Genomic DNA, 121,896 nt, shown 5'->3' with positions numbered 1-121,896 from the left:
CCTAGGCATAAAGAATGAGATTATAAATAAATTGGAAGAGCATAAGATAGTTTACCTCTCAGACCTTGGAAGAGGGAGGAATTTATGACTAGAGATCACTATTGACCACAAAATAGAAAATTTTGGTTATATCAAATTGAAAAGTTTTTGTACAAACAAAACAAATGCTGACAAGATTAGAAGGGAAACAATAAACTGGGAAAACATTTTTGTAGTCAAAGGTTCTGATAAAGGCCTCATTTCCAAAATATATAGAGAATTGACTCTAATTTATAAGAAATCAAGCCATTCTCCAATTGGTAAATGGTCAAAGGATATGAACAGACAGTTCTCAGACGAAGAAATTGAAACTATTTATAGACATATGAAAATATGCTCCAAATCATTATTAATCAGAGAAATGCAAATTAAGACAACTCTGAGATACCACTACACACCTGTCAGATTGGCTAGAATGACAGGGAAAGATAATGCAGAATGTTGGAGGGGATGTGGGAAAACAGGGACACTGATACATTGTTGGTGAAATTGTGAACACATCCAGCCATTCTGGAGAGCAATTTGGAACTATGCTCAAAAAGTTATCAAACTGTGCATACCCTTTGATCCAGCAGTGTTTCTACTGGGCTTCTGCCCCAAACAATACTAAAGAAGGGAAAGGGACCCGTATTTGCCAAAATGTTTGTGGCAGCCCTGTTTGTAGTGGCGAGAAGCTGGAAAATTAATGGATGCCCATCAATTGGAGAATGGTTGAGTAAATTGTGGTATATGAACGTTATGGAATATTATTGTTCTGTAAGGAATGACCAAGCAGGATGAATACAGAGAGGACTGGCAAGACTTACATGAACTGATGCTGAGTGAAATGAGCAGAACCAGGAGATCATTATATACCTCAACAATGATAATAGAGATAAAGAGATAAAGATCTTCGATAAAGAGAGCTAACTGAGTTTCAATTGATCAAGGATGGACAGAAGCAGCTACACCCAAAGAAAGAACACTGGGAAATGAGTATAAATTGCTTGCATGTTTGTTTTTCTTCCCAGGTTATTTATACCTTCTGAATCCAATTCTCCCTGTGCAACAAGAAAACTGTTCGGTTCTGCACACATATATTGTATCTAGGATATACAGTAACCTATTTAACATGTAAAGGACTGCTTGCCATCTGGGGGAGGGGGTGGAGAAAAATCAGAACAGAAGTGAGTACAAGGGATAATGCTGTAAAAAATTACCCTGGCATGGGTTCTGTCAATAAAAAGTTATTAAAAAAAAAAAAAACAATAGCAGCATCTGCTTTAGAGGTGTCATACAGCCCCCAGAGTGAGCAGGGAGATAAATGAAACAAAGCGTGTGCCTCATGGGCAGGAGAATCATAGTGTAGGCCACACAAAGTATAAAGGAGGGCATCAGCTATTCTATTGCCCTCAAATATGAGGCCAATGCATGACCTAACATGCATTATAAAAAGAGGCGTGGCTCTGCTGTTTAAAGCTTCTTAAGCCTGATCAAGAAGATCAGTGATGGTGGAGTGCCTGTCATCTATATATGCATGTGGTAGCTGTTGGACGGCTTAACTGGCATAAAGACTGTCTGTGATGATATTAATAGCCACTTTATATCATTGCATGGCACGTATGATGGTATATAACTCATTCTTTTGTGTAGAATCACAGGAGGTGTCAAGGCCACCACAAGGTTCTGCTGAGCCAGTATTCGAATAACGTGTTGTACAATATTTTGTAACTGTGACTCTTCCTTAGTGTCCACCAGTATATCATCCATATAATGGAGCATATAAACATTCAGATACACATTTCTAACTGGGGCAAGAACCTTGTCTACTTAGCATTGACAAAGGGTAGGACTGTTAGCCATTCCTTGTGGTAATACTTTCCATTGCCATCTAGTCGCAGGAGCTTGTAAATTAATAGCTGGAACAGAAAAGGCAAACTTCTCCCTGTTTGTAGGATGCAAGGAAATAGAGTAAAAGTAATCCTTTATATCAATAACCATCATATGGTATTCTTTAGGGAGATGGGAGGCCTGGTTATAAAGCTCCCATGGGTTGCATGGCGGTATTCACAGCTCTCAAATCAATTAACATGTGCCATGCTTTATTCTTTTTCCTAACTGGTGTGTTATAAGCACTAAAGGAAGGCTCAATATGACCCAATTTCTCCTGTTCCATAATGATGGCTCTTAAGGCAGTGAGTTTTTCATTTGAAAGGGACCACTGATCCACCCATATTGGACAGTCATGTTTCCATCTTAAGGGTGGCACTGCCAGGATTTTCTCAGTGGTCCCTATTAGTTTTCCTCAATATGTAGTGTTGTCCAAAGGACTTTCAATAAATCCCTTCCCCATAAGGAGGTTCTGAGCCCTGCTATGACAAGAGGTCTAAAAACATCTTTCTGATTTTCAAACTCCCAATGAAGTATTCTACTAGACTGGTAAGCATGCTGCATGCTGTCTACTCCATTAACTGTTACTGTTTGAGTTTGAAGTGGCCATTCAGGAGGCCAATCAATTTTTGTTATAACAGATATATCAGCCTCTGTGTCAATCATTCCTAAGAATGATCTGTTTCTATATAAATAGTACACATGGGTTTTTCTTGCCCAATCATTTGAGTAAAATTCACTTCACCAAAAGAATGTAATGGGAGTGCTTTGGCAATTGGCTGATCTCCCTTTAAATTCACAGGATATGGGTGGGAATTGGTAACCACAATAAATGGTTCCATACGTTTTAATATCATAGTATGTACAATCACAGGTGTATAGTCTGAAAGTCTAGTTACTAATCTGTCTCCAGCCTTAGGTTATACCTCAACACGTGCAGTAGTCCATGGGTTAATGTTAAAACCCTCAACTACATTCACCAAATACTGTACATATTTCTCATCAAGGCCTGATAATTCTCTTTGGACCCTGTAGCTCGTCTCTGGATAAGTTCCTGATCTGTCTAGTAGGTATTTGGGGTCCTTGTGGGACCCCCTCAAGAGTTTCCTGGCCCTACAAAATTTTGCCATGTGGCTTATCTTGCCACAAACAAAGTAAAAGGATTTACCGCCCCCTATTGGCTGTTTGTGTCACTGGGCTTGGAAAAGTCCTTTTCTGCCATTGTTATTTCTTTCTTTCTACCTTCCTATCCATCCCCTGTGTGATTCCCTGAGCTATAGCTGAGGCCATTGTCTCTGCAGTTACATCTTTATTACATCTGCTTTATTACATCTATCTATAATTTCAGAGATAGGAGCTTCTTTAGCAAGTCCAGCCACTATATTTCTGCACACCTTATTCATTCCCTCTTTTAACAGTTGCCTGAAAAGAAGATCAGAGACACTATAACTCTAACAACTGCTGTTTTAAATTGGGACACATAATCTTGAATAGATTCTTGGGGGCCCTGTTTTATTGAAGAGAGATGTTGCTGTACCAGCCCCTCCTTATTTATTCTCTCCCAAGCCTGCATAGCACACTGTGAGATAGGTGTAAACACATTCACATCGTATAATATCTTAGCCTGAGTTGTGGAATAGAGGCCTGTGCCGGTAATTATAAGCACAGACTCTTCTGGGTCCTGATGATCATTGACTAAAGCATATTTCCGAGCTGACTTAGTAAATTCTGATAGCCACACTACTGATTGGCCTGGAGTAAAACAAGCAGATGTCATACATTTCCAATCATTTGGGGTAAGGGCATATCTCCTTGTTATCATTTGTAAAATCTGCATAGTATAAGATGAGTTAGGGCAGTAGCTTTCACAAGCTTGTTTTACCTCTTTTAACATTTTAAATGAGATTGGAACATGTGTCTGACCTCCTGACCCATTGTCCTCTACAGAATAGGCCTATAGGTTCCAATCAGAGTTCCAGGACATTGTATCTTCCCCTTCAGAAGCTGCCTTCATTAACCTTTCCTGTAAAGCTGTGCAAGGATGGTTTTTTTGTGCTCAACAGGAAAAATAGTTGGTCTTTGCAAAGCAATCTCTGGTCTCTTCTCTGGCTCAATCTGTCGCCAGGGCTCTTGCTTATCTCTCTGTTCTAACTTCCTTTCTCTGTCTTCTGCCTCAGTTTTTTGCCAGAACTGTTGTACTTCCTGGTCTATTTGTTGTAACCTGGCCTTTGCTTTATCTCCTAGTTCTGCTTGAAGGCCTACTTCCTCTATCTTTTGTTCTACCTATTTAATCCCATCACTCATCTTCTCTTGTTGTATTTAAGGGGTGTGGGAGGTGTTTTTCTTTATTGCCTTGATCACTTGGAGGCACATATCCTGATAAGCTTTCTAATGAAGGATAAATGCTCTTTGGCATTGGGGAGCCTCCTGCTTTTTTTTCTTTGGGTGCATTTTTTATTAAAGAATTACCCGTTCTAACCTCTAACTCATAACCTTGCTCTGTATTTACAACTCTACTCTCAGGTCTGGTCACAGATTGACCCATAATGTATTTCTACCTTCTCTTCCGGATGAGGAACTGTTATGCCTTCTTGAATATCAATTTTTAATAATTAATAATTCAAGGCTTAGCAATATATTACACCCCATGTTGGGCGCCATATGTTGAGGCCTTTCTCGCACTCAGCTACCGCTAATCTAGCCTGATTCTTAGGCCTGATCAGCGGGATCTCTGGTAAATACAATATCAATCTTACTTTGGTTTTGAGGTCCTCAGAGGTCCTCTGGCTGCTATTTCATGCAGACGCAGTTTGAGCACAACAGAGCACCCTAGAGTTTTGGCAAACAAGCTTAAACTTTATTCACGTGGTCTCCACCTCACTCTGACCTCCTGCACTTCTAGTACCTCTCCTCAAGCCAAGCTCCAAGTGGAAAAAGAGAGAAAGTGCTTCCTGCTCCGAGCTTATATCGGGTCTGTGAGGTCACAGACAAGCCAATTAGTGATGAAGATACTATATCTCAATAGCATTTGCCTGACCTCTCTAATGAACCCTTAAAACCTTCATTGATGGAGGTTATATATTGAGTGTCTTGGTGAGGGTTGGGACAGCCCTGAGCAGGTCAGACCTAATGGGGTCTGGGACAGCCCAAGTTGGCTCAGACCCAGTGGGGGCAGGGACAGCCCAGATCTCCTATTGGAATTCAAAGGGATGCTTTTTGACCAGGATTTGTAATTGAATCAAAGACCCTGGATCCTGGAAAAATAACTTATGTGGGAAGGATATGCCTCAGGCAGGAGGGGCTGAGAATTTGAAAGGGATCACAGATCAATAGGAAATACAATTTCTTAAAGGGACCACAACCCACTTCATAAGTCTCTCCAGGCCTTTCTGAAATCATCCTGATGATCATTTCTTATAGAATCATAACTTATTCATCCACTTAATATCCAGTTCGTTGCAACTACAAAAAGAGCTGCTAAAATTTTTTTGCACATATGAGTCCTTTTCTCTTTTGTATGATCTCTTTGGGATACAGACTGCTGGATAAAAGGGTATGCACAGTTTGATATCCCTTTGGCCATAGTTCCAAATTGCTCTCCAGAGTGGTTGTATCAGTTCACAGCTCCAACAATGAAACTCCTATCTGTCCACTGAAATCCTGATTACACTCCATAAATGGAAATAATTTATCATTTGAAACAACTCTTGCATTTGGTACCTAACTCTTATGGCACTTCATACATTTTGCACAAAGCTTTTCCTAGTCCCATAATGCTAGTTCCTTATTTGTATGTTATCTCCTTCAATAGTATGAGTTTAAGGGTAAGGAATTTTTTTTGCCTTACTTAGCGCAGTGCCTGGCGAGTAACAGGTACTTAATAAATGCTTATTAACTTAATTAGCCAGCAAATATTTGTTACACTCTTCCCTCAAAGTTCTATAACAGAAATATGTACATATAAAAGTAGATACAAAATATATACCAATGCATATGGGACAGCCATTTAGAAATTATCCAATAAGGAGTTGTTGATGTTGTACTGAAACTCGAGAGGAAATATAGATCTGGGAACTATCTACAGAGAGAAGAGTCCATGACTTCATGGAAGCTGATGAGATCACAGAGAAGAGTGTGTAGAGAAAAAAAAATGAGGAACCAGAACAGAGTCTTGGGGGTAACTCATTTGGAGGTCAGATATAAATAATCTATCAAAGAAGTCACTCAATAAATAAAAGGAGAATGGATAGGCAATAATGCCATGGGAACTCAGGAAGAAGGCATATCTTGCATTGTTAGTTAACATTGTCAGTACTGATGAGCAGTCCAGGATGAGGGTTCAGATGAAGCCCTTTTTTTATAGCATATTTATATTTATGTGTGTTATATGTCTATATTCTCACCTGAACTAAACTATGTACTATTAAAGGGGATCCTCCCCCATAGAAGATGGTACAATAGGTTATCTACAAAAAATGTTTGTTGAACACACAAGTTAACAGATTATTTGTGTGGTGCAACACAAGGAGGTTATTATTAGACCTCAGGCTATAATCATTCCCTCTTAATGTTTGATAGGATAAAGGTCTTATATCTGTTGTTAAAACACAACCAGCAAATCATAGTCTAGTAAATTTAAGCAAAGAGTAAAAAATGAAAAGGACTGTTTAAAGGACTTCCAATTAAATCTGAACTAGTAAGATAGGGGATAGGGCAGAAGTGCCTAAGAAGTTTCCTCAATTTCCTATTTCTTCCTTCCCCCACCTTTTTTTTTTTCAGAAAGGAATTATCAAATAACCATCCCACATATAAATCATATACATATGCATATACATAACAGACTAAAAGTCCCTCAAACACAACAGCAATAGTTACACAAGATTAACAATTTCCATCCCAAGTTTTAAACACACAGTAATACAGTTAAAATTCTAACAATTCAACCACTTTCCCACTCTCCCATATCAGTCCAAATTACATCAGGAGAAGGGGCGATGGCTCTCAAAAGCTGCTTCCTGCTGAAAATGGGTGAAGATGCTCAGTCCAGGGAAGGGGATGGGTATGGTATGGCGTGTTGACAATCAAAGCTTGATCTAGGTCCCAGATGCAAGTCAATATATCTATAATTTGATCAAATCTAGAAACAAACAAAAAAAAAATCTAACAAAGAAAAGTTAGAACAGTCTGAGATAGAAAGACTGGTCCACAAGGACTGCTACAAGATGTGGCCTTAAAAGAAAACACTTGAATATCCAGACACAATATCTAGTAACCAATAGATGACCAGACTAAATACTTATTTGCTCAAGTATTTAGGATACAATGATTACAGATAACCAGATTGGAAACAGCAAGGTATAACATAATTGAATTGCATGAACAATTTCTTATTGACTATTGTTCTGATTATAGAAATCAGTTACAGGAGGAAAAAAATGCAGTGACATATTAACTACAAACCCAAGAAAATTTATCTCCAATAACAAATTCTAAACAGATAGTTATCATAACCTTATATTTATACAAATCAGTTTGCAGATTTTAGCCAAGAACCAGGTAGCTACAACTTGATTTAAAAAAACATCTGGAACAGTTTAGAGGGAGGGTGGAGGAGAGGATTCCATGTGGCTGCCCTTTCCACCTCCAAGGCTGGGGGGAGGAGGAGAGTAAGGGGGGGAGGGGGTAAGAAGAAGCGCTGTCCAACTAAACTTCACTCCAGGCTAATTAGATGCTCCAATAGCTGAAGTAACAGCAGTGGGGGGAAAGTTTTAATCTTTACCTTTGAAGACAAAAGATCGCTCCCACCCAACATTTAAAGTAGCAGAAATCAGTGTGCGAATGGGTGGGGAAGATTCCATAAAACCCACATGTCCAGCAGAACTGGATTTAAAGCATAACATAAGCATAATATTAGGTAACAAGCTCCAAACCAAAATACAGCTTTAAATTCCCAATAATATAAAACTGCTTTTCCTATCATATTTCAAATAATGAAATAGCATAGTTTTTCTTTCTCTTCCTCTGGCTCCATATGGCCATTATTCCCAATGAACTTCTCCCAAGCTCCAACTTGGCCAGAGTTGAAGCCTTCAGAAAAGTCAGATCCTTTTTGCTACATATTTTACCTAATGAGAGGTGCATGACCCCTTTCAGGTAAGTTAACAGAACTTCTTTAACAAGCTATTGTTCTTTTAAGATCTTATACTTAAAGATAACTAATTCTAGCCTGCATAGGCAACAGTAAAATTTATTTCTCAAATTTAGAATCATACTAAAATTCCTAATCAAATGTTTTCTCCAGCTGGAGTTCAGTATTGAAAAAATCAATTCCCAAATTTGATCATTGTTCTTAAATTTAACAGAGCTCTTAAAATTAACAAAACAGACAAACAAATCATACAGAACACACCTAGACTGCACAATTACAACATTCGAAACCAGAACCAAATGGTGTCTTAAGAAGACACCCAGGTAATGACAACTGTGTCCAGTTTGACACTAATCAAGAACCAAAGCCAAATGGTGCCTTAAAAGGACACCCAGGTAGTGACAACTGCATCCAGTTTGACACTAATCAAGAACCAAAGCCAAATGGTGTTTTTAAAAGACACCCAGATTTATACTATGGAATGCCCAGAGTTGTGCCAACTGGCACACAGAACCAGATGTGTCTTAGGAGACACTCAGGTAGTGCCACTATTTCTCAGAATTTTAACATGTCAGTGTCCTGTTATTCTGAGAACTCGGGTGTTAGCACAAACAAGTATCAGACCAGGTGTCTAGGAGACACAAAACCAGAGAGTATTATCCAGTGTTCCGAACAATAACCTTCTCAGAATTCAATGCCCGTCATCCTGTCAGCATTCTAATATTCTGAGAATCCAGGTGCTAACACAGACAGACAAAAACAAATCAGATTGGATTTACTCTCTCCTGGCCAAATCTAAAGTATCCACTGTCCGACGTGGCCCCAGTTGGTGAACTGCTCTTTTCCTGGAGCCTCTGGAGGAATCCAGAGGGCTAGTCTTTTCCAAGAAAGAGAAAACCCAGATCCCCAACTGTCTTCCAGGCTCAAAGTGGAGACTTGAAATGTCTCTAACCCCTAGTCCCATTCTCAGTTCCGGATATTTCGCTGGGGAGCTCCAAAACGTAATGCTGGAGAAACTGAGCAAGACAGAGAATAGAGACCAATTTAATAGTTTATTAAATGGAGAGATATACTGGGACCAAATGGATCCATGTGGTCCATGGGCTGGAGGAGACTATCATCTCAAAGAATCCAGCCCTAAGTATCAGACAGCAAGCTTTTTTATAAGATAACAAGAACAATGACATAATGGGGGAGGTATCAGGATGGGGATAACCTAATGGGGGGAGGCACTTAGGATGACATAATGGGAGGTACTGAAGAGGCTCCTGATATTCTAAAGATACCTAAAATGGATAAAGACCTTTATCTCATTAAACATTAAGAGGGAATAAGTATAGCCTAAAGTCTAAGATGTAAGACCTTTATCCTATCAAACATTAAGAGGGAATGGTTATAACCTGAGGCAGATAGGACAATGGGGAAACTAGGCAGGATATCAAAAGAGAACTGTGGCACAACACTCTCTGCAAGATGTGGGTAGCATGTTTTATCTTCAGTACTCAGGAACTAGAGTTGGTTATTGGAGCTGATCAGATTTTAAAATTTCCAAGTATCTTTCTTTTCTTTCTTTCTTTTTTTTTTTTTTTAACAGTGGTACTGATGAGGTATGAACCTGAGTTTGGAAAAGGAAGAAAAGAAAGAAAGAAAGGCAGAGAAACTGAGTGAGAACCCGAGTTATCTGTGGCAAAGAATAGGAAAGTTTATTTCTGAATTTCACTAAGAAAAGACTCTCTTTGGAAGTTTTGTGAAGGAGTTTGTTGATGGTACTTAGTTTTATGGGCAGATCCTAGAGCTTGGGACAATTGAAATTGGGCCGGAATCTTCAATTTGAATAGAGAATTTTGAAATTGAATGAGTGTCTCTGGACTAATCTTTACCTCTATAGAGAACTTAATCAATAGTGAATGTTATCAAAAAAAAAAAAAAATAGTGAGTGTTATCAATGGGGGTGGTACCCATCTCTCAGGATAACAGAATGAAGCTGTTTATCCTGTCTCCCTTGGATGGGGTCTTTTACTGAGGCCAGGATTCAAGGAAACTTTCTCCTTGAGAATGTTTTGGGGTCCCCCCTTAAGTTTCAAGCTCCCCTTGTCAGTACTATTGTATGTTCTTCTGATTTTGCTCATTTTCACTTATATAAATATTTCCAAGTTTTTCTGAAACCATTCCTTTTACCATTTCCTAGGGCACAATAACATTGTTACTATGTAAATATGCTATTTGTTCAGTCAGTCCTCAACTGATGAGACTACTAGAAAACAACCTGCTAAATGTCTTTTTCCTCTTTTTTTGATTTCTTTGTGAGTTAGGCCTTATTATCAGTGGCAGTAGGGTCAAAAGATATGCACACTATAGTGACTTTTACAACTGTTATTTCCACTATTACTAAGAGTGATTGAGATGCTTTTTCCATTATACAATCACTGTATTAAGTACTAAATAATCACATTTCAGAATATAAGTGCTATTGGATTTCAAATAAGAGAGGATGGCTTAGGAAGATTTTATAGAAGAAATGGGAGATCAGAATGTTGAGAAATGAGTGCTCTGAGAATCCTCAAAATTCTTAAACTACAGCCTTTAACAACTAAAGCACAGAATGCTAAAGAGAAAGGTATTTTAGAGAAGTGTGACCTCTGTATGAAGGACAAAGCCCTTCAGATTTTAAAGCAGTGGGTCGTGAGGGGCCAGGTGGAGGCTTGTGTGTAAGAAGTGGGGTTCTGCAAAATAGAACGTCCAATTTCTCTCATTTCAGTGTCCTTTCTAATTCCTGTTACAATTTTCTTATTTGCAGCATATTAGTGTCCACCTAATTTTCTTTTCTTAATATTTTATTTTATTTTATTTAATAATAACTTTATATTGACAGAATCCATGCCAGGGTAATTTTTTTTACAACATTATCACTTGTACTCGTTTCTGTTCCGATTTTTCCCCTTCCTCCCTCCACCCCCTCCCCTAGATTGTCCACCTAATTTTCACAAGAGACTCCCAGCAGTTAAGTAGCCCTCAAAGGATCTAAACCACAAACTGGGTACTCCCCTAAAGGGTTAAGGGGGGGGGGGAAGAGAAAGCACCACGTGATCCCGTTCCCAAGTAATTTATGCTGACGCAACTGGAAGGGAAAAATGTGTGAAATTCATAAAAGCCCCAAAGTTTCCCCAGGTGCTCAACCAGCGATGTCCCCTAGGATTGTACCCAGGTACCCGACCGAGAACACTCAGATAGTGGCAAGAGAGAGGGAGAGGAAGCGGGAGAGGGAGATGTGTGCGCGGAGGATGGGCCAGGGGTAGTGGGGGAAAGCTGGCCACACACACCTGGCGCCTTCTGGAATTAAACCTTAATTAATTATTCAATGGGGCTCCCTGGGGAGACGGAGCCGTAGTTGGGCGGGAAGGGGTAGGGGTGGGGGAGGAAAGCTGCGGATACAAGTTAACCTCAACTCCCAGGAGATCTAGGAAGGACACCGGATCTAGGGTGGGGGAAGAGGGTCCGGGGAGAGGCTGCTGTAGTGTGGACTCCCGAGCCACAGCTACGCGGAAGGAGGCGGGGCGGACCCCAAGATCAGGACCCCCTCCCCTGTACTCCCTTCCCCCAGGATTAGTCTGGGTCTTGATCCTGACCCTAATCGCGGACCACAAGGTTGTGTTCCCAGGCCTGGCGGAGCACGTAGTACGGAGGGGGAAGGGGGCTCCCAAGGCCACTCTAGCTCCGCGGGCCCGCTCCGGGGGAGGGGTGCCCGGACAAAAGGAGCTGGCGCCTTTAAGGCGGGGAGCCCGGGAACCCGCGGGGAGGGGACTTCTGGATCCGGGGTAGAGGGCGGCTGCGCTGGACAGCCTGGGACGGGGCGAGGACCAGGGTCCCGCGGCCCGGCGGCCGAATCCGGGAGGTGTCCAACTCGGTGCCCCGCACAGCGCTTACTGCCCGCCTCCCGCGGGGAGCCCTCTGGGGCGGCTGAGCTGGGGCCGGCTGGGCAGGTGAAACCAGGTGAGGAGGAGCGGCCACGGGGACGCCCAGGTCCCTGTAGGAGAAGGGCTGGGCGCCTGGGGAGGAGAGGGAAATGAGAATCCCGAGATCTCAGCCCAAGTCCCCACCCTCTGTCGCAAACCATGACCTCTACCTGTTTCTCCCCGGGGGGAGGGAGAGTAGGGGGAGGGGAGAGGAGAGGAAGAGGGGGAAGGGCGGGCGGATTAAAAGAGAGTGGGGACAAAAGGATGGGATTGTAAAATGGATTGGGAGTTAGAGGAAGATGTGTGAGGCCAAAAGAATGGTTACCTCTTTTAACTAGAGCTCCTGGTTTTCCCAGGCCTAACTTCCCCATTACTCTCTCATCCCCGCCCTTCTCATCCCCTATTCCATGTCCCCTTACTCTTATAACATCTCCTTAGGCCTAATCCGAAATGGGGAATTGGAAGAGAAAATGCTCATTATGGGGATGTGCCAGATTTTCGGGAAATGTGCTAGGCTCAGGATCATTCCTTGACAGAAGTCAAGCTTTGAATTGGATTAGGGAAGCCGTGGGTATTTGGGGTCTGAGCCCTTGTAAGGGAAATGGAGCGAATATAGGAATTCCAGTCTTAATAAGTAGTAGAATACAAGGAAAATGGCATTTAGGAACCCATATTCTACAATTGGGAGGAGGGGCATTAAAGGAACCCCACCTCGGCAGTATAATTTGTTATAAACTTTTTTTAAGGGATTAAAGACCCAGAAGTTCCTACTCCCTTTGGCCATGGGAAGAAAATCAAGGGAAGAGAATCAAAGAGAAGAAAATCAAATAACTCCTAATTATTTGAAGTTGCAGTGAAATATTGGCAAAGATGGAACATATGTGGAATTAGTGTCTCCCTGGAAGCTATGGGGGGCAGTCTTACTTTTCTTTCTGACCACCCACAGTGTACGGTCATTTGTAAATGAAAAAATCGAAGCCTCTATAGAGCATGGACTAAAGGATCAGGCCACAGAGAGGAGATGAGCTGAGGGTGGAAGTAACTCTGGAGGCTTGGCCTCAGCCAGCAAAGCTGATGGGAAAATGGAATAGGAAGTAGCTTCCTAGTTATGGGAGTTGTAAAAGAAAAGACTCTCAAACTTTCAGTGCCTGGAGCTAGGCCCCTTGAGAGAAGGGAGGTCAGAGAGGACTTGGGAGTCAGGCCATGAGGAAAGTATGAAGTACCAAAACTCTCAAATTCAGAGTGATAGGTACTATGATTTAATGAATTGATTAAGTGGGCAGTCTGGTATTAAGCTTTGCACAGCTCCCTCCCTCCCCCCAACACACACACACACACACACACACACACACACACACAGTTTTGTCTCATTAGCAAAGATGATGAAAGCTTACACAGCTATCCAGGTAGTCATCTGGGAGTCAGAGATTTATATAGTTTCTGCCTATATTAATGTACTAAACTAGAGATGCCAGAATGATGCTGTTTTGTGGCTGAGTTTTGTGTGTGCTGAGTTTTGCACCCTTCTTTAGCTCATGATCCTATGCTACTGAGAAGGGCCTGAAAATGGGACCAGGAACAGGTCGGAGCTGGGAGTAGAGAAAGTAATCAAGATCAGGATGTCAGGAAAGGAAATTGGTCCTGCTCTGGCATCTGGCCCTAGGCAGCTGTGGAAACAGTCTGACTGAAGACATAGGGAGCTGAACTAAATGGGGTAGAGTCCTGTTTATGACTCTTGATCATTCTTTATCCCTTGAAATTTATTGATAGTTTTTGCTTGGTGGATTTGTTTTTGTGGGTTTGAGGATCAAATGGTGTTGAAGAGCTAGGTCTTTGGTATTCTTTTCCAAATCTTGATGTCCCTTGCCACACATTCACCCTGTCAAAGTACCTCATTTTGGATCTAGTTAAGGTTCTAACTATCTTACAGGGAAGCTAGTTGGAGAAATCCCAGAATTTTGGGGGAGGGAGAGACAAAGGTTTGATTGTTTGATCACGTCACTAACTGGTAGGGCCAGTTGTCTTCAGGTGCCAACTTGAAGTGCTTGTCTCAGTTTTCTTTTCCTTCCCTTCACCTTAGCAGGAAGGATCACCTGTCACATTTTCAATATAAATAACTACTTGTTATTTATATTAAGTAGGTACCCTGAAAGAATATGGACAGTTTGAATTAATGCTTAGCATAATGCCCTATTTATAATAGATGTTCAATAAACAATTAGTAGTTATGGTGCTCCATTCAAGACCTGAACTTGGCTGGAGACATGTTGAGAGTGTTGTACGAGAGAAAACTTGGGGTCCACTTTTGACTCTTGGGGGTCACTACAGAAACTTGGACAAATTACTTAAATTTTTCTTATCTGTCAAATAGGGATAGCATCTGTCTTTGCTAATTTGATAAAAGTATTTTCTGCAGGTGGAATGTTGGGAAAGTCTAAGACACTGTACAAATGCAAGGGAATATTGTTATTAGCTTTTAGTGATTTATTATTTATTTATTAATCCCTTTTAAGCCATCAAGAGTCTCTGGGTGATGGTCTGGAGTGAGGTTAATTGTTTGCCTCAAACAAATTTCTTTTGGAGTGGGCAGCACCAATACATGCACGTTATTGCTGGTCAGCTATTTGGGACATGTTTTCAATTTTGTACCTCTTTACTTCTTTGCAGTATGTCTTGGTTTAGTGGTGTCCTGGTGCCAAAGGTAGATGAGCGGAAGATGGCATGGGGTGAACAAAATGGACAGAAGCGCCCACACCGAGGAACCAGGAGCAGTGGCTTTTGTGGTGCCCACTACATGAGCTATCTCCAGGATGCTGAGCCACCAAGCCCCACTCTTCCAGCCCCTTCACGGTGTCTGTGGCAGGATGATGCCTATTCCCAAATTGGAGGGAAGGAATTAGGGCTGAGGAGTGTGGCCCTGGACTTAGAGGACAATGAGGCGGCAGCACTCAATGGGATGCCTGGAAGTGCAAGTTCTTGTTGGCAACATCTGGCAAGGGTGTTTCAATCAAAACAGTTTCGATCAGCTAAATTGGAACGGCTCTACCAACGCTATTTCTTCCAAATGAACCAGAGTAGCTTGACCTTGCTGATGGGGGTGCTAGTACTATTGACAGCTGTCCTTCTGGCTTTCCACGCTGCCCCTGCTCACCCTCACCCTGCCTATGTGGCACTCCTGTCTGGGGCTGCTGCTCTCTTTGTGGCCTTGATGGTGGTATGTAACCGTCCTGGATTTCACCAGGATTCCATGTGGGTGGTGAGCTATGTAGTGCTGGCCATTCTGGCTGCTGTGCAGGTGGGCATGGCTTTGGTGGCTTCCCCTCAAAGTGCCTCAGCTGGGCTGTGGTGCCCGGTGTTCTTTGTTTACATCACTTATACCCTGTTACCTGTCCGAATGAGGGCAGCTGTGCTGAATGGCCTGGGACTCTCAGTTCTCCACCTGCTTGTCACCTGGCAGCTCAACAAAGGTGACACCTTCCTCTGGAAGCAGGTAGGTAGGAAAGGAGATAGATACTAAGTGTGATGAAATCAGGGAAAGGAAGGGAGAGGAATCTAGAATCTGGGGGTAGTGGCTATCTGGTCAAAGATTATGGCTTAAAAGGAGGATGTTAGGGGAAATATATGGTTGCTGTAGTGGAAGTAGTACTAAAAGCTACCTTTTGGGAGTAAGAAAAAGCATCTATGCTAAAGAAGTTAGATTTGGTTAAAGATGGTTAAAGTTGTGAAACAAGTTACCACTGTTTGGATTCCCACTGAACAATGAAAGGTTGCTGATGGAGAAGCTATAGATTCCTGTCTGCAACTTCTTCACTTAATGGCTCAGAAATCTATCTTTCAATCTAGTGAAAGAAGGTGTCATAAGGGGTTCATCTTCACAGTAAAGAGAAACCTTTGTAATAGAAGAGTTAAATGGGCAGTGTTGGAGTGTGACCACTGGCCACTGACATTGCTGGCCAAATATTGATATCAAAACTGTAGATTGGTAGTGCTTGCATGATTAAAGAATAATCTTAAACAGAGAGTGAAGGTGTTGCTTGTCCCTAGAGGATGGAGTAAAGTTAGTCCTATGTTAGGGGCCTTGTTGAGGTCTACCATCCTACCTCTTCCTCCCCTGGGGAAATATTTAGCTGCCATCTCCTGGTGCGTAATCTGTTTCTAGAGCCCAACCTTGTGTTGGAGAAGATTAGAAACACCAAAATCCTGGCCTACCATTTTACTCTAGCAGCTATTAGTCAGGTTGTAAAACACTCAGCACAGTACCTTGTACATAGTAGGCAATTAGTAAATACTTGTTCCCTTCTTCCTTTCCTCTCCGTCTTGAGCAGGGGAGAAATAGATCTTTCTATTTCTGTGCTGCTTAACTCTGTGAGCAGGACTTGATACCGCAGAATGACATGATCATTTGCTTGGGCAATGTTTGTCTTCTTATTCAAGGAAGTGGGCAGAGAAAACACAGGTTGGCAAAGACACCGATTAGCATCAAGAGAGAGATGGTCTATAGAGGCTTTTAAGCCCTTTCAAATAATAGCTATCTGACCAGGTTTTTTTTCCTGCCTTTTCTTCCATTCCTCAGTTCTTTTGAGAGAGAATAAGCCAAAGGCAATGTCCAGATACTTTTCTTCACTAGCTCTTCCTCCAGGAAGCTTTTTCTACTATCCTCTGGAATCTAAGAGCCTTACCTGGGTACTAAGGGATCTATAGTGAAGCACTAGAGTGCTTCACACTTTCTAGAGAAAAGTAGTTATCTGCACTCTCAGGATGAGAAGCTGGGCATCTTGGCTTGCTGCCTTTGGCCTGCCCAGCTGTAGTACCCAGAACAGAATGTACCTTATTGAAATAATTTTATCACTGGTCCCTTGTGGAACACGTGCTCTCTAGACATATTTGGAGCTCTTAAAGGGCCAAAGACCACCAGCTCTCTCAATAATCCTCAGTTTTCTGCTGTGAGAGAACAAGCTAGATCATTCAGACCACTGATATCCTTCTGGAAAAGAGCTCAGCAAAGGTGCTTCCCCTTTCCTCTACTCCCCTTACCCCCTAGTGTAGGCGTCTTTTCCCTGATGGCATGGTGCCCAGAAGCTGGCCCAATGCCCTACTGAGTGATACAGCTTCACAAAGGGCAAGGCTGTGCTAGGGCTGCCTGCCTCTCCTCAGGCATACTATTGCTGCCTCACCCAGTGGGTCTCAGGTACATTCTCAGGATGGGTGGGGGAAGCTCCCTTTGCCCCTGCCAAACTCTATATTCTGGAGCTATCCTCAATCTTTCCCTAAGCTCAAAAGCTTCTAATTCTAGTTGATTCTATGGGCCCTTGAGAAGTGCCCTATTGTTTCCCTTCAAGCTCTAGAATTCTGAACCTCTATTTCTCTATATGCAAAAAGAAGGTAATAAACTTACTATCCACTTCATGGATTTATTATGAAGACAGTGGAAGCTACTTAATATTATTAATAAAAATATCCCCTGGCATTAACAATCTTCTTGTTGCTAGTGGCTGGAAAATCAGTGTAAGTTGTGAGGGATGGAGCCCTGGCCTAGTATCTCACTCTGACATTTACATTGTATACATAGTCATATAGTCGTCCTTGAGCTGACACATGCACATACTACACACTTATAATCTGACAGCTAATACAGTCTCACACTATCCGTTTTTCTCACAATCAGATATACACACAGAGTTATTTCAGTCTCCCATTACCCCCTCCCCTCACTGTGACTCACATTTTCCTCTCTGGTTCCCCAGGGCCAGGAAGGGAAGTTGCTTAGTTTTTCTCTCCTCCCCCCACCTTTCCCCGACCATAGGTTATTCTTAGAAACCCCTAGAGAGATATTATAACCCCCTATCCCCCAGCCTCCCTTTCCCCTCCCTGTGGGAGGAAGGTCTGATCCCAGCCTCCACATGTGTGAAGTAGCAAAGAGAAGGGTAGCTGAGAGAAGAATAATGTTAGAGCTGGAAGGGATCTTGGTTTTGTTCACTCCCCTTTTACATATAAAGACACTGAGACCCAAAAGGTTAAGTGATTTGTCTAATGTCAAACAGTATTAGTGGCAGGGCCTATACTAGAACTTTTTATTCTTGATCCAGGTTAGATTCTTTCTCATGCTTTCAGAATGATATACCCTGCCCTGTAACCAATTCTGGGACATTGTTGAAGGTTACAAATTTATTTGTAAGCTCCCAATAGTACTGAGGTCCACTTAGTTTGAACCTCCTCCACCTCTTCCTGTCAATCTTGCCCAATTCTATGCTAAACATTTCTAAAACAAGAAAGATCCTGATGAGTTCAGCCCAAGTACAATAACAGTGATCAGAATTAGCCTGGTACTAGTATTTTCACCCCCTACACCAAAGAAAGGCAGTGTTCTACTAGTAACTTTGTAACCCCTAAGTAAGGACTTGTGGGAAAGAGGTCTTTCTCTATTGTCAGGTCTTTGCTAGTATACTGAACTCTGTTACTTTACCCTAGTATTAAGTTTGTCTTTGGCCTTAGAGGGCTTGAGATAGTTGGGAACTGGAGAGGGAAAAAGAGTGGGGAAAAGAATTAAAGACAATTAAGAAGGTAGTCTGGTCTTAGACCATTTGGTGGGCCTTAGGAAATGTCAGTCCATGATTACTGAAATTGGTTGGTGAGATAGGGAAAGACAGAACTAATCCAGTCCTTGGGAATGAATGGAGAACAGCATAGAAAAAAGAGGTGGTTAGGCATTCTGGGCAAGAGATCCTGGTTTTTTCCCCTAATGTTAATAAGAAGTAAGATTTCTGAGCTAAGCTGGTTTTCAAAATCTGTGAGAGTAAGGGATCTAAGCTTCCCTGCTCCCCTCAGCTCAGTGCCAACGTGCTCCTGTTCCTCTGTACCAATATCATTGGCATATGCACGCACTATCCAGCTGAAGTGTCTCAACGTCAGGCCTTCCAGGAGACTCGAGGCTACATCCAAGCCCGGCTACACCTTCAGCATGAGAACCGGCAGCAGGTAGAGACTGGGAAGAGTGAATGCTGCTGATGGTTGGGAGTTGGGTGATCCCCTGATCCAGTTTTTTTCTGCCCCTTCCCCCAAGTACTTTGGGGATGAGAAAGAGAAGAGTGGGATAAGGGCCTTAGAATCAAGAGGATTGAAAATTGGTTTGAAGGATAGAGGGAAAAGTATAGTGGATCAGGAAAATGCTTCATATGGAAAATTGAGTGATCCAGATGAGGTATCAGATGGTTATAAAAGGGTCTGGGGAAGGACATAAATGGGTATTGTGTGTTTGGGGAAGAATTATAGTTGGGGTCCTTGGCCTAGGAGCGACTACTGCTCTCAGTCTTGCCCCAACATGTTGCCTTGGAGATGAAAGAGGACATAAACACCAAGAAAGAGGACATGATGTTTCATAAGATCTATATCCAGAAGCATGATAATGTCAGGTAAGGTTAAAGGAGGGGCAAAGGTAAGGGTCAGTTTTAAGGGATTTGGTGGGTTCAGAGGAGCAGTGGGATGAGTGAGCCATCAGGGAACTTGGCCCCTCATTCAACTGCTGCCACCTCCCCTCAGCATCCTGTTTGCTGACATCGAGGGCTTCACCAGCCTGGCCTCCCAGTGTACTGCACAGGAATTGGTCATGACCCTTAATGAGCTCTTCGCCCGATTTGATAAACTAGCTGCGGTGAGGGTACCTTCTGGGCATGGGCTGGGTTTTGGGTGCCACTTAGTCTATTGGGGGCTACAATTTGACCATGAGAAGGTATATGTTCACTATTGTGAAAAATATAATTCCCAAGTTTGGGTCACTGGACTAACAGAAGGGAAGCACTTAGCTTAGACATAAATGGACTAGATAGGTTGGGTGGTGCAACTGGTTTCCCAAGCCATCATCAACTTCTTCCCATTCCCCTCCCACCAGGAAAATCACTGCCTACGGATCAAGATCTTGGGGGACTGTTACTATTGTGTCTCTGGATTACCAGAGGCCCGTGCTGACCATGCCCACTGCTGTGTGGAAATGGGTGTGGACATGATCGAGGCTATCTCGTGAGAAATTCCCCTAGGTTCTCCCTCTATCATTGCGCACTCCTAAGCTTTTTTTCCCTTTCCCTACCTAGGGCACTTCCACCTATCCATCCTGAATGCTCTGTCCTAAGTATCATCTTTTTCTCACCCTAATTCTTCCTAAGTTTTACGCCTTGCATGCTATAAAGATTATGATCTACAATTAGATCCTAAGCCAAATATGGCTGCTGGATTGGAAAGTCTCTTATATATCACATGCATGCAACAGTCTGAATGCACATTGTCTTATCCTTAACTTTTATTCTGCCTTGCCTAGAATTATCTTTGGATGGGACAGGCTAATCCTATTCTTGTCGTACACGCATGAAGCATAGTCAAAGAACATATTCAAATTTGTTTGTGTAATCTCCTCAAATTCGCGTGTATGCATCCTCCCATCTTCTGCTGCTTTCCTAGCCTGACCTTGTTCCTGACAGTTGTGGACATTCTGAGTAGAGGGTGTATAGAAAAACAATTTGGTTCTCTCCATCTCATTCTTCTGTCAGGGTCAGATCAAGCAAGGAGCTTCCATAAAGCTGGCCATTCACCCAGAAAGCTAAGTTATTTCTCACCATATCCACAGGTTGGTGCGGGAGGTCACAGGTGTGAATGTAAATATGCGTGTGGGTATCCACAGTGGTCGTGTACACTGTGGTGTTCTAGGCCTTCGGAAATGGCAGTTTGATGTCTGGTCCAATGATGTTACCTTGGCAAATCACATGGAGGCTGGAGGCCGGGCAGGGTAAGTATGGACGTGGGAGAGGGACTATGTGAACAGGTTGGATCTGAATGAAGGGAGAGCACACTGGGCCAGAACCTGTACAAAGGGAGTGGGAATACTAGATATAATGGAAAAGTCAAGACTAAGAAACTTGCATGAAGTTGAAGTCTTCATTCCTATTTCTTTTCTCTCCCTTTTTCCCCAAGCCGGATCCACATTACCAGGGCCACTCTGCAGTATCTAAATGGTGACTATGAAGTAGAGCCTGGCAGGGGTGGTGAGCGGAATGCCTATCTCAAAGAGCAGCAGATTGAGACCTTCCTGATTCTGGGGGCCAGTCAAAAACGGGTCAGGGACTGGTTGGGCTTGGGAGAGGGGATTTGGGAGGTCAAGGGTTTAGGGAGGTGGCATGATGGAGAGAGAAAAGGACAGAGAGAGGTGCAGGGGGTGTCATTTATTTTATTCTGATTTTGTATATACCCTGCCTCTGGCACAGAAGGAGGAAAAAGCCATGTTGGCAAAGCTACAACGGACTCGAGCTAACTCCAATGAGGGACTGATGCCACGTTGGGTGCCAGATCGTTCCTTTTCTCGAACCAAGGACTCTAAGGCTTTCCGCCAGATGGTGAGGAATATGGGGTCTTCTTCTGTTTTAGCCCCAACACGTTCAGTATCTCCCCCCCATTAGTTTCTTTCCTTGGTCTCAAAGCCCAAATGACTGCCCAAGGGTTCCTGTGTCTTCTATAGAACTGATGCCTGGGTGTAACTTAAGGAGGGGGGGGAGTGATTATTTCATCCTTGGAAATGAGAGCCATAGGGATGAAGTCTCCCCTGAATTAGTGGTAGGAAAGCTCACATAATGAGAGAAATGGGGGAACAATAATCAAGATTAAGATAAAATTTGAAGGGAATAAAGTTTGCCCTCTTCACTCACCTTTTGCCCCTCTCTTCAGGGCATCGATGATTCAAGTAAAGACAAGTAAGTGAACATCAAGACCTGGGATTGGAGGGCTTGGGTGGTATGCTGCATACAGTATAAGGTTAGGGCACTTGGGGATCACTTTCCTTGAGAAGGGTGGGAATTGAGCTTCTCCCCTTCTTTTGTAAACCCCAGGCTTATTGGGAATTCAGGCACACATCATGATTTAGTAGTGATTTTTCTATTCCCCTGTAATACACATTTCCTATATCTAATAGTCGTGGTGCCCAGGAAGCCCTGAACCCAGAGGATGAGGTGGATGAATTCTTGGCTCGTGCCATTGATGCCCGAAGTATTGATCAGTTGCGCAAAGACCATGTACGTCGATTCCTTCTCACCTTTCAGACTCCAGAACTTGAGAAGAAGGTGAGGAAACTGGACACAGGGAATTGGGATTCAGAAGAAACTTAAAAGGGAGGGAAGAATTATGATAAGGACTAGTATAACAAGTTTGAGACTAGCTGTGGCACTTTATGAAACTCATCAGAAAAAGCCAACTCCACTGGCTTCCACAATAAGATTTAGAAACTCCTCTGAAAGAAAAAAACAACAATAAAAAGAAAGACCCAACAGCTACATAGTGAATTCATGTGTTCCCCTGGGACTAGGGACAGATGATTGAAGCATCTCCTATGCCACATATTGTCCTGCAGGGGAGGTGAGAGGGAGTAAAATCTATAGCAAGGGCTCCTTACCCTCTATGGAATAGGTAAAGAAGAGTCTGAGCTGCTTTTGTAGTTGCTGCCACACTTTTGTACCATGCTTTCCATGGCCCATCCTCCCCAAGAGTAGAGAGGATGATGCTGATCTACCTGTGTTGCTGTGGTCATCACTACAGTCATCAAGTGAATTGTTTTCTTTTACAGTTAGGACAGAAGGAGATTAAGGGAGTTACCCTGAATAGTGGGATAGAAAGCAAGTATAGGGTGGGGTTTCTAAAGAACCCTCAGAAGTACCCTACAGAGGCAACAGATAACTTGCAAGTTAATTCTCTCATCACAAGAGATTTTGTATCCTCTGTTACTACCTACTCTAGTGCTGGAGAGGAACTCACCTAACTATAGAACTGTTTCCCTCTCCAGACATTATATAGAACTGTTTCCCTCTCCAGACATATATAAAAAAAAGAAAAAGACCCATAGAACTAAGATGGGGGTGGACAAGAAGGTGATAGATAGTGAACAAATCAAAGAAAAATTCTGGATAATGAAATTTCACAATATTGTTAAACCAAGGAACAAACTATTACAGGGATGTAAGCTGATTCGTTATCAGAAGTGATAGAAATAAGTGTAAAATAAGGTAAAGTAAGATTACAATTGAACAAAAATAACAAAGTATCAAAAAATATCTCTAAAAAATGCAAGGCCAAATAAGACCTTGTTAAAAGTTAAAAGCTTCCATGAAAGCAGCAAAAAACAAGTCATCAAGCATGTATTAAGTACTATGTGCCAGGCATTGTGCAAAGCAAAGAAAGGTAAAAAACAGTACCTACCCTCAAAGAGCTCATAATAGGGGAGAAAACATGCAAATGAATACATACAAATATACTAATTTGACTAACAGACTAATTTGAAAATTCTTATAGAGGGTAGGCACTAGCGTTAAGAACTATTTGGGAAAAGGTTCTTAGAGGAAATGGGTTTTAGCTAGGAGTTGAAAGAAAGAAGGAAGTTGAAATAAGCTAGGAGGTAGGGATGAGAAGGGAGTTTTCCATTTATTTATTTTGCCAATTGCTAAGAGAGACACGAAGCAGGGGAACAAATCAGAAGTCAGTAGACTTGTGTAAGAGTCTATACCAAGATATTGACAGTGTTAGAGGAGAAAAAAGGACATACACAAAAGATGTTCCAAAGGTAGAGTTGATGAGGTGGGCAAATGACTTGATATGTTTAGTGTAGAAGATGAGAGAGAACTGAAAAAGATACCAAGTTATGAGGTTGGTAATTAGAAGGTAGTGATGCCTTTGACAACAGTAAGGAATCAGGAAGAATTCTAATACTAAGAACTCAAAAAGTTTGAAAAAAAGTCCATAATTGAAAAGACTAGGAAGAGCTTTGGATTAGCTAAGCATTGTTTTCAACAAAAATAATAGAGAACATTAAACTTGTAATTGATAGTTAATAACTCAAACTATATACATTTTTTTTAAAAATAGGAACCAGTTAGAATTTTAGATAAGGATTTTGCAGTTAGTGAGAGAAGTTATGGTAATAGCTGTTATTCAACTATGTTTAGTTCATATGGCCCGAAAAATATATGAAATTAATTTTTAAAAAAATAGCTTTTTATTTTTCAAAATATATGCAAAGATAGTTTTCAACATTCTTCCATGCAAAACCTTGTGTTTCAAAGTTTTTTTCCTCCTTTCCCATGTCCACTCTCCCCTAGATAGCTAGTAATCCAATATAGGTTAAACATGTGTATTTCTTCTAAACATATTTCTACATTTATCATGCTGCACAAGAAAATCAGATCAAAAGGGGGGGAAGTGGAAAAAAAAATAAACAAGCAAACAACAACCAAAAAAAAAAAAAAGGTGAAAATATTATCTTGTGATCCACATTCAGTCCCCACAATCCTCTATCTGGATGCAGATGGCACTCCAATACAAGTCTATTGGAATTGGCCTGAAAATTGCCAAATACATCACAATTGATCATCACATAATTTTGCTGTGTACAATGTTCTCTTGGTTCTACAAAATTCACTTAGCATCAGTTCATGTAAGTCTCTCCAGGCCTTTCTGAAATCATCCTGCTGATCATTTCTTTCATTATTTATTTATTTTTCAATTTTAATTTTTTTTTTTTTTGGCTGAGACAATTGGGGTTAAGTGACTTGCCCAGGGTCACACAGCTAGGAAATGTGAAGTGTCTGAGGCCAAATTTGAATTCAGGTCCTCCTAATTTCAGGGTTAGTGCTCTATTCACTGTGCCACCTAGCTGCCTCCCTTTTTTAATTTTAATTTTACATTTTTTTTCTGCTGATCATTTCTTATAGAACAATAATATTCTACTACATTCATATTTTCCCATAACTTATGAAGCCATTGCTCAACTGATGGACATCCACTTAGTTTCTAATTTCTTACCACTACAAAAATGGCTACTACAAACAGTGAAATTCATTTTTAAATCGTTAAAAATTATGACAAAAATAAATTCTCTGTACATGACAGTGAGGTATTCATTAGAGTGGTGGAGTTTCACAGAATTCTTCTACAAAACACCTGGCTCAAATTTTTTTTTAAGTGAATTTTTCCAGACCATCAAAGAAAAGAATTCCTATGCTAATTAGGCTAATCTTACATGTAGAGGAAAACAAAATGTTATCCAGTTCTCTTAATTCCAACATCTAAATGTTGGAAAAGCAGCACAAGCATATTGCAGTATTATTAATGTATATGTAGAATTTAAGAATTTGTATAGCTGCATATCTCAATTCCATCCCATACATTAGTAGGCATCATAAGACTATAAGACATCACTTATATACTGCTTTAAAATTTTAAAATATTGTATCTTTTTTATTGTTACAACAATCCTTTAAGGCTGATATTCTGATTTTACAGATGAGAATACTGAATACATATATGTGTATTATTAGCAAATAAGAATAAATTTTTATTTTAAAATTTTTCATCAATATTTGTACCAGAAAAACAATGGTGGGTCAATGTAAAGAAAATGATTAACATATCACATCAATGAGAAAATATAGTATATTAAGATAATGAATAATAACAAAAAAGTTTCAGAACAGTAGCATCTATACAAGTTTTAAAATAAATACTAAAAGAATAGGAAAGGAAGAATTTTTCCTCAATATTCAAAGTTTCTACTTGAAACGTGGGGTTCGTATATGCAATACCAGAATATAAAAAGTATTCGCACTACTTAAAGTCCTTATTTTCATTATTTATGGTGGGCATGGTGCTAGAAATCAAGATTACAGGAAAAAAATAAATTAGAAGGGTTAATATAAGAAATGAACAGATCAAAAAAGTATTTTATGGGTGTCTCAACAACAAAAATGGATTTAAAATCAGCAGAGATTCAGGATATAAAGTAAATACATAAAGATCTTGGTGTTTTTATAAAGCTCAGCAAAGCTTATTTTAAAAGGATCCCATTAAATAGTTTTGCTGATTACTTTTTAACATCACCTTCATGTCCATACTTATCCTATTCCTGCCAGAGAACCAGTCCTCGTAACAAAGAATATAAAAAGTAATGGTGAAAAAAGTAGTTCAATAAAACTAACCAGTACTTTAAGCAACTTTGACAAGTTCTACACCTATAGTCCCAAATTTCTGCAAAGGAAGGAGAGCACTGCATTTTTTCTTTTTTGAGGGGGGAACAAGATTATTACAGTTAATACAGGAGAACTTTCTTTTTAACAACAAAACACATTATCTTTAAATTAACTTGTCTGGGACTTACTAAAATAAATAAAAACTGTATGACACAAATAAAGGTTTAATAACAAGAAGAAAATACAATGTTCATAGATAAATCAGATTGGAATCATAAGTTTGTTAAGTTCCATAGTGCCTGGCACATAGTTAAATACTTCATAAATACTTGTTTCCTTTCTTTAATTATAGATTTAAGGCAGGATCACTGCATTCTTTAAATAGAGCTAGATAAAAGTAACAAAAACATAGAAAAACAAATAGGCAAGACAATTTGAGGGAAAGAAAGTGGATAAAGATGTACTTGTCCTTTTCAAAGCTTAAAGCAGTTATCAAAAATTCCCTGGCAATAGGCAAATTGAAAGTATAGAACAAGGGCTACAAAAATAATTGTATTCTTTGAACCAGCAATTTCATTTTGAAAATACACCCTAAAAATGTAATCAATAATGAACACACTCTCCTTTTGATTTAACACATATCAATATTTATAAACCGAAGGAACTAGAAGAAAGCTATGTGTATGAAGTTCAGTGAATGACTCAATAGACTGATGTGCCAGTGTCATGAAACATCGTAGTACTATTTAAAAGTACACAAATTTAAAAAGACTTCTTTGAAGTATGTGAAACTAGAGAAACAATATACACATTGAAGGAAGAACATATACACAAATACAGGGGTGCATGAACAAAAGAACATAATATACAGAAACTAATTAAGTTGCTCTAGACATTTTGTTTAAATAATTGTAAATGCAGATTTGACTGCAATTATTTTAAATTCTAGCAAGTTAGGTAACAAATTATTAAATTTAAAAGAATAACTGCCTGAGTTGAAAATACAGGATGAGGTTGGTGAGAGTGAGATGGAAATGTGGGTGTAGGAAACATCTCTCCCTGCTGTTCCGTGTTGATGTTGAGTTCGGTTTTCTCTCCTGCTTGACCTCCTTAGTATTCCCGGAAGGTGGATGCCCGTTTCGGGTGTTATGTGGCCTGCATGCTGCTAGTCTTCTGTTTCGTCTGCTTCATCCAGCTTTTTGTCGTCCCACAGTAAGAAATATTCCGTACCCCAAATCTTGTCCCTTTGCCCTTTCTTGGCTTCTAACTTGTTTCCCCAATCCCTGTTCTGAACTTTCCTCATTTCATCACTTACAGAAACATCCCTTCCCCTCTTAGGTCTTTTGCAGAGTAGGTTTATGCCTTTGCATATTTGAGAAAAGCAAAGGAAGTAGCAATGGCCAGACATTTGAATCCCATATGTTACACCATCTATCCCTTATCTCCCTTTTACATTTTTTAAATTTTTTAATTAAACATTATTTTCTTTTCCTTATCTTCCCCCAATGGACAAAAAAAAGGGAAATAAATATGCACAGTCAAGTAAAACAAATTCCCATATTTGTCATATCCAGAAATGTATGCCTCATTTGTATATTTAGTCCATCTTCTGTCAGGATGTGGGTAATATGTTTAATCATCAGGTCTCTTGAATCATGGTTAGTCATTTCATTGATCATGGTTCTTAGATCCTTTAAAATTGTTTGTATAGTGTTGTTTTTATGATGTTAATTGATCTAATTCTGTTCCTTTTCTTTTTGTTTCCTTAGTTCAGTACTGATGCTTGGACTCTATATCAGCATCTTCTTGCTGCTGACAGTTACAGTCCTAGTCTGTGCAGTCTATTCCTGTGGCACTGTGAGTTAGGATCTTTGGAATGGAAGGAGCAAAGGGTTAGACTGAGGTTTTTGAGGGCTGTGAGAAAGTAGGGCAGAGAGCAAGGAAAACTTACCTTAACCTAAGTACATCTTTATATCTGGAACCACCTTCCTTTCTTCTAGCTATTCCCAAAGTTCCTGCAGCATCTCTCCCGTAGCATCGTTTGTTCACGAGCCCACAGCACAGCAGTTGGCATCTTTTCTGTCTTACTTGTCTTCATCGCTGCCATCGCCAACATGGTACCTTCATCAGTAACTATACTTTCTATCCTTCTCCCTTTTTGTCCATATCTCCTGTCTCTATCCTGACCCACCTGTCCCAGAATGCTCCCAGACTTTTACCTACTGTAGATAAAGTCTGAATTATGGCCAGAGTACCATCTATTATTATTCTTTCCCTTGAGGAATGCCCATTTCTTTTCTTGGTTTTCCTGAAGCGCTTTGTGACCTTAGTTTGCCAATAATCCTGTGTCCTTCCCCATTGCTCCCAGTTTACCTGTAACCATACTCCTATACGGGTCTGTGCGGCTCGAATGCTGAACCTGACACCTTCAGACATCACTGCCTGTCACCTGCAGGACCTCAACTACTCACTTGGCTCAGATGACCCTCTCTGTGAGGGTACTACACCTACCTGCAGCTTTCCAGAGGTACCAAGCATCAATCATTATGGAATGGGAGGCTGCAGAAGGGAGGTCATATTGGGTGCAGGTTCCAGGAAAGAAGGATGAGAACTGGGAATGAGGAGGTGAGGAGAAGGATTAGAAAGGATATGGGGGTCTTTTGGGGGAAATTGGTTCAGGTCTGTTTGGGCCAGAGTTGGAAGGGTAATACTGATTTTACTGTTACCTTCCTTCCTGCCAGTATTTCAATGGGAGTCTGCTGTTGAGTCTCCTAGCTGGTTCTGTCTTCCTGCACATAAGCAGCATTGGGAAGCTACTACTGACACTTGTTCTAGGACTGCTATATCTGGCATTGCTTCTTCTGGGGCCCCCAGCTGCTGTCTTTGACAACTATGACCTGCTGCTTCGGGCTCATGCGCTGTGAGTGTGTCTCCATCTAGATAGCCATGAGTGTTCCTGACTTGTCAGCCCTTTTGAGTATCTCTTACCCACCATAAATACTTGCTCTTTTTGAAGAAGACCTAAGACTGGAAACTTATTAATAGTCATCTTTTTCTTTGCATAATGCTTTGTCCTTTAAAAAAAAATGCTTTCACATTGATTAATTTAACTATAATGGGGTTAAATGATTTCTCCAAGGTTGCATAGCTACTTACTGGAACAATTGGGACTAGAATTCAGGACTTTTAATTCCTAGTATTCTTTTAAGTGTATTCATCCCTGACAGTGGCTCCTCTCTTTTTCTCCTAAAAGCCCCACCCCTTGGGTTGGGTCTCTACCTCCATCTCTCCATAAAGACCCTATCCTTGACTTTATTCCTATTTCTTCTCCACTCCTCAGGTCACTTGTCAATGGAACTCTGTATGGGCCAGACTGGTAAGTGTAAGCTCTTAGGGAGGTGAAGAAAGATTCATAGGTATCCACTGAAGACATATAAGCCTGTCACACTATACCTGTTTCCAGTCCTGCAGGTGATAAAGTGGCACTGAAATATATGACACCTGTCATCCTGTTAGTGTTTGCACTAGCACTCTATTTGCATGCCCAACAAGTGGAGTCAACTGCTCGACTGGACTTTCTATGGAAATTGCAGGTAACAGAATGGGCACTGGGGTGGGCATCAAATTAGGAATCTTGGAGTAAGGCAGGTAACATGGGGACAGCCATATGAAAACTTATCTCCTACTCTTTGTATGTTGAGCACTGTCTTTTTATCCCTAATTACTACCACAGAACATTAGGAAAATTTGTTTCTCTGGCTTCCCCTTTCCCTTTTTCCTCCCCTTTCATCATTTTTATTCATTTTATTTGTCTCTTTGTTGTACCTCTAAGATAGCCCCTTTCTTGTGATTTTGTTCCCTTAGACACCTGATCCATATTTTCCATGTCTGACCTAATTCCTTATGCCTTCCACCCTATGTCCACTTGCAGCAATTTTACCCATTCCATTTCTTGTGCCAGTGTCCCACAAATAAAATAGTAAGTGATGGGTATGATGTCCACAGGCAACAGGGGAGAAAGAAGATATGGAAAAACTCCAGGCTTATAACCGACGGTTACTACACAACATCCTACCCAAGGATGTGGCGGCACATTTCCTAGCCCGAGAACGGCGTAATGATGAACTTTACTATCAGTCTTGTGAATGTGTGGCTGTCATGTTTGCCTCCATTGCAAACTTCTCTGAATTCTATGTGGAGTTGGAAGCCAATAATGAAGGTGTTGAATGCTTACGACTGCTCAATGAGATTATTGCTGACTTTGATGAGGTATTAAGCTATATGGAGAGCATCGGGGGAGTGGGATGTGTGAAATTAAAAAAAATATGGAAAACTTTTGGGAATGGGGACTGGGAGAATTATGAAAGAGGGGTTTTGCTTAAGGAGTTTCTGAAAAGTGAGGATTAGGAGAGGAGAAATATTGAGGTAGGAGGAGAAACTGTTGGGAGCACAAGAAAGGAGATGACTTAGGTACCAAAACTGGTATGGGAGAGAAATGGAGCAATTACTAGACATAGTCAGAGGCACTGAACATAGAAGTTAGGCTTTAGAGGAAGGAGGAGTTAATTGGTAAGGAACCCTGAGGAAATCTTGGGCAAAAATGGAGATAAATGTGGGATAAGCTGAACTGGAATGGAGAAAAATGGAGATCATAGTGAAGTAAATTTGAGGGATGGAGTTAGGAGAGTTTTTGTAGCATAGAAGTGTGTGGACAGAAGGACTTCCGAAGTAGAGGACAGAAAATGGTTTAGGCACAAGATCAGGTAGAAGATAAGACAATTAAGATAGGACAATACTTACCTTCCTATGAATGGTATTCACAGCTACTTACTCAAGAATAATCCACCTTACAGTTAGTTTGGGAAAAGTACATCTCTGTCATTATGAAAGAATATCCTAAAATATCTATGTAAAATAATCTGTAGATTTAGGAATGGTAATACATTAGAGACATAGTGGACATGGTGGATGGAAAGTTGACTTTGAAATCAGAAAAACATAGATTCAGGTCTTGCCCTATCACATACCGCTTATCTTTGTAGTCTTAAGCAAGTCACATGGCTATGTGACTGCTGCCTGAGGTTACCCTTTAAGGTTTGAAATTGCACAGAGTAGGTACTGCTCTACATTGGTAAAGAGTTTACTCATCCAAAGTTCCTCACACTACTGAAGTCAGAGGTCCAGTTTAAGGGGAAAAAAAGCCCACATCTTATAAAAGGCTATGGAGATGCCAAAGGACAACAGTAAATAGAAGGATGATGGTCTAGGAGAAGAAGCAGTGGTCAAATATAATTTCTCACTCTTCAGACTTGCTTCAGTGTCTTCAGGACACTCTTGTCCAGTAAATGTACCCTTCCAGAAGTGCCATATTCTGAGAGGCAGTTATAGCTCAGAATGGAGAAGAGGGAGGCATCAAGCTGTCACTCCTTAATGAGGATGGATCATTCTTCAGCATTGATCTCTCTTGTATGATTTCATACTCACCAAGCAGCCTTCCAATATTGAAGAAGCTCCATAGGTACTTGATATTGTAAAAAATATATCTTGGATAATAGACATAAAGTGTTCTAGTCATTGGGAAGGTTTCCTACTGTAAATAACTAGATTGTTTCTCTGGTCCATCACCAGACTTTGGTTCTCACCCTTAACTAGGCTAAAAATAACTTTAAGTTTCTAAACTGAGCACAACTGAGATCCAGATCCTGAATGAACTGTGGCAGCAGTCAGCAAGCACTTATTATGTATTTGGCACTGAGCTAAGTGCAATAATAATATGACAATTCCTGGAAGGCTTAGTCCAAAAAACCAGCCTGCCTTAATTAGCTTCACTACTGTGGAGAGAGTAGTGAGATTAGTAAGGATTGTCAGCAAAAGAATGGGAATTGAATAGCTAAGGAAAGCGAGTCAAATTAGTTTTAAGTGCTAGAGTTTAACTGAATGTGATAGCAATGTCCAGGGGTATTTCCCTTTTGTCCCCAAAGCCCATTGAATTTAGGATTTGTGCTCAGGAAGAACTTAAAGTGAGAGCAACCTATTCCTTCTAGATCATCAGTGAAGAACAGTTCAAGCAGCTGGAAAAGATTAAAACAATTGGCAGTACCTATATGGCAGCCTCAGGATTGAATGCAGCCACATATGATCGGGTGGGGCGTTCCCATATCACTGCACTTGCTGACTATGCCATGCGGCTCATGGAACAGATGAAGCACATCAATGAACACTCCTTCAATAACTTCCAGATGAAAATTGGTAAGAAGAGCATAGGAATGGGGGAAAGAAAAGTAGACCAATCAGTAAATCAAGTGAAGTAAATTGGAGGCCATTGATGGGTAATCTTCAGCCATAATGGCATTCATCTTAAGAGTCGGATCTCATGGCCTTAGGGAAAGTCAGCCTATTTTTTCAAGCCTTCAGAGTAATCCATTAGGTCATTTGAAAGATTATAACTCCTTGCATGATATCTTGATGGATTGAGGAGTCCCTGAGTAGAATGGCAGGCTTATTACTTTAGAATAACCACCACTATAAATCACCCTTTGGGGCTGGGAACTTCTGGGTAAGAATTCAAACACTAGACTGCCTACCTTAGCACAACTGTTTCTTTTAGGTCTAAGTACCAGACAATTTTCAATTCTTCAGCTTACTTAGCGTACATCCAACCCGAGAATAAGACCTTTCTTTTTCCTGAGCCCTGAATTTACTCCAGACTCACATTCCTCTTCTCTTCACCCTCTAGGGCTGAACATTGGCCCAGTAGTGGCAGGCGTCATTGGGGCACGAAAGCCACAGTATGATATCTGGGGCAATACAGTGAATGTGTCGAGCCGTATGGACAGCACAGGAATCCCTGACCGAATCCAAGTAAGGGAGATAAACAGAGAAATGGGGTGGGGTGGAGTGGGGAGTAGGTTAAAGGGGACTCTGCAATATTTGGATTGCAACTAGTGAGAGGAAGGATATGGTTGGAGAGGGAGGCTGGGAGCTAGGGTTGGAAGAGGTAGGGAAGATGGGGAGAAGGGATCAAGCTAGACCAAAAGAACCAGGGAAGCCCCTGGTTACCTGCAGATTTAACTTTGGGAATCTGGGCTGAGTGAGTTCTCCTCCTCCCACCAGGTGACCACTGACCTGTACCAGGTTCTAGCTGCCAAGGGCTACCAGTTGGAGTGTCGAGGGGTGGTCAAGGTGAAGGGTAAGGGGGAGATGACCACCTACTTCCTCAATGGTGGCCCCAACAGTTAGCAGGACCCAGCACAAGTCTCAGCTGAAAGGATGAAGCTGGGCATTAAGTGGAGTTCTGTTCCCACTGGGTGGAACCATGGAACAGATGCTCTAGGGCTCCAGACTCTGCAAACCACAAAAGGGAAAAAGCCAGCATGTTGGTGCTCAGGCTGTGCCTGGATTGTGCCTGTTTCACTCTTGAGCTGATGAATGAGGGAGCAAATAGTTTTGCAAGTGACTTTTTTTTTTCTTACCTGAGACTAGAACTGTTTGCTCCCTTTTCCCTTCTACAGCCTTGAGGGACAGGGGGAAGAGGAGAAGGTCACAGAAAGAAAACGCCTTCTCTACCAATTGAGAGTTGGTATGGTTATTATGTCATCTCCCCACCCTACTGTCTTTCCCAGTTACAATACTCAGATTGGAAGGCACCTTACAGGTCATCTAATTCAATCCATACTTTAAAAAGAATCCCCTCTAAAAACATCTTGGACAAGTGATCATTCTTCCTTTGTAGGGAATTTTTAAGTAATGGGAAACTCACTACCTCCCAAGAATTGCCCATTCCATTTTTGGATAGGTCTAATTATTAAAAAGTTTTTTTTTCCCTTAGAGCCAGACTTTGTTCCACACATTGTTTGTAATTCTGCCCTCTGAAGACAAGCAAAAGAAGCATAATTCCTTTCCCCCGTGACAACTTTTCAAATATTTGATGATAGTTGTATTCCTCCTAAATTTTCTCTCTTTCATGCTAAACTTTGCTAATGACTTTAACCCTCCTATAGCAAGATTTCCTGGCCTCTCAGAATCCTCCTAGCCTTCTTTTGGGTGTGCTTCAGTTTGTTCATGTCCTTTCTAAAATGGGATGCCCAAAACTGAACACAATCATCTAGGTGTATTCTAACAAAGTAGAGTACAGCCAAGTAGAACCTCCCTTGGGCTGGACCCCATACAGCCTAAGATTGAAAATCTCTCCCAACTAGTACTTGACTTTAAAACAAACAAACAACCTAAATGTAGGTCTTTACATTTATCTGTATTAAATTTCCTTCTGCTATTTTCAGAACGTTATTTTTTGCCTGAACCTGTTGAGATCTTTTTGGATCCTGGCTCTTTTACCCAACAAGTTGGGTATTCTTCCAAACACTGTCATCTACAACTTTGATAAATGTTTTGTTTAAACTTTCACCCAAGGCTTTGGTAAAAACATTAAACAAGGCAGGACCAAAGATAAAGGCTTCTAACCATCAGGTTGACACTGATGTGTTAATTTATTATTCTTTTGTTGTTGGTGATGGGGGGAAATATGTTTTTATTCAACTAGTTCCAAAAACATTCAATTGAATAATCATCTAGCCTATATCTCCATAATATCCCAATTTCATATGAAGTTTTTTCTCAGATGCCTTGCTGAAATCCAGCCATACTGAGTCTATAGTATTACTTTGACAGGGCTAGTTATCCTGTCAGAAAATGAAAAATGGTTAATCTGACCTGAATTGTTGATTAACCTCTATTATGGGGACTACAACTTCCTTCCCTAAGTGCTAAAAAAGCATTGCTTTAAATAATGTGTCAGGAGTTGTTGGGATAATGAGCTCAGAACTGGGCATCCTGCTCTCCCATTTTTTTGCGTACCCTGAGAGCTTCTTTTTTAAAGACTAAAATGGATGAGTGTACATTCTGTACCTGCCCTTTTTAGACACTTCACCATTTCAGGATAGGGGAAGAGAAGAGAGGAGAAAGGTCTCATTGAAAATCCTACTTTTTCTATTTTTTAGGAGATAATTTATTTTTCCTCTCTAGACTGCTCCTACAGGACCTCTTCTTCTTGCTGCCCCAATTCAGCCACGGAGTGGCTGGAGGTTTGGATATGGTGTTGTGAAATGGGCCCAAGCTAGATTTTGAAAAGATGATATCACAGAGGTGAGCAACTATGTATGCTATTCTCAAGTGCCAAAGAGAGTGGTTCAGGGGACAGATTTTTCCCTATGCCTTTTCTGCTCATGTAGGGGTTCATTGGTGGGAAAAGGAGTGTCAGGATATATAATTCCATCTTGCCCAGTTCTTCCTAGTTGAGCATCCAAATAGAATAATAGGTAATAAAGATAGGGACAAATTTTAAATGTTCAGGGTGTGGTAGGGGGCAGTCCTTGCCCCCAACTCCAATTGTACACATTGTTGGGACCAAAGAGGGGGTGTGTGCTGGTGTCACCTGGTCTTCGACAGTCTACCCAAGGATCTTTCTCCATTGTGTATCTGATTTCTTAATAGTAAGACAGTTCCCTCATCCTAAGAGACTGGGAAGGAGTGGTCAAGTGGTAGCAGCAGCAGCAAACTCAGCCCTGGTGGAAAGGAAAAGCTGTGGACTAGATATCTATTTTGTGCCAATCCCAAAGTGCCATTTGTATAGAACCTACGTGTGCCTCATTACTATTTCCCTGCCCTGGTGAAGAGGGACTGTTTCCCTAAGTTCCTTTTCCCATTGAATCTGACTTCTTTAGAGTATGATGGGCAGAGGCTCAGGAATTTTTTAGGAGTGCCCCTATTTTGGTCTTTGGAAACTTTATGCCTTCAAGGGTAGGGAGGAATGGAAACTCAAATACTAGTACTGGGGACCTTGAGGATTACCCTAAACTCTACCTTTCCCACCTTTTGGACTTTGGGTCCCAGGTTTGCCTGGTTCCTGCTACAAGATCTAGAAGGACTGCTAGAGGAAGAGAAGGTTAGAAGTCACAATTGTTGTGCTTTTCTTCCTGCTTCCCTCTTCTTCTCTTCCAATCTTTATGCCTCTGGCCTTTGCTAGTTGGTACCTTGGTTTTTCTATCTGAACCCTTCAAATAACATATATGGTAACTGCAAAGTAAAAGATGAAGGTCCTTTGGGTAGCCAGAAATTAGGGAGCAAGAGAAGGTCTTCATGCTGTTTTGTTCCAAGCTACTTTATTGTTAGGCTCATTTTAGTACTACTTGTGCTTCCTTTTCAGATACCTTACTATGGGCAGATTTAAGTATCTGTATCTAGACTTGGGCACTTGGTACTTTTCCCCTGACTCAAATTTTGCTGATTGTCAGGCCCAAACAGGAAATTACAACAGTCCCATGAGAAGAGAGGAAATATGGCATAATGGAAAGAAAATTGGCCTATAAATCAGGAAGGCTTGAATCCTAATTCAAGTCCCATATGACGCTTTTATGAACCTGGGCAGGTGACTTAACAATTGTCAGTACTTCTAGGCAACTCTCTTACAATCTTAAGCAGCAGAGCAGTGTTGATTACCTTAGGAGAGGGAATTTCCTTGTTGGAATTTCCCCCTATTTATGAACAATCATGGATACACTACAAAAAATATCAGAAGGGAATTCCTATAATTGGAAACCATGTGGGATTGGGGGACAAGAGGGTGTCTGTGGTCAAGCGTTCCCAACCTAGAAATCTAGGCAGAGTAGGGGAACTCTGAGGGGACCCAGCTGTCCCTATTTATTGTCCAGAGATTGATTGGGGGGTCCATCTGTTCCTGATACCCCTAATGTTAGTGGGCCCCTTTTCCCTTTGTGCCATCTCCCTGTCTTCTATTTCAAAGAGAGGTTTGAGGGGAAAGGTAGAAGACATTGAGATTTGAATTTTTGCAATTTAACCACTGTGGGGAGCAGGGATGGGGAGGATAATATAACATGTATTTTAATAAAATATTTAATATATTTAAATGTCAATAAAATTAAACTTTGTAAAACTGCTGATTCTGTAGCTGCTCTGGGCACTGGAGTTGGGGTGGGAGCATTTGGTAGGGTAAAGGCTGAGATAAGCAGTAACCTGACCCTAAAAGAAATGTTGCTCCTACTTTATTTGCCTCATATTGGATTATGGTATTCTCTAAAGAGCAATTCTAGGCACCTTCAGATGCCTCAATACCAAGAAAGAAATTTAGTGCTCATAGTTATGTTCTTTTCCCCTCCCTTCACACATGTATTCTTTCATGCTTTGAGCATATGGTCCTCCATTTGCTCTCCACTTATTCCCAAGAGCATGAGTTTAGGCTCTTGCCTCTTAAACTTTTTTTTTTTTAAATTTTTATTTAATGATTACTTTATATTGACAACATTATCCCTTGCACTCGTTTCTTTTCCGATTTTTTCTCCCTCCCTCCCTCCACCCCCTCCCCTAGATGGCAAGCAGTCCTTTATATGTTGGATATGTTGCAGTATATCTTAGATACAATATATGTTTGCAGAACCGAACAGTTCTCTTGTTGCATAGGGAGAATTGGATTCAGAAGGTATAAATAACCCGGGAAGAAAAACAAAAATGCAGATAGTTCACATTCGTTTCCCAGTGTTCTTTCTTTGGGTGTAGCTGCTTTTGTCCGTCATTTATCAATTGAAACTCAGGTCTCTTTGTCAAAGAAATCCACTTCCATCAAAATATGTCCTCATTCAATATCGTTGTTGAAGTGTATAATGATCTCCTGGTTCTGCTTATTTCACTTAGCATTAGTTCATGTAAATCTCGCCAGTCCTCTCTGTATTCATCCTGCTGGTCATTTCTTACAGAACAATAATATTCCATAACATTCATATACCACAATTTACCCAGCCATTCTCCAATTGATGGGCATCCATTCATTTTCCAGTTTCTAGCCACTACAAATAGGGCTGCTACAAACATTTTGGCACATACAGGTCCCTTTCCCTTCTTTAGTATTTCTTTGGGATATAAGCCCAATAGAAACACTGCTGGATCAAAGGGTATGCACAATTTGATAATTTTTTGGGCATAATTCCAGATTGCTCTCCAGAATGGTTGGATTCGTTCACAACTCCACCAACAATGCATCAGTGTCCCAGTTTTCCCGCATCCCCTCCAACATTCATCATTATTTTTTCCTGTCATCTTAGCCAATCTGACAGGTGTGTAGTGGTATCTCAGAGTTGTCTTAATTTGCATTTCTCTGATCAATAATGATTTGGAACACTCTTTCATATGAGTGGTAATAGTTTCAATTTCATCCTCTGAAAATTGTCTGTTCATATCCTTTGACCATTTATCAATTGGAGAATGGCTTGATTTCTTATAAATTTGAGTCAGTTCTCTATATATTTTAGAAATGAGGCCTTTATCAGAACCTTTAACTGTGAAGATGTTTTCCCAGTTTGTTGCTTCCCTTCTAATCTTGTTTGCATTAGTTTTGTTTGTACAAAGGCTTTTTAATTTGATGTAATCAAAATTTTCTGTTTTGTGATCAGTAATGGTCTCTAGTTCATCTTTGGTCACAAATTTCTTTCTCCTCCACAAGTCTGAGAGATAAATTATTCTATGTTCCTCTAATTTATTTACAATCTCGTTCTTTATGCCTAGGTCATGGACCCATTTTGATCTTATCTTGGTATATGGTGTTAAGTGTGGGTCCATGCCTATAATTGCTATTTGGATGAGTATTAGCCATTTTCACCCCTCTCTACAATCCCAACAGATGTATCCCTAGCACAAATTAAATATACATTCTGATATTCCAACATGTTTTATTTTGTGCTTTTTGAGTAATTCTCCAGTCCTCCCCACTCCCCCACAACAACCTCTTCCCCACAAAACCCCCAGCTCTTTGTATCCCACTGGTTATTCATTCTGGAATACCAGGCTTTGGCATATGCCCTAGGCCTGCTTTCAGCTCCCCCAGCTCAAAATAAAGTGAAGAGTCGGTCACTGAGTATCAGATGATCCACAAACCTAGAGCAGGGAGAAGTTACAGTTCAGTCTGGTTGGGTTGAGAGGGAAAGAGAAGGCTGACCTCTTGCTATATGTCCAGAACAGCAGTATGTATCCCTGTCACTTAGGCCAAAAAAAAAGGGGGGGAGGGAGGGTTGTACACACATGCTGCAGACATTCACAGATTGGACTGAAGGTTGACAGATGCATTTAAACTTATGTTTTGTCCTTCATAGTGAGTATTCTGTAACACTTTGGTAACAAGTAAAGCTCCCATGTCTTCCATTCCCAAACCTTCAGTTCATCTCTTCTCTTCCCATCCCAATTGCATTTTTCCAAGTTAGTAGGCAAAATTGATGGCTAGAGATATTCTCTGCTAACCAAATTCCCCCTCCAAAACATTCCTCCTCCCCACCATCCTTCCCTCCATTTTCCTCCTTTGATCCCTTGGCTGCCTTGCCCTACTAGGGGCTCCAAGCCAAAACCAAAACCAATATCGATATTTCAGATAGGGCAGGGAGACTTTTACTTCCAGATTTGTCCCTTTAGCTAATCTGTTTCATCCAAACCTGGTTATGGGGCTCTTGATAATGCAGTGTCTTGGAGTCTTTATCCATGGAGTAACATCTTGTGGGTGTATCCCACGTTCATGAGGCATCCAGAAACTGAAATTCTGAGCATCTGTCAGAGGTGCTTCAAAGAGCTGGTTGTGGACTAGATGTAGAGGCATGGAGATAAGAGTATGAGAGAAATGTCAGGAATAATCTCAACTTCATTCCAAACTAGCTGACTAGGACTTCTTCCTAGGCTTGAGAAAAATCTTAAGTGTAAATGTTTTAGTCTCTGATTATATTATCTGATACTTGACAGATGAATTAAACTCATTTTTTTTCCCTGCAGTTAAACCAACTGTTTGGTGGACTTTGCTAGAATATTAACAGCAAACATTTACATAGTACGTAAGTGTGCAAAGTACATTATACATTTGTGTAAATGTGCATGTACATATATATGTATGTGTGCATTTACAATTTGAAATTCACAGGAACCCTATGAGGTAGGTGCTACTATTATCCCCCTTTTTAATATTAGGAAATTGAGGCAAAAGTAAGTGACTTGTCAAGGGTCACATGGTTGGTAAGTGAAGCAGGATTCAAATAAATCTTCCTAATCACCCTACTAGTTTCTAAAAAAATTTCCCCCCCTTATTTCTGGCCCCTATTCAAAAATCTCCACTAACCCCAAACTGCTTTTCTCTGCCTTGATTTCTTCTCAGTCACACATACCATTCACCACTAGAGTACCCAATCAATAGGACCCACATGTCTTTAACTGTACCCTCCGGATGGCTCTGTGGTACTTTTTATGGCTGTTCTGGTGCACACAGTAATTTCCAACTGGGATGATAGGGGGCAGCTTGGTAGAAACTGACTCCTTGGGACAGCTTTCCTCTGTAATAATGACAGCAGAAGGGTTTCAAGATCACAGAATTGTAGAGTTAAGAGACTTCAGAGTTCATCTGCTCCAACCTCTATCTAAATTATGAATTCCATCTAAAATATGTCAAACAAATAATCATCTAGTGTCTCTTAGAAGACTTCCAGCAATGAGGAATTCTCCACCTCCAGGGCAGATTATTCCACTTTGGAACAACTCTTAATTGTTAGAAAATTTTTATTACTTTTGAACTGAAATCTGCCCTCCTGTCCTATTTCTGCTTTCCAGGATCTAGCAGAATAAAGCAGACTAGATTTGCTAATAAATGAATGAGTGAGTGAGTGAGTGAATGAATAAAAATAAAATTTTAATTTTTTTTTGTTTTCATGAACTTGACTAACATTAATTAGATGTTAACATTTCCCTAAACAAAGGAAAAATAGAATTGACCCCATATGAATCTAGGAATCTCTATTATGCTAATCCCTTTTCTAAAGCTCTTTATATATATAAAGACACTTTCACCTTAGTTTTCTCTTTTTTCTTGCTTAAACATCTTCAAGTTTCTTAGTTTATACTCATCTTCATATGTGATCACTATTTTCTGAATATAGTTTAAATCATCAGTGCCTCTTAAAATGATGTTCAAGACCAGAGGTAGGAAGATTACCTAGTGTTCTGTATGTTATACTTCAATTAATGCATTGCTTTTTTTGGAATCCATATGTCACTGGCCCATATTGAGGTTATAAGACCATTAAAAACCACTAGCTCTTTGTATGAATTACTTTCTCCTTTTTTGTATTTTTTAATATTTATTTTTCCCAGTTACTTGTAAAAAATAATTTTAACATCCTTTTTAAAAAAATGTTTCTCTCCCTCACAGAGAAGGAAAACAGTTTGACATATTACATAGATAGTCATGCAAAACATATTTCCATATAAGTCATGTTGTAAAAGAAAACATAGACCAAAAAAACTCAAAACAACCTATGAAAAATAAAACTTTTAAAAGTATTCTTTGATTTACATTTAGACTCTTATACATTCTTTCTGAAAATGGATTTTTCCTAAGTCCTTCAGAATTGTCTTGGCTCACACATGAATTACTTTCTAGACATGTTCCATGTACCCATTAGGACTTATTTACCTAAACTTGTATAATAGGATTTTTGAGCTCAACTTCATTACATTTTATCCCACTGACTTCAGTTTACCCTTCTACCCATTAAATTCTTTTGGATTTTGATATTGTCATTACATCAACTATACACCCCAATCTTGTGTTAAATTGGATAAGCTATGCCACCCATGCTCAACAAGTCACTGATAAAGAGAGATTGAATTGAGCAGAGTCAAGCGCAGAATCCTATGGAGAAGTCCTTTCTAGTTGTCATTGATCCCTAAGTCTTTGAATCTGTATGTTTAATTTGTTCCAAACTATACTATCACAAAGTTAACATCTCTCCATCTTGTCTACAAATACAGTTTGATTTTGTCTAATGATTTGCTGAAATCCAAACATTATGTCAACAGCATTCTCCCAATTACTTATTCAGTGTCCCTGTCAAAACCAAGATTTAGTAGAGCACTTCTTAAATCCATGGTGATTTGCAGCAATCCATTTTAAATTGTTGTCACTGGTCTATAGTTTGAACTATCCACTCTGATTCCCTTTTTGAAATTTGGGTCAAAGTTTTCGTACCTTCAGTTCTGCTATATTTCTCTTAATTACACTAAACCTGAAAAATCATTGATAAGGCTTATCAATCACATCTTTATGTTCTTTTAGCATCTCATAAATAATTCATTAAATATTTCTTTTCCCTTCTTACTTTTTTTTTTTAGATTTCAATCTTTATTTTCCATTTCTGTTCTTTTAAAATTAGAGATTATTCTTTGCTTTATAGATAAGATTAGGCTTCATGGTCCATGTGGATTCAACCATAAGATAGCTCATCATCCAGATTCCATGAACAAAGGCTGAGCTAACATAGTATATCTGTGGGGGGAGGGTATCCATTTTGTGGGGAGGACCTAGCCATGAATCTGCTTTCTTTCCCCATCTCCCTCTCAAATTTTGAGTAGTCCCCATCCAGGTTACTGTAGCTGGGCTGCTGATTCTTATATAGACACAATTGACTAATAAAATGTCCCCTTTCCTACACATACCTAAACAAATAGGTGGAGCTGTCCCCTTAATATCTCTACTTAGATACATCTTTTTGTTACTTCTTTCTCCTTTCAAGCTTGCCTTTGATGTTCGTTTTAACTAGAGTTAACTATGAACACATGTATAATATGTATATATACAGATACATATCTGTGTATTTATATGTATATACACACATAGACAAATAATGTGATTATTTTCCATCCTCTCAAAATTAGAATAAGACTTCAATTTGATTACTTTTGTACCTCTCTTTGGCACCTAGTTTCAATACACATTGAATTGAAATTTAAATTGTCCCATGTTCATTTAGGTTTGGAGGAAAATCATGGGAAAATGGGAAGAGAATGTTCAATGAACAAAATTGTAGACAGGGAGAGAGGGCTTGTTTCAGAGTTCCCCACACCCTCAAACTCAATAGATCCAAATGTAGCTCATCACTTTCCTCCTTAAATCTGTTTCCCCTTTCTAACCTCTGTTTCTGTTAATAATAGTAGCATACTCTGTCACCCAGGTTCAAAAGTCTGGCTTCATCTTTGTTTCCTTTATCTTCATTCTCCAATTTTGATCAGTTTACAAGGTTGACATTCTACATCTGAAAAATCTCTGTTATGTCCTGCCTTATCCACTGCTATCACCAACTACTTGAATTTTTGACAATAGAATTTTAGCTGGTTGCCTTCCTTCAAGCTATCCTTCATACTATTATTCACATAAGATTACTGCCAAATAATATTCCTAATCCACAGTTTATCATGTCACCCTGTTGATGAAAGACATTGAGGATCCCTGCTGAATAGCTCATAGAATATAGTACCCAGAAGATATCTTAAAAAGCCTAACCCTGTACTATTCTCTAACTCCATCACTTTGGGACGAGAAAATTGAGGCATAGAGAAATTAAGCAACTCTCCCAAATTCAATTAATGGTAAAGCCAGAAATAGAACATAGGTCTTTGCATTTTCAATTCTGTTTTCCAAAAAGGAAAGAAAAATGACACAGATCAAATCTGAGCCAGAAAGGAATTTAGAAATCTGAGTACATGAATCCCTTCAACATTTCCATCAAGTGATCATCTAGCCTTTCTTTGAACTTCCAGCATAGGGAAATTCACTAGCTCATGAGATACCTGCTCTATTTGGGGACAATTTTATTGAAATCTGCCTTGCTGAAGCTGCTACCCATCATTTTTGATTCTTTCATCTTCAGAACCCATTTAGTCCTCATTTTGATCCTTGGTAAATCCTATTTCGCACAAAAGACTCAATCTTTCTTAATCCATTCTCAATCCTTCTTAACTAATCATTATTTCTACTAGGACTCAAATTGTTTTTGGTCAAAGACTGACCATCACATGCAAGAGGTGTCTCTGTTTCCTACAAATCATCGGAAATAGAAAACTAAGAGTCTGGTCCTTGGGGAATATATGTGATGGTAAGTAGGTGTAAAACATCTAGAATAGAATTGCCCCCTTTTTAGAATATCATTGAATGGGAGAATCTAAGTCTTCTTTCTTAGGATTTGGGCAACTATGAAGTGAATACAGTTTAAAAATCATGAACCAGTGTAAACTTCACCTAACCTTTTGATCTCCAATAAGCTAGGGGACAAAGTCGTGTGTGTGTGTGTGTACACACGTGTACAGAGGGATAGCATTCTCCTCTCCAAGAAGGAAGAATGAACAAGGGTTCTACATGGTCCTACCAGAGAGAACCACTTTTTTAACAGGTGTTGTGAGTTAAACCTTATTATATATTTATTTGTATATTATATATATATATATATATGTAAATATATATTATATTTGTTAAATGTGTACCTCACTACAATTATGGTAGTATATCCTCCTTCCTCACTCAAAGGAGTGAATCAGGTTCTTAGAATATTTTGTATTAATTGTCTTTACCATGTTATCTGAGAGTAGTCACTGCCCTCTAGGGACCCAACTGTTAATTCAAGTAGAAGTTGGGGACTGCTGCTATTTCTCCAACTTGTTGTCCTCCTCTTCCTTTTTTCCCAAGAAGTTGGACAACTTACTTTTTGTCCAGCAAGGTCTTCCATTTTTGATTTCTTGAAATATATCTCTGAAAAGACATTCTTTTAAAAAGTCCAGTGTTTTTTAAATGGAGCCGTTTGACTCCACTTTAAAATCCAAATCATTCTGGCTTTCATCTAATGGACAATAATAGCCTCAAACCAAGTCTCTTTGGCTTATTGTTTGTATTTTGATGGCTTCAGAATGAGTATAAATAAGAATTATTTTCTGTTCTCCAGAAACAGGATTTCCCAGACTGATATCTTTATGATAGTAAATTGAGCGATCTTTTGTCTCAACTCTTATCCAACCCCCAGTAATTGAATAGATCTAGCTTCAGATAAATTAAGACCTGGGAAAGATTTTAATTTAGAAAGGCCTGGGCTATTCATCATGATCTTTGTCTAGTCACTGGACCTTGATAACTCCAGAGGAGACTGCAGCTCTGCCCCACTCATATCAATTCATATACAAATCAAGACATTACCTACAAGATGTCCTTTACAAGAACAAAGGAGGAACAAAAAGAGGGAGATAGCCCTCTTAAATTGCTTTCTTCTATTCTCTCTCCACTCCAGGACAAGAACAACAGGAGCTATACCTTGGTCCTAACCTATAAATCTGTTGCAATTTTTGTTTTGGGACAAGGGTTCATGGTGGAGTGGATAAGATGGTTTGGGAAGTAATCTGAGGATCATACTAGCCAGCTATAGTAATACTTCGGGGTAAGTGCCAGGTACTTCTAGGACACAATTATTTAGTCCTCTCCTACTCTTATCTCCTTGGACACAACCCAGGGATTTGGTTGTACTTGAAGATCAAGCAACTTTCAAACCAGGAGCCCCCAGCTTAACCTCAATTTTCAAATGTTAGTGTTCCTGGGAAAAATTACTAAATTTAAGGATTGATTACCATAGGATCATATCTGCTTATGCCATTAAGAGATGGGAGTTACAAATGAGATTATTATACTAATAATAGCTCATATTTCTAAAGATTTTGAATTTTATAAAAGCTTCTATTACAATGACCTTGTAAAGTATATTCCTATTTTGCAGCTGAGGGAACTAAGACTTTTAGAATTGAGAAGGCAGCTAGTATTGTAATCTCCACCTGAACTCCTTTTAAGACCAGTAATTTTGCCATTTTACCATACTCATTGCCATGTTCTTAGCTCAGTAAGGAAAGATCAGAGTCAAATGTCATTTCCAAGTGATGCCTAAGTACTAGTTGGCAATTTTCCCCACTGGCTGTGAAAATCATATCTGGTGACCATTAGGCCTGACATTCTTTGCTGGTCTATTGGTTCCTTTTTGCCCCTCTCGTTTCCTTTCTGCACATCTTTCTCTTACCTGTCACTTTCCCTTCTCCCTTCACCCATACTTTCTTTTTGCTTAGAAAGGGATCCTGATAGCCCAACAAGGTTATGCCAAAGAATGCCATTCCAATTCTTTCCTAACTACATGTGGAATGGCAAGTTTGAAGTTGTGGATTCTGTTTTTGGTTACTATGGTGATGGCCTGAGTAATGACCAATCCTAACCAAGGAAGACAGAATTTAAAGGTCACTGAAGATAGAATGTAGTAAACAGGTCTGTAAAAGAGGGAAATTAAATCTCTGTTTCTTTTCTCTTTTCTCCCTAATCAGTGTTATTCATGCTGGAGGCTTCAGTATGATATTGAATACAGTTTGTTACTTATATTGATTCCTTTCCCCTACCTTTAAATTTTAGAATTGTAGGTTAGAGAATACAAAGAGGATTTTATAGGTTTGTATATACATATACATATGTGTGTGTGCATATTACTATGCCAACTTTGAAAATTATAAGGAATCCTGATTAGGAGTTGAGAGAGTATACAGGGAAAAGACATTGAAGATCCTTAAAATATTCAAGTAACTGAATGCCAGCTATTTGCAAGGCAAATACAAAACTCTACAAAAATAAAAACACAGGTTTTGCCTTCTAAGAATTTGTAATCTTAAAGGAGAGATGTTAATTTTACAAATAATTGTAATAAAAAGTAGGCTAGAATAAATCTATATAAAATGAGGAGATACTCAAAATGTTCTGATCCTCAAGAAATGAAACAAAGTTCCAAGCCATGGGGAAGATTAAGGACAGTTCTGGTTTCATGAATAGGCAGGGGTGGCATTGGAATTGTAAAGCATTGTACACTTTCTTACCTACCTGACTAAAATTAAAAATTCCACAATAAAATATTCCTTTCTTAAGAATTTCCTTAGATTGTAAATGTCTTGATTGTTTTTTGCCTCTTTTTTTCTGATGCCCAGTGTTTTCTATAATGCCTAGCACATAATAGTTGCTTAATAAATGTCTACTGTTTGACTTTAGAATGTTTTCCATTTTTTTTCTTTCCAAAGGATGTTTCCTATTTAAAAAGTAAATACCTTTAGAATAGGTACCACCATCAAAATCCATTACCAATAAAACTGCACAAGTAGCACAGAGGGTCACTTAAGACATTAATAAAGCTATAAATTACTTCCAGTTAAGGTGATGACAAAAGGCATCTGGGAGGAGCCATCATGTGAGCTGAATCTTAATTTATGAATCATATATATTTCAAAGTTGATTTGTCTACTATAGAAGATGAAAAATCCTTTTTGAAAATGCTGTGATCCCTCAAGGGAAAAAAAATTAATTCTCCCAGTGAATTAGTTAATAGTTAATGAGAAGGTTTGCTAGATTTGGAATGCCTGAGGGCATTAAGAGGGAGGAAGACAAATCAAGCTAAAAACTTACCAAGTGGGAGGCAGAATGCTAAATATTAGAGATACAAATTACAGTAAGCAAGATAGTCCCTTTTTTCAAAAAGTTCATTTTGACTCTCTGATTTTTTTTTTTTTTGCAAAGATAACGAATGGTTTGCTATTTTTCTTTTCCAGCTCTTCTTACAGATGAGGAAACTGAGGCAGAGTTAAGTAACTTGCCTAGGGTCTTAGAGATAATAAGTGTCCGAGTCCAGATTTGAAATCGGGAAGACTTTCTGATTCTAGGTCCTTGCTCTATTTACTGCTCTACCTAGCTGCCTTGTAAAGGAATATTCAACACATAAACAAGAAAATGGAAAGCTGCAAGAAGAGGCAGAGATTTCCAGCAATGAGAGAATGTTGAACCAAAAAGGACCCCGTAAGTTTCTCACAAGATTCTGGACTTAGCCTCACACACTAGATCAAAGAGATAAGCATGACGGTAGAGTGACCTTGCCTATTTCTGTAATTCTGCTTACTTGGGCATCACACCTATGAGGTGCTTCTACAGATAAGATCAGTTATTGTTCTCTGAAAATATTGACCCTAGAAAGTCCTCTTAAACCCATTCCCACTACTATAGGTATCCCAAGCCCATTCCCCATTGTATGCATCTTGTTAGTGCTTGTTAATGTGAAAAATATTTTTCCTGATGATAAATAAGGAAATTACCTAACTGATTTTTATTTTTTGCTTCTGTTATCACCTGTTTTCTTTACCAGTTGCAATCCTGTATAAAATCTGTGCCTCAGTTCCTGTGCACTGAATGCTTTGGACAATAGTCCCATCTGTCAGCTAGCTTAATAACTTTCCAATTTTAAAATTAAATCAGTTTCTACTCGCCTCAGTTTCTCTGGTATTACAAGAGGAGGAAAGGAAAGAAGAGAAGAAGGAGAGAATGAAATATGGCTTTGAGTCTGATGGGGTATGGAGTACAGAAGCTTTTGTTGAGGTATGAGAAATGAGGGTTGAGAGATCCTCTGGTTGATGTCGCAGATTCTTTGAGAAATAATTCGCAAACCCAAATGGTGAGGTATGTGGCAAAAATTGGGTTTATTACACTAAGAAAACAGCTTTCTTAGAAGGCAAAATCCTGTTAGGACTATTTGCAAAGGTATGGGCACACAGTGCATTTGATTATATTGAATTTTTTTGGCCCAGAGCTGAGTACTTTTTAATTAGAGGATGGTGATTATGTCTCAAACCAAGATCTCCAGTTGAATAGGAGATTACTATCTGGGAGTTTTTCCTATGAACTTGGGGCCCTTCCTACAGGCTGGGAAGGGTTTTGATTCAGGGCCTTTCCAACTCTTCCCCAAGATCAGAGGGACAGTTTAAATCATCCCCCCCCCCCAAGCAGTCCCCCCAAATTCATTTGAGACAAAGGGATTAAACTCTCATCTTCTATAGCTGCTTTAAACTGATAAGGGTTGTAGAGTTGTTCCTATGTCAATGGGGATTTAGTTCTGGAGGAGAAGTGTGATCTGAAGATGGCAGCAACACCTAGAAGATGTGGAGTGTCCAAATCAGTTGTCCCATGATCTTCAGATTGAATGAGTAGTTGGAAGTTCATAGCTTGGAGCCTGGAGGAAACAAATCTCACAAGCAGGTTAAAAGTGGGGTGGCATCCAGGGTGGAGATGATGACATTTGGGAATGGGACCTTTGCAAATAAAGCATCAGACCCCATATATTGGCTGCCTTGAGGATGCTGATGGCCCACAATCCTGAATGCCCCTCACTGCTCATGGAGCTTCCTAGCCTGAAAGGTTAAGAAGGAGTTAACTACTGGCAGGGGCCATAGAAAGAAAGAAAAGTAAGAGAAAATGCTAGGAGCAAAATTCTTATCATTGGAGTGGGATAGAGTTAGGAAGAAGAGTGAGAGTAAGAGAAAGGACACAGAGTGTTCCCTGGAATAGTCTAAAATATCTGAGAAGTAAAAGCTGTTCTATTGTTGCTCTGCAAGGAGCTAGGCAGGCTTAGGGCAGGTATGATTTCTTTTAGCAAGCACAAAAGTCCTTCTCCTGAGCCGTCTCAGTCCTGCAGGGAAAAGCTTCTACCCAATTAGTAAAAATGTATTTGAAGTCAATATAGCTATTCACACTCATTCCCTTCCCCAGTTCCAAAGCTCTGGTTAAGGCAATGAATTCAGCTTTCTGGGCGAAGTCGCAGGGGGCAGTGGCTTCGCTTCAGGTCAGGGGTGTTTAGTAGGAGAGCCTGATATGGTAAGCTTCCCACTGCAAGCCACTGATGCTCTTTGGCTTCTAAAATGCTCTGGTGCCCTAAGGTAAGTTTTGAGGCATCTTTAATTAAAAGAGCTGTAGCAGCCACTGCTCTAAGGCATGAGAGTCATTCTAGGGAAACTGAGTCCAGTTCCTTTGAAAAGCAGGCAACCTGTCTGGCATCAAGTCAAAGGGCCTGAGTTAAGGCCCCCAGGGCCTTGCCTCCCCTTTCATCTACATACAGAGTGAAAGGTTTTTCTAAATTAGATAGAGCTAGGGCAGGGGCAGAAATCAGTTTGGCTTTTTATGGCTGCATCTAGGAAAGCTTCTGGAGTGGGACTGCTAATCAAGATAAGACTCCAAATCTCTTAACTCTAGCCAGTGCTAAAAGTTTGTACTTAAGCTTTGAAAGCAGCACAAAAAGACCATCTGGAGGTCTGAGAAAAGAAAATTGGGTCCCCAGTTTCACCATTAAACATGCCCCAATAAGGGAATAGGATAGGAGATAATAAGAACGGATGTTTACATAATAGGTCACCAAACTGGCAAGGCAGAGAGAAAGTCTCCAAACAATTCTTAAGTTTCCCTTCAATTCCCATTCTAGAGGTCTAGTTAAGGTCTAGATTTGGGGTACCTAAATGAGATTAGGGTTTAGTTGAGGTCTAGTAGCAGGTTCAGGGTACAGGGAGCCAAATGGAGCTCCCTTGCAATCCTCCTGGATTCAGCGCAAGGATACAGTAGTAAATGGGTCTAGTAACGGCCGAGTCCCCAATAAAAGCATTTATTGGCCTGAGAGCTAGATTGATAAAAGAGGTTTATTATTGGATTTGGACGTAAGGAGATAGGTGAAGGTAGAGATAAGGAGGGCACTGGACAGAGGGTCCAGTGGACAGAGGGTCCTCACATGGCTAGCATGTTTGGAATCTCTGCAAAGAGGGGGTCCCAGTGTCTCCCTTTTATAATGGGAGATTTAGCTCGAGGGGCTTTTGGGGTGTAGCCTGAAAGTTGGCTCAGATCCAGGTGGGGCTGGGACAGGTCCGGATCTTCTATTAGAATTCAAAGGGACCAGGATTTGTGAGTTAAAGAGTAATTTACATTATTAACTAGGAGGGGGTGGGAATCTAGAAAGGAATCTTTCCCACATCAAGAGCAAAACTGAGAGAGAAGCCCCATATCAAAAAGAAATTCAATGGTCTTATCGGCGACATCCAGGTGTTGGGCTATCTTAGTGGAGAGGAATTGACCAAGCTTCAAATCCTGCCAGAGGGCAGGGCATGGGGGTGGGGGGATCGGGGAGCTTATCCCCTGTTAGCAGTCTCTCCTCTAGTTTGCCTCTCTTGGTTGCACTCAGGACAAAGATTGGGGAGTTTGCTCCAGGGACAGTTTCGGCCCCAATGGTCCTGTCCATGACACCTGAAGCACAAACTCCTTTGATTCCTGGATGCAACAGATAAAATTTGGGATTGTTCTCCATTTCTTGCTTTAACTCTGTGGTCTTTTTCTCTGCAGCAATTTGTTCCCTGTTATTAAAGATTCCAACTGCTGTTTCTAACAGCTGAGTGGAAGAAGTTTGAGGGTCCAAAGCTGGCTTCTGCAGCGTCCACCATATATCTAGGACAGATTGTTTAATATTAACATCTCCCCAGGGGATGGGAGGGCATTGGCCTTGGACCTCTCAAAAAACTGGGTGGGGTCTTCAAAGTAATGGCCAGGTTTTTCCTTAAGTCTGGGAGAGATTTGACATTGAAAGAGACATCTCTGCTCTGAGTGTCTCTCCCTGAGAGTCTGCTGCTTTTCTCAGGGGGCAGAGATTAGAAGGTGTGTCTGAATCCTGAGTATCTTGAGGAGAAAAAGGGGTCCCATTCCTTATATCAGAAGGATTGCGGAGTCGGGGCTGGGAAGTCTCAGGATCTGGTCCAGGAGGTGAGGGGAATAGAGTTAAAGAAATACTGTTGAACATAAGGTCCTGTTCAAAAGGGATTCAGAAATCTTCCACTAAGGACTGCATAGAGGTACAGAGGAGGAATCCTGTGTCTCTAGAGGAGCAGGAAGAAACAAGGTGATAACTATTCAATATTTTACTTTATTTTTTATTAAAACTTTTAATTTACAAAGCATATGCAATATTGACCCCTGCAAAACCTTTTGTTCCAATTTTTTCCCCTCCTTTCCCCCACCCTTTCCCCTAGCTGGCAGGTAGTCCAATACATGTTAAATATGTTGAAATACATGTTAAATCCAATATATGTATACATATTTATATAATTATCTTGTTGCACAAGAAAAATCAGATCAAGAAGGAAAAAAAGGAAAATTGAGGAAGAAAACAAAATGTAAGAAAACAACAACAGAGAGAGTGAGAATGCTATGTTGTGTTCCACACTCAGTTCCCATAGTCCTCTCTCTGGGTGTAGATAGCTCTCTTCATCATTGAACAAGTGGAACTGATTTGAATCATCTCATTGTTGAAGAGAGCCATATCCATCAGAATGGATCATTGGATATAGTCTTGTTGCTGTGTATAATGATTTCCTGCTTCGGCTCTTTTCACTTAGCATCAGTTCATGTAGGTCTCTCCAAACCTCTCTGAAATCATCCTGCTGGTCATTTCTTACAGAATAGTATTCATATACCATAATTTATTCAGCCATTCTCCAATTGATGGGCATCCACTCAGATTCCCACTACAAAGAGGACTGCCACAAACATTTTTGCACATGTGGGTCCCTTTCCTTACTTTAAAGATCTCTTTGAGATATAATCCCAAACATCTGCAGTGCTGCTTTAATTTAAGCTTTTTATTTTTGAGATCTTTTAAGCTGAATTTGTCAATTGTTTTTTTAAGAGACTGCCTAAGGAAGAATCCTTAAGGATAAAGATAGAAGTAGATCGTCCCATTTTGCCACAAGCCTTAGATTTCCTGTATTCTCTAGTGCCTCCTCCTTTCTTAGGCATCGCTATTGAGTAAGTTGACAGAAGTTCCCTGATTTCTGTTAGAGAGCAGGAATTCCCAGTCTGAGTGTCGCCAATCAGGGAATTCTGCTGGAGGTGGAGCTTCCGATGACCCAAATTTTCCCAAGTATTTGAGTGTCCTAGCTATAGAATAGACAATCAACAAGAGAAGCTTACCTCCTTGCCAGAATTTGAGGGATCCCTGAAACAGGCCACCAAATGATGGAGTGTGAGAATTCGAGTTGAGAGATCCCCTAACAGCAATGGGGACCCCTGATTGCAGGTTTTGTGAAAGAATTCGCAAACCCTAATGAATACAGGCTCGAGGTTTGTGTAAGAATGAATTTATTTATGCTAAGAAGACAGCTTTCTTAGTGGGCAAGATTCTGTTAGGACTATTATAAAGATGGGTTTACACTGAGAAGAAAATATCTTCATCAGTGGGCAAAATACTGTTAGGATTTCTGCAAATGTTTATACTGAGAAAGACTCAGTGGACTAAGTCCAGAAGGGTATTAGCAAAGATTCGGAATTCAGAGTCATCTTTTAGTAGCCTTCTGAGGTTTGAGGCTGAGGAGATTAAGGGCTAATTTTTAGATTCAATAGAGGGCGGTGATTATTCCCTAGGCCAACATCTCCAATTAAATGAGATTACTTATCTGGGGAGTTTCCCTCATATATGGACAGAAGGATGAGCCCCTCCCAGAGGCCAGGAGGGTTTGAGACTCAGGATCGCCCTTCCCCCAAAGATTCCTTTCCCTCCCTTCCCCCAAAGATGAAAGGAGACACAATTTACATCAGGGCCCCCATGATTAAAGGGGACACAATTTACATCACATGTATAATCCTTCAAAACATATTTCCATGTTTGCTAAGTTGTGCAAAAAAAAAATCAGACCAAAAGGGAAAAAAATCACTAAAAAATATAAATAATAAAAAAGGGAGAAAATACTATGCTTTGATCCACATTCAATCTCCATAATCCTTTCTCTGAATGTGTATGGTATTTACCCATCTCAGTATATCTTTTAGAAGAAATCACTAAGAAATGACTTGACTCATTCCATCTTCATGAATGTGGTATCTTTCAATCAGGCATAATACAGAGTTGGGGGGAGAAAGGGAGGATGCAAAAACTCTGGCCTTCAAGTCTTTTGACTGGATCGGAGTCCTGGCTTTGACTCTTGATGAAGTCATGGTAGCAATTCCTAGTTCGAAATAAACATCTGACAAATTTTCAATGGCCCTTCTCTTTTCCAAAAGGTAAGTGTATTTAGGGGAAGAGGGTACAGACAAAATAAGAGGTAAAACAGGCACCATGAGTGGTAAATATGAAATAAGAGTTGGGAGAGTATATAATTAGCAAGGGAAAGGCAAGTTCTCCCGGGGGAACTCACAATAGATAAATACTGCATAAAGTGGGAATAAGCTATTGATTGGCAGGTTAGATCCATAAAGGAGTTTAGTAGACTAATCAGAGATAGCTAGAGTAAAGAGAAAAAGGCCATTAAAAAGAGGCACTGTGAGGAAGAAGAGAGTAACCTCATAGTGGGCTGAGTTCTTTTCAGGACTTTCTCAGGGAAACTAGAGAAGTAAAGGTGGGAAGTCAGCACTAGGGTTCAAGGAGGAGGGAAAGTGCTAGGGAGCTGAGGGGAGGGAGGGATCAAAGGGAAGTCAGATGGACTATCTGTCCCCAGACCTGTCTAAAGATATGCTAATCAATATTTTAAAGGTTGTTTAAAGATGCACAGTGGTTGGGGATGTGTATGACTGACAATGTAGATGGATAAAGACTTCCTTTCTCACACTCTACAAAAACAGGATAGTCTGGGAATTGATTATATCTGATAATAGCTGGTTAGGCTTCTTCCTGACATGAGAAGAGAGTCCATATCAACTCTAGCCAAGGGACTTAGAGCAAGGAATCTAACCTCTCTGAACTTGTTTCCTCATCTATAAAATGGGGCTTGTAATCCTTTTATTACTTCGCAGGGTTGTCATGAAGCTTTATAGATATCAAAGGTGTCATATAAATGAGTTATTTTGTTGCTTTTGGGAGCACAACGAAACCCAATTTTTATCTTCTTTTATGACTTTGAGTTCTCTCCAGTTCACTAAAGTCTCCTGAATATATCAGTATGTTACTTCAGTTGTACATGTATTTGTTGGTCATTTAACAAAGATTCTCTTTGTGTTCCTATGGCTCCTGGCTCCAAGAAGGATCTAAATTAAATCTAAAATGGCTGACCCTTAGTACTGTAATGCTGAATGTGTTGTTAACAGGATTATCTGCTCCTAAACCATACATAGGCTACCAAAACTTAGTGAATCATCATCTTCCTCTAAAATTGACTCAAATCTGATCTAATAAGAGACAGATTTGCTTGCAGTATTTCAAAACTGATGGCAAGGTCTGAAAGGACATGACTTTCTCTGCTAGCTTTAAGGATGTTGTCTGAATTACAAAGATAAGCAAACATTTCTGATTGATGTATACCCTGAGAGGTCACTGTGCTATTTACCATATCACAGTTGAGGTTCAAAGTAAGAAAATCCTTTGAAGATACAAAAGGCATCCTTCACCAGATGACTCATGCTACCAGTTCATACCAACCTACATTTGGCTTCTCCCATCAAAGTGAGTGAAGAGATGAAAAAAAGCTTTACATGCCAAAAAAAATAAAGTTTATATTTGATCCTGGAGATAAATCGAGAACCACTGGAAGTCACGCATTAGTAAGGGAAGGGAGTGTAGGAAGGGAGGAGGAAATAATATGGTCTGAACAAATTTTTAAAATATTGCATTTGCAGCTGAATGGTGAATGGATTGCAATGGAGAAAGATTTGAGGCAGGGATACCAAGTAGAGACTTTTGCAATAGTTCAGACAAAAGATGATGAGGATCTGAACTGGAGTGAGTGTGAGTTGTGTGAGTAGACAGGAGGAAGTACAAGAGTCAAAAGAGCTGAGGGCTTTTTTGGTATTTTTGTCTGTCTCATGGGTCAATGACTGGACATGGTCTATTGATTGAATTGAAGCTTTTCCGACTTGAATGGGACATTCTTTGAAAAATTTCCATATAATGTGTAGAATTACTTCTATTTCACCAATGAAGCATTATTATTATGAGTTGTTTTTGTAATTAATAGCGATTCGTCCTCAGTTCTCATTTCATTCCTTCTTTAAAATATTTTTAATATCATTTTATTTTTCTACATACATGCAAAGAGCTTTCAACATTCACCTTTGAAAAACTTTGTGTTCCAAGTTTTTCTTCTCCTCCCTTTTTGGTCCCCAAGACAGCAAGCAATCAGATATAGGTAAAACGTGCAATTCTTCTAAATATATTGTTGTGCCATAATTCCCTTTTAATGTCCTGACCCAGTTTCCCTAATTGTCCTACCTCAGTTACTCTGCCTCAGGCTATAACCATTCCCTCTTAATCATTAGAATGTTTGATAGGATAAAGGTCTTATATCTTAGATCTCAATATATATCATTGATATCTTTGTATTTCACATAGTATTTAGCATCATAATGAACATATAATAATACTAAACTAATTCTTATTATTTGAGTCATAGAGATTGACAGGACATTTTAAGCCTCTTTATAGATCAAAAAGAATGAAGTCTTATGTGAGTTATCAAAGGTCACACAGCTTAGGGCAGAGCTGAAACCCAGGTTCATGGTTTCCTAGTGTGGGATTTTTCCACCATCCTCCAGTACAATCCTAATTATACATTTGTTTTGTTGTGCCCCAGTTCTCTTTTAATGTCCTGACCCAGTTTCCCTAATTGTCCTATTTAGTTACTATGCCTCAGGTTATAACCTTTCCCTTTTAATGTTTGATAGGTTAAAGGTCTTATATCTTAGACCTTAGGGTATACTTATTCCCTCTTAATGTTTAATGGGATAAAGGTCTTTATCCATTTTAGATATCATTAGCATATCAGGAGCCTCTCCAGTACCTCCCTCCATTTGGTCATCCTCATCCTAGGTTCCTCCCGCATTAGGTCATCCCCATCCAGGTACCTCCCCCATTATGTCATTGGTCTTGTAACCCTATAAAAGAATCTTGTATCAGACATTCAGGGCTGGATTCTTGGAGACGAATAGTCACATTCAGCCCTGGGACCAAACATGGATCCACTTGATCCCAGTAAATCTCTCCTTTAAATAAATTATTAAATTGTTCTCTAATTTCTATCTTGCTTAGTTTCTCTGGCATTATGTTTCTGGCTTGAATTAATAATATACCTATGGTGCCTTTCACTAAGGTCCTTTGGAAGAGCATAAACAATTATTTTATCAATTCTTCTGAGGACTTGGTTTGGATTTATTTTGACTGTGACAAGGGGAAACAAAAGGAATAGGCATGCTAAGGTATCATGTTACCAAAAATTCTTGAGAACTACTAGATCAACTGCACAAGAGGTAGAAATCCTCAAATCAGACATGTAAGTGAAACTTGACTGAACTTGTAATGCCAGAGAAACTGAGCAAGAGAGAGATTAAAGCGTATTTAATTTATTAAATGGAGAGACATACTGGGATCAAAGTGGATCCATGGTTTGGTCCCAGGGCTGAATGAGACTATTGTCTCCAAGAATCCAGCAAACAATCAGAGTTCTCAATGACATATATACATGTGGCTCAGATGTAGAGGGTAGACTGAGGCAGGGACAGAGTCAGGATACTGAGATCAGAAACAGGACTCTGACAAGGTGGGGTGAGTCACCAGGAATGAGATGACATAATCAGGGGGAGGCACCCTGGACGTGGGGAGAGGCATCTTGATAAAGCAGTATCTGACATTCCAGTAGCTTGGGATCAGAATAGCATTCTGATATTCTGAAACATAAGATCTTTTATCCTTATCAAGTATTCTGATAAAGAGGGAGGGGAGGTTTTGCAGAACTGAGAAACAGGGAAACTGAGACAGGACTGAGTCAGGATAATTAGGGAAACTAAGTCAGGAAAATAAAAGAACTATGACATAACACTTGCAGGGCTGCTTCTTTTCATATAAGAAGGGATTTTTTTTAATTGAAGCTTTTTATTTTCAAAATATATGCAAGGATAAATTTTCTATGTTTTGCAGAGATTGTTGGGGTTAAGTGACTTGCCCAGGATCACACTAGTACCACATCAATAGTGAACTTTCTCCTATCAGTTTTTTCCCCTTTTTTCCTTTCCTTTTCTTTTTTTCATTTTTGCAAGATTCTGTGTTTCAAAATTTTTCTCCTCCCTCCCATACTTCCCCCCTTCTGATATAGGTCACACATGTGATGTTTATATATATATATAATTTTATAATAACTTTTTATTGACAGAGCCCATGCCAGGGTAATGTTTTTACATTATCTTTTGCACAATAATGCTGAGATGAGCTCATTTCCCATCATCTTCAATGCATCTTTTTCCTCCTCAACTCTCAGATTATTGAAGCAGTCTTCTAATTGATCTCTCTATTTTAGTCTTATACATTTGACAGATGCGGTGGGACTAGGTAATCCTGATCTTTGGGGGGGAAGTTGGAAAACACTAAATCTCAACCCCTCCTGACCTTTGGGAGCATCCCCACCCTCCTATTTGATTCCTAGGGGAAACTTCCATAATAATCTCTCCAACTACAATTCATTTGGAGATCCTGGCCTGGGGCATAATTACTGCCCATTATTGATCTCTCAATTCCCTAGTCCCTGAACATAGAAACCTAAATATAAACAAGACCATGTACCCAAACCTTTGCTAATTCCTATCAAGAACTAACCCACTGAGTGGCTTCTCAGTGTAAACCCCCCCCCCCTTTTTTTTTTTTTTTTGCCAACAAAAACCTCACTTGAAGATCAGGACTGTGAATTCTTTCACAAAAACCTGCAACATTGGCCTGGGGACCCCATCACTGTTAGGGTATTTCTCACCCCTCAACATTTGGTGGCCTGTTACAGGGATCCCTCAAATTTTGGCTGAGGTAAGCCTCCTCTTGCCTCTGTTCTGTAACAAAGGACACCCAAACACCCAGAAAGGGTTGGGCTTTCAGTAGTTCTATACTCAGCAGACTTCCTTGACTAGGGATACCCAGGCTCAGAATTCCTGTGCCTTTTAGCAGAAGTACCATTACCCAGAGAACTTCTGTTACCTGTGCTTTGCCAGTTTGGTGATGCATTATTTAAACATTCTTTCTTATTATTCCCTCCTTTCCTGATCCCTTATTTTTGCAAAAGAATTTGTAGTTCCGATTTCCAAGCAAAGTTTTTTTTATTTTTTGTGGGGCAAAAAATGGATTTATTACACTGAGAAGTTCCTTCAGCAGGCTGCTTGCTTATTAGGAATTAGCAAAGGTAAGTTTTTTTGAAAAGACAAGTTTATTTTCACTGAGAAACCACTCAGTGGGCCAATTCCTGACAGGAATTAGCAAAGGTTTAAGTACAGAATCTTGTCTTTTATTAGCCTTCTATGGTTTGAGGCTAGGGAACAATAGGGGCTAATTTTCAAATCAATAAAGGGTGGTGACTTTTTCCCAAACCAAAGTGATTCCCAGATCCATTGGGAAGTGTGAAATTCCCACGGGAAACTAGGTAGCTTTCCCTAGGGAGATTCAGGTGAGTGGGGATCATTTTTAGGAATTTCCCCAGGCCAGGTGGCCCACCCTTCACAAAGATTAGGGAAACAGAGTCCTTAGTACATCAATATGATATTCAAATTCTAAAGTCCCAACATTAAGGAGAAAATATAAGTAACAGGAAGAAAAAAAAAATCAGTTCAAATACTGAAGAGTTACAATTAGAATTACATGAGACTCAGCAGCTATACTGAAAGACCACAAGTCTTGAAACTTTGAACTTGAAACTTTGGCAAAAGAGCCAAAGTTATGGCCAAAAATAACTTATCCAGCAAAGTTAATTATAATCCCAAGTGAAAAAAAAAAAAAAGATATTCAGTGAATTGACAAACTTTGATGTCCTGTCCGGCAGGACAATAACAGTGGGTCATCGAGTGGAGCCGGGGCCGAAGGGGAGCAAAGGTGCTGTAAGACAATCAGTCTGTAAAGCCTACGGCTTGGGGACAGGATCGGAGAGACAGAGAGGCAACTCAAGATTTAAGATGGTGAATGTCTCTGTTTAATGAATGAAGAGAGTTTAATTAAATAGGATTTCTGAGTAGGGGGTTACAATGAGAAGAATGTCGGACCATAGGTGTCCATGTCCAAGGACATGGTCTCTGGCATGGCAGTGTTCAAGGACATGGTCTCTGGCATATCCCCCTTTCTTTATTAATATATAGGTGGGAGGCCTGTCTTAGGCTATGTGGCCGGCATCCATATTCAGTACCCAAGTAATCTGACCTTAAAAGGCCAGAAAAGGGCAGGACCCCTGTCTTAGGCTATGTGGGCGGCATCCGTCCCAGCACCCCAGCATCAAACTTCCGGGGTGTGCTTCTGGAAAACGGGCCCACAATAATCCCGTCATTGGGTGTTCCTGCAGCCAGAGAGTATGATGATCCTGAAATATGGGGCCACAATAATCCCGTCATTGGCTCACCCACAGTTTAGCTACTGAATGAGAGGGGGCAATACCTGAGACCAGACCTTGTATGGATATGAGGAGGAGGTGGGGCAAAAGTGCTTAAGGCAAAGTGAATAGGAGCTAAGAGTTCCCATTCTTTCAGGTATATTGAAAAAATATACCAGTTTCCCCAATGTTCTATCTCTACCTCCCCTTTTCAAATGACCATTCCCCATATAAATCCCAAGAGCAAATCAAAATCCCTATACATAACAGACTAATACAGTAGCATTTCCTTCAAAGCCCTCAAACATAACAGCAATTACAGTTTTAACAAATCCCATCCCAAGTCTTAAACACACAGTAATAGATGATCCAGGTAAGGTTTAACAGTCAGTCATCAACCATTCCCAAAGTCCCTCATGTCAGTCCAAAGTACACTTGATGCAGGATCAAGTCCATGGTCTCATTTTTAAACTTCTGCTTCAGGCTGTGAAGTGATAGGAGGTTCTCATTCCTTGCAGAGTGGGTGTGTGCTGTGGTGACAATCAAAGCTGATCAAAGCTGATCCAGGTTCCAGAAGCAAACCAATATCTGTAATTTGACCAAAATCTAGAACAAAAACACACATCTAACACATAAAGATTGGATCAGTCTCAGATAGAAAGACTCAGTTCACCAGACTGCTGCAAAACATGAGGAGGCCAAAATGGATTGGCCAGCAGTTTCCTGTGTGAAGAGATGAGTTTGCTTTACAGGCCAAGCAAATGGGTGCAGTCTTACAGACCCCTGTTAATTGTCCACTTATCATGTAGAAACTTTAAAGAAACAAAACACAAATATCCAGTAACAGACAGATGACCAGGCGAAATACTCAGTTGCCCAAGCATTTAGAATACATGATTACATATGACCAGACTGAAAATAGCAAGGCATGACATAATTGAATTGCATTAACAGTTCTATTGACCATTGCTCTGATCAGAGAGATCAGTTACAGAAGGAAAAATGCAAGAACATAACTATAACATAACATAAGCAGTTGAGTTTTAACAGCTTATCAATCAATTGTCCCAGTAACTGTCAGAGGGTGGAGCTTTAAAACTCCCAAATAGCATTAGCTAATTAACTCTAAGCCCAAAAACTCCAATGACAGATGTCATCAAATTTCGGATAAATCTTAAACAATTATTTATCATATCCTTATAAGTCATAACAGAAAGCAATTTTGTCTCAGTAAGTTCACAACTTAGAACAATTATCATATCTAGGTAGATGTTACATGAGTGAACATTATACATACAAATCATTTTGCTTTTAAAATACCCAATACATAGAAAAATATCCCAAATTGCATATTGTAACATTTTCAAAAGGACAAAGAGAAAAAACTATTATGTTCAGAGACCCTTTAAATAACCTCAGAATGACCCAATACAATCCATTTAAACTTATACAAAAAACCCAATTCCACATAAAAGAATTCAAGAACATAGCAATTAAACTTTTAGAAATACTCAGACCAAAGTATGGATCACATTTTATGGATCACATATGAAGAAACAAATATTCACTCAATTAACCTAAAAATAAGCATGTCCTTAAAAATCACAGTTTGCTGCACTGGCTGTAAATCAGTTAAGAAAAAAGCGGCAGGAACATACTCAGGGAGGTGAGGGGCGGAGAAGATTCCATATGGCCATCCTTCCCCCACTCCTGACCCCCTAGAAAAAACTTCCCTCAGGTTCCCCACTCAATTTCCTACATGGGGATCCTTTTCAAGATTTAACCCATCAGTTTCCCAATATCAGGTTTCTTCCCAAATCCATCCATTTCCAACTTTCTCTTTCCTTCTGACTACATACTTAAACAATCTCCTTAAAGAACTTTCCTCCAAATGCTCCTTTGGTAAAGTAGCAGAAGGCAGTGGGGGTGGGTGACTCCTTCCCCCACCTCTTCACCTACTCCCAAAAGTCTTTCTTTCACCTTTCTAATACCAATCGAACCTTTAATTTCCCTTGCAAATCAGTCCTTCCTAACTCACCTGCATTCCTCTTTCCTTTTCCCATCAAAAACCTGTAAGATTCAACCCTATAGTGAATAATAAACCTCCAAAAACCCACACATGTCCAGCAGAGCTGGATTTAAAGTATAACTTATGTTAACAAATTTCAGAAGGTAACAAACTGAATCAAAGTAATACAGCTGTTTTTAAAAGTTTTTTCTTCTACCACATTTCTTCTAACAGCGATTAGCATCTTATCTCTAAATCTTTTTATTTCCCAGGCCAGGCTAAGCTTGAATTTTATTGCTCTTTACTCTAGTAGGCTTTATAAAGAAATGCAAATTTTCCTTAATCATTGTTCTTAAAACTTAACAAAGCTTTTAAATCAGCAAAAACAGATTAGGGGCTTTTTCCAGGATTCCCCACCCTCAGAGAGAAGTTTTGTTTATATTATAACTTTCCGAACTTTCAAATCCCTTTCAATCTATTTTTTTCTTTCTTTTTATTCTTCCTTTCCCTTTTCTCCCTTTTTCTCACAGGCTGCTGCAGTCAGCCAGAGACAGAGAGAGAGAGAGAGAGATTTTTCAAACTTCTTGATATTTTCTAAGCCTGCAACACAGAGGTTGAATCCTTATCTCTTACAAGCTTATTTTAACTTTTAACAGACACACACAAACAAACATGGAGCTCCAATTTACTATGCACAGTTGCAACGTTGTTTTCCAACCAACAACATAACAGACAAACCACACAGAACATGGAACATATATCACACAGACTACACAGTTATACAGATTCCATGACAGTCAAGATTTTTTAAAACATGAGAACAACAATTTTCTTAATCGTTGACACCCTGTCTGTTTCAGGAGCTGTTCAGTGAATTTGAGTGGTTCGATCTTCTCTTCAGGTTCCAAGGTGTCTTGGTCTCATAACTGATGATAGAAGATGTGTTTTTTTGTGATCGCAGAATCTACTTGAGATTTAACGAAAGTGGTTAGTTTATTAAAGGCCCAAGGGCCAAAAGAAAGGAGGAGGAGTCCCACAAGAGGGCCAAGAAGACTAGGGAGAAGAGTGGATAGCAAGGGGGAAGTGGAGTTCTTATGCCAGGATTCATTTTTTTCTCTTTCCTGTTTTCTTATTTCCAGACTGTCCCTAACCTTTTGTAGGCTGTTTTCAACAAGGCCAAGTTTATCTGAATAAAAGCAGCATTCCTCCTTGAGGGCTGCACAAAGACCTCCTTGTTGTAAGAAGAGAAGGTCTAAGCCTCTTCTGTTTTGCAGGAAGACTTCAGCTAAGGATGCTACTGAGTCTTTAAGGTGTTTAAATCCTGCTTGCAATTCCTGTAAATCCTTATCTATAGCAGCGCTCAATTGGGAATATTGTTTGTCATTTTGTATGAGGGAGGCTATACCCGTCCCCGTTCCTACCGCTCCTAGGCCAAGGAGGACGGTCAGGGTTAATGCAGTAAGGGGTTCCCTCTTGGTCCTGAAATTGCCAGTACTTTTTCTTTCCCAGATATCAAGGAAATCATCGGCCTGGTGTATATTAATATGAGGGAAGAGAAAGACAGAAACGCAGTAATCGCGTTTTTTGATAAAAGATCGGGCATCCAGAAATGTAGTAAGGCCAGCAGAGCAGGCAAAATAAGAGCCGTCAGGAGCGGCCACATATTGCCATGTCAGGTTGACAGGTATGGTGTGGTTGCAAACGCCTTCAAGCTGTTTGGGAGGAAGCATGTTAGGTCCTAGGAGACAAATTCCAATGAATTGATCAAACTGTTCTGTTAGCCCAGTGGGGTCTTCTATCAAGGACCTCATTTCCTTCTTAAAGGCCCTGACTTCTGTGGTGCTCAGGGGAGCGTTCACAAATCCTATACCTCCCTGGGCCGAAGGAACCTCTCTTAAGGGATATAATTTAGGACTTGGGGTTTTAGTTCCCGGCAAAGGATAATTTCAGATATCTCTTTGAATTTGATCTAATTCCTTCCTTAAAGAGGAGAATGACTCTTTTTGGAGTCCAGGTGGGGTCAATCGAATTAAATCCTCTCGTACCCTGAGGGGCCCTGGAGGAGCTGATGGGATTAAGTCCTCACCTTCCCTTTCCTAAAACCATGGCTTCTTCTGGGGGTGGGGATAAGTATGGAGGACCGAGAGATAACAATGGGTCCCATAGCTGGGTCTTTAAAATTTCCTCCTTCGTGTCCTTTACACTTGGACTTACTCAACATTATAGAAGCCCCGGAAAGCCATAGTCCTGCATATAGAACCTCCTCTGGATTAACAGGTTCTTTGTTATTAACACACAAATTCAGTATTTGGCACACCCAATCTTCAAGGGAGCCAAATTTAGGCCAAATAGTGCCTCCACCAATGTCTTTGTCACCCCAGACAAAGCAGCAATACCTTATCATCTTTTTCTTGCTTTTTCCTTTATATTTTGGCAGTTTGTTCAATTACTTAATTTGTTTCCCAAAGGACTATCTACCGGTATTCTCTGATCATTTTTCTCATTTCTCTCCGCGAGGGCTGGCTGGGACTGGGCCACACCCATTGAATTTGGACAGAATCTAAATTCCAAAAACACCCAAACACGCCAATTGTCGCCAATTGACTCCAGTCACCCTAGAAGGCCTAGCCAAGCCTACCTGTCCAGAGACCTAGAGTTTAAGACTCAGGGCCTCACAGAGTCCTATGAGCGACAAATCTCCCCAAGACTGCCAAGAGTCTCCTAGCGAGCTCAAATTAGGCCGGGCATTTGAGCCGCAAGTCAGGGGCCTAGCCCTGCCTTCCATCAACATAACAGTGTAAAAGGCCGGTCATCTTTCTCAAAAGACAAGGTGGGAGTGGCCCCAAGTACTTGGGCGAAGTAAACCTTTAGATAAAGAAACTCTAGCCCCAGGAAAAAGCTTAGCAACAATCATAGTGTGGCCACAAATTAAAATAGTTATTTAAGGCAGTTCTACTTCTGGTCTATGCAATCACACCTGAACTCAAAACTCCCAGCAAATATTAGCTGCAGTCCCAAAGGATTTTATCTTCTACATCAGTTATCATTAATCTAGGACTTCAGATAAAATCTAGTTCAAGAATCACAGTAAAGGGTTTACAGCTTATACAGCTATCTTTCTTATCTAAGTAGATAGTTTTAAATTTAACATTACACAGATCTTGAAGTTCACAAGTAACTGAACCAAATTTCATATAACTTATAATTGCCCAACAGAGATGACAAATTTTAAGGCATAACTCAGTTACAAATTGCCCAATACCTCTAGAAAACACACCATTAAGTAGGAAGGTAAACTATCCCATCTTAGTCCCTCAGCATCTCAAAGAATGGGGAGGGAAAACAGGGAACAAGTCTAGAGAACATAGAAAAGCACACAGGAAAGGCAGACTTCTTTCCTAAGGGTATTCACTGAATTCTTAAATGGCTTCAGTTTCTCTCATTAACTCATTTCTTGCTGCAGTCAAGGAATGAGGGGAGAAAAGAAATAAAAAGCCATCTTCCAAAGCATGTAATTTGCCTTGATCTGAAATTTTATTCCCCAGCCATCATTCCAAAGGTCTTTCTTGAAGCTGCAACCTGGCCAGGGTTGGAGCCCAGGAAAAAACCCTTTGTTGGCAGGGACATAGAATGCCAATCCAGAAAAGAATAGAACCAAGTGTGCTAAGAGCAAAAGGTTTTAGGACTAAGAAAATTAGGAGCAAAAAAGAGTTCCCACCTGTAGGGTTAGGTAGGAAAGTGTGAGACAGACAGACCTAGCCTGCATTACCTAGGTTATCTCTCCACAAGCAGCTAAGAAAGTTTTAAGTAGTGCCCTGAGGCTAAGAAAAAAAACTTGAGCAGTTTAAAATCCCATCTTTGTAGACAGCCTTGTGAGCATGCGAAAGCGTAATTCTGAGGCTTCTACAATTAACACAAGATGACCAAATCAGGGAAACTGAGTCCCGTTTAAATGTATAGGACGAGCACACGTCCCGAGGGCTAGAAGCTGCGGCTTTAAGAGCCAGGTAAAGGTCTGGAAGGGGCGCGGCCCACTTGTCCAAATTGCTAGCAAACTTCTATTTTAAAAGTTGGTGACATCCTTTCCGGAGATTTGAGAAGATTAAGATTAAGTCCCCAATCTCCCCACTGTACAGTAACCCCAAGAAGGGGACAGGATAGGAGCATTTAAATGGCAGGTTGCCAAGCCACATGGGAGAGGTCCGAACCAGGCCTCGAGTTCTACACTCCCTACTCCATGGAAGAAGGGGGAGGAGAGGCCAGAACGAGGGTGGGGGAGGAAGAGATGCCATCTTACCCAGCGTAGTGCGTCTTGAATGGCGAGGGCTCCTCTGGCGATTCCACGCTGGAACTTGAAGGCAGGGCAGCTCATCTAAGTCCCCAAATCTTACTGGGAGAGCAAAACCTGAAGGGAAGACTGCTTACCCCTGTCCAGGGAGTAGCTGCCGTGGGCAGAGACATTCTCTAAACTCACCCTAATTTAGTGACCTTTCTCCTCGTGGCTACAGCCTGACCATTAGAGACTCCATTGCATTTAACAGTGGAGTGGGAGAAGGGCTCAAACACAGCTCCTCTTATGTTTCTCCGGTTGTCTCCCCAGAACAGAGCAAAGAGAGCGCTGGCCTGGGACCCCCGAAAAGGGTAAGGTCCCCAGAACGGCCACATGACCACTCTTTGGTCTGGGGTGGTGTTAAAGAGACACTTCCTCTCGTGTCTCAACAGTTCCTGCTGGAGAGCAGGACTATCTGGTGGCAGAAAAAAAAGATTAGAAATGCATTGAGATGCAAAGGAAGGGCCTTTCTCTCTCTAAAGGATTTGGACAGAGGGAGTTTCTTCAAGCAAAGCATATTCTCCCTACTACCTTTAGAGATAGAGTGAGACCAAAGAAAGAATGCAGATTCTTCCCGGAAGAATACTGCTTGAACAGCTCAAAACCCAGATTGGTTCTGAGTGTGCCCCAAATGTTGAGGTCTAGCTTTGGGGTACCTAAATGAAATTAGGGTTAAGGTCTAGTGGCAGGTTTGGGGTATTTCAAGCGAAAAGGATCTATGGACTGCGCAACATATTTTCTTTGGAAAGGGGCCACTGGTCAAACCAGACTGGAGTATTTTGATCTTGTCCGCCTGCAGGCTGGGCGGACCAGTGGCCCTTATAAAAAATGGTTCTGAAAACCAAGGCCAGCACGGCCAGGGTACGGCTGTACTTGTAAAGGCTGATTGATACCTTGGTTATTTTTCCCTAATCCTTGTTGGGGGAGAAAACCCTGGCTTAGCATTTGTCTTATGACTACAGAATTGGGGCTGTACATAATAATACCCATTTGTGAGAGAATATCTCTTCCCCATAGGTTAATAGGTAGATTAGGAACAGTGTAAGGGCGGACAGTGCCCGTATTTCCCTCAGCGTCTTCCCAAGTTATCTGAGGACCCGGGGGTAATTGCCGAATCTTGCCGTTGTTAGAGGCTCCTTCAATGACTTCATTAATTAATGCCCAGAGGGGGAAAACATTTACAACATTCGGCCCTTCTTGTTTTAGGTCTCGGCCAACCTTCTGCCATTTCCCGGGGTGTATTTCAGGGCCATTTATAATAAACCAAGGACAGACCTTATCTATGTATATAAAGAATTTTATAAGGTCCTTCTTTTTTACTTTTATGCCTCTTTCCTTAAGATTTCCTTTAAGGTCTTTAAGGAATATTTGTTCTTTAGATAAATGCGATCCCATAGTACCGACAATCGCGAAAACTTACCTCTACCCTTACGGGGGTTCCGTAGAGACCGTGAATTTCTCTTGCGGAATGCTCGGGGGCGATGTCGGGCCGAGGTCCACTTAGAGGCCCACGTTGGGCGCCAGTTGTCCTGTCCGGCAGGACAATAACAGTGGGTCATCGAGTGGAGCCGGGGCCGAAGGGGAGCAAAGGTGCTGTAAGACAATCAGTCTGTAAAGCCTACGGCTTGGGGACAGGATCGGAGAGACAGAGAGGCAACTCAAGATTTAAGATGGTGAATGTCTCTGTTTAATGAATGAAGAGAGTTTAATTAAATAGGATTTCTGAGTGGGGGGTTACAGTGAGAAGAATGTCGGACCATAGGTGTGGCGGAAATCCTAGAGTATACTGTTATCTAGATCTTGGGCGGAGATGACCGATTTCTTGGGACACACATTATCTAATCTTCAGGAATTTAGGGTGTTTGCTAATCTTCTTAGCTCTTTGTTTCCTGCGTCCAAGGACATGGTCTCTGGCATGGCAGTGTTCAAGGACATGGTCTCTGGCACTTTGAGGATTCTGTTGCAAAAAAATCAGAACTTAATAGAAAATTTGGTGTATCTCTATTGGGCTTGTATTCCAAAGAGATCATAAAGGAGGGAAAGGGACCCATATGTGCAAAAATGTTTGAGGCAGCCCTTTTTGTATTCGCAAGAAACTGGAAACTGAGAGCGTACCCATCAGTTGGAGAATGGCTAAGTAAGTTACAATATATGAATGTTACTGAATATTATTGTTCTATAATAAATGTTAGCAGGATGATTTTGGAGAAGCATAGAGAGATTTACAGGAACTGATGCTAAGTGAAGTGAGCAGAACCAGAAGATCATTGTATACTGCAAGAGCAAGATTATATGATGATCAATTCTGATGGACATGGCTCTTTTCAATACTGAGATGATTCAGGCTAGTTCCAATGGTCTTGTGATGAGAACCATTTACACCCAGAGAAAGAATTGTGGAAAATGAATGTGGACCACAACACAGTATTTTCACTCTTTTTTGTTGTTTTCTTTCTTGTTTTTTTTTTCTTTTTGATCTGATTTTTCTTGTGTAGCATGATAATTGTGGAAATATGTATAGAAGAATTGCACATGTTTAACATATATTGTATTGCTTGCTATCTAGGGGAGGAGGTGGGGAGAAGGGAGGGAAAAAATTTGGAACTCAAGATTTTGCAAGGGTGAATGTTCAAAATTATCTATGCATATGTTTTAAAAATGAAAAGCTTTAATAAAAAAAAGAAAATTTAATATAAAAAAGATCTAGGAGAAATATAAGATAAATATCAAAGACCAATTACAAGGGGTTCAATAAAGGTAAGCTACTTTTTATACATGGAAATGTAAACCTTCTGCTTAAAATTGTCATTAATAATTGGGTAGTTTAAAAGAAGACTGGAGGAAAGCTGAATATGATGTGGTGATTCTAATTTTTTTTTAATTTTAATATCTTTTTATTGATAGAACGCATGCCAGGGTAATTTTTTACAGCATTATCCCTTGCACTCACTTCTGTTCTGATTTTTCCCCTCCCTCCCTCCACCCTCTCCCCCATATGGCAAGCAGTCCTTTACATGTTGAATAGATTACAGTATATCCTGGATACAATATATTTGTGCAGAACCGGACAGTTTTCTTGTTGTACAGGGAGAATTGAATTCAGAAGGTATAAATAACCCGGGAAGAAAAACAAAAATGCAAGCAGTTTATATTCATTTCCCAGTGTTCTTTCTCTGGGTGTAGCTGCTTCTGTCCATCTTTGATCAATTAAGGCTCTCTTTATTGAAGAGATCCACTTCCATCAGAATACATCCTCAAATAGTATCGTTGTTGAGGTATATAATGATCTCCTGGTTCTGCTCATTTCACTCAACATCAGTTCATGCAAGTCTCGCCAGTCCTCTCTGTATTCATCCTGCTGGTCATTCCTTACAGAACAATAATATTCCATAACATTCATATACCACAATTTACTCAACCATTCTCCAATTGATGGACATCCTTTCATTTTCCAGCTTCTAGCCACTACAAACAGGGCTGCCACAAACATTTTGGCACATACAGGTCCCTTTCCTTTCTTTAGTATCTCTTTGGGGTATAAGCCCAGTAGAAACACTGCTGGATCAAAGGGTATGCACAGTTTGATAAGTTTTTGAGCATAGTTCCAAATTGCTCTCCAGAATGGCTGGATGTGTTCACAATTCCACCAACAATGTATCAGTGTCCCTGTTTTCCCACATCCCCTCCAACATTCCCCATTATCTTTCCCTGTCATTCTAGCCAATCTGACAGGTGTGTAGTGGTATCTCAGAGTTGTCTTAATTTTCATTTCTCTGATTAATAATGATTTGGAGCATATTTTCATATGTCTATAAATAGTTTCAATTTCTTCGTCTGAGAATTGTCTGTTCATATCCTTTGACCATATATCAATTGGAGAATGGTTTGATTTCTTATAGATTAGAGTTAATTCTCTATATATTTTGGAAATGAGGCCTTTATCAGAACCTTTGATTGTAAAAATGTTTTCCCAGTTTATTGTTTCCCTTCTAATCTTGTTTGCATTTGTTTTGTTTGTACAAAAACTTTTCAATTTGATATAATCAAAATTTTCTATGTTGTGGTCAATAGCTATCTCTAGTTCTTCTTTGGTCATAAATTCCTCCCTCTTCCACAGGTCTGCGAGGTAAACTATCCTATGCTCTTCCAATTTATTTATCATCTCATTCTTTATGCCTAGGTTATGAACCCATTTTGACCTTATTTTGGTGTACGGTGTTAAATGTGGATCAATGCCTAGTTTCTGCCATACTGATTTCCAATTTTCCCAGCAATTTTTGTCAAATAATGCATTCTTATCCCAGAAACTGGTATCTTTGGGTTTGTCAAACACTATATTATTAAAGTTATAATGGCTGTTTTGTCCTTTGAACCTAACCTATTCCATTGATCAACTAGTCTATTTCTTAGCCAATACCAGATGGTTTTAGTAACTGCTGCTTTATAATATAATTTTAGATCTGGTACAGCTAGGCCACCTTCATTTGATTTTTTTTTCATTAATTCCCTTGAAATTCTTGACCTTTTGTTTTTCCATATCAACTTTGTTGTTATTTTTTCTAATTCATCAAAGTAGTTTTTGGGAGTCTGATTGGTATAGCACTAAATAAGTATATTAATTTAGGTAGTATTGTCATCTTTATTATATTTGCTCGCCCAATCCAAGAACATTTAATATTTTTCCAGTTGGTTAGATCAGACTTAATTTGTGTGGAAAGTGTTTTGTAGTTTTGCTCATAAAGTTTCTGATTTTCCCTTGGCAGGGATCTTGGCAGATAGATTCCTAAATATTTTATACAATCAGTAGTTACTTTAAATGGAATTTCTTTTTGTAACTCTAACTGTTGGGTTTTGTTAGTGATATATAAGAATGCTGATGACTTATGTGGGTTTATTTTATATCCTGCAACTTTGCTGAAGGTGTAGATTGTTTCTAATAACTTTTTGGTAGAATCTCTGGGGTTCTCTAAGTATACCATCATATCATCAGCAAAGAGTGATAATTTGGTTTCTTCATTGCCTATTCTTATTCCTTTAATCTCTTTCTCAACTCTTATTGCCAAAGCTAGCATTTCTAATACAATATTGAATAGTAACGGTGATAGTGGGCAACCTTGTTTTACTCCTGATCTTATTGGAAATGGTTGCAGTTTGTGCCCGTTACATATGATGCTTACTGCTAGTTTTAAATAGATGCTACTGATTATTTTAAGGAAAAGTCCATTTATTCCTATACTCTCAAGATTTTTTTAGCAAAAAAAGCTAAATTGCCTAGGAAAAGATGAAAAGAGAAATTGTCTCATACAAATGAGATGTAAGAAGAATTGATACAAAGGAATCAGGTGAGGGTACAGGGATGATTGTTTTGGAACCCCATTCTCATAAGAGAAAATAACACATTTCAAAGCATATAAAAATCTTCTAAATTTATAAAGAAATTAGAGGTTAAGGGAACAGTATAAAAAGGACAAGTAAGATTTAGGAGGCTGGGGGAAGAAGAAAAGGGAATAGAAAAGGATAAAGGGAGAGGATATGGGAGAAATTCTTTAAAAGGGTGTGGAATAAGGAGGTCCTGGTAAGCTGTAAACTAGAGAGGGGAGTAGAGTAAAAAGAGAGGTTGAGGAAAATTGTGAGGAAAAATAGGATGGAGGGAAATACACAAATGGTAATTATAATTTTGAATGTTAATTGGATGAGTTCACTTGTAAAATGGAAATAGCTGAATAGATTAAAATTCAGAATTTGAAATATGCTTCTTACAAGAAACATATTTAAATGAGAGATACAAAGTTAAAATAAAGGGCTGGAGCAGAAGGTATGCCTTAGTCAATGCCAAAACAACAATAACAACAAAAAAAACAGGGATCCGCAATCATGATATCAGACAAATTCAAAGCTAAAATAGATTTAATTAAAAGAGATGTATAGGGAAATCACATTATGATAAAAGGTGCCATAATGAAGCAATAACTAGACAAATCTAACAAAACATAAATAAGAAAGTTATAGATCTGAGTAGAATTTTAGGTAAGCTAAATATGATAAATATCTGCAGAGAATTGAATGAAAATAGAAAGGAATACACTTTTTTTCTCATGGTACCTTTACAAAGATTAATCATTTATTGAGGCACAAAAATTTTATAGTTAAGAGCAGAAAAGCGGAATCCTTCCCAGGCCACAATGCAATAAAAATTATATTTAATACTATGAAAACATGAGGAAAAAAACTGATTAGAAACTAAACAACTTAATCTTTTTTTAAATAATTTTTTTATTATAACTTTTTATTGACAGAACATATGCCTGGGTAATTTTTTATAACATTATCCCTTCCACTCACTTCTGTTCCAACTTTTTCCCTTCCCACCTTTTACTCCTTCCCCTAGATGTCAAGCAGTCTTATACATGTTAAATATATTATAGTATATCCTAGATGTGTGCAGAACCAAATAGTTCTCTTGTTGCACAGGGAGAATTGGATTCAGAAGGTAAAAAATAATAACTTAATCTTAAAGAATATATGGGTTACAAAAGATAAATGATCAAAAGTTACGAATAGACAATTTTCAGATGAAGAAATTAAAGCCATTTATACTCATTGAAAAAAAAAAAGATCTAAATCACTATTGGAGAAATGCAAATTAAGACAACTCTAAGGTCACACCTATCACACCTATCAGATTGATTAAGATCAGAGGAAAAGATAATAATAAATGTTGGAAGGGATGTGGGAAAACTAGGACACTGTGTAATGTTGATGGAGTTGTGACATGACCCAGTCATTCTGGAAAATAATTTGGAACTATGTGCATGCCCTTTGATCCAGCAATGTCATTACTGGGTCTCTATACTAAAGAGATCACAAAAGAGTAGGGAAAAACATACATGGACAAAAATGTAGCAGCCCTTTTTTGTGGTGGCAAGAAATTGGAAATCAAGTGGATGCTCATCCATTAGGGTATGGTTGAATAAGTTACGGTATATGAATGAAATGGAATATTATTGTTGTATCAGAAATGGTGAGCAGGCTGATTTCACAAAAGCCTGGAAAGACTTACATGAACTGATGTTGAGGGAAGTAAGGAGAATCAGGAGAATTTTGTACATAGTAACAACAAGATTATATGATGATTTTTTTATTATACTAAGTTTATTTATTTTTAATGCACATTGCTTTATGAATCATGCTGGAAGAGCAAAATCAGAAAAACAGGGAAAAAACCATAGGAGAGAGAGAAAAAAAAAAAAACAGAGAAAAGAAGTAAACATATCATGTGTTGATTTATATTCAGTGTCCTTAGACCTTTTTCTGTATACTGATGGCATTTTCTGTCCAAAGTCTATTGAGATTGCTTTGGATCATTGAACCACTGAGAAGAACCAAGTTTTTCATAGTTGATCATTGCATATTCTTGCTGTTATTGTGTACAATGTATTCCTGGTTTTGCTTGTTTTATTCAGCATCAGTTCATGTAAATCTTCCCATGCCTTTCTATAATCAGCTTGTTCATTTTTTATAGAGCAATAATATTTCATTACCTTTATGTACCATAGCTTGTTCAGCCATTTCTCAATTGATGGGTATCCACTCCATTTCCAATTTTTTGCTACCACAAAAAGAGCTACTACAAACATTTTTTTTTTTTTTTTTTTGCACATGAGTCCTTTTTCCTTTTTTAAGATTTCCTTGGAATATAGACCCAGTAGTGACACTGCTGGATCAAAGGGTATGACACTGTTTGATAGCCCTTTGGGCATAATTCCAGATTGCTCTCCAGAATGGTTGGATTGTTTCATAACTCCACTCACAATGCATTAGTATACCAGTTTTCCCACATTCTCTCCAACATTTATCATTATCTTTTTCTGTCATCTTAGCCAATTTGAAAGATGTGAGGTAGTACCTCAGAGTTGTTTTAATTTGCATTTCTCTAATCAATAGTGATTTAGAGCATTTTTTATGATGATTAACTATGATAGTCTTAGCCCTTAGCACTGTGGAGATGCCTGACAATTTTTCTTTCTTTCTTTTTTTTTAAATACCTTTTATTTACAAAACATATGCATGAATAAATTTTCAACACTGACCCTTGCAAAACTTTCAGTTCCAAATTTCCCCCTTCTTTCCCCCACCCTCTCCCCTAGATGGCAGGTAGCCCAATACATATTAACATAAAATATATGTTAAATCCAATATATGTATATATATTTATACAGTTATCTTGCTGCACAAGAAAAAATGGATCTAGAAAGAAAAAAAACTTGAGAAAGAAAACAAAAATGCAAGCAAACAATAACAGAGAGTGAAAATGCTACGTTGTGGTCCACACTCAGTTCCATAGTCTTCTCTCTGGGTATAGATGGCTCTCTTCATTACTGAACAATTGGAATTGGTTTGAATCATCTCATTGTTGAAGAGAGTCACATCCATCAGAATTGCTCATCGCATAATCTTGTTGTATGCAATCATGTTAGCTCTCACTTATTACCCAGGAGACATAAATATAATATCTGATTCAGCCTATTCAGTAGTGTGGTACAAAGAATTGCCACAGCCCAAATAAAATTTGCAGCTTCTAATATATATCAGCTCTTTAAGGAACTTCAGGAGCAAGTGAGAAAACATCCAGGTAAGATTTATATCTTGCATATCCACTCACATAGTGGACTCCCAGGCCCTATTTTTGATGGGAATTCAAAGGCAGATAGCCTTTTAACTATGTTAGCCAGTACACCTTTATTTCAGGAGGCCCAGGAATCCCATTCTAAGTACCATCAGGCTGCTCGAGCTTTGCGTTTACAATTTGGGATTACAAAAGAGGAAGCTAGGAGCATAGTAAAAAGCTGTACAGCTTGCCTTCCTTTCCATGCTCCTACACTGCCTCCAGGGAAGAACCCTCGTGGTTTGAGACCCAATGAAATCTGGCAAATGGATGTGACCCATTATAAATCTTTCGGTCGTCTGTCTTTTATCCATGTTGTGGTAGACACCTTTTCAGGATTCACTTTTGCCATACCAGCAGCAAAAGAGACAGCCCGAGTGGTCACTGAATTCCTCATGCAAGCATTTGCCATTATGGGTGTGCCACAAGCAATAAAAACAGACAATGGTCCTGCATACACCTCCAAACATTTTGCACACTTTTGTGCACAGTATAAGATTTTACACACCACTGGCATACCCTTTAATCCTCAAGGACAGGCAATAGTAGAGAGGAGAAACAGAGATATTAAGACGCTGCTCCAAAAACAAAAGAAAGGGGGAGCCACAGGTAACCCTAGAGAGCTTCTAAATCTAGCACTTTATACTATTAACTTCTTGATTTTTGACAAAGATGCACTGGCTCCGGCAGACAGGTTTTATAACCCACCGGAAGGGCAATGTCCAGTGCGAGCAGCTCCACTATCTTTAGATAATCGCCAGGTGATGTGGAGAGACCCAGAAAGTGGTGAATGGAAGGGACCAGATAGGCTAACTGCTTGGGGAGAGGGTTTGCTTGTATCTCTACAGGTGGAGAAGGAATCAGATGGGTGCCAATGAGCCGTATTCGCCTTGTCCATCGCAGAGAGACGGAGCAGACCCTTGAAACGAAGGAGAAGACCCAAGAAACATCGGGTGGTTCTGTTGCTGATTGTGCCCACCACTGAAAGAGCGTGGCAGTTATGGCGTTTGACTTATGGACATAGAAAATCATTGGACTTTAAAACCCTCAGAAATCATTGGATTCTCTGAGACATAAGATTGTTGTAGGACTTTAAATCCCTCAGGAATCATTGGATTTTCTGAGAAATGATAAGACTGTTACAGGATTTCAAAATCTGCTGGAATCATTGGATTCCCTAAGACATAAAAAGATTTTTGCTGGACTTCAAAAACTTGGGGGGAATCATTGGATTCCCTGATATGTGAAGCAATGGACAATAGACTGGTTTTGGACTATCTCTTGGCTGCTGAAGAGGTGTATGTGTGACTGCTGTTTACATACTCTCCTTCTAGGACTTTTGGCAATCTTTTACAACACAATGTTGATTTATATTGTTTGTTATACCGTTACTTGGGTGTATAATTCATGTTTGTTACACCACATCAAGCCTGCACTGACTGTGGGGAGAGTCATCACTAATAGCCTCTGCGTTGTTGCTATGTGCTATGTGCTATGTGTTCCCATGCTGATGGGTTTGTGCATAATAAGACCCTTGAGCCCAGAAACCTGCTAGCAACCCCCACTTCCCTTTGGTGCTTTTCATCTCCCTTCCTGAGATGTCAGGGAGGGCGTGATTATCTCCTTTTTAGTGCTTTCACCTCCCTTCCTGAGAAGTCAGGGGGGTCGTGATCACTTCCTTTTCGGTGCTTTCACCTCCTTTCCTGAGAAATCAGGGAGGGTGTGATCACCTCCCCTTGGGGGCTCTGACCTCCCTGAAGAGTCAGGGATGGCATGATCACCTGTGTTCTAAAACAAAAGAAAGCGGGAGATGTAATGGGCTGAGGCTTGAGTTGATGCACTGAGGTCCCAAGCACATGAGGCTAAATAGTAATTGGACCATACTCTATTAATAGATAAGCTTGGAGAGAGAATGGCCCCCACCCACTCTTTGTGTAAGTCCTGATGTGTTGTATAGGAAATGACGATTTTGGTGGGTGGAGGCAGGGGAGTGGAAAAGGAAGGGGAGGGGAGACTTTTGGGACGGCCATTGCCACGGTTGCCTCCACTGTTGGCTCCACTATTGGCTCAGCTCGCGTCGCTCTCTCTTAGCTGGCTTCCTGTCGCAACTGCCTATATTTGCTATCGCAATCTTTCTTGCCTATATTTGCTATAGCAATCTTTATTCACCTCTTCACTTCAATAAATATTGAAGATTTTTCCCTTAACCTGAATTCCTGACTCCGGCTGACTTTAAACACGCGGTCATTACAGTTGCCATGTATAATGATCTCCTGGTTCTGCTCATTTCACTTAGCATCAATTCATGTAAGTCTCTCCAGGCTTCTCTGAAATCATCCTGTTGGTCGTTTCTTACAGAACAATAATATTCCATAACATTCATATACCATGATTCATTCAGCCATCCTCCAATTGATGGGCAGCCATTCAATTTCCACTTTCTAGCCACTACAAAAAGGGTTGGCCCAAACATTTTTGCACATATGGGTCCCTTTCCCTCCTTTAAGATCTCTTTGGAATATTAACCTAGTAAAAATACTGCTGGATAAAAGGGTATGCACAATTTGATAACTTTTTGAGTATAGTTCAAAATTGCTCTCCAGAATGGTTGAATTCATTCACAGTTCCACCAACAATCTATCAGTGTCCCAGTTTTCTCACATTCCCTCCAACATTAGTCATTATTTTTCCTGTCATCTTAGCCAATCTGAGAGGTATGTAGTGGTAACTCAGAGTTGTCTTAATTTGCATTTTTCTGATCAATAGTGATTTGGAGCACCTTTTCATGACTAGAAATAATTTTATTTTCTTCATCTGAAAATTGTCTGTTTATATCCTTTGACCATTTATCAATTGGAGAATGGCTTGATTTTTTTTTATAAATTTGAGGCAATTCTCTAATATATTTTAGAAATGAGGCCTTTATCAAAACCTTTGAGTATAAAAATGTTTTCCCAGTTTATTGCTTCCCTTCTACTCTTGTCTGCCTTAGTTTTGTTTGTACAAAAGCTTTTTAACTTGATATAATTAAAATTTTCTATTTTGTGATCAATAATGATCTCTAGTTCTTCTTTGATCACAAATTCCTTCCTCCTCCACAAATCTAAGAGATAGACTTTTCTATGTTCTTCTAATTTATTTATAATATCATTCTTTATGTCTAGATCATAAATCCATTTTGACCTTATTTTGGTATATGTTGTTAAATGTGAGTCAATGCCTAGTTTCTGCCATACTAATTTCCAATTTTTCCAGCAGTTTTTGTCAAACAGTGAATTCTTGTCCCAAAATCTGGGATCTTTGGGTTTGTCAAACACTAGATTGCTATACTTATTGACTATTTTGTCCTATGAACCTAACCTATTCCACTGATCAACTAGTCTGTTTCTTAGCCAGTACAAAATGGTTTTGAAAACTGCTGCTTTATATTATAGTTTTAGATCTGGTACAACTAGACCACTTTCATTGCATTTCTTTTCATTAATTCCCTTGAAATTCTTGACCTTTTATTCTTCCAGATGATTTTTGTTGTTATTTTTTTCTAGATCAGTAAAATAGTTTCTTAGGACTCTGATTGGTATAGCACTAAATAAATAGATTAGTTTAGGTAGTATTGTCATCTTCATTATATTTGCTTGACCTATCCACGGGCACTTGATATTTTTCCAGTTGTTTAGATCTGACTTTATTTGTGTGGAAAGTGTTTTGTAGTCTTGCTCATATAGTTTCTGACTTTGCCTTTGCAGATAGGTTCCCAGATATTTCTCCTATTGACAATTATTTCAAATGGAATTTCTCTTTGTATATCTTGCTATTGGATTTTGTTAGTGATATATAAAAATGCTGATAACTTATGTGGATTTATTTTGTATCCTGCAACTTTGCTAAAATTATGGATTATTTCTACTAAGTTTTTAGTTGATTCTCTGGGTTCTCTAAGTAAACCATCATATAATCTGAAAAGAGTAATTATTTGGTTTCTTCATTACCTACTTTAATTCCTTTGATCTCTTTTTCTTCTCTTATTGTCAAAGCTAGCATTTCTAATACAATATTGAATGGTAAAGGTGATAGTGGGCAACTTTTTTTCACCCCTGATCCTATTGGGAATGGTTCCAATTTATCCCCATTACATATAATGCTTACTGATGATTTTAAATAGATGCTACTGACTATTTTAAGGAAAAGTCCATTTATTCCTATACTTTCTCTTGTTTTTTAATAGGAATGGGTGTTGGATTTTATCAAATGCTTTTCTGCACCTAGTGAGATAATCATATGGTTTTTGTTAATTTGGTTATTGATGTAGTCAATTATGCCAATAGTTTTTCTAATATTGAACCAGTCCATTCCTGGTATAAATCCTACTTAGTCATGGTGTATTGTCTTGGGGATGATTTTCTGTAATCTCTTTGCTAGTATTTTATTTAAGATTTTTGCATCAATATTTAGTAGGGAGATTGGTCTATAATTTTCCTTGTCCGTTTTTGTCCTACCTGTTTAGGTATCAGTACCATGTCTGTGTTGTAAAAGGAGAAAAGGAGTTTGGTAGGACTCCTTCAATCCCTATTTTTTCAAATAGTTTATACAGCATTGGAGTTAATTGTTCTTTAAATGTTTCATAGAATTCACATGTAAATCCATTTGGTCCTGGAAATTTATTCTTAGGGAGTTGATTAATAGCTTGTTTTCTTTCTTTTTTTTTTTTTAATGGGACTATTTAAGTAGTTTATTTACTCCTATTTTAATCTAGGCAATCTATATTTTTGTAGGTATTCCTCCATTTCACTTAGGTTATCAAATTTATTGGCATAAAGTTGGGCAAAGTAACTTCTAATTATTACTCTAATTTTCTTTTCATTGGTGGAAAGTTCTCCCTTTTCACTTTCTTAAGATTAACAATTTTATTTTCCTGTTTCCTTTTTCTAATCAAATTAACTAAAGTTTTATCTGTTTTTTTCATAAAACCAACTCTTATTAATTATTATTAATTCAATAGTTTTTTTTTACTTTCAATTTTATTAATATCTCCTTTAATTTTTATAATTTCAAGTTTGGTATTTGAGTGGGATTTTAAAATTTGCTCTTTTTCTGGCTTTTAAGTTGCAAGCCCAATTCATCAATCTTCTCTTTATTTAATGCAAGTAAGCATCTAGAGATATAAAATTTCCCCTTATTACCACTTTGGCAGCATCCCACAAATTTTGATATGTTCTCTCATTATTGTCATTCTTTTGGATGAAATTATTAATTTTGTCTATGATTTGCTGTTTCATCCATTAATTCTTTAGGATGAGATTACTAAGTTTCCAATTACTTTTTAGTCTATTTTCTCCTGGCTTTTTATTGAATGTAATTTTGATTGCATTGTCATCTGAAAAAAATGCATTTACTATTTCTGCCTTTCTGGATTTGATTTTTAGGTCTAATATATGGACAATTTATGTCCTAATATTGGGACAATTTTTGTATAGGTTCCATGAACTGCCCAAGAAGGAAGTATAGTCCTTTCTGCCTCCATTCAATTTTCTCCAAAGATCTATCACACCTAACTTTTCTAATATTCTATTTACCTCTTTACTTGTTTCTTATTTATTTTGTGGTTTGATTTATCTAGTTCTGAGAGAGCAAGGTTGATATCTCCCACTATTATAGTTTTGCTATCTATTTCTTCTTGTAGCTCTATTAACTTGTCCTTTAGGAATTCCCATGCTATACCAGTTGGTGCATATATATTTAGTATTGATATTGCTTCGTTATCTATGGTACCCTTTAGCAAAATATAGTTTTCTTACTTATCTCTTTTAATTAGATCAATTTTTGCTTTTGCTTGATCTGAGATCAAGATGGCTACACCTGCTTTATTTTACTTCACCTGAAGTATAATAGATTCTGCTCCAGCCTTTTACATTTACTCTGTACATATCACTCTGCTTTAAATGTGTTTCTTGTAAACAACATATTGTAGGATTCTGGTTTTTAATTCAGTCTGCTATCCACTTCTGCTTTATGGGAGAGTTCACCTCATTCACACTTACGGTTAAAATTACTAATTCTGTATTTCTTGCCACCTTATTGAGCCCAAATTTCCTTTTCCCCTTTCCCTTCTCCCCAGTATTTAACTTATGAGCACCACTTGCATCAAGCAGTTTTCTCCCTTTAGAATCCCTCCCCCTTTCTTATACCTTTCCCCTATATTTCTGTTTTCTCTTCTATTTAGCTTATCCCTTCCCTTTTTGCCTTTCCTCTCCCACTTTTCAATAAGGTGAGTGAAGTTTCCTTGTAAACCAAATATGTCTAATATTTTCTCTTTAAGCCAAATCTGATGAGGGTAAGATTTTCACAATGTTCATACCCCTCCCTTCTTTCCCTCAAATATGATAGATTTCTTTGGCCTCTTCATGAAATGAAGCATTTTACCACCACTTTTCCCTTTTTCTGGTACAATCCCCCTTTCAATTCTAGTTCCTTTTTTATATTATAACAGTAAAATCAAATTATACATGCACTCTCTATGTACACCTGTAATAGAAATATAATTCTCAATAGTTCTTTTTACCTTTCTCTGCTTCTCTTGAGTCCTATATTTGGAGGTCAAATTTTTTGTTTAGCTCTGGTCTTTTCATCAGAAATAAATGGAATTCACCTGTTTCATTGAATGCCCATCTTCTTTCCTGGAAGAAAATGCTCAGTTTAGTGGGGTAGTTTATTCTTGGCTGCATTCCAAACTCCTTTGCCTTTCAGAATATCAGATTCCAGGCCCTTTCAATCCTTTAAGATGAAGCTGCTAGATCCTGGGTAATCCTTATTGTGGCTCCTTGTTATTTGAATTGTTTTTTTTTCTAGCTGCCTGTAATATTTTTTCCTTCGTCCAATAATTCTGAAATTCAGCCACTATATTCCTTGGGGTTTTAATTTTTGGGTCTCAGGAGGTGTTTAGTGTATTTTTTCAATAGCTATTTTATCTTTGGATTCTATGACAACAGGTCAGTTCTCTTTGATGATTTCCTGAAAAATAGTGTCTAGGCTCTTTTTTTCATCATGGTCCAATAATCCTTAAATTGTTTCTCCTAGATCTATTTTCCAGGTCAGTTGTTTTCCAAAGTAAGTATTTTACATTTTTTTTCTCCTATTTTTCATTTCTTTTGTTTTGCTTGACTGATTCTTTATGTCTCATTGAGTCATTCATTTCTATTTGTTCAGTTCTGATTTTTAGTGATTTTCTTCATTTACTTTTTTTTTTTTTAACTTCTTTTTGTATTTGTCTAATTAAGTTTTTAAATGAGTTTTTCTGTTCTATGGAATTTTTTTCCATTTCACAAATTCTGTTTTTTAGGGAGTTATTTTCTTTTTCTATTTCACAAATTCTGTTTTCCTGGGAGTTATTTACCTTTTCCATTTCACAAATTCTGTTTTTCAGGGAGTTGTTTTCTTTTTCCATTTTGTCTTTTAATGGGTTATAATGCCTTTTCCAAACTCTCTTGAAAAGTTTTCTTTTCCTTTCCTCATTTTTCTTCTAGTTCTCTTTTAAGATCCCTTTTAATTTCTTCTAGGAGAGCTTTTTGTGGGGACCAATTGATATCACCCTTTGTGACTTCATCTTGAGACAATTTGCTTTTAGTCTACTCAGGGTTTGAAATCTGTTCTTCTCTTTCACCATAAAAACTGTCTATAGTCAGAGTTCTCTTTGCTTTTTTACTCATTTTTTTTTTTTTAATGTTGGAATCTGCTTTTAAGGCAAGAGATGTTTTCCAAGCTTTCTCTACAAGAGGCAGCGGCTGTACTGAATCTGTGCCGACTTAATCCCAGTGCTGGGTGGGCGTGTCCAGGTTCTGTGAGACTCTGGTACTTTGGGATTCATTATTTACCTATTGTGTTTGTGTTGGATGTGTCAGAACTTCTCTGCTGATCTACTGGCTTGTCACCAGGGCTGAGTAACCAACATTGCTGTAGAATCCTCCTTCTACATTCTCTGTTGCTCGGAGTCTGCACCACCCTGGGTCTGTACAGCATGTGCTGGCATCTGAGTTCGGTGTGCTTGCATCTGGCCACCTCCCTCTGTGCCCACCTGAAACAGACCTTTTCTGACAATCTTCTAAATTATCTTCTGCTGGTAATTTGTTGCACTCCCAATATTCATGGATTCTGGTAGTCCAGAACTAATTCAGAGGCTGGATTTGCTAATTAGGTGAGGGTTGTAGGAGAAGATCAGAAAGAGGCATGTGTCCTTTTTGCCATCTTTGAGATTCATGACAATTGAGATGAAAAATACCATTTGTATCCAGAGAGAACTATGGAGACTGAATGTGGATTGAAGCATAGTATTTTCACCTTTTTTTGTATGCTTGCTTTTTTTCCCTTTTTAGTCTTATCTTTCTTTCCCAACATGACAAATATGAACATATGTTTAAGAGGATTGTACATATACAACCTGTATCAAATTGCTTGTTGTATTGGGGAGGGGAAGGGGGGAGGGAGGTTAAGGGAAAGAAGGAGAAAAAATTTGGAATAAAATCTTACAAAAATGAATGTTGAAAATTATCTTTACATATATTTATAAAATAAAATACTGTTGAGAGGAAAAAATAATGTAAGAACAAATAATAGAAACAATCACTAATTTCAATAAAGAAACTATTGGGGACAGCTAGATGGGGCAGTGGATAGAGCACAGGTCCTGCAGTCAAGAGAACCTGAGTTCAAATCTGGCCTCAGTCAATTAATACTTACTAATTGTGTGACCTTGGGCAAATTATTTAACTCTAATAGCTTCAACAACAACAAAAATTAAAAAAATAAAAAAAACCCAAAAACCCTGAAAATGAGTATAATGAAGCAATGTAAAAATCTATGGGATAGAACAAAAGCAGAAGAAAATTTATATCTTTAAGTGCTTATATCAATAAAAAAGAGAACATACCAAAGAACAAACAAAAAATTTAAATTCCAATTAAACATTAAATTGGAAGTCCTAAAAATTTAAGGTGAAGTTAATAAAATTCAGCATAAGGAAATCACTGAGTTAATAAATAAAATTAGATGTTGGTATTTTGAAAAAAATCAATAAAACAGATAAATCATTGATTAATAAGAGAGAAGAAAAACAGCTGGATGGCTCAGTGGATAGAGCACCAGCTGGGAAGTTAGGAAGACCTGAGTTCAAATATGGTCTCAGACATTTAACACTTCCTTAACTGTGTGACCCTGGGCAAGTCAGTTAAACCCAATTGCCTCGGGGGGGGGGGGGGGAGGGGAGGGGGAAGGGGGGAGAGGAGGAATTTAAGTAAAGGGAAGAACATTTACAAAAATACAAACTGCCCAAATTAGCAGAACAGGAAATAGAATAAATATCTTAATAGACCTATTTTACAAAATAAATTAAAGAGGCCACAAATTAGTTTCCTAAGACTGGATAGATTCACTTGTAGTGAATTTTATCAAATATTTAAAGAACAACTAATTCCAACATTAAATAAATTATTTGCAATAATAGGTAAAGAAGGTGATCCAGTAAAGCCCCCTTTATGAAACAAATATGATATATAAAAGATATCCTGATATATAAAAGAGTAAGCGATTATTCATTATGACCAAGTGGAATTTAAACCAGAAATGCAAAGATGATTTAATGTAAGAAAAATTATTAATGTTAATTGATTCTAGGGGCAGCTAGAGTGGTGCAGTGCATAGAGTACCAGCCCTGAAGCCAGGAGGACCTGAGTTCAAATCTGATCTCAGACACTTTACACTTCTTAGCTGTGTAATCCTAGACAAGTCACTTAACCCTAATTGCCTCACCAAGAAAAAAAGAAAATGAAACTAACATTAGTTGATCCTATCAATAAAAATAACAAAAATCATTTAATATCAACATGCAGCAAAGGCATTTGATACAATATAACACATTATATACAATATAAACACATTTGAATTTACATGAATCAATGCTAAGTGAAGTGAGCAAAACCAAGAGAACATTGTACACAGTAACAACAAGATTATGTGATAACCAACTGTGATGGACTTGGTTCTTTTTAACAATGAGGTGATTCAAGACAATCCCTATAGACTTGATTTTGTTCTTGCTGTTTTTCCAATAGACTTGTGATGAAAAGAGCCAGTCTCATCCAGGGTGAACTATGGAGACTAAATATGGTTCAAAGTATAGTATTTTCATCTTTTGTTATTATTTGTGTGCTTGTTTTTTTTCTCATATTTTTTCTTTTTGATCTGATTTTCTTGATCAGCATGATAAATATGGAAATATGTTTAGAAGAATTTGTGTACCCAATGTCTAGCATAGTAGCTGGCACATGTTGCTGTTATTTTTCAGTGGTTTTGGTCATATCCAACTCTTTGTAAGCCATTTGGGTTTTCTTTTTTTTTTTTAATTGAAGTTTTTTTTTATTTTTAAAACATATTCAAGGATAATTTTTTCAACATAGATCCTTGAAAAATCTTGTGTTCCAATTTCCCCCCACTTTTACCCACTCTCTCTCCTAAAATGGCATGTAATCCAATATATGTTAAACATGATAAAAATATATGTTGAATCCAAAATAGGCATACATATTTATACAGTTATCTTGCTGCACAAGATAAATCAGATCAAAAAATTTTTTAAAATGAGAAAAAATAAAATTCAAGCAAACTACAACAAAAAGAATGAAAATGCTATGTTGTAATGCACCTCCAGTTCCTACAGTTTTCTCTCTGGGTGTAGATGGTTCTCTTCATCACAAGATCATTGGAACAGGCCTGAATCATCTGGAATCATCTTGCTGGTCGTTTCTTACAGAACAATAATATTCCATAACATTCATATACCACAACTTATTCAGCCATTCTCCAATTGATGGTCATTCCCTCAGTTTCCAGTTTCTAGCCACTACAAAGAGGGCTGCCACAAACATTCTTGCACATATAGATCCCTTTCCCTCCTTTAAAATCTCTTCGGGATATAAGCCCAGTAGAAACACTGCTAGGTCAAAGGATATGAACAGTTTGATAATCCTTTGGGCATAGTTCATTTGAAGTTTTCTTGACAAAGATACTGACATGTCATCATTTCCTTCTTCTGCTCATTTACATATGAGAAAATTGAGGCAAATAGGATTAAGTTACTTGCCCAGCTACACTGCTAGGAGTTGTAAAAAATCTAGGTCAAATTTGAACTCAGGAAGATGAGTACTTAACAAATACATGTTGATTTATTGTCTTTCAGGAATGTTGATCAGTTTATGAGGGAATCACCCTGAGCACTTTTGTATTTTATAATCTATTCTAGGAGATTGAAGTAATTCCCTGGAGGTTATATAGTATAATTTGATGAATGATCCTATAACCATTTTAAGAAAAAACCCAAAACTTGAACTCAAGACTTATTTATATTTCAATTAGAAGAGCCAATTGAAATCATGCTACAACTGAGAGTGTGAGCCTCTGCTTCTGTCGTGTGTGTGTGTGTGTGTGTGTGTGTGTGTGTGTGTGTGCAGAAACTTCAAGGGACTAGAGGAGATAGTTCAATCTCTAAACTAGCCCAACAGGCATGATCTGACAGAATTTCAACTCAGAATTTCTGTTTGGAAGAAAAAAGAAGAGCAAATATCTCCCTTATGTTATTGTTTCTCTGCTTATAGAGTCTCTTATTTACAAAAACCTATATTAAATGAGTGTGCAATTTCAATGTGCCTTCGTTGCATTTGTATTTTTCAAATGAAACTGGAGCCTGTTCTTCCTTCCTTTGTGCTTCAACATCACTGAAGCAAGGACATCTTCTGTCCCTTTATAGAAATCCAAGGCCCTTCTCAGATTTTTGCTCATGACAGCATTAATCAAATAGTAAGTTTGTTCTGGTACACTCTCTTAGAATCAGGAGATCTTCATCACCCCTTCACCTTCTGAGTTTTTAGAATAGCTTGAGGAGTTTTAGGGGCTCTTTTCTTTATTGTTATTGATATTTATTGTATTTGCTTCAGTGGCTCTATTACTCCCACTATTGGGATTCAGTGAGTAACTCCCTAGTTTCATTTAACACTTAACATTAATTAGTTGAGGAACTTGCCTCACAATTACTGGGAAAAAAAATTGAGGTCAATTACCAAGAGCGCCCTCTCAAAAGCCTTCTGCCACTATTTCTTCTTTCACCCTTATTTCTCAGAAAGAAGTTGTTCTTCATATTTAACATATATTGGTCAACCTGCCATCTTGGGGAGGAGGTGAAAGGAAAGAAGGGGAAAATTGGAACAAAAGGTTTGGCAATTGTCAATGCTGTCAAATTACCCATGCATATAACTTGTAAATAAGAAGCTATTTAAAAAAAAAAGAAGAAGTTGTTCTTTTCAAACAATCCCAATAGACTTTGGATAGAAAATGCCATCTGCACCAAGAAAAAGAAATAAGGAGACTGAATGCAAATCAATACATGCTATGTTCACTTGTTTTTTTCTGTTTTTTATCTCTCCTATGATTTTTCTCTTTTGCTCTGATTTTTCTTTCCCAACATGATTCGTAAAACAATGTTAAAAAATAAATAAATAAATAAAAAAGAGGTTGTCCTTTTCTTTATCAAAGCAAACTGTTTTGGATTCACAAGTCCATTTCATTTTTCTCTCACTTCTCTTCAGTGTCTCCTTGTCTATAGGCTTTTTCCTTACTGGCTACAAACATTTATTTTTTTTTATTTTTGAATAGGCAAAAAAGGCTATTTTCTCCTTTCTTACTTACCCTTAATCACTGAATGGGCATTGCCTCAATCAAATTGAGCCCTGTTAAAGACTTTAGTTTAAAAAGGCCCAGGTCTCCCATTCAGAGCCATCTCTTGTCGTCCTGATCCATATCTGGCCCCTGGTTCTAGAAGAGAGTGTGAAGCGAGTGACTTTGCACACTCCTCCCTCCCTCAAATCCAATTCACTTATATGTCATGGCATCACCTCCCTGATATCATAGTAGTCTGAGAATGGAAGGACAACCACCACCACCACCAACAATTAGTTTTTTACAAAGAATATTTACTTCAAATATATAGCAATAACAATAATACCAACATTTTCCCCAATACCTTGGAAAAATACCCTGTACTACCTAAATCTCTGGAGAGAGTGGACCCAAATTTACTTCAGCTCCTATATAACACTGATTCCACCAAGTCCAAGTCCAAATGTTGCATAACTGCTGTATGAGTCTTGCCTACTGCTGCTCTGGGTCCTGTAGGTTATTGTTGTGTTATTTCAGCCACACACCAGACCTGGTGTGGCCTTAACTACATTGCTTTCACTAGGACATCCTTGTTATCTAGGCCTTCAGGCTTGTCCCTCGCTTCAGTATCAACTGTAACCCACCTTCTACCATTTAGGATCATCACCTGTACATCAGTGGAAGCTTTCAAGAAACAGAGACCCTACTTCCACCAAGTCCCACCATTTGTCTTGGATCTGGCAGTCAGTTATTCATGGAACTCTAGCACTGTTGAGCTTGGTGGCCATTATCCCATCATTCCCACCTCAAGCAGTCCAGACCCAAAATAATCTGGGGCAAAGGGACAGAGATCTCATCTTCTGGAGCTGCTTTAGGCTGGTAAGGAGCATAGAGGAGCTGGCCCTGCCTATTGGGGTCCAGACTGAGGAGGAGAGACAAATGACTTATAGCTGGCATCAGCAGCATCTGGCGATTTCAGTTTGATCAAGTAGTTGGAATTTCACGTCTTAGAGTCTGGAGGAAATAACTTTCACAAATAGATTAAAAATACAAGGACTAAAAATGAACAAAAAAAAACAAAGGTGGAAATAGTATGGAGTTACTAGGGAGCCCTAAGAACCCCATCCAGAGAAAGATGGTGGGGGAGAACATGAGGCTATTATGAATGCCTCTTAACCAGATAGCTTTTTCTAGAATTTCCCCCAAATTCCTGCTTTTGTTTCCTCAAAGGAGGTGGAGCAATTGGGGGAATAGTGTGGCCTTAAGCAAATATGATTTTCTTTAGCAAAAACTCTAGAGCCTTTTCAGTCTTATAAGGGAAGGTGTTAACAAAACCCAAAGAAAGTTTGAAGCCCCTGCTAGGGGGCATATGTGCAAAAGCCACCTGCCAATCCTTCCCTAAATATGGGAGTTTTAATAGCCCTTTCAGAATTTACTTCCCTGGGAGCTATATGAGGGAGTGTAGGAGTCAGGAGTTGGGGAATTAAAGGTGCCAGAGTCAAAGGCAAACAGGCAGCAGCACGAGGAGCTGAATCTGCAAGCTTGTTTCCCTTGACCTGAAGTGAATCCTCCTCCTGTTGTCCTTTACAAAACATAACAGAAACATTTCTAAGTCCATGCACAACTTGCAGTAATTGTTTCCCTGCATACTTAATGGGGGAATGTTTGGCTGAAAGAAATCTCATTTCCCCTATAGCCCCTATGAGTATGCAAAATATGATAGGCATATTTGGAGTCAGTATAGATATTCACTCTCATTTCTTTCCCCAATTTTAAAGTTTTAGTGAGGAGGAAAATGCTCTGAACCTGGTGGGGAGTTAGTATCTACAATATTAGCCTAGGATGAACTAAGAGGCTTAGATAGGCTGTGGAAGCCATAGCTCTAAGGTGGGAGGGTCAACCCCCAAATACCAAATTTCTTTTGAGAAGTAAGCAAGGAGCCTGGGATCGGGTTCCGGGGACTGAGTTAAGATCCCTAGGACCTGGCCCTATCTTTCATCCACATAAAGAGTGAAAGGATGTGGGATGGGAAGACCCCTACTCAAAATGACTACTCAGAGATCACTCAAAGTTGAATGCAGAAAGATTGTTTATTATATAGCATCTCATGAGAGGTAGACAGTCCAGCTGTGAAAGATAAAGGTAAGTGAAAGTACTCACAGTAGGAAGGCCAAAGAATCAGTGAATAAACACAGCTTTTATAGATTTTGTTACAAGAGATTACATCACAAGTAGAGAGCATGGGGGGCGGGAGGGGATTTGCATCTAATCGGTTGTTGCTATCCTGAGAGATTGGAATGGAAGGTTTCTGGCTTAGTCCTTCAAGCTTTAGATAATCAAGCTGACAGAGGTCAAGCTAATAGACTAAATATCGATAAATGGCAAATACTGATAAAGGTCACTGTCTGATGTTAAGTAATATGTCTGCATATTTTATACTTATGCAGGACATAGGGAAATAACAAAAAAAAGTGGGAGGGAGTTCTTCATCTTTCTATCTCATATAATCCCCCCTATAATTATGTAAATGATTTTATCATACCTCTATGAAGAACTTACAAACCATTCAAAATCAGCCAACATATCTACATATTGTTTATTAAACTCACCATCAGGATCATCCTCCTCTACTACATTTCAACCTTCTTTCTGAAGAATCATTTTAATAGCATCCTCTGCATGCAGTATCTTTGACAGGGACTTTTGCACTATTCTGGTTACTACTGTAATTATACATAATATATAATTTTGACCAACCCAATATAAAGCAAATAAACCAAAATAAAACTAGAAAAATTGCAAGGGCAAGTCTCTCCCTGATAACCCCAGAGTTATCAGCAGTATAAAAGCCCTCTGCAGTTGGGGAGCATCTCAGCCAGAGAATCTAGTTTGAGAGGGACAGTTCACTGTGTTAGGTGGTCTGCAGTCATTTGTGCACTTAATTCAGCCTCTGCTTATATAGAGAGTGGCATTGCTCAAGACAGTAATGCTGCCCATTCTAGGAGGAGCACCCCAAGTTTGTCAGGGACTCCAAAGGAGGAAAAGAGTGGGGCCTGGAGTAGTTTCACTTTTCCACGCTCAGAAGAACAAGTGCTGCTATTAAGATCCAGAAAGGATCCAGATTTCTGAGCAGAATATGCACAGTTAGACCGTGAAGGCAGGCAAAGCCTAAACTTTAGAGGCATGATCTCAAAACTGCAATGAGCTTTGAGAATGCTAAGATACCTATGAAACTGGGGTTACAGGGTGGAGACTGCCAGGCCCAAGAGGTATCTATATCTTAGAGATTTCCTAAAAACAGGCATCAGAGAATAGTTTGCCAGAGCAATTCCAACAGAATAAGGGATTTCAAAACTAAAGCATCAAATAACCATCCCACATATAAAGTTCCTATACATCCATAACTGTGATGACCGCATATTTAAAATCAGCTGGATTCAGGAATTCAGGTTAAGGGAAAAATCTTCAATCTTTATTGAAGCGGAGAGGTGAAAAAGGATTGCAATAGCAATATGGGCAGCTGTGACAGGAAGCTAGCTAGCAGAGGGGGATTGGAGATGAAGGGCCATGGGGATAGCAATGTGAGCAGCTGTGACAAGACGCCAGCCAGCAGTCTCTCCTTCCGCTTCCCTTTCCACACCCCTGCCTCCACCCACCAAAAACGTCATTTCCTATACAACACATCAGGACTTGCACAAAGAGTGGGTGGGGGCCATTCTTTCTACAAGCTTATATATTAATAGAGTATGGTCCAATTACTATTTAGCCTCATGTGCTTGGGACCTCAGTGCATCAACTCAAGCCTCAGCCCATTACACATAACAGCAATAGTTACACAATTTAACATTTTCCATCCCAAATCTTAAACACACAGTAATATAGTTAAAATTTTAATAATTCAACCATTTTCCCAGTCCCCCATGTCAGTCCAGATTATATCCCTGCATACCATGCAGGGGGGGTGGGTATGGCCTGATGACAGCTACCAAATTTCAGATGGGCCAATCCATGTCCCAGAAGAGATTCAATAATCTGAAATTTGACCAAAATCTAGAACAACAACCAAAAAAACCCAAATCTAATAAATAAAGGTTAGAACAGTATGAGATAGAAAGACTTGATTCACAAGACTACTGAAAATGTGAAGAGCCAGCAGCTGAGTTTGCTTCACAGGGCAGGCAAATGGCTGTCAGCTATAGTCCCAATAAATAGAAGTTAGGTCTCACTGTGCTAATTCTCCTCTCATTAGTTGGAAACATTTTGAACATCTCTTAAATATCATAAACACAATATCCAGTAACTGAAAGATGATCAGACTAAATACTTATTTGCCCAAGTATTTAGGATATAATGATTACATATAACCAGGGTGGAAACAGCAAAGTATGACGTAATTGAATTGCATTAACAGTTCTTATTGACTATTGTTCTGATTATAGAAATCAGTCATAGGAGGAAAAATGCAGACATGACTATAACATATTAACATAAGCAGTTTAAACTTACCTTTCAGCAAAACAGGATAAAATAGCTTTAATTCTGTTTTATTCCAGTTAATTGTCCCACTAACTATCGGAGGGCAGAGCTTTAAAACTTCCAAATAGTATTAAGTATAAGCCCAATAAATTTTTATATCCAATAACAAATCCCATTAACCAAAGTTTCAGATAAATCCCAAACAGTTATTCACCATGACCTAATATTGATAACAATAAGAAATTTATCCCAGAAAGTTCACATAATTCTTACATACCCAAGTAGATGTTTCATAAATTGAACATTATACCAATCATTTTGCTTTTAAAATATCCAATACACAGAAAAATCTCAAACTACATATTATCCATAACAAAAACATTTTCAAAAGGATGAAGGCAAAAACTTATTCTTGGAGTCCCTTTTAAATAATTGGCAACAGTATAGTTAATTAAAACTTTCCATTTTCACATAAAAGAATCTGAAAAATTCTTAAAAACATCAATTAAACTTTTTGAAATAACCTTTTCAAACTATAGATCGCATTTATGATCATATTCCTTAAACAAGGAAACCATTATGTATCTAAAGAAATTTTCAATCAATTAACATCTTTTGAGAGCAGCCAGTTAAAAGATTAGATTGCTTTCTTCAGCAAAAGGAATCAAGGGCTGCAGCACTTTTCTACTACTGCCCTTCCCCTCACCTCACTTCCAAAGAAGCAGCCTCAAGGAATGAAGGGGATGTCAGCTAAATCTTTACCCTTGAAGAAAGAAAAAAATTATTTTCCTGTTTCCTACTCAATTTTCCTACACAAAAATCCTTCTCAGGATTTAGCCAATCAGTTTATTTTCTTTCTCCCAATATCAAGTTTCTTCTCAAGTCCACCAGGCTTCCCAACTTTCTCTTTCTCTCTTGCTACATGCTTTTCCTTCTGTTTCTCTTACCAACATTATCTCCCCAGAAACACATCCCATCTTTGACTACCCTTCCCAACCAGTTCCTTCTTTCTTTTTTCCACTGATTCCTTCTTGAAATCATTCAAACTTTCAATTTGCTCCTACTAATCAATCCTTCTTAAATCACCTTCATTCTCCTTTTTCCTTCAAAATTTTTAAAATTTTTACAGCACAATGAAAAGCTAAAGAACTCCATAAAACCCATATACATGCTCAGCAGAGCTGACAGAATTTTTTTTTTTTTTTTTTTTTTTTTTTACAAATTACCCAATACTTCTAGAAAGTAACATACCATTGGAGATACAAACAACTTCCCCTAAGGTAAGCTACCAGCATTTTGTTTAATAACCTATATTTTAATTTGAAGTCCAACCAAATAAAACAAAAAAGTTTTTTTCTTCAGTTGTAAAGGCCTCAATATTCAAACAATTTTTAAGATTTTATACTCAGAATAAATCTAGCATGTGCAAGGCAACAGTAAAATTATTTCCCCCAATTTCAAAATTATAGTACCTCTTTAAAATATAGTAAATTCCCAAAATTCCTTTTTTTTTTTTAAATAACTTTTTATTGACAGAACCCATGCCAGGGTAATTTTTTACAACATTATCCCTTGCTTTCACTTCTGTTCCGATTTTTCCCCTCCCTTCCTCCCCCCTCCTCCCCCAGATGGCAAGCAGTCCTATACCTGTTAAATATGCCACAGTATATCCAAGATACAATATATGTTTGCAGAACCGAACAGTTCTCTTGTTGCACAGGAAGAGTTGGATTCAGAAGGTAAAAATAACCTGGGAAGAAAAACAAAAATGCAAGCAGTTTACATTCATTTCCCAGTGTTCTTTCTTTGGGTGTAGCTGCTTCTGTCCATGTTTGATCAATGGAAGAAATCCACTTCCATCAGAATACATCTTTATACAGTATCATTGTTAAAGTATATAATGATCTCCTGGTTCTGCTCATTTCACTCAGCATCAGTTCATGTAAGTCTTGCCAATTCTCTCTGTATTCATCCTGCTGGTCATTTCTTACAGAACAATAATATTCCATAACATTCATATACCACAATTTACCCAACTATTCTCCAATTGATGGGCAAAATTTTTAATCAAATGTTGCAGACAAACAATTACCAATTCTCCCACCCAAGTTTAGCCCTCTTAAACTTTCTTTTCTCTAATTCAATGAAAGCAAACTTGCTAATAATGATTTTTCTTTCTTGGGACAATTTTTTAAGAAGCATGCCTAGTTTTACCACAGGTCCAAAAGGTCAGAGGGCTCCCGTGTTCGGCTATTTACCCCTCTTACTCTATTTTTATTCCACCCTTTTCCCTGTCCTTGTAAAGTCTGAATTAGCATTTTAATTCTTTGACTGTCTTTTCTCTTCCCCAATTTCTCCTCACATATATCTTCATTGCTTCTTTCAGTAATTTTCCAATTGACTGATTATTCCCATCTTTCCAATGTTTGCAATTTTTTATTTATGTCTGGCCATGAATCGGAGATATCATTTATTTAATTTATGCTGCCACATGCTACCAGTGTTTCCAATTTTAACACACATACCAATTTTAAATTATTTTAAAATTAACCAGTACTTTAGTTTGTGAAATTTCCTAAAATCTACTAGATATTCCATTCAAATTTCTTTTCTTTAGTAAGTCAGGAGAGTTAAGTGCCAATTTCTTTTGCTTCATTTTGCCTTGAGATTCTTCCTGGCATGATTCCACAAACTCAAGTTCTAGTGACAAAGTTATGGACTCCTTGCTTACAGGAGATTTTAAAGTGATAGCACACTGCTGTTCCACTTGCTCAAAACTTTCCAAATTTTCAAATCCCTTTCAATCTCTGTTTTTCTCATTTCTACATGCTTAAAATTTCTCATTTCACTATATATATATATTTCCTCTCCTCTCCCCCTTTCCTGCAAAAGCTAATGCAGTCAGCCAGAGGCAGAGGGAGAAAAAGAGAAAAATATTTTTTTCTTGCACTATCCCAATCTTGATAGCCCAAAATTAGCTCCCAAATTACTTTACCATGATCAAAGACCAATACATTCTGAGCCACTCTGAAAGAATTACTACTCTGAATGAATTCCAATTCCAACAATTCAGCCTGATATTTTTCTAAGCCTGAAATTCTTATCTCTTACGAGCTTGCTAACTTTTAATACAGAACACAGCATGCAAAGCAGACATACACACAGATATACGCAGAACTCTATTTTCACCTTTTAAATACAGATTTAAGTCTGGTATACCAAATAGTCCAGGGAACATCCTCCCAGTTTTCTTCCCTTTTATATCTGGGAATTATATCATCCCAGTCTTTAAGTCGATTCTCAAGAGGGCTATCGATTGGAATTCCCTGGCTAACATCCTGACATAGATCCTTGGACGGCTTCTGTCCCATTTTTCAACCTGGCCCCAAACCAGGTGTCGGCAGAGGTCACCGTTACCTTCATGCCCCACAGTCATCCGAGAGCTTCCTCAGGAAAGTCCTTTATTGTAGGGATCAACAGCAGTCCTCACCAAAAACAAATTTAGGAGGCTAATTCTTCAGGTCTCCTTCTACCCAGCAAACAGACTTCAGACTCCTGAGAGCTTTACTTCGAGTTACACGTGTAAAGTTCTTTCAGCTGCACTGCCGGCCATCTGGACTCTACTTCCTTCAGTCTTCAATTCTGCTTTCCACTGAGTACCTCTGCCTCTGCTTGTTGTCTAAGAAGGGAGGGAGGCTGCACACTCAGAGCCAGAGACCATGGAGAGCACTACTTTGAAGGAGCACCTGTCCCTGGTTTGGGGTCCACAGCTGTCTCCCCCAAAGACCCCTGATCTAGAAGAGCCCCCAGTTGTGTGGGATGGGAAGACTCCTATCCAAAATGACTACTCAGAGATCACTCAAAGTAGAAAGCAGAAAGATTGTTTATTATAGCATCTCATGAGAGGTGGATGGTTCAGCTGTGAGAAATAAAGGGAAGTGAAAGTACTCACAGTAGGAGGGCTGAAGAATCAGTGAATAAACACAACTTTTATAGATTTTGTTACAAGAGATTACATCACAAGAGAGATTTGGGGGGAGGATGCATATAATTGGTTGTTGTTATCAAGATTGGAATGGAAGTTTTCTGGCTTAGGCCTTCAGGCTTTAGATAAGCGAGCTGACAGTGGTCAAGCTAATAGACTAAATATCGATAAATGGCAAATACTGATAAATGTCACTGCCTGATGTTAAGTAAATATGGCTGCATATTTTATACTTATGCAGGCCACAGGGAAATAATAAAGTGTGTGGGTGGGGGATTCATACAATACTTATCTTGTAAGTTCTTCATTTTTCTATCTCTTATAAGGCTAAAGTGAGGAAGAAGCCACTTTAGCTTTGAAGGTCTTAAAAAGCCTTGATCTGATCAGGGCATGATAAAATTATCTGCTTCCTCTCCCACTGAGTAAAAGAGAGGTGGGAGATAATTCATGCCCCAAATACTTAACAGACTGATAGGCAAAGTGGGCCATCAAAGAAACTCTAATACTAGGAAGCCAGAAAGATAAGGATTTTTATGGCAGCAACCTGAGAAGCTTCCAGGGCTGAGCTGAAGATCAAGATATCATCTACATACTTGTATTGTGCTCGTGGCTTCTACCGACCACTTGCTCTAGTTATAGAAATTTGCTATAAGAGGAAAAAGTAGGGATATGATTACAATAGTGTTAAAACTGATCCTTCAGAGTCTTGATCTGAGATTACATACATGACAGGTTAAAGCATCCTTAACTCTGTTTGATAATCAATTATGCAGTAACAATTCTACCTCATAAGCAGACTCAGGAATAATCAGATGGGAAACAAAGAACTGGGAAAATGAGTCAGAAGGATGGACCCTAGAGCAGGGGCTACCTGTCCAACTAGAGATGGAGTTCCCTAGGCAGAGAAGGAGAAGGCACAGGTAAGAGATCAGTTCAATTCCATGGTCCCACTCTTGGGAGGTAGTCCAGTCTGAAATCCAAGCTATGTCAAATTCCTGGTGTCCATTCTATCCCTTCATTTTTGGGTCCTGGAACCACATCTCTAGGTACCAACCAAAACATTTTGCTCTTCTCTCTGTACTATAACATCTCCTATCTGTCTCTCTGTCTCTCTCATAACCTATCACATCAATAATCCCTAACAATTTTAGGTTTCAATATTACAACAATAACCCCTACTTATTGAGCAATTTTGGAATTTTCATAAGTGATAGTCAAATAAACACAACATAGTCTATCGCAAAAATGGATAGAAATCTCGTGGAATTTATAGTTTCCAATTTTAACATGCACACCAATTTAAAAAAGTTATTTTAAAAATCAGTACTGTACTTTGTGATATTCTAACTAAATGTTCCATTCAAACTATCACTTGCTTTTACAAATCAATCTTTCTTGTCCATTGTTTTTAAAATCACCTCTTTTTTTAAAATTTTAAAATTCACAATATAGCTAATATCTAAATAACTTTACATCAAATTTCATAAAACTTATACATATGTCCAGCAGAGCTGATAAAATTTCAAAGCATATCTCATAATTTTTTACAAATTGCCCAATATACATTTTAGAAAGCAAAATATTGCATCTTTTTTTTTTTTTTAGTTAAAGCTTTTTATTTTTCAAAACAGATGCTTAGACAATCTTCAACATTAGCCCTTGCAAAATCTTGTGTACCAATTTCCCCTCTCTTCCCCCATGCCCTCCCCTGGATGGCAAGTAGTCCAAACATATGTTAAACACAATAGAAATAAACGTTAAATCCAATATATGCATACATTTTATACAATTATCATGCTGCACAAGAAAAATCAAATCAAGGCAGTAAAAAAAAAGGATACAAACATATGGCTTCTTAAGATAAGTTACTAGAACTTTGTTTTAATAACCTGTTTTTTCCAGTATTAATGTTTCAATATTTGCCTACAAATTTCTAAGATCTTGTGCGTAAACAAATTCACAATTCTAGCATATACCAGTTAATAGTGATTGTCTCATATAATATGAGATTCATCATATAAAATTTACAACTCATCTTGATAACTAAAAAGGTAGCCTTAAGTTCAACATTCCTCACCTAAAAACCAATCATTAGACATTGTTCTTATGTGATAAAGTTGTAGATTATCAATAAACTCATTCCTTCATTGGGATCTATGTAACTTAAACAAGTTATTTCACAGAGATAACAATCTTATTCAAGAGAGTTCTAAGGAATTCCAGAAAAGGACTCTTCTTCACTTCCTATCTATTTACTTTCTTTGATTGACATAAGCTTTCTCTTTTTCTATTTAACTTCCCCTCCTCCCCCCAATTTAGAGCTTCATACTCTCAGGTCCCCAGGCATTTAAAGTACAAATCTTTTTTTTTTTTTTTTTTTTTAGTTAAAGCTTTTTATTTTTCAAAACATATGCTTAGACAATCTTCAACATTAGCCCTTGCAAAATCTTGTGTTCCAATTTCTCCTCTCTGGATGGCAAGTAGTCCAATCATATGTTAAACACGGTAGAAATATACGTTAAATCCAATATAAGCATACATTTTATACAATTATCATGCTGCACAAGAAAAATCCAATCAAGGCAGTAAAAAAAAAAAGATAAGCAAAATAAAATGCAAGCAAACAACAGCAAAAAGAATGAGAATGCTATGTTGTAACCACATTCAGTTCCCACTGTCCTCTCTTCATCATGGAATTTGTTTGAATGATCTCATTGTTGAAGAGAGCCACATCCATCAAAATTGATCATCATATAATCTTGTTGTTGCCAAGTACAATTATACTTTCTTTCTGGAGGATCTCTGGATAGGCCTTGATCTTAGATGGAGAAGTGATGAAGGCAGGAGAGCCACCACAAGTCCTCTCAGCCCTTAAATACCTTAGTATGATTACATCATTACAGCACACTGCACATGTGCCAACTGTAGAACCATTACATCACCATATCACAGTATCACATATATGTCAACTAGAGGATTACATCATTACATCACACTAAGTATATGTGAATTAAGAGATCCATTATCTCATCAATCACACTGAGTGAACACCCTGCTATAAGTATCCTTGCTTCATGCATATCTTTCCCAGAGTTGCCCAGTATCTGTGGTCCTCTACATATAATGGTCTCCTGGTTCTGCTCATTTCACTTAGCATCAGTTCATATAAGTTTCTCCAGTCCTCTCCAAAATCATCCTGCTGGTCATTTTTTACCGAATAATATTCCATAACATTCATATACCACAATTTATTCAGCCATTCTCCAATGATGAGTATCCATTCAGTTTCCAGTTTCTTGCCACTACAAAGAGGGCTGCCATAAACATTTTTGCACATGTGGGTCCCTTTCCCTTCTTTAACTTCTTTTTGGGATATAAGTTGCAAATTGCTCTTCAGATGGTTGGATTCCTTCCATCAATAATGTATTAATGTCCCAGTTTTCCCACATCCCCTCCAACATTCATCATCTTTTTCTGTCAGCTGATCTGAGAGGTATGTAGTGGTATCTCAGAACTATTAAAGTGCAAATCTGATTCCAGATACAAACTTTTAATTACAAGCCAAATCTCAGTTCAACAATTTTAGAAAGAAATCATTACTTTTTTAAAACTGTTTTTGCCAATCTACACAAATCTTTTTCTCTTTCCTCTATGAATCAGAAAAGGCTTGTGGATTATTAGGCTGTTTGCTGCCAGCTTTTAAAAGCAGCTAACTGCTTTTTTGTTTTTCTTAAAATTCCCAAACTCTTAAATCTTCTGTTAACAGTTAGCGAAAATAATTTACATATCCCTTTTAGTGGGCTTTGATTGGAGCTACTTTGATTGGAGCTACTGATAGCTTTTACTATCATACCTTTACTCTATGTACTATCCTCCTCGTGGAGGTCTTAATTTAGTTGAATTTGTTTCCAAACTACACAGAAAAAAATAATTTATCTCAACACTGGCATTGTATATTGGTCACATCTAAAATCCATATAAAATTATTAAATATGAAGCAATTAAATCTGATAAAGAAGTTAAAACTCATGTATCATTTGTTTTATTCTAAGTACTTTTGCAATCTTGAAATGGCCAATTGCCAAACTCCATAATCATCGCTTTCAAAAATTAGCTTACTTTATCTCTAGGACCCGATGCCTGCCATGTATTAGAACCCTAGCCATTTATCTGGTCCCTATCTTGACCAGAGCTGGGGTCCACAGGAAAAAGTCAAGCTTTTTTGTTTCATTCTAAGATGGGAGTTAAGGATGTTAAGAAATCTTTTCCAGTATTCTAACTGTAGCATAGAAGTGTTCCTTCTTGATGATTGCATTTCCAGGTAACAAAATCCAGGCCACAGAACAGACACGACACAGACATTCTGCACAAAGACACAGACACAGACAAAAATGACATGCCAAACGATCTTCCCTTCCCCACACAAAACAGCAATAGCACTCTCTGGTGGTATTTTAGATTTTTTCTCTGATGATTTGGGTTTGAACTACTCCTTCCTCTTTCCCTTCTGGGGAGAGCAGCTCCAATCCAATGGCTTTCAATCCTGTAATGCCCAAAGCCGACTTCTCAACTAGGATCCCCAAGGCCAGAGAAGTCATCCCCATCTAACAGTCATCCAGATCACTCATGCTCTGTGCCAGTTATCAGGACTTCCTTCTGGCTTACTAGGTGCCACTGCTTTCCATGGATCACCAAGATGATCAAGGGTCCTATTCAGCCTAAGCACAGTCCAAAGACACAGCTAATGCTCTTACCTTTGGATTATGTATAAACAAGTTACCTGACTATCCTCTCTGGCTTCTTCAGAGACTTCGCCTTTCTGTTTTATCCAGTACCTCTGTTCGGGCTCATATTTTACAGAGAGGGAGGCTGAAAATCCAATCTCCAGGACCTGATGCCTGCCACGTATTAGAACCCTAGGCATCTCTTTGGGAAGTCACAGATCCCAGATGATCCCCCATAAACTGTGTGGGATGAGTGCTAGATCCTCTTACCAAAATTGACTCCTCAGAGGTATTTTCAGATACAAACAGAAAGTATTTATTCGGTCCTTACAAGGAAAGGTCCTAGCACATCAACTGGACAAAGTCCATCATGGTGTGTGTTTTCCCTGTTTTCCACCAGGGAGTGAATTATATAACAAAAAAATGACTTGGGTTCAATCCCCCCTTCTTGTTGATGTTTAAATTCATTGGATGGACTGAAAAGGAAGTAACCATTGACCAATGGTCAGCAATGCTGTCTATTTCCTGTGGGTCATGTGACTTCCTATAATTTAGACTTAGGGTTTGACCTTTTCTGCCCTACAGCCCTCTGAGAATAGGGATCAAATGACTTCCTGAAACTTAGACCTAAGGTCTTACAGCCTTGGAGAAATCTTTACTTGGTCCCATTCAAAAGGAAAGAAGGAAGAAAAGGAGGAAGGGAATAGAGGAGGAATGGAGGGAGGGAGGGAGGATAAGGAAAGAAGGAAGGAAGCATGGAAGGAAGCAACAAAGGAAGAAAAGAAGGAAGGAAGGAGGGAAGAAGGAAGGAAGGAAGGAAAGAAGGAAGAAAAGAAGGAAGGAAGGAAGGAAGGAAGGAAGGAAGAAAGAAAGGAAGGAAGGAAGGAAGAAAAGAAGAAATGAAGGAAGGAAGGAAGAAAATAGTAGTATAGCCCAAATGAGACCAATTGGCTCGTCAGTGGGGCAGCTACTACTGCTTACAGGTTATGGTTTATCTTTCTTTCTTAAAAAGAACTAATAACCTCAGGAGGGTGATGTCTCACCATATATGATATGAGGGTGATATATTCACCATGAATGGTGAATATACTGGCAAGGATTCAGGCGTTTCAGTAATAGAAACTCCAGCCGCTCAGAATTGCCTCTAAAAGGGAATAGTAGTAAATCACTTATTTTCTGGGGACTCTAATCTGTTATTACAAGTGCAAATTGGGGAAGTGTTCAAAAGAAGTGTTACAAAAGCAAAGAAATCTTTGTAAGGTATGATTAATGCCAATGCAGGTAAAGATTTGGGAAGAAATTTTGATTCTTTGATTTTTTTTTTTTTTTTTTTTTTTTTGCTGAGGCAATGGGAGTTAAGTGATTTGCTCAGGGTCACACAGCTAGTTAAGTGTCAAGTGTCTGAAGCCAGATTTGAACTCAGTTCCTCCTGACTTCAGGGTTGATGCTCTATCCACTGTACCACCTAGCTGCCCCAAAATTTTGATTCTTTTAGAGAACTGGGATACATATTCTGTTCTCATTTGAAAGTTATCAGACTTAGTCAAGTACTTGTTTCTAATAAACAGAAGACCTTATAAGCAGAAAAATATAATTGGATGTATTTATTTCTTGTCCTCACTGAAATAGTCCCTTGAAGCAGAGAAGAGCTTGGTAGAACTTCCGGTAAGGTATTTGTGCTTCACAGAACTGGGACAACCCATGCTTGGCAACACACAGACATGCTACCTGTGGTACACCACTCCCTTACCCTCATAGAATATCAGTTCCTTTTAAGGCAGAGTTTCACTTTTGTCTCTGTATCCCTTGCTCCTAAAATAATGCCTGGCACTCTTTGGCAAGCACTTAATAAATGCTTGCCACTTGATTCATCTCTCTCTTACACAAAATATTACTAACTTCAAAACTGTTTTCTTCTTAATTGTTTTTAACTCTTAGAAGACTAAGGCTGTCAGGAATTGCTGAGGTGGCTACTAGCCTGTATCTAATTCTTTTTTCTAAGTAGATTTTTTATAATGTAAATAATCACCTCCTGACTCAGATTTTTGCAACATTTATATATTTCTTTTGTGAACCAAGCATATGCGTACACTTTGTGAACCAAGCATATACGTACACTTCAAGCAAGATTGTTCCTATTCCCTCTTACTGAATTCCATTTAAGTCTTCCCCTGCTATCAACAAATCCAAGTTTTGCTACTTCTAAGTCACATAGTAACTGGTACTAGATGCTGCTGCCAACCCAAACCAACCCACACTAGGTGCCCAAGAAAAATGGAAGGAATGACTCCAATCAGAAATACCATCATGGTAACTGCCAGGTTAAAACAATCTTAAATTTTTTTGGTGTGCTTAGTTCCCTTTGGCAGTCTGGTTGAACCTATGGGCTCCTTCTCAATTTTTCGCTAAATGCATAAAAGAAAAGACATAGGATTACAAAGAAAGTCAATTAAATTGACATAAAGTTGTCAAGATAATTTTCCCCATCAAATTCACAGATCCTCTGAAAGAGCTTAAAAATTAGAGCCAGGAACTCAATGTTCAAGGGATCAGACTATCCCTCACTTCATATATTAGGAGGTTTTTCCTAACCTCTCAGCATCAGCCTTGGGCCTGAGGTTCTAGTCTATGCCCTCCCCATACCCCCAGTGACTTTGACTCCCTTCTTCATCTCTCACTAATCACACACACACACACACACACACACACACACACACACACACACACACAGACACACTTTTCCTGTGCTTCTGTGAAGAATGAAAAGGTAGAAAATGTGTGTAGGGATTTGTGGCTCCTACACTTCCTACCCTAAAAGGGTGTGATGGAAAAAGAATTTTACTTGAAGTTAATAGCCCTGGATTGGAATTCCATCTGGAAACTTAGGTGTGACCAGTGCTAGTCTTCAAGCTTAAGTTTCCAAATTGATAAAAGTAAGGATAATGTGAATTACACTACTTTCCCTATAGAATTATTGGGAACAAAACACTTTGCAAATTTTAAAATATTTGAGAATAATCAAAAGGTTGGCAGCAAATGTACCTTCTCACAACTTCCCCAATATACAGAGTTTAATAAGCTTTAATAGTTTAAACCTGCATTGAAACTTTGCTGACACCTTTTATAAGTATGGACTTTGTGAGCCACCAGGGGCTCCCTAGATGGATGTCCACTCTGCTTCATTTCATGCTCTGTCAACAGAATTCTGCTACTTACCACTTGCAAGGTGGGGTGGTTTTTTGGTTGTTTTGTTTTTAAGTGAATAGACACTCTGCCTATCTCTGGGTATTTCTGAGCCTCTTATGCCCTCTGGAGGCAGATCCCAGCACTTCAGTCTTTTCCTCTCATATACCTCAGAACTTTCAACCTTGCCCTTGCTTCTCCTTGATCGGGGTGCTAAGGAGCAGGAAGAAAGATAGCATGAGGTCAAGAGGGCCTTAGATGAAAGACAAGACAAAATTAAAAAGTCTCACATAAACACTTGAGTCTCTGAGACACAAAAATAGGAAGGCACTTTGTAAAATATTATATAAATAGGAGCTATTACTATTTCACCCAAACAATCCTACACGCCATTACCAGATTAATCATCCTAAAGCACAATTTTCATAATACCACTGTCATTCTTAAAAGCTTCAAATAAATTCCCATCAGAGTCATAATTAAACCAGACTGGGAGCATTATTTCAGAGCCACAATAGGGTGCTAAAATTTAGAGGAACCGACCACATTTAAAACCCTTCAGCAGGTAGGAAAAAAAGAAAAAAATGGGATGAGAGCCTAATCATCAAATTATCAAGAATAATGAGTAAAAATAGGATCATCCTAGGTCAGTAAAATATTTATTTTTTATCTTCTCCTCCCCATCTTCCTTTTCTTTTCTGCAGCCAGAGTTTCTCTGTGTTCTGGAATTCCTGTAGCCTGACTATAAGACAGGGTCCTTATATCTCTCTTCCTATGATTACATTTGTCTTAAGACTTGACTTGATGAGTAGAACCAGGAGAACATTGTACACAGCAACAAGATGATTTTGTCATGATAAACCGTGATGGACTTGACTCTTTTCAGCAATGAGGTGATTCAGGCCAATTCCAATAGATTTGTGACAGAGAGAACCATCTGGATCAAGAGAGGATTGTGGGGACTTAGTGTGGATCATAATATGTTTTTTTTTTTTTTTTTCACGTTGTTGTTGTTGTTTCTTTGTTTGGTTTTTTCCCTCATTTTTTTCCTTTTAATCTGATTTTTCTTGTGCATCATGATAAATGTGGAAATATGATTAGATAAATTGCACATATTTAACCTATTTTGGATTACTTGCTGTCTAGGAGAGGGTAGAGGGCAGGAGAAATATTTGGAATTATGCATTGGTTATACAAGGGTGAATGTTGAAAAATATCTTTATGTATTTTGAAAAATAAAAAGCTATTCTTATAAAACAAAAAGACTTGAGAAATTATTATGCCTTAAATATATTTTCTGAAGCTCATTTCAGGTGCCAAAACTTATTTATGGCTCTGTCTGTATTTACTTGTAATATCAAATTCTGCTTTCCATTATCTATTGGATCAAATTTTAATTCCTTATATTGGTTCTCAAAGTTTGATTCAATGAAGCTTTATCTTCCAACTACTTGCCTTTATGAACTCTCTGCACCAGACCCTCTCTCTCGTTCTCCTCTTCTTTTCTCTCTCTTCTTCCTCTTCTTTTCTCTCTCTTCCTCTCCCTTCTTCTCTCTCTCTCTCTCTCTCTCTCTCTCTCTCTCTCTCTCTCTCTCTCTTTCTCTCTTTCTGTCTGTCTCTTTGTCTCTTTTTCCCTCTCTGTCTCTGTCTTTCTGCATCTCTCTGTCTCTGTGTGTGTGTGTCTCTTCTTCCCCCTCATCCCCTTCTTTCCCCTCTTCTCTTCTCTTCTCTCTCATAGAATGTCGGTATTCTCATCTCTGTCTTTTTACTACTAAATTCTCCAAGGCTGGAATATCCTGCCCACCCCTCTCAATCTATCAAAAACTTCCCCATACTCCTTCCATAAACCTTTCTGTCTATAGCATTCAATTAAACAAAATTCATCAAATAAACATTGTCTACTATATGCCAGACATTGTGCATAAGTGCTTTGGATATAATGACAAAAATAAACTATTACTACCTTCAGGAAATTTATATTTTCCTTCTATTGTTTATTGGCTGAGTCACTTCATAAGAAATTATAAGAATCTAATTTGGAAGGGATCTTAGGGATTAATCAATTTTTTTATATAGATAATGAAAATGAAACCCAGAAGGATAAGTAGTAATAACTATTAAAGTCATGTTTTTTTGTGTTTATATGAATCTGACTGCACCCTGAAACTTAAAAAAAAACACAAAAAACATAGCTTTATTAATTACTACTACTTACCCTTCTGGAGAATGGCTGAATAAGTTGTATATTGTAATATTCTCTTATTGGGGTTTTCTTGGGGTCTCTGGAGGCAGCCTTCATTTCAGTTCAGTAATCACCACAAGTGCAGCCAGGGATTAAAGTCCAAATCCTTTATTGTCTCTTTTACAGTCTTATCTCCTTTCCTGCAGCCAGGTTAGTTTTCTTATAGGCCAGATCCTTTATTATCTCCTTCCTGGGACTGGGCAGCTTTCTGGAGAGCCTTTCAGTCTGGCCTTGGTTCCAAGAGCTTAACTCTGCCTGCCTTCTCTGGCTTTTGAATCTCCCTGACTGAATGCTGGATGAGGCTTCTTGCTTATATATGCTCTCTTAAAGGTGTGAATCTTGGTAGAATTATAGTAAGTACTAAGTACATGTACTGAACTAGAGAACTGTTAAGCACCATGCTAAATTAAATAACTATTGTCTCTATCAATTCCACCGACTTAGCACCTTGTTTCAAGTTCTGGCCCATAACATTATATAATTCTGATAGAATATTATACTGCCATAAGAAAGTAGGATGCTCTCAGAAAAACCTGGAAAGACTTACATGAACTGATGTAATATGAAATAAGCAGAACTAGGAGAACATTGTATACAGTAGCAGCAAGATAGTTCAATGAAAAACTGTAAATGATTTAGCTATTCTCAGCAATACAATGATCCAAGAAAATTTTGAAGAACTTATAATGAAAAATGCTATCCATTTCCAGAGAAAGAATTCGTAGTACCTAAATGAAGATGTAAGATACATTTTCTTTACTTTCTTTATTTTTCTTTTTTTATGTGTGTTTTCTTTCACAGCATGACTGACAGATGCGTGTTTTGCATGACAACCCATGTATAGCCTATGTCAAATTGCTTGCCTTTTCAATGAAGGGTGGAGTGGAGGAAGGGAGGGATGGAGAGAGAGAGAATTTGAAACTTAAAATTTGAAAAAGAAAAAAAGAATGTTAGAATTGTTTTTACCTGTAAAATGTAAATCTTTTTTTTTTTTTTTTTAAGAAAGGTTTTAAGATCCATGGATGTTAGAATCCTTACAAACTGCTAACTAATTAGAGTTGATCTAATCTTACAAGAAGATTTTGGCCAGAACCTGAAACAAGGTACTAAGTAGAACTAATTAGTACAATGCTCGTGTTCACACCTCCCTTAAAGCTCTTTGGGCCAGAGAGCACTATGGGAGAAAACCCATAATCCCATTCTCTCAGAAGATTCACATATAAGGTGAGAGAGCTATTCCAGAATACATTTTTTTTCCACTTGGCTGGCTGGTCGCAGAGGAAAGTTCAGCTGGACTGGAGAGGAGCAACTCTGGTGTAGACAGAGAGCACTTTGCGGAATTATGCCAGAAGCCCTCTCTCCGAGGCAAGGCAGAATATATTGCACTTGGCTGGCTGGTGGCAGACGAAGAGTTTTCAAAGGATAAAGCTACGAGTGAGAGTTCAGTGGACAACCAGATTCATCTTCATCTCACACCACTGTGGTAGGTGGCTGGGCTCCTGCATACCCCGCACTGAGACCAAGCTGGTCTGAAAGACTCACCAGAAAGCTAGCCGAGCCCCAAGTGAAGGAGACAAGAGATTCATTCCATCTCTGTGCTGGTTGGAGGCTGAAGAAAGCAGAGGCAGAGGCTAAAGGACAGAACCTTTGGATTTGGAGATATTCGGAGACCTCTAAGCTAAATCGGCTGTATTTTGAGAAGAACAAGAACTCCAACATTTGAACTCCCAACACATGGATGTATATGAAGAGTTCTCTCAAAAGGACAGGAAACAAGTTTTCATTCAAGCAGAGCAATTAGCCCAGTGAAGTCTAGAAGAGGTTGTCCAGGAAGGTCAAAATATACCATGTGCAGAATTACCTGGTTGTTTTTGACCTTTAGAAACTGTATTGCCAACATAAAATGATTGGAATGAATTAGTTCAGCTAATTGACTAGAGAAAGAGAGACTCTCTAATGAAAGCTGATGGGAAGTTACTGGAGCTTATGGGGGTGAGGAGTAACAGGCTATAGCCAGGAACTTATCATATGGTTTTCAACCCAGAGGTTCCAATTCTATTTCATTCTGTTGAGATTAGAATCATGATATTTATACCTTCTGAATCCAATTCTCCCTATGCAACAAGAGAACTGTTCGGTTCTGCAAACATATATTGTATCTAGGATATACTGCAACATATCCAACATATAAAGGACTGCTTGCCATCTAGGGGAGGGGGTGGAGGGAGGGAGGGAAAAAAAATTGGAACAGAAACGAGTGTCAATATAAAGTAATTATTAAATAAAAATTAAAAAAAAATAAATCATGTACCCATTTTGAACTTAAAAAAAAAAAAAAAAGAGAGATTAGAACCATGAGACAGCAGAGTGAGAACAGAGGAGAAGAAAAGGCTTGAGAACTCCTTCTTAAAAATTAACTGCTTAAAAGCAAGGTTAAAAAAAAAGTTCTAGAATTATCTTATTACTGCTCCTGGGAGAGGGGGATTCACTCAGCCAAGGGAGCGAATAAAGAGGTGGTTACCACCAAGGGAGTGGGTAGTTAAGAAGTTCAAACAGAAACCCGATGAATCATTGGAACAACTCCAATGGAGTCAATGCTTTTTAGTTGAGTTTCATAGGTTTGAGGAGCTACTCCAAAATTTATTGTTACAGAGTTGTAAAGTTCAGGCTAGTTCCCTGGAGGTCTCAGGATCAGCCAGAGTCAGGATAAGTAAAAGTCCTTGGTCTTTAAGGGGAGAAGGGGAAAAAAGCAGGCAAACTGTCAGGAGTTTTGCCAAAGATCTCTTCTCAGTTCTGGAGGCCCAGAATCTCCACCTTTCTCCTCCTTGTCCTGCTGCTAAGTGAGTCTTTGACCTCTGTCACCCCACCCTCTAATCCTTGCCTACAATTATCTTAACCCCAAACATTGAGCCAGCATCAACTGGGAGAATGGCCATTTCCCCCAACATATGCTAATAGAGTCTTATATCAACTAAGTAATTAGCCTTAAGTGCTCAGTTGTCTGATTCAAGCATACCTTTTTCAGAGTTTCATCACTTTACACAGAGTCACTGAAATTTTTGTAGTTTTCAGACAGGGATTGTGTTTTGTCTCTTTTTTGGGGTGCTAAAATGGAAGTTATTTTTATCTGGTCCCATAAAGATTAGTTGCATAGGCTTCCTGATGGGATTTTGCATACAAAGAAAGGGGTAAAGTTACAAAAGAAAATGGATTAGATTTATTGGATTTACAGTTAAGGGGAGGGCTATTCTACCCCATCTATGATCAGCTGAGCTATGATCAAGTGTTTTAGGGCCTGAACAGAATCCCAGGTATGGATAATTAGATACTATATCCCCTTTGAAGTCAAGATCAATAGAGGAATTTTGCCAAGGTCTCCCTCTGCATAACCTTTGGGTGGGCACTTTGATGACAGCACCCAACAGAAATATCATATGTTAAGTAGCCAGGTTAAAGCTATTACATAAACAGCAGAGATCAGGAATGAGTCCATTTCCAATAAGAACATGATATTGCAATTCCTTCACAGGCTAATTGTACACTATTTCAAAGTCTGATTCTTTTTATACAGCAAAATAATTGTATGGACATGTATACATATATTGTATTTAACTTATACTTTAACATATTTAACATGTATTGGTCAACCTGCCATCTGGGGGAAGGGGTGAGGGGAAGGAGGGGAAAAGTTGGAACAAAAGGTTTTACAATTGTCAATGCTGAAAAATTACCCATGCATATATCTTGTAAATAAAAAGCTATAATTAAAAAAAAAAGAAAAAAAATAAGTGAATGTTACAGTTATCAGCATAAAAAAAAAAAAAAGAGCATGATATTGCCATGTTGTGCTAGGCATATATGATTACCTTAACAAAGAATAAGGCCCAACTCCTAGTCCAACTAGACTGTGTCAATTGGAACACCCATTTAATCTAAGTATGCCTTAACTTGTCACCAGCTAGTAAAATGTCATTCTCCCATTTTAGGATAAGAGATTTTTCCCTGCTAATCTAGAAGTGTATCTTCTCTTGCCCATTGCCATCACCTTATATTAGAAATGATTGTACTTATATTTTATATCAACATAGATTGAAGATGTCGTTATCTGCTCTGTTTTTCTGATATTTTCTGGTGCTGTTCCAATTCAGTAGCTCATAGGCCTATAGGTACCACTTTGCATTAAGAGGTTTTCTTTGATCTGCAAAAATGTGTCACCATTTACCTTCATGGTCTAGATTGTTGGTCCTAACAAATTGGGATAGAGAAGAGTCTAGGATTTTCAGCTTTTGTCTTCCCTACATTTTTTCATCTTTTTTCTTTATAGTGACTCTTGGAAGGGGAAAGGGAAAAGGTTGTTGGGTTTTTTTTTTTCCTTTTCATCTTAATACTGCCCATGACAGGAGGATTGTCCAGTAAAAGCCTTGAAAACATTTAAATAATGAAAGGTCCTCTAGACAGTGGTGTCAACTCAAATAAAAATAGCATCACTGTGGGCTGCATATTGAATTGAAAAAATACAAGTTAACATTATTTATTTCATATTGTGTTTTTATTTCTTTAGGTGAACATTTCCCAAATACATTTTAATCTTGTTTGGACCTGCAGTTGGGAATTTTGCAGGCACAAATGCTGGTGGTCTTGGAGTTTGACACCATTTCTAGATGAGACCCATTGAACCTTCCTAAAAGGGTCAATAGGATAAACATCTATCAGAATTCTCCCTCCATTTCCTAATGGGCACTAATTCCCCTAAAAGGCAATAGGCAATAGACCTTATTGACTTCAGGGTATATAAAAGATTTCTTATGGGAAGTTGAGGCCCCTCTAATTTAGCAGATATTTGAAAACTATTAAGTTACCATACTCTGCTTTGCTGACCATATGGATTCCCCTCTGGTGTAGAGGGCTGAAACTATTGAGTCGATGCCCTGAGGTCAGGACTGCCGAGCACTTGAGGCTAACTACCAATTGGACAATACTCTATGGGCATATGCTTGGAAAATGGTCCTTCCCACTTTCCTGTGCTGGCTCAATGATTGGGGTATACAGAAGATTGTAGGAGGGACTAGGGGGTGGTGTAAGACTAGCCAAAGTCACTTTTTGGCAGTAGATGAGGGAGAAGGTGGTCGCAGAGATTCTGCTTCCATCCTGTTCAATCCTGTGTCTAAAGACCCAGAATAAAGACTAAAGACTTTTATTTATCCTGACTCCGGCTGATTCTGGGGTGTCCTGGGTGCTAGCGCCATCATCACACTCTGGAAATGAAGGGACATTACTTATAAAAACTAAGTAATCCCATATCCTTGTTGCATATCCTTGTTATGTGAGAGCTAAGTAATGATTTTGTTGAGCATTCATTGTGTTCTGAGCATCTCATTTTGTTTTCAATTAAAACTAATAAGGTGTTGACCTCCTAATATAGGAGTGGTTATTCCTAGCATGATACCTTATACTGGGTGGGTGCTTAATAAATGCTAAATGAATTGAAAAAATTTGGAAGCTCAAGGAGGCACACAGAGAGACACTTGAGGCAGAACCTTTAATCCTATACATCCTTTAAGCAGTTCAAATGGTATATACAATTCACATTTTTATGTTGAGGCAGTTTTATGATTTTCAAAGTACTTCCTCTTTCCCCTGGCTAGTATAAATATTGCTAACTAATTTTTTTATAGGTGAAATTGAGTCTCAGAGAAATTAAGTGTATGGTCATACAGTTTTGTCTGGGATCCCCTTTCCCAATTAATTAATCAGAGACATCATCAGGTACAAAGAGAAAGCATTTATTTAATCCCTGCAGAGAGAAGCCCAGACACACTTGGGAGCCATCCCAACTCCACCATGTGCTCCTGGAACCTGGCCAGCTTCCCGCTTGTCCAGGGTTTAAAAGCAAAAGACCCGAGCCTTCTAATTGGATAGACTAAAAGAATACCATCCTTGACTAATGGTCATCAATGTTGGCTGCCTCCCACAGGTCACTGTCACTTCCTGCAACTTCCTATATCCCAGGGTTCAAAATTCATCCCTCCAGAGATCATATGACTTCTCCAGGGTCCCAGCTCTGGGAGCAGGAATCATGTGATTCAATACTAAGAAATACTTCATCCAATCAGTCCCATTCAATTTATAGGTGATATAGTTAAGATGACAATCCAAGTCTCCTAACTCTAGGTCCTCTATGCTGCAATTCCTGATCCTTAAAGTCCTTAAAGGACATAAAAAATGTCCTTTCATGACTCAAAATCATCACAACACTCTGAATATTTCTTGTGTGTTTACAATATTTTATAATATAATTATTTGTTTTAAGTTTTATCTCCTCTGGATTAAAAAGATCCTTGAGGGCAGGGACCCCCTCTTATTTGTCTTTATAATTCCCTCAGGAACTCAGGTGGTTTCTAATCCTACATTGATGTGCCTTCCCTGTTTTGATTATCTCAATTTTTCCTGTATCCTTGCCTGTATGTAGTTTTTTGCATATTGTCTTTCCCTTTAGATAGTGAGCTCCAGAATAGGAAAGACTGTCTTTTGCATTCTCTATTATCTCCAGAGCTTAGTACACTGCCTAGAACAGAAGAGATGGTAAATAAATGCTTATTGAGCGATTGATTGATTTAATCATTCACTAGCCCTGACCGCTCCTCCAAACGTCAGTCTTAAATTTCCAAATGCCTGTTGGCCTTCTTTACCCACACTTCAGATATTGATTTTTGTTTAAATCTTTTGAAACATATTTAATCTTCCTTCAAGATCTGCTTTTCCTACTTGTAGAGGGCCAGAACTCTGAAAAGGTGTACTTGAATCAAGGACAGCAGGGTACTTATAGTTAAGCACCTACTCAGTGTGAGATAATGGTTCTCTAAACATATACTTAATGTGATATGGTGATGTAATGATTGTTCGTGCTCAGTGTGTTGTAGTGATGTAACGGTACTGAGGTATTTAAGGGAGCCACAGAGACAGAGGACTCTCTCAGCCAGAAGAAGACTCTCAGCAACAGAGAAAGAGGAGTCTCAGACATAGACACAGAGAAGACTCTGGACTCCATCTCTGACTGTGCTTGTGAATTTCCTGCCTTCATCATTCCTCCACTAACACCAAGGACTTGGGCTGGTCCCAGGGTCCTCCAGGGGCTAGTCTGGACAGTATATTTTGGCACCCCAATGTGGGGGCTCTAGGAAACAGGACACAACATCTACCGATTTCCCAATTTGTTAATGGTACCAATGTTCTTTTTTTGTTCCAGGCTTAAAATCTCACTTTTTCCTTTTTCCTTCAAATCTTGTACTATAGTAATTACCATGTATTGTCAACATGAGAGTTTCATACTTCAATTGATTCTTTAAAAACTCACTGTTCATGCCCTTTAACTATCCATTGGGCAATAGATCATGTTTTTACAAATCTGAATTAATTCCTTATATTATCTTTATTAGACAAACTTTTTGCAAAGATTTTCCCCTGGTTACCTGTTTCACTGTATTAAATTTGTTAGTCCAAAATTTTAAATTGTTTTTGTAATCAATTATCTGTTTTATCTTCTATGGTCCTTTCTATTTCTTGTTTAACCACTCTTCATGGATTTGTGAGATAGTTTCTTCCTTGTTCTTCTAATTTGCTTGTGATGTCTCCTTTAAATATGTATCATGTATCCATTTCGAACTTATCCTGATATATAATGTGAAATGTTGACCTTTACCTAATTTTTGTCAAATTGCTTTTCAATTTTCTCTGCATTCTTTTTTTTTCCTTGACAAATAATAATTCTTGATCCTAGTAACTGAAGTGGGTTTATTCAACACTATTCATTTGCTTTCGTATGTTAGGTATGTGTGGAATGGGTGCTAGACTCCCTTTCCCAAATTATAATCAGAGACATCTTCAGGTACAAAGAAAAAAACATTTATTTAGTCCCTGCAGGGAGAGGCCCAAGCACACCAAGGGGACATCTCAGATCCCAACATGTGCTCATCCACCTGACCAACAGGAAATAGTAAAAGGTTAAATAGCGAAAGACCTAAGCTTTTTCACTGGATAGACTAAATGGAAATAACCATCACCAATTAATGGTTGTCTGCTTCCTGTGTGTCACATCACTTCAAGCCACTTCCAGTCACTGATCTAGGGTCTTGGCTTTTAGAGACTTCTAGGCCTAGAGATCTTGTGATTTCAAGCAACCCGGGGTCCAAAGCCTGATCTTAGAATAGGGATCATGTGACTTAGGCCTAGTCTCATAGACTTTGAGAAAACTTCACCTATTCAGTCCCATTCAGATGCCTAATCTGGGTACCTACCAATCATCCTTGCTATTTTTTAACTAATAACAAAGTCATTTTAATGATATGCTCAGTTGTTGTATAGTTTGTGATCTGGTACTACTAAGTTCTTTTTTGTTGTTGTTGTTTTTATTATTTTTTTTGGGATTCTTGTCCTTTCTTTCCTCAAATTGAATTTTATTTTTTTGTAGCTCTATAAAATAATACCATGGTAGTTTTGTTTGTATGGCACTGAATAAGTAAATTAATTTAGGCAGAGGTGTAATTTTTATTATTTAGTTTGATTTACCTATGAGTAATTAATTTTTTTTCAATTTTTTAGTCTTTTCAGGCTTTATTTGTACATTTCTAGATATAACAAAAACACTAATTCCTCTATATAAACTCTTGATTCCATTTACTTTGACCTCTCCAGGACCTTATTCTTGTAGTCAGTCCTTGTCTCTTATGCACTTTTAATTTCTCACTCAGGAATGACCCCTCCAGATCTGCCTCAACACAAGCAAACCTAAAAAAAACTCAGCAGGCCTAAAAAAACAAAACAAAAAAAACCCCCTACCCTTGACCCTTCCTGATCAGCCAGTTACAATGCTATTTCCTTCTTTCAAAGCTAAATTCACTAAAGAAAAAAAAAGTTAGCCACCTACCTCCACTTCTTCACTATTTATTTTTCAACCCTTTACAAACAGATTTCTTAACACTACCACTTTCATATTTCTACTATTTGTTTGCTGGTCTCCCCCATTAGATTGTCCTTGAGGACTCTTGCTTTTTTTAGATTCTCAGTGCTTAGTACAGTTCTTGGCACATAAGTGCTTGTTAAACATTTAGCAATAAACATTTATTGATTTACTGATTAATTAATTGATTAGATATTGGTATGAGACTAACTCTCAAATGTTTAAGGCTTAACTTTCAGTTAAGATAGTCTTCTAAGCCAAGTCCAACTCAGGCCAGTGGTTCTGGTTTGAAATTACAATGAAATGAGAGACTTTTGTAGACTGGAAAAATCGAAGGATTTTAAAATAAGGAACAAAGCACAGAAGGGATATTGAACAAGAATACAGTATTGACTTGGCTACAGATTCTTTCCCTTCTTATATGCCATGACAGCTTGCCTACCAAGTGTGAGAAGCAGGTGATTCCTCACATTCTAGGCATTTGTACTTAGGTGACAAGGAAACTAAATCAATAGCTTGACTCCTAGTTTCTTGGACCAATCAAGTACTAAGGACATTTAATTCACCTTTTAGGAGAAAACTAGCCTAGTTTGAATGGCAAATGTTTGTGCAATATGTGGGGAAGGTAAATGATATGAAGACGTCCATCTCTTCCACAAATATCCCAGTAAATGTCTAAAAAGAATCATAGATGGAGCAATGATAAAGAAAACCAAAGAAAAAATAGAAGTAAGCATTGGAGGCAACCTAGTGGGTGTGACAGAGAAAGCACTGAGCCTTGAGTCAATGTGTCAGACTGTCCATGCACACTATCCTAGACTGCCAGGGCCATACATACCAGTCTTCAGGATATTCTTGGATACACAAGAAGACCAGCTGATCTTGAGGTGCAAAACAGCCTTTCTTTATTGTTAGCAAGAAGCAAAAGCTCAAGAGCAAGTGTGCTAAGTGTGCTTGCTCTGAGTTTGACTCAAAGCTACCTATTTATCCTTATTCTCTTTCAGGCTTATCCTGTTCCTGGTCCACTCAGTACTGAGTAGGTGAATCCACAGAATGGAGACACCTGGAGTTAATGCTGTGTCCCAGGAGGAGATCTAGCAAGAGGACACGCCCCTCCCCATCCTAAGGAACCGATTACCTGTTCCTTTAACACCTGTAAGACACAACCTCCTGCTTCAGACCCTACCAGCTGACATGGCATACATGGCAATTCTCAGAGAGAGAAACACTAACAAGTCAGGAAGACTTGAGTTCAAACCCAGCCTCAGATAATTACTAGTTATGTAACCATGGGCAACTTATTTAACTTCTTTCTGCTTTAGTGTTCTCAACTGTAAAATGGGGTTTGTAAGGGTCAGGGTAGGAGCCTTGCATAGCATAAGAGGAAGTACAGAGGCCTCGAAGCCTGAGGCACCCGGATGTAATTTCTGCAGCCCCAGGCACCACCTCTTAAGCAGAAACTCTGGTCGTATTGAGAACGCCTCATCAATGGGAGACTCCTTCCCTTATTGACTGTGCGTGTGACCTCATACACACTATATAAGCAATGAAGACTAGGAAGTAAGTGGAGTTTAATGGGAATTCAACAGGAGTCAGTGGGAGGTCAGTAACAGTGCAGGAGAGGGCAGAATGTGAACCCATGGAATAAAGTCTTGACTTCACATGCCAGTGTCCTCAGGTGTTCTGTTGGACACGAGAACAAGAGCCACTGCTCGGAGAGGCAGTGGCTAGAGATCTCTGAAGACCTCTGATTGGGCTAAGATTGGTAAAGAACCACTGTACGAGACAGTGGCCAGAGAGTCTTTGAAGGCCTGAGAATTAGGCAAGACTAATAACTAGTAATCTCTGGATAAGAGGTTAATAATAGTATTGTTATTATTAGAGAAGAACAAATGAAATACTGTTTGTAAAAAAAAAAAAAAACTAATCACAGTGCCTGAAGCACAGCAGGTGCTTAATAAATGTTTATTTCTTCTTTCCTTCCGCCCTCCCTCTCTCCCTTCATTCCTTCCTTCCCTCCTTTTTTCTTTCTTTCCTTCCTTCCTTCCCTTCCTTCCTTCCTTCTCTGGTCCTGGTCCTGGTCCTATGGTGAGCATGTTAGTTCAGCAATATTTCACTCACTGCTTTGCACATTTGTTAGCATGAGTGGCCCCAACATGGGATTTGCATGAAACAAGTAGAGGATTTCATATGGCCCTTCTTACCAAGGATCATCAAAATGAAGTGGTATATATCTAGAATGTAGAGCCCCACCCCCACCTAAAAACTCTAACTTCCAATTTGCTTATTTTACAAAATTTTGGATTAAACTTATTGATCTAACAGTTCCCATGTTCATAAGTAGTTGCATTCCTGTCAACTACTAAACACATCTTTATTATTAGTTATTATGACAGAAGTAGGCACAATTTGTGTACTTCCTTTACATTTCTGATCTACCCTCACGACAAATTACCCCAAAATAGCTTTAGCAATTTTATTAGTCATTTTCCCTCCTCCCACCAAATGATCATTTTGTCTACAGTCATTAAATGAGAAAGATTTATCAGTCCATCGACACAATTATAAAACCCTACAGTGGGAACAATAGTTTCATCAAGAATTTTTTTTACTAGTAGCCACAGATCCAATAACCAGTGTTCCACTTATGCAATTGTCTTTTGGCCCACTTGACTAAGATATTTGCTGCAGTCAGGGAGTCATAGTTGTTGATGTTTAATAGCTGGAATATTTTGTTGGCGGTGAAGTCCCCCATGGGTAATTTTCCAATTAGGTAGTCCTCAGCAGACTTCTTTAACAGCATTTTTACACAGGTAAATCTCACTAGATGGCTTGGTAACTTTTGAATGAACTTTTGTCTTCTTGTAGCCACTGCTTCTCTGTAGTGCTGCCCTGTTCCCAGTCCACTACTCCAGAATACAGATGAGTAGCCTTATTAGAAATTAGAGGAGCAATTTATGTAGTACTAGGTGCTTCAGGTATAAGTGCAACACCCCACTCCTTCACTGCTTAATGTCACTTTTCAGTGTGCAGAGTGCAAGTCAAATGTTGCATTACAGTTATGCAGAGCACAAACTAAATGTTGCTTTGCAGAGAACAGATTAAGCTAAATGTTGCTTTGCAGAACAGAGAACAAGCTAAATGTCCCTGAACAGAGAGCAAAGTAAATGTTGCTTTGCAGAACGAGCCCAAGCTAAATTTCTCTTCACAGGGTGCAGAGCACAAGCCTTTAAGTTGCTGATATTCATCCACAACTACTGTATTTTGGGCTGCAGTTTGCCTAACAAATAGTTATAGATGTAAGATGTTTCAACAATCTTGTTTTGCCAACCCTTTTGTGATTTTTAGTCACCATTACTCAGTCAGGGAGTCATGGTTCTAGGCCCTCATAAATCTCTTGTAAAATGGCTTTTGCAATAGTTTTTATATAGCAGTCTACTAGAAAAGCCTTAATTAGGCTTTTCTCAAATAAGCAATACAAGTGGTAAAAGTCAATAACTTCTAGTTGAAAATATTAAAGACTGTATGTGTCATTCAAAGCCGACCAGTTCCCTGGCATGGGTTCTGTCAATAAAAAGTTATTTAAAAAAAAAAAAAAAGCTGACCAGTAACTTCGATTAAACTCCTGATTTTCCCACCACGCTTGGCCATTGGTATGTTCACTAAATCCATGTCCCATAAATCTTCTGGAGGGCTCTGGCATGGTCGAGCCATTGTACAAAGCCTTCCAAAATGCTGGGAAGGTGCTGTTCTATGTCTGCAGGCAAATGAACCAGGACCTCATAAAACACTGGAGAGATTTGCACGGTTGATGGGAGCCAAGACCTGCCCACTAACGATTTTAGGTGAAAAAGAGGCTGGGGATTTAAATTTTTAAGTTGGCAGGAAACAGGGCATGGAGTGAGCAAGGTGGGCATAAATGACACACATTCCTCCCTCCTTCCCACTCTTCCCACTCTTCTCACCATTCCTTCTTTCCTTCCTTTCTTTGAGTATCTTCACAAGTCCAAATAGAGAGAAAAGCATGTCCTAGTCACAAAGAAATTAAACAAGAGATAGAAAGTGATAGCTAGAGAAGAAGGAGAATTAATAGCTCTGAATAAAAAATGGTAATGCTTATCCAGGAATTGAGATCTCTGAAAGTTTAATGAGGTTAAAAAAAACTTCAAGTATTCAATAAACCTAAAGGCTTTAGTTACTAGGTAAGAAGTTGTTATTTGATTTAAAAAAAAAAAAAAGACTTCTGTAGAAACTAGAAAACTATCAGGTAGAGATTAATTATAGAGCAACATTTTACCCAAGATAAACTTCAGATGGATACATAGCTTAGACATAAAAAGTGACATTTTAAACCAGAAGAGCAAAGAAGAAATTGCTTTTTACCTGTACAAATAGGAAATATATATATATAGGTAACTAAAAAAGAGATAGTGAGAAAATTAAAATGGATAATCTTCATTACATAGCAAAAAGTTTTTATACACAAAAAAACTAATGAAGCTATAGGTCTCTCCTCAGTCTTTTCTCTTCCTTGGTGGCTCTGAGGTCAAAATGGAGTTCAATCCCTTTGTGACCTTTGACCAAAGCACAAGCCACAAGAAGCATTTCAATGCTTCCCATATACAGAGGAGAATTATGTCTTCTCTTTTTTCTAAGAAGCTGAGATAGAAATTCAATGTCCACTCCATGCTCATTCAAAAAGATGATGAATTCCAGGTCATTCGTGGATATTACAAAGCATAGCAAATTGGCAAACTAGTCCATGTTTACAGAAAGAAAAATATGATTTACATTGAGTGTGTGCAGTGGGAAAAGGCTAATGATACAATTATCCATGTAGGCATTCATCCAAGCAAGGTAGTTGTCACAAGATTACAACTGGACAAAAATCATATGATGTCCGGACTAGCTCTCTGGAGAACCTCAGGATCAGCTCGAGTCCTTGGCCTTAGTAGAGGAATGCAGGAGGCAGGAAACTCATAGGGATGGATGGTCGAAGATGAAGTCCGGAGTCGTCTTTGTGTCTATGTCTATGGCTGAGAAACTTCTATGCCTGTGTCAGAGAGAGTCCTCTTTGTCTGTGGCTAAGAGGCTCTTTCCCAGTCTTCTCAACCCTTAAATACTTCAGTACGATTACATCAACTGCATGTGCAAACATTACATTACCATGTCACATTAAGTATGTTTAGAGAACCATTATTTCCCACTGAGTAGGTGCTTAACTATAAGTACCCTGATGTCCTTGATTCAAATATACCTTTTCAGAGTTCCAGCCCTCTACAGTTTCCCCTTTCTTTTGTTTTAGAACACAGATGATCACGCCTTCCCTGACTTCTCAGGAAGGAGGTGAAAACATCAAAAAGGAGGTAATCACATTCTCCCTTCTCAGGAAGGAAGATGAAAACAACCAAAGAGAAATGAGAAATCAGACCAGATATTGTTAGTCAGTTTCCTCTGGGCTGAAGGGTATTACTTGAAAGAGGTATACATAAATCCATCAGCATGGGAGGTATTACACAAGCACATAGTAATATAACTCAGGCTAGTAGTGATGTAACAAACAACATGAATCAACATAGTGATATAACAAACAATATGAATATACATGTCCATAAGTCCTAGAAGGAGGGTATATAAATAACAATCACACATACACCTCCAGCAGCCAAGAGATAGTCCAAAACCAATCTATTGTCCATTACTTCACATGTCAGGGAATCCAATGCAGATTTTGAAGTCTTGCAACAGTCTTATGTGTTAAGGAATCCAATGATTCTTGCAGATTTTGAAGTCCTGCAACAGTCTTATCATGTTTTAGGGAATCCAATGATTCCTGCAGGTTTTGAAATCCTACAACAGTCTCATCATGTCTCAGGGAATCCAATGATGCTTGTGGGTGTTGAAATCCTGCAACAGTCTTATCAACAATTTTTGGTGTTCATGAGTCAATTGCCATAACTGCCATACTCTTTTAGTGGTGGGGACAATCAGCGATGGAACCACCCAATGTTTCTTAGGTCTTTTCCTTTGTTTCAAGGATCTTTTCCATCTCTCTCTGATGGACAAGGAGATATAAGTCTTGTTGGCATCCATCTGATTCCTTCTCCATCTGTAGAGATACAAGCAAACACTCTCCCCCAAGCAGTTAACCTATCTGGCCTCCTCCATTCACTACTTTCTGGATCTCTCCACATTATCTAAATTATCTAAAGATAGTGGAGCTTCTCGCACTGGACATTACCCTTCCAGCAGGTTATAAAACCTGTCTGCCAGAACCAGTGCATCTTTATCAAAAATCAAAAAATTAATAGTATAAAGAACTAAATTTAAAACTTCTCTAGGTTTACCTGTGGCTCCCCCTTTCTTTTGTTTTTGGAGGAGCAACTTGATGTCTCTGTTTCTCCTCTTTACTATTGCCTGTCCTTGAGGATGCCAGTGTTGTGTAAAATCTGATACTGTGCACAAAAGTGTGCAAAATATTTAGAAGTATATGCAGGTCCATTATCTGTCTTTATTGCTTGTGGCACACCCATAATTACAAAAGCTTGTATAAGGAATTCAGTGACCACTCGGGCAATCTCTTTTTGCTGCTGGTATTGCAAAAG

At 38.8% G+C, this 121,896-nt stretch overlaps 2 protein-coding genes and 1 long non-coding RNA gene across 7 annotated transcripts; 1 reads left to right on the top strand and 2 right to left on the bottom strand.

Annotated features, from left to right (window-relative positions):
- Nucleotides 1-10,745: 10,745 nt before the first annotated feature.
- On the top strand, nucleotides 10,746-48,179 carry ADCY6 (adenylate cyclase 6). Of its 4 annotated transcripts, XR_007954353.1 has the most exons (25): nucleotides 10,746-11,261; nucleotides 14,677-15,499; nucleotides 18,835-18,984; nucleotides 19,297-19,418; nucleotides 19,546-19,657; nucleotides 19,895-20,022; nucleotides 20,624-20,782; nucleotides 20,968-21,109; nucleotides 21,258-21,386; nucleotides 21,715-21,740; nucleotides 21,959-22,106; nucleotides 27,112-27,209; nucleotides 27,767-27,854; nucleotides 27,998-28,114; nucleotides 28,366-28,524; nucleotides 28,739-28,917; nucleotides 29,338-29,373; nucleotides 29,461-29,590; nucleotides 30,003-30,266; nucleotides 32,042-32,246; nucleotides 32,734-32,858; nucleotides 35,019-35,138; nucleotides 43,845-43,960; nucleotides 45,140-45,286; nucleotides 47,472-48,179. XR_007954353.1 is itself a non-coding variant. In XM_052001518.1 (22 exons), exons 1-22 carry the CDS (start codon nucleotides 11,188-11,190, stop codon nucleotides 35,118-35,120), a joined length of 3,516 nt encoding a protein of 1,171 aa, XP_051857478.1. In that variant the 5' UTR covers nucleotides 10,746-11,187; the 3' UTR covers nucleotides 35,121-36,945. The 4 variants fall into 4 exon arrangements, 3 of the variants coding, with proteins under 3 accessions (XP_051857478.1, XP_051857477.1, XP_051857479.1); XM_052001518.1 differs by lacking the exons at nucleotides 43,845-43,960; nucleotides 45,140-45,286; nucleotides 47,472-48,179 and having other exon boundaries at nucleotides 35,019-36,945; XM_052001517.1 differs by lacking the exons at nucleotides 35,019-35,138; nucleotides 43,845-43,960; nucleotides 45,140-45,286; nucleotides 47,472-48,179 and adding an exon at nucleotides 33,111-34,462 and having other exon boundaries at nucleotides 10,748-11,261.
- TEX49 (testis expressed 49) lies at nucleotides 35,961-47,465 on the bottom strand. The gene is made up of 4 exons (XM_052001532.1): nucleotides 45,914-47,465; nucleotides 40,238-40,366; nucleotides 39,485-39,629; nucleotides 35,961-38,936 (listed from the first exon to the last, which is right to left on the bottom strand). Exons 1-4 carry the CDS (start codon nucleotides 46,002-46,004, stop codon nucleotides 38,888-38,890), a joined length of 414 nt encoding a protein of 137 aa, XP_051857492.1. The 5' UTR covers nucleotides 46,005-47,465; the 3' UTR covers nucleotides 35,961-38,887.
- Nucleotides 48,180-66,240: 18,061 nt separating the features above from the next.
- On the bottom strand, nucleotides 66,241-96,096 carry LOC127564779 (uncharacterized). Of its 2 annotated transcripts, none has more exons than XR_007954355.1 (3): nucleotides 95,391-96,096; nucleotides 93,849-93,951; nucleotides 66,241-67,957 (listed from the first exon to the last, which is right to left on the bottom strand). It is a non-coding gene; the product is annotated as an uncharacterized LOC127564779 (long non-coding RNA). The 2 variants fall into 2 exon arrangements; XR_007954354.1 differs by having other exon boundaries at nucleotides 95,619-96,096.
- Between the last annotated feature and the right edge of the window lie 25,800 nt (nucleotides 96,097-121,896).

Source organism: Antechinus flavipes, chromosome 5, assembly GCF_016432865.1.
Source record: "Antechinus flavipes isolate AdamAnt ecotype Samford, QLD, Australia chromosome 5, AdamAnt_v2, whole genome shotgun sequence".
Taxonomy (NCBI): Eukaryota; Metazoa; Chordata; class Mammalia; order Dasyuromorphia; family Dasyuridae; genus Antechinus; species Antechinus flavipes.
The sequence above is the reverse complement of the archived record's forward strand: the minus strand, read 5'-3'. Positions and strand labels throughout refer to the sequence as shown.

Coding starts and splice junctions, on each gene's coding strand:
- TEX49 (XM_052001532.1), bottom strand. CDS start 46,004: ATGGCATTCTTTGGCATAACCTTGTTGGGCTATCAGGATCCCTTTCTA. Junction 40,367..45,913: donor GGGAGAAGGGAAAGTGACAG/GTAAGAGAAAGA, acceptor TCATTATTACAG/AGGAAAGCTGTCCCAAGGAG. Junction 38,937..39,484: donor ATCAAGAGCCCCATAACCAG/GTTTGGATGAAA, acceptor TCCCTGCTCTAG/GTTTGTGGATCATCTGATAC.
- ADCY6 (XM_052001517.1), top strand. CDS start 11,188: ATGTGTGAAATTCATAAAAGCCCCAAAGTTTCCCCAGGTGCTCAACCA. Junction 21,110..21,257: donor TGGGGGCCAGTCAAAAACGG/GTCAGGGACTGG, acceptor CCTCTGGCACAG/AAGGAGGAAAAAGCCATGTT. Junction 29,591..30,002: donor ACTTTCTATGGAAATTGCAG/GTAACAGAATGG, acceptor TGATGTCCACAG/GCAACAGGGGAGAAAGAAGA.